The sequence below is a fragment of the Tenrec ecaudatus genome, chromosome 9 (genome assembly GCF_050624435.1).
Source record: "Tenrec ecaudatus isolate mTenEca1 chromosome 9, mTenEca1.hap1, whole genome shotgun sequence".
NCBI classification, from domain to species: domain Eukaryota; kingdom Metazoa; phylum Chordata; class Mammalia; order Afrosoricida; family Tenrecidae; genus Tenrec; species Tenrec ecaudatus.
In genome coordinates this window covers 65,995,795-66,138,704 of record NC_134538.1, presented here as the reverse complement: position 1 = coordinate 66,138,704, position 142,910 = coordinate 65,995,795, and the positions used below count along the sequence as shown (strand labels likewise).

Sequence of the window (142,910 nt, the reverse complement as noted above, 5' to 3'; positions counted from 1 at the left end):
TTAGAATTAAAAGTGGGCCACTTGGATATATTTTCTTGAAGAATCCAGGACGACCAAGGGGAATTATTATGAAGAAGTTTTAAGAAAATTGAAAACTACACTGTCAAAGCAATGGCCAAGAAAGCTATGCAAAGGACATTTTTGCATCATTACCATGCACCTGCTCAGTCTTTGTGGGCAGCAAGTGCAGCTCTCCCCACAGGATAGGCATGACTCATTTTTGCAGAAATTTACACTACCCACCTTTAGCCTTGGCCTTTGTCCTTCAGACTTCTTTTTTTGTTCCTACATCTCAAAGAACATTTGGGCAACCCATTTGGCATCATCTCAGGACTCTGATGTGATATAAATAAGAGAGTATGCAATTCTTGGGGAACGGTTAGAAAGATAGAAACTCTGCCTTCAGAGGTATTTAGACTTAGGTGGAGGATATGTCAAGAAATAGTAAGTGCACATCTTGAACGTTTTGTTTAATAAGCTTTTCTCTGATTTTGTTGCAATGCTTTTTGACTTACCCCCAGGCACCTGCAAGCCTATCTGTTTTAGCCTTCTGGTCCTCATTCAACTCAGGACATTTTTTTCCTTCATCCACTATGTTGCACTTATTGGTCCCATTACCCAGAATGCTCTCTGAGAAATCCTTAACAACTTCTTGGTCCAACACAAGCGTTCTCTCTTCTGTTGCACTTCCCCTAACTTCCACTGCTTGACTTGGTCTTCCCTCTGTCTTCACTCACCTGTTGTTGTTCTATTAGGCTGTCTATCATATTTCAAAGGGGTTGTCTTTTAAAGGTCTCACCCCTGGTAACAGACTATAAGCATCTTGGTCTTTTTACATACCATCACGAAATGCAGACTTTGAAATGTGCTTAATAAGCTGGTGTCGAATGGATGAGTGGGTGAATTGTGATCTTATTTTGTGTAGACTTTTATCATCACAAATAAAGGATGAGTTCTGCTGCAGGAACTCTACGCTTCCTCTCTTCTTTTTCTTCCTGAATTGTCCTTCTTAGTGCATTGCTTTCCCTCCTAAAAATGCTCCATTTTGTAGCATCTGCTCACCGTGCCACCTGGCTTATTGCCTCTGTTCCCCAGCCCCCCTTTCTCAGTGATAAATCTGGGCCCTGTGCCTCCACTTTCCACAGGGACAGCAAGAAGCTCTCCCCGGCTGGGATCCTGCTGCTGGGGGTGGGAAGGCACAGAGTGGTCCTGCCACCCACTGCCCCCTCCCTCACCCCATCTTCCTCAGCATTGGGAGCAGACCCTGAGGCCCGATGAGCTAATCCATTCTGCCACAGCCAGCCATAAGGGTACAGTGGGAGGAGACATTCTGCAAATTAAAGACATAATCAGAGGTTCATTTGCATGCACTATTGATTCTGGTTCCAGGAAATGTTAATAGCAGCAGAGAATGGGACCCTCATACTGCTTTATGCTGAAATAGCACGTTTTACCTTCTGAATCCCAGTGGCATTACTAGAGAGTAGTTCTTGTGATTAATTAGTGAGCCTAGACAGGGCCAATCCCCCCTGTATGGAGCAGTCTTAATGAACTCCAACCTTCCCTAATAAGACCGCCTCTCAGCTTCTTTGAGGATTTCTTTGCAAAAAGGTGGTTGAAGTGATAGTATTTTTTGAATGTGGCTTGCTCGGTTCCTAGGACTGGTCGCAGGCATGATCTAGTCTCCTTTCCCCAGGGGCCCTCCTCAGAGGACAGGACCAGGAGAAAACCCCACAACCCCACACTTCCCTTCATTTGTTGAAATCAGTTCAAGATCATCCAGGTCTGCAAAACTCAGCTGAAGCAGCTTGTTGCATAATTTACAAGAGAAAAGAGGGCCATCTGGAGAGCCAATCTGGAGAACGGAGCAAAGGCACCGTCTTTTTTCCCCCTCTTAAGTTATCCTGATTGACTCTCTGCCTATAATAGGCCTCAGCAGTCCTTGGCCCATGTCCTAAAAGATGGTGGACTGGGTCAAAGGCCTTGAACTTCTGGTGTTTAAACCTGACCCAGTATTACCTGGGCTACGACTGTTAGTAGCCCACCCACCATCTGCTGCAGGTATTCAGTCACCTCCCACCAATGTTACCCCATGACACTGTGGGGGCATGTGTCATTCCAAAGGACAGCTGCTTTACGCATATGCAGAGGAGGCAGCTACCCACAAAGGGATGTGGGAAAGCTCTACTAAATTGAGAGAAAAAGAAAAAAAGAAAAATCTGTCTTAGCCTGTAGTAAGGAGTAAGTAATTTCTTCCATAGAGATGCAATCTTTTGTGTTAAAGTCATCTATTTCTAGCTGAATGCAGAGCATGTAATTCGTTCTTTGGGGCCGCTAAAATAATAAACTATTATCAGAAAGTAAAATCTTGTCAGCTACATCGATGATCCCTGAGAGATCCCCTCTGAAGATTTTTGCTTGGGTTGAGCCATCATAGTGTAATGGTTACATACTGGGCTACCAACCGCATGGCCACCAGTTCAAAAGCACTAGCCTCTTCGAGGGAGAAAAATGAGGCTTTCTAATTCTGTAAAGAGTTACAAACGTTAAAACACAGAGAGGCAGTTCTACTATGTCCTGTAGTGTTGCTATCAGCAGGCATTGACTAGGTGGCAGGATGGGTGCAAAGGGTTACCATAGTTAGGTGCCCAAAGGTTAGAGGTTTGATATTACCCAGAGGTCTCTTAGAAGAAAGGCCTGATTATTTACTTCTGAAAATCCAATCATTGAAAACCCTACAGAAGACATTTCTACTTGGCACACAGAGGGTTGCTATGAGTCAGAATATCCACTGGATGGTGATAGGTGTTGTTCATTTGAATGCTTGCTAGTGCGTCCGTTTGTCTGTCTGTCTGACAGTGTAAAGAGCCTCGGAAGTGCTAGGAGCTCTGGTGGCATAATGGTTATGCATGAAACTGTTAATCACAAGGTCAGTAGTTCTAAGCTACCAACAGCTATTCCACGGGAGAAAGACAAGACTTTCTACTCACTAAAGAGTGACAGTCTCAACCCCCCCAGGGGCATCTCTAGACTGTGAGTTGGAGTAGATTGGAAGGCAGTGATTTTGAGGCCGGCGACTAAGAGGCGAGCAGGGCCCTCCATCAGTCAGTCCTGGCCTTTTCCCATCAGTGTGCTCCAGGCGGTTCTCCGCTCCCTGCAGCTCTGGGTCCCTCAGGTACGAACTCTAGAGGGCTTTCCTGGAATGTCTCCCTGAAAAGAGTTCTGGCCTGGGAAGAAAAACATACAGTGATTTCCAGTCACTGGCAAAGAATACAAGAAAATGTCAGGAGTTCTCCAACCCTGTATTACTCACTTTTCTGAGTCTACACGGTCCAACACTCGTATATAAATTTATCCTATGCCCAGACCTGTATTCAGCAAATTAAAATAAAGTAGTCTAACATTGGACACATTATATAACTTTTAAGACTTCTCTTCTACACAATAGACATAGCGTTTTTTATTCTACTAGATTTGAAATAATCTAACTTCTGCATAAATCCTGCCACATTATTGCCCAGCCAATTAAGAAGTATTTGCTTTGGTTTTTTTTTCTTATGCATCTGCAATGCATGCATTTTACACAAACCAATGTTAAGTCCCAACAGAGTAGAATTTCTCCTATGTGTACCTCAGGGATACTAGTGTTCAGGCTCCAGCTCAGTTTCTTCAATGGCAATGCACTTTTGGCTTCCTCTCTTGCCAACACCTTGAACTCGGGTGTGTGGGGCCAGCGAGGATGTGTGCAGTCTTGCATGAACTTCTACGGTGCCTCTGCTGAACAATGTTTTAATTATGGCCTTTCCGTCTCAACTGCACCTGCCCATTTCACTATCAGAAAGAAAATCTCTCTTTTCTTCCTTGCTTCACTGTTATACTTTAGAGCCATGATTGTTTTGCCGAAATGGATATTGACTAAAGAAGGACAAACCTCAAAGGATTTGGATTAAGTTCTCTTTCTGATAATCATGATGGAATTTGAAGGCTCCAGGGAATCGTATTCAAACTACGTGCACCTTTGGGGGCCCCTGGAAGCGGGAAGAAAAAATTCTTTCTTGTCATTATTTTATTTTATTTTACCCATCAGAGAAGACCAAGCTGTAAGATGTGCCACTCAAGGCTTAGCTATGATTGTTTTAGACTATATGTTTGTGACCTTTGGGATCCATTGCTTGTGCACTTATAAAGTATGAATAGTAAACTTATCCTTGGCCTTACCTCCACTCACCCCCATCCTAAAAACACCCTTTGGACTGTCAATGCAACAGTCTGGTAAAGTCTGTTGACCCCTTTTCCAAATAATGGCTTTAAATGCATATGATGGGTTTTCTCCATGAGCACAGATACTATGCAGGGTCTGCACATCCACAAAGCAGTAAATCCATTTCTTTTGATCTACAGAAAGGCCTTTAAAAATTACCTCTGCTTTAAAAAAAATTTTTTAATAAACTTTGTTTTTTTAAAGCAGATTTTGGTTTTATAAAAATCTGAGCAGAGAGTACAGGCAGTTCCCATATATGCTCTCCCGCTGCACAGAGTTACCCCTATCGTTAACATCTGGTATGCCTGTAGAATTATTGTTCTGGTTAATGAATCGATATAGATATATTACTATCAACTCAATTCAATAATCTACATTAGGGAGCACTCTTTGTATTGTATCATTTTATGGATGTTGACAAATGTATAATATCACATATCTACCACCATAATATCATGCATAATAATTTTCCTGCCACAAAAGTATCCCAGGTGACACCTGCTCATCCCCTTACTCCTTCTGAACCATTGATCTTGTGCTGTCACTATCATTTTGTCTTTTCAAGAATGTTGCATAATTGAATTAAGACAGTAAGTATATAGCCTTTCTGATCGGCTCCTTGCCCTTAGCAATGCACATTGACGGGTGTCCCCATCCCGTTGCCAGCTCTCACTGCTCCCTTCTCCACTCTAAGGTTCTAGTCTTTGTTTTTCCATCAAACTATTGAAGGAGATCTTGGTTCTTCCAATTTTGGGAACTTGAATAAGACTGTTGATGTAATTATGCTACCCTTTTCTGTTATAAAAACACACTAAATTTTCCGTAAAAATATGAAATTTGGGAAATACAGTAAAAGTATACAGACAAATCTAAAAATACTCTGCAGCTAAGTTTCCAAAGAATATGTGAATGCTAATTCATCTCTGAGAAGTGGCCAGATTAGAAAAGAGAACTGTTTGCTTGGTCCAAACAGCCCAAACACAGTGAAGCTACACATACATAGGGTAACTTGAGAAGCTGGCCGTCAACATTGGGTTCTGCAGTTGTGGAGTCAAATGGCACTCACCTCATCCTGGCGTTCCCAACCCACGATGAGTCTATGACTTGTCTGGAGAGATTTCGAAACATTGGTTTTCCGGGTCTACTCTGGCCTCTAGGCCCACACTCTCCAGAAATTCAACCAGTAAATGTGTGCTTCTGAAAGGCTTCTTAGGAGCCCTGGTACTGTAGTGGTCATGCATTGGGCTGCACATCACATAGTCGACAGCTCGAAACCTCCAGCTGCTCCACGGAAGAAAGACTGGACTTTCTACTATGAGTCAGCATTGACTTGATGGCAGTGAGTCTGACTGTTTGGTGGGAGAGTTTGAGTATTCATTAGCTGGGTTTGGGAGCCATCAGAGCAGAAACTCCACTTCCAGAACACAGTCTGCATTTGCAAATTCAGCACGAATGCCCCAGTGTGGACTGTCCCCAACTGATATCAACACAGGTGGCAGTAAAGAAAAACAGGCTCATGATCTAAAATCTTGGTTCCTGCTTAGTTGCATCCTCTCAGAGAGCTTTCTTTATTCCATGTCCTAGTGCAAAGAGGAGGGGCTGGCCAGCTCTAACAGGGCCTGGACTGAATAGGAATTATATTTGAGGGCTGATGGGTGGGGGGAAGTTGGGCAGTGGGCTGATACTTGAAGTGACTCTTTGGATCTGGATCGTAGGCTTTTTCATCCTCGTGAAGTCTACGTGCTGCGTTTTATTCATTAGCACCTACAAGAGATTAATTGCCATCAGGCATGTAGGTGGAATTCCTGGCAGGGAGCAAGAAATGGAATAGGTTTGATGACAACCAATGATCTGCCAAAGCCCTGTCAGAAGGAGAACAGAGTCTTGCTGTCACTCATCCACCCCTTTAAATTCAAATGAAGATGCTCCGTGGTGGTGGTGGTGGGGTGGGGGCTGGGTGGGGGGGAGGATTGGCACTTGGCCAACTTAGCATTAAAGATACTGTACACTTTCACTCTATATGCACAAGGTAATGCTCCTAGTGGTGCTGCTTCTAAAATAGAGAGAGAGAGAGAGAGAGAGAGAGAGAGAGAGAGAGAGAAGGAAGGGAAAAGAAAAAGGTACAAGGCCTTTATTCCAGGCAGTCATATGGCCAGAGGCATTGGAGCATCGCAGATGGGCATCAGGAGTCTGCACTTCCTGACACGGTCTGCATAGTTCTCTTGCTACTAGATACAACCAGTCTCAGCTTGCCTCCTTTCTCTTGGAGGCTCCTGCAAAGCCAAGCACTGTAGGAGAGGGACAAGGTGGGTGTGCGGCGTCTGGAGGTCACTCACACAAACCAAACCCAGGTCCCCTGGCAGGGAGACGATCAAGCTACCAGTGAAGCCTCACTGATCCAAATTGCAGTTTTGCATGAAGCAGTCATTTCACAAAATTATACACAGGAGGCATGAGCTGCCTGGGTGTGTAACCACATCCCCCAGTGGCAGTGGGTAGTAGTAACAGCGGGGTGGCAGTGCGCATATATTTAAATCAGATCAAGTTATCCCTCAGAAAATGCAAAGCATGCTCTTAACTCTCCCGAGAAATAAACTTCAGTAACTCAAGTAAATCTCAGGCTTTTCACAGATCGCCATAGCTTTCCTTCTTTCTGCAATCCTTTCTTCTCCTCTCTGCTTTTGATTTTATTTGGGGGGGGGGGGCAAGCAGCAGGAGACAGGAGGGGCAAGGAGGGAGTTGGCCCCTTCCAACCTCTGTAATATGGATCATTGTTATTCAATTCTACCTCACATTGCTTTATTGAAGAAAACTGAAAAATCTTTTATCAAATATCTTTTTAATCATAAAGATAGAAATTATCTATGTGGGATAACTGTGGCTGAAGACAAGGGGCTAATTGAAATGCCCCTGACTGTTTGAAGTGCCAGGTTATCTCTGTGTCCTATGCTGCATGATGGGTTTTTTCCGAAAACGTGTTTTCCAGAAATTTATCTTACTAAATTCATTTCATATGTTGTTCACAAGCACTTTATTTTGTTTTTCCATGCTTGGAATGACTACATTTTCTTAAGATGACGGCAAATGTTATGCCAGTGACATTTGCAGGTGGGATCCAAACAGCATTAATTAGCTCTATTGAAGAGCTCTCTGACTTCAGCCTGTGCGCCAATAAAAAAGACAAGAGTATATTTTACTTAGCTCTCATGAGTAACTAATCCTTCAAGGCTCAATATGTTACCTTAAAGCACCTCTACACCAAACCAAAGAAATATATCAGTTGTAAAATCCAGTGTGAGAATAATTTACCAAGGAATTTAGTCCTTAATGGCACATTTTATTCTTAGACTGTTGGATAACATTTCTCTCTAGCCTTCAAATCATGCCTATTAGTTTTATATTAGTCAATGGAAGCTTATGTGTTTAACGAAGGGGTGCTTAAGTATTAGATGTTAGTGAGCCTTCTATTAAAGCCACTAGAGTACATGCAGAGAGGTAAAGAGGAATCTAGGGAGTGAGTTCAGAAAAGGTGGTGGTAAGGGGAGGAAGTTTCCTGTATCTGGATCCTGATGTTTGGGAGAGAGCGTGTCTTCATCTTTCCGTGTTGTCTGTAAATAGATTCCGCACAATCCACCAGGTTGTGAAGCCCGAGGAAGGTGCAGGAGAAAAAAGAATGTGAATAAAAGAGCAAACACATGATCAGGGCGGACACAGTCCATCCAACGGCCTCCAATTTGAGCTGGTCCAAATGACTGCACATAGAAAGCGCAACAAACGTAGGAATGAACCTTCAGTAACTTGCTCAGATTTTATCTGTTCATTGACTTCCAATTAGTGAATTAATGATTCATCTTCTGTTCCACTTACTGAATAGTGGGAGGGGGTGCTAGCAGAGCCCCCACTCTCACAAAGCATTGCATCAACTGATTTTTTTCTCAATATCTTTTAAAGGTTGTCCAATCTCAAATGCCCCTTCTGTTAGTTACCCCAGGTACCTATTGTTCTCAGACTAACTCAGGGCTTGCTGGTAGCTAACCCTTCCTTGCCCATCACAGGATGCTGTCATACCAGGAGTCAGGCAATGCCACATACTCAATTGCTTCTCAATGTTTTCTCTGTCAAAATTCCCTGTTTGTTACAATTACTGAACAATTGATCAAAGGGGTCATAGAAGAATACTGACCAGAGGGAGGTAATGCAGAGCAGAAGCTCAAATGTCCATGAACTTCTTCTGGGACCTTGAAAATTGGATGTCTTTCTGAAGCTATTGCCCTGAAATAATCTTTAAACCATAAACCAAACATATCCCTTAAAGTTTTCTTTAAACTGAACAGTAGTTTAGTTAAGGAGCAAAAAGCGATGTGCCCTAAGCATTATGTTCTTTTAAGAACTGTGTCTATGGGATAAAACTGACAGCAGTCACAGGAAAGATTGTGTGGGAACCTTCAGGGGCAGTGAGTTTATAGGAATGAGAGAGGAAGCACTCGCAAAAGGAGGATGAGGACAACTTGAAGAGCATGCGCAGTGTCTCTATATTGTACACGTAGGTCCTGCTGGAATTGGTGTATGTTTTGTTGTGTATATTCTCAACAAAAAAAGAATATAATAAAATTTAGGAAGAAAAATGCACATAGAGAGAAATAACTAGTTAGGGGGAAAAAATCACCTGTTCTCTTCTTTATTCTACCAGGCTCCTGCTTCTGATTGACTGACATTATGATTGTCATCATGTCTTTAAATTTGATACAACAATCTCTGCTCAAATGCCAAGTTTCTCTTAAACCAGATGTTATTAATTCAGGTTAAAAATGGCTATCCTGACAAATAACCCAAGAATAAAATATGCTGGTGTGAATTTAAAATCACTGGGGACAGAATTTTGGATAAAGCTCTAAAGATCTCAAAAGCTCTAACCAAAGAAATGTATCAATTATAAAGATCCAGTGTGAGAACAGTTTAGCAAGGAATTTTTTTGTTAATGGCACATTACTGGCGATAGGGTTCCCCCCTCTTCATGGAGTCAGCAGAAGCTGCCTAAGGAAAATGGACTTCCAACCCCTTAAGAAAAGTGGACTCCCCACTCTATCTCCACCGTGCACCCCCCTATACCCCGTCTCACATCTACTTGTTTTGCCTTATCTTACACAGCACTCTAATTTTCAGCTGGGTTTGATAATTCATTGGAATAGGCATATGGAACTCACAGACAATGTGCTCCATTATGGAATTTATTGGGGAAACTAACAGATTAAAATTTAGTTGAGAAATGCTTAAGATACAGTTTTTAGGCAGGAGACAGTCTTCCCTGTCAGAAGTCAAGCCTTACTTTGAACTTCAGGGACTTGACCTGGACTCTGCCCTGCCCAGGTACTACTATAAAGCTCTATCAGGGTTGCCAATGAATTGCCCAAAGGGAATGCCACTCCACTGTAAGCCCCATCTCATAGGCACTCTGTTGATCAGTTCCCTCAATTAAGTGTCCAGTGGCATCTCACCCCACAAGCTAGTCTCCTGCCCCAAAGCACTAAGTTCTACTTTCCTTGGGAGCTCATACTCCTAGTTCTATTGCTGCTCTTCTTCCATGCCTCTGGTGTCAAAACATTTCCTGGATTCAGGAGGTTCACTGCAGAGATCTCAGAGCCCAAAGAACGCACTCCATTTCTGGCTTATCTGGTAGGGAGGGAGAGCCCCCTGCCCTCACTGTTTCTGAGCTGGCCCACTCTATACCTAGAAATGGCAATCATTCATAGCTGAATCATAATACAATCAGTATCTTACCTCATCTTTCCCAGATCCATTAGGAAAGGAAAGTTGTTCAGTAGGAGTAAGCAAAGCTATCACTGGAAGAGGCATATTAAATAATCCATTACATTCCTCCTCCCATCATTTCTGAAACTTTGAGGGGAATGTGCGGTACAATTCCTAGATGTAACACACTCTCTCTTATTGGGCACTGAGTTAGAATACTTGATGGCTGAGCTTTGGTTGGGGATCTGTTCTACTGACCCTCTCCCATTGTGGCTGTGATATTTCATTTATTTCATCCATCTGTCTCATTTGCTCATTCTTTGACTTCATCTGTTTTCTCTCTTTCCTGAACCTGGTTTTTGAGACTGAGTTATTATGCAATGAAGTTGTTGTTGAGTGTCTTTGAGTTGATTCGGGCTCACAGTCACTCTAGGTATCAAGAAACAAATGCGGCCTTGCCCCGCCCCATCCTCACAAGTGTTTGAACCCATCCTTATAGCTACTGTATCAACAATCCATTTACGTAAGGGTCTTTCTCTGTTTCACTGACCCTCTACTTTACCAACCACCTGGTCCTTTGCCAGGAGCTTATATCTCCTGAAAGCAAGTCTACAGTACACATTAGTAAGTCTCACCTCATTCTGATGATAATTTTTCCAAGGCAAATTTGTTCTTCTGGTGATCCATGGTACATTCAACATTCTTTAGTGGCTCTGTCTCTCAGTGTTTACAGTCTTAAAAACCCAAAGTAAGGTCACAATGAGTCTGAATCAACTCAATAGCGGTGGACTATATAGTTGGGATGACGTCAAATCACATCATATTAGGAGATATTGATAGATATAGCAAAGGAAACAATATTTAATATTTATTATGTACCTGGTTTGCAGGATTGAGAAATGACTAATGCAAATACTTCATTACCAATGAGTTAGTTGATTCTGACTCATAGTGGCCCTATAGGACAGAGTAGAACTATGTGATAAAGTTTTTAATTTCTATGGAAGCAGACTGACAAAATTTTCTTGTGGAGAGACTGAACCACTGTATTTGTACCTCAATCAGCATACCACCAAGGGTACTTAACAAGTATATAAACTCACCGACTAGGCTATGTGCCAGAATCGACTCCATGACAGTGAGTTTGGAGATTAGATAGATATGTGATTGATATATAGATAGATTTATCACAAGGAAATGGCTAACATGGTTGTAGGGGTCAGCAAACCTCAAGTCAGTGGGTTGGGCTCCAGGATGGTTTCCCCTGGCTCACATAGTTGCATGGTATGATGAACCAAAGATTGACAGATAAGATGGTAGGAGACTAGCTCATAGATGTGGATACTGGGGATAAATCCCAAAGACAGTAGACAATATGGCCTAAGTCCAAAGAACGTGAATTCAAATAGTGACTAGCCAGATGTAAGATCTAGGGCAAGCAAACAAACTTAATTAGGTGGTGGGGTGTTTATATACACATAACCATATACATGTCTATACATGTATATGATGTATATTATATATACCCTCAAGGGAAATCCTCTTACTGGTGATTATTTTATCCCATCAGATCACATCATAGAGATCACAACCATATATATTATGTAATGATTAGGTCACTATGTAACTACCAAATGATATCAGTATATAACTGCCAAACCATAGAAAACCCTGGTGTAGTTAAGTGGGCAACCTTAGGCATCACAATTAATCTTTAATGTAACATATACTTTGAGATACAATCTAATTATGCAAATTCATTGGTCACATTATTTAATCAGCACATTTATAATAAGTTGACAGTCATTTCTTCTCTATCAACTTATCCTAATTGTCTGTAGTGTCTGCAACTGATTTAGGGGTCCAAAATCCTTTTTTTGATCTATTTCTTTGATAAAGTTGACTAGTGTAATGATAAGCAGATAGAATGAATGATTAATTCTATTTCGAAAACACAGAAATTCTATACATTTGCAAAATAGTTTTCCTGGATTAAATTTGTGTCTGTGAGAGCAAAGAGATAATTTAGAATTTAACTTTCAACTTGTCAATTTTAGTACAAAAACTTTGTATGGGAAAATTCAATTCTACTAAATTCATTCATATTTGGTAAATTATTTCAGATAGCCTCCCTTCAACTGCTTAAACTCCTGTCGTCAAGGTTCATCTCACCTCCACAAGGGGGGTCCCACCTCCTCCCACCAGGTCACTGAAAAGGCCCTCTGCCCCCTTTCCCACCTTCAGTGATACTTGAAATACTTTAAGTAGGAGACTAATCAATCAATGTAGCCTCCACAATATGAGTAACACTTAGACCCAAATTCATACAAAGAGATAAAAGCTGAACTTCAGCTATTTCCTGAGGCAACAAGTGTGAGTTGAGGAAGACAAGGAGAGAACACAGGGTGCTGAAGGGCAGAAAGTGTTCCTGCTGCATTATATCCCAGTAAAACGGGGTGGGGTGGGGGAAGAGACGACAAAAGTATGCATAATAAAGCCAGATGCCCCCTATATCCATTTTACTCATGGCTTGTACTAATGAAACTCTACAACACACTCCATGGCTTCATGATGTGAAAGATGCCTCTTGTGCTGGTGACTGGTTCTGCTAAAAGTTATAGTCAAGTGTAATCCAGTATTAACTACATAACAATTCTAATGAAAACTTTTCATTTTGACTCCCTGTACTTCAATGCATGCCATTTCTAAGAAACAAATAGTAAATACCTAAAATATTCATAAATATCTTCCAAAATGATGAAAAATCTCCTAAATTTGCAGCATTAACCAAATAATAGTGATTTAAGTCAAAGGCATCTTTCAAAATGCCAGTATATATGATAAGACTATCAAAAACAGGTCTTGTATGTGTTCCTGGATTGGGTTTGCCCCATGCCATAGTTGCTGGACCTCATCCCAGGGATGAAGGTAGCTTTTCCCCTATGCCCTGCTTTGTTTTTTTTTTTTAAGCTTACCTCAGTGAATTCATGTTGTATTTGTACTTTTGTGTTTGAATTACTTCACTTAGCATGATTTCCTCCAGTTCTACCCCTGCGGCAATGTGCTTCATGCGTTCATCACTGCTTTTTAGCAATGCGTAGTACTTCACTGTATGTATGTACCAGCTTTTTCATCCATTCATCTGTTAATGGAAATTTGGGTTATTTCCAACTCCTTGCAATTGTGAACTGTGCCATGATGAACATTGGTGCACAGATTTCTAGCCAGGTATTGTTTCTTTCCTCGTCTGGGGGATTTCTAGGTCATATGGTACCTCAATCTCCATCTGTTTTAGATATTGCCAAATCGATTTCAATAATGGCTGTACATACCTACAGGTCCACTGTGAGCTGTGGACAAGAGTGCCTATCTCCCCACAGTCCCTTCAACACTTGTTACTTTCTGATTTTTTGGATTGGGCTATCTTTGAAGGTGTTAGGTGGTATCTCATAGTTGTTTAATTTGCATTTTTCTTATGGCTAATGATCGGGAACATTTTCTCATATGTTTATTGGTCATTCGGAACCCCTCAGGGCAAACAAAGAGAGTAGAGATATCAGGAGGATTGGGGGAGTGCGCGGGGGGTGGGGGGGTGGAAGGAGGAATCGATCACAAGGATCAATATATAACTCCTCCCAGGGGGAAGAATAATGGAAAAGTGAGTGAGGTGAGAAGTATAATGTAAGATGTGGAAATAATAATCTATAACTTCTCAAGGGTTCATGAGGGAGGGAGGGAGGGCAAGCGAGCGAAGGGGAAGAAATGGGAAGCTGATATCAGGGGCTCAAGTGGGAAGAGAATGCTTTGAAAATGATGAGGCGGTATATGTGTAAATGTACTTGACACACTGGATGAATGTATAGATTGTGATAAGAGATGTAAGAGCCCCCAATGCAAGTATTAAAAACAAAACAAGTCTCAAAAATTCAAATAATTTAGTATTTTCTTCAACTCCATTCAAAATGCTAATTATCCATTGTTTTCAATTCTTTGGGGGTATATACTTAGAACAAGGTGTCTGCCTATTTTTCCTAAAAATTTTCATCTGAGTTTCTATAGAAGAATCCTAATCAAATTGGGGGAAAATGCAGAACAGAACTTCAGATTATCACGGAATCCAGAATTTTGGAGCTTGTGAGACTGCATGGATCCTTGAAACTACTGCCCCAAATAATCTTTAAATCCTAATCTTGAAACTTGACATCTTCTCAAAAGAAAATAGTTTAGTTCAACAAGTAACGACTGCTACCTTTAGCATTATGCTTTTGAAAGCCCATCCATATCGGATCAACATGACAATAAGAAGTTGAAAGTTTAGATAAGAACCTTACTGTGCAATGAGTTTATTTTACTGGGAAGGAGCAACTCAGAAAAGAAGCCTGACAAAGTCTGACTGCACACCTTGAGGAATGGAATCCTGTACACGTAGAAACTTGAACTCGTGTTGTTTGGGTTATGCATCTTTTCAAAACAGCAAAGACCTAAATTGCATTATGCTTTTTAATGAGAGTGAAGAAAGAAGTTGTGATTAGTATATCCCTACAAGAGACCACTAAGGATTAATTTAATGATTTTTGTGAAGGAAAAAATAATTTGGATTTTAGATGATATTAATAACTATAAATAAAATAAATCAGCAAGGACTCTCATTAAGGAAGGATGACTTAAACATTAAAAAACCAAGTGAGTTTAGTCTATCTATTGAAGTTCATCTGTGTTTTAAGGTCATAGATGACCCTAGAAAAGAAAATACTGTGTCGATGGAATAGGGATACTTATGAAAATCTAGAGTATAAAAATCTAGATAAGGGGAAATTTTCTAAAATGGTTTCATAAACTTTTAGACGAGGAATCAACCAATTCTGTCAAAATATCCATGGCATAGAGACTTTCCCCCTACATTTTCTGAAAACGGAAAGAAACAAACAGGAGGCATTTGGCTGTGCTTGTTCTGTAATGCTGCTTGGCTGGAAGCGCAGTTCTGAGGAAGCTACACTGAATTAAGTGCTGGATTTAATTCATATGCAGTGCACCACTTTGAACATCCAAACACCATTTTAATTGTTTAATGGAAACATCCTAAAATGTGATAAAACATTCTAATTATCCTTGAGCTCTTTATTAATGATTCCACTAATCTTTGGAGTATCTTTACGTGTTATTGAAATATAAGTGGTGAATTGCCCCGCAAATTCAAGGATTCCATGATTTCTTTTTCAGACCCTACATACTTCTATTGTTTTCCTGCCTTTTTTTTAGCCCAGTGTGACTGTATCTGTGACTTCTTGCTCCCTCCTCCTGAAATAATACCAATTCTCAACCACCGAAGGACATCATGTTGGTAAAACAGAGGCAGCAAAGGTGAGGCAGGCCCTCTGGGGTGATGAACACAGTGGCCGCAGCAGTGGGCTCATACAATCGCGAGGAGGGCGCAGGGCCAGGGAGTGTCTCATTGTGCACTACACAGGTCGTTATGAATTGTAAGGGACTCGATAGGACCTAACAAGAACCTGTCCAAATAAAACAACTCTCAACTTTACTGGGATTTAAAGTGAGGTAAACAGGTACTAAACTGAAGATGGGAGTGTAAGGGGGGGTGGGAAGTAGGGGAGACTTTGTGGTCACTACCTGGCTACATTTTAGTTTAATTTCAAATATGTGGTTATATTCCAGAGACCTGCACTAATACTAATAAGGGACCTTTAGATAATTAATACAAAGTATTTGTTGTAATTTAGATTTGCTCATGTTTAACAAAATAGCATTTCAGTTTATTTATGTTCAAGGTGTAAAGTATATCCTGCTTTATTTTCATAACAATTCTCTGTTGAAAATGATTACCAAATACAGGAAGGTCGTGTATTTACAAGACTAGTTTTCTTACAGAGGCCAAGCCTATCTAGGAATATAATACGTCTTCAGACTTTCAGATGCCTAAAGCAATTAAAACAAAACACTGTGATTGAATTTGCTGGTGTTGTTTATGGCCCTGTTGACATTTCATCATGGTTACTGGGAGGGGTCAACAATACATTTTTTTAAAATAAAAAAAGTAATTTTAGTTTTAGCAAAAGGGGATGACCAAATGTCTGATAGACGCTCTGAGGTTAACAAGATGGGTGATGCCCATTTCTGGGCCACAAAGCAAGACAGAGGAATGAATGTTGTCTGTCATTTCTATTGAGTAGTACTGTGAAACAGTCTACATTTCTATTTTGGTGTTAATTATAAACAGAGATTGCTACTTCCAAAATTACATAAATCTAAGTACTTGTACACACAAGTCCCAAAACATGGCTTGTGTAATGCTACCAAAACAGCTGTGCGTACCTTTGTATAATTGATTTAAAAGTCACTGCTGGGAAAACCTATTTGAATTGTCAGAGGCCACTTGGTTATAGGTTTGTATAATTGAAGCAAAATCCAAATCAAATAAAAATCACTTTTAAATTACACTCTTCAGTGGTTTTAAATACATTCAAAATGTTATAGAGCCAGTAAGACCATCTAATTCCAGAATATTTACATTAGCCCCAAGAGAAAGCCTATTATTAAATTGTCACTACACAGTCCCTCTGCACTCATTCTCTGGTGACCACTAATTTGCATTCTCTCACTGTGGAGTCGCCTATATGGGACATTTCATGTAAACAGTACAATATGTGGGTTTTTCGTGTCTGGTTTTTACTCTTTACATAATGTTTTCAAGTTTCATCTGTGTATCAACATGTCACATATGTTTATAGATGAATACTATTCTCTTATATGGATATACCACATTGTGTTTATCCAGTCATCTGATGAGGGTCATTTGGGTTGTTTCCATTTGTGGGCTATTGTACATAGTAGTGCTATGAATATTCATGTACAAGTTTATGACTTAACATCTGTTCTTAGCAATCACTGTTCTATATGTAGGAGTAAACGTGCTGCATCATATGCTAATTGATCACACATTTTATAAGAAGATAACAATTCCCGCAGAGGAAACCAGGCTTACAAAAGCAGAGGGCTCTCCATTGGATGGATAGATACAGTGGCTGCAAAAATGTATTCCATCTTGGACATAATTGTGAAGATTATTTTTGGTAACTTTATGTTTCCACCAGCCATGCCTGAGAGTTCCACTTTTTCCACATTCTTGCCAACGCTCACTATTTTGTTTTATTCTTTTTTCCCTCTCCCCCACCCCAGCCTCTATTTTAAACATCCTAGTTGAACACAGAATACTGTGTGGTTTAAAATCAGGTAAGATGTGAGGCAAAATTGTATCCTTGTATCATACATTTTCTAACTGTATACTGAGCAAATAATCCTAAATTTTGACTGTATGAAGAAGAATGTGGCATCAAGATTGGAAGAAGTCTCATGTAACAGGCAGAGGACACAACCTTTCTGGCTTGCTGAAAGCAAAGAAAACTTCAAGTATTTAACTGATAAAGATCAAGGACTACAGTATATATTATAGCTCAATATAAAAAATCTGTACAATTGAACCAATCGGTCTAGCATCATGATAACTGGGGTAAAGATTGTCGTTGTCAAACTGTTCCTTTGCTTGAATCTATAACTAATGCTCATGGAAGTAACAGTCAAGAAATCAAATGACATATTTCACAGGGCAAAGTGTTAACGAGTAAAGATGGTACAAGGCCTGGCGGCATACTGATTATGTGCTGACCTGCTAACTGCAAGGCCAGCTGTTTGAAACCACCATGGGAGAAAGAAGACACGTTCTGGTCTATGCCCTGAAAGAGTTACAGTCTTGGAAACCTGCACGGGCAGTTCTACCCTGTGTCCCAGGTTAGCTGTGAGGAGGAATAGACTCCGTGGCAGTGAGTTTGGTTTGATTTGAAACCCAGCCCATGGGGTTTTCAGTCACTTCATAGGCAAGGGAAAGGCAGACCATGAAGAAGGAAGAACACGGATGGTTTGATACATTTGGGTTATTATGGCGGTGAGGATATTACTGACAAAACCATGGCAGTGCCAGAAGAACAAACAAAGCTCTCTTCGAAGAAATAGAGGCGGAAGTTAACATGGACTTTGAACATGTTATCAGGAGAGACCAGTCCCTGGAGAATGACCTCATTCTTGATCAACTACAAGGGGAGCAAAGAAGGAGGAAGACCCTCCATGACATGGACGGACACCGTGGCTGCAGTAATGGGCTCAAGCGTCACAATTGGGAAGATGGTGTAGGACCCATCCTTCGTTGTCCATGGGATTGCTACCGATTGAAGCTGACTCAACAACAACTAAACAACAAAAACAGCGGGTGTGAATTGGGTATCTCAAGCAAGGTTTGATTTACGTTTCCCTAATGACTCACGTTGACAGGTATCTTTTTATATGCTTAATCGCTATCGGTATCTATTTTTTGAAAAAATGTTGATTCAAGTCATTGACTCATTTGTTTGTCTTTTGTTGTTAAGTTGTAAGACTTATTTTTGTTTATTTTAGATACAGGCCCAGGCAATTTTTCCTTCTGTTGTAAGCAGGATATGGGTCGGAACCCACTCATTGGCACTGTCAACAACAAACACCACCACCTATTGCTCTCCAGGAACGGTCTTTCTGCATGAAGTTCAGTAAAGAAAAGCGCTGTGCACCAGTCCTTCAGGGAGGCACCAAACGTGGAAGTAAAGAAGACAATGGTGGAGAATCAGAGGCCTACCCCAAAAGGTAGCTGTCATCTTTTGAATGCAACCAAGATTGCGGGGGAGGCGGGCAGGGGGAGGAGAGAAAAGTGTCAGTCCAAAGGCCAAAACGCTCTCCTATTAAAATCCAGTCTATCTTTTCTTGATTAAGCATTTGCTTGATTTACCTAAAAGTTTGACTGTATTTCCTGTCGGGATAGGGTTGACCCGATCCTCTCTTTCCATCGATTTTTGCACAGCTTTGAAGCTGCTCACTCACGCTCTGGGTCACAGGCTTTTCTATGAAATGTCAAAGCTATTGTGGATGCGAATTTTTTTAAATTATCCAGGTATACACAAGAAGACAGAATTAAACTAAAAGTATCATGTAGGGGAACAGAGTATGGTTTATCCATAACTGAAGTGCACATTAATCTTAGTTCTTAGAAGCAAATGAGATCACCTCTATGAAATATTTCATGAAGATTGTGAATGCCAATGGACCTCTGGGATTTCATTTAATTTAACAAAACCCGATGCAGCATTTACTATGCATGTGAGAGGTTATTCTAAGCAACTTATGAATACTGACTTGTGATTTTATTATAAAATTCCTCAGAAACAGGTTGCAATAATGTTATAAATGAATACACTGAATCATAAAGGACTAAGTTACCCAAGATCCCATGTTTTCAATCACTAAGGCATCTTACCTCGTTGGTGTATGTTCACATGATATTTGGGGCTGGGCCATTGTTATTACTCACTCTTGTAACCAAATAAGTCGAAGGAGGTGCCAGGGCTTGATTACACGTTACAAGGAGAACAGCAGTCAAAGGAAGCTCTGGCATGGATGCCATTCTTCAGTTTACACACCTTCTGGTCTCATCATAAGATTTAGTTTTTTCCATTTGTTTTTCGGTGCTAGAAGAAAGGTACATGGAGAAGAATTGATTTCTTTCCTTGGCAATGAGTTTCTTTCTGTTTTAAAATTATGTTTGGTTTGTTGAAAATATACAGCTTAACACACCGAGTTTCTACTTTCTACTCGGACCATTTAGTGACAGCTGGGTCCCCACACCATGCAGCCACTTTCACTGTCCCCTTCTGAGTTGATACTTGCCTGATAACCTAAACACACTGACTTCCAAACTTCCTATCAAATCATCCCAGCTCCTGTTGTTTCCACCCCACTGGTTTTAAAAGAGCACAGCGCTCCTTGTTTCTTTGCTAGTTAAACTATTGTTTGGTTTTGGGAAGACTTCAAGCGGTGTTTCTGGTCTACGTTTGGTTTTTTTTTGGGTCTAAGTTTTAAAGATGATTTCATAGAATAACTTCAGTGGTTAATTCTGTGTCTGTGGTCCCGGATGTCTGGGTGACATGAGATTTTCAAAATTCTGTTCTGCAATTTCCCCTCTAGATCAGCATGCTTCTGAAGTATCTTTGTGCAAACCATTCAGTCATGGTAAACTGGATCCATCTTGCCAATAAAATTAGTTCAGCTCAATCAGAGTACATCCGAAATTACCTATTAATACTGAAACTCAAATGGAATAAAAGAGTGTGCACTCAATGCATGTGTCCCTCAGGTCTCTGTGCTTCTAGACAAATTAATGTCTACCTCCTCCAAGCAACCAGTTTTGTAAAAATGTAGAAATAAAAAATGCACTGGCAAGAATAGCATTTATCAAGTCATTGAACTTAAAAAATAGGGTTTTTAAAAATAATTTTATTAGGCACTCATACAACTCTTATCACAACCCATACATACATCAATTGTATAAAGCACATTTGTACATTTATTGCCCTCATCATTCTCAAAACATTTGCTCTCCACACCTGGCATCAGCTCCTCATTTTACCCCTCCCTCCCCCCTCCCCCCTCCCTCATGAACCCTTGATAATTTATAAATTACTATTTTGTCATATCTTACATTATCCGACGTCTCTTTTCACCCACTTTCCTGTCATCCATCCCTCATGGAGGAAGTAATATGTAGATCCTTTAATCATTTGCCCCTTTCCAGCCCATCCTCCTTCTAGCCTCCCGTTATCACCACTCTCACCACTGGTCCTGAAGGAATCATCCGTCCTGGGTTCCCTATGTTTCCAGCTCCTCTCTGTACCAGTGCACATCCTCTGGTCTAGCCAGATTTGTAAGGTAGAATTGGGATCATGGTAGTGGGGAGTGAGGTGAGGAAGCATTTAGGAACTAGAGCAAAGTTGTATGTTTCATCGTTGCTACACTGCACCCTGACTGGCTTGTCTCCTCCCTGAAGCCCTTCCATAAGGGGATGTCCAATTGCCTACAGATGGGCTTTGGGTCTCCACTCCGCACTCCCCCTTATTCACAATGGTATGATTTTTTTTTTTGTTGTTCTTTGATGCCTGATACCTGATCCCTTCATCACCTTGTGATTGCACAGGCTGCTGTGCTTCTTCCATGTGGGCTTTCTTGCTTCTTAGCTAGATGGCTGCTTGTTTACCTTCAAGCCTTTAAGACCCCAGACACTATATCTTTTGATAACTGGGCTCCATCAGATTTCTTAACCACATTTGCTTATGCACCTGCTTTGTCTTCAGTGATTGTGTAGGGAAGGTGAGCATCATGAAATGCCAATTTAATAGAACAAAGTATTTTTGCATTGAGGGAGTACTTGAGTGGAGACCCAATGTCCATCTGCTACCTTAATACTAAATCTATAAATATATGCTCATAGATCTATTTCCCTATCCTCATATATATTTACATATATACATGCCTTATTTAGAATTCTATAAATGCCCTTTATTGGCATATACTTCACACATCGTACCATTTAATCATCCAGTCACATTAAGAAGAGCAGTCAATCTTCACCACAATCAATTTCAGAATATGTTATTTTCATATTTTTTGTTGGTGGTCATTTCTCCCACCCTGCACTGCTATGTCCCTAGGTGATGATTAATCCAGTTACTGTCTCTGTAGGGCTACTTGTCCTGGATTTCATGTACAGACGATCATGCAAAACACAAGCAGGATGCAAGCAAACAAGCAAAGACCACGACTAGACAAAACAGAAGACGTCAATAAAGAGAAAACATGAACAACAGTGGAACAACTTTAAAATGGCTCCAAAGGGAGACCACGGGGTAAGGTATTACATGTTAACCTCACTACCTCCGCCACAACCCACTTTGCATTGCTCTCCGTCTGATAGCAAGGCTGTTCACATCCCTGTGCTGTGTTCAGAGGGGATCAGTCACACAAGCCATAAAATAATGCTTGAAACTGAGACCTGGCATTGAATGCCAGTTTGCATGGCAGGTTTACTAGAAAATAAAATTAAAACCATACAAATTAAGAGCATGCTTAACCAGACAACTTCTCCTGTCCTCCAATAAGAAGTATTCTGGCTAATAATATTAGAATTGTCTTCATTCTTACAGCCTCTCATTTCCCTGTCTTAAAAAAAAAAAACAACAAAGAACTTCCTCATTTATCTCTACTACCATAAATCTATCTTTTGTGTGTGTGTCTGTATGGCTATCAGTTACGTAACCTTGGAGAAGTGGCTGTTTTAGGAGGACACATGCTAAGAAACATAATAAATTTCATTTGGGGTATTTTGACTTGAAACGCCTGCAAAAGGTTTCTAGGAAGGAAAGCTGCAAGACATTTGCAAATGTCCGTCGTAAACTCATACAATACAATGAAGTCTCTTGGGGACCCACTTAAAGATTGAAATAAATTTTGTATATTTAAGTTCAAATTTCCGAGGAAAAAAATTGTAGCCAAACTCATGGCAAACATTTTGGAATAATTTTATAACCAAGGGACATGAGGTATATTTATTTTTATAATTTTCAGAAGTCTGTTAGAATATTTATACTAAGAAAGAAATTTAATAATATAGAAAGATTTAATTAATTGACTATAAAAAATCTGAAAAGATAAAACACGGTCTTGCAACCAGAATCTTCCCAATGGAAATTGATGCACAGGAGATGTAAGAACAAAGAGGAGGAACGGATACCATGCATGAATGAAAGCAAGAAAGAGCGGGGGAGAGAAAAAGAGATAGAAAGAGGGAGGGCAGGAGGGAAGGGAGCTTTGTTTTGTTAAGAGCAAGGTTTGCTGTTTGGATATAAGAAAGGTTAGTTTATTCCAGATTTTAAAAACCTGGGTGGCAGAACACGATTCTGGCTGATTGGAAGACACAACTTGGAAATTTTATACATTCAAGAATGTCTCATATTCATGTTTAGGTTGCTTATGTGGCCATAATATTAATGTGGTGGATGTTAGATTTGTGGTTATTTATTTTGCTTGTGTGTGTGTGTATGTGTGCGTGTGTTGAAATAGGCTATAGGATATCAACTAGCTGCAAAAGAAGCACTTAGATAATTTAGCAATGACAATTCATCAACCAAATAGAATCAGCAAAACCCAACCTCCTGTATTACATAGTTTGAGGTCTGGGTCAGCTTCCCCATACATCTCAAGGGGCAGGTTTCCTCTGATTGATACATGAACTATTTGGGTTTGGGAATAGCAGAACTATGTATGCATATATAACTATGGTTGAGCAAAAAAAAAAAAAAGAGCTTCATGGAGCTTCACAATAAGCTAGCCCAACTAAGTTTCCCAACAGTAGCTAGCCAGGATATAAATGTGACACTAAGCCTGAAACCTCAATGTTCAAACACAGTGCTGACAGCCAGGTGACAAACTCTTGTGTACTTCCACCAAACTGTAAGAGAGCATCACTAAGGTACCAGGTGACTTCAGGATAGACGAAACATTCAGCAAGGATAACACAGACATGAATGACACACGGTCCCTATTCTGCAAACCATCGTCATAATCTAGGGAGAGAGGAAGCTATGTCCCAATACAGTTAAAAAGCAGCATAATGGGAAATAAATGAGCTGTATGGCGCAGAACATGACAGAGGAAGAAATAACGGATTCCTTTGAGGATCACGACAGCATTTGCCTACTTTTCACAGCCTAGGAGACCCAGGGGGATTGTACTACCGTATCAAACAATGCAATTGCTATGAGTCAGTATTACTTCATAAAATGCAGCCACAACCCACAATCTTCCCTCTTCTCTCACCTACATCTTCAGGAATTCCCAACATCACACTTGTGTTGTAGACACTGTTTGCAGATCTCTGCAGTGCAGAATAAGAAAGCCCTGGGGCAGAGTGGATACGTGCTTCACTGCTACAAAAGGTCGACGCTCTCAACACACTCCTTGCTCCACGAGAGAAGACTGTGGCAGTTTGCTCCTGGAAAAATGCAAATAAAACAATACATTCTAACTCACTGCGTCTGAGTCAACCCACTGGGACAGGGTCGAACTGCTAGTGTGTGTGTGTGTGTGTGTGTGTGTGTGTGTGTGTGCGTGTTGTGGTAGCGTGGGGCCACAAGGATGGCTGCATTTTTACTTACAGTTTTAGGTGTGTTCTTTTATTTAATTGTTATAACTATATAATGTTGGTAATATTATCATCCCTTAGTACATGGGAAACAAAAGAACAGGGAAAAGTGCAGTAGCTCCTTTAAAAAGCACAGCTAAGTCTGCTGCCAGCCAGCCAATGCTGAATCGCAGACATGCGATCGGGCAGACCAGAGCGGCCCCCAATGGTTCTGAAGCATGCAAATCTTCACAGAAGCCAACTGCCACATATTGATCCTGTGGGGTGGCAGCTGGGTTCAACTACTGACCTTTCTATTAACAGCCAAGTGATTAACCACTGCATCCCCAAGGATCAAGTAACACCAATCAACTAAAAACCCGAATTCACTGACATTGAATTGATGCCAATTCATAAGTACAGGGTACAAGGACCCCTGTGAGTTTCTGAAACTATAACTCTCTTTTTCTAATGTTCCACTAATGACTTTATTATTATTAATTGGGCTTAATACAAATATTAAATGATTCCATATTTCAATCATGTCCAGCAGAATCATACATTTACTGCCACAATAAGTTTACAAACATTCTTTTTCCATGTAGACCCCTTGACATAATTACCCCTTCATTCCACCATCACCTGTGTCTCCTTCCCCACAAAACCTTATTCCACTTGCTGACTCTATAGGTTCATCAGTCCTGGTGTCCATACACTACCCAAACAAACAAAAACAACCATATACTGCAACTTCAAGAGGGTAACCCCCAATGACATAACACTCCTGAGATACCCCTTACTATGTGCAATCAAAAACCAAACAAAACACCACAACACCACAAAAGAACCAGATGTTGGTAACCAGATCAGGCCCAGCATACATCCTAGAGGGAATCTGCTGATAAATTTTAACAGTGCCTTTTTGTTTGTTTGTTCATATCAAAATATATCTCAGCAGTGCTAGGGAGTGGGAGATTGCCCTCTTGAAGTTGTGGAATAAGTTTTTTGGTTTTTGGTTAATAATACCCAGGATTGAAGAATCAATAAGGATAGCAAGTTGATCAAGGGGGTCAGGAACAGGGTGCAGGGAAGGGGGGCGGGATAAAAGGGAGATGAGCTCAAAGTACTCAGAAAGGAGTGGGATATTTGGGGACTGATTGTGGAAGCAACAGCACAATTATGCTTGACGAGATTGACCAAAGTAATGACATGACACTTGGGTTAATTCGCAAGTAAGAATACACTGAAAGACCCAAACAAGCAAACAAACAGATCCAGGGATGTTGCTTTGGGCTCACACTAAATCCCAGCTCCAATTTAAGAACAATTAGTTCTTACATCATGCACACCCCCTCCCCACTTAATGCTTGCCTCCAGGCAGGGAACATGCAGGAGACAGGGGCTATATCAACATGTGGTGAAGAAATTAGATGGTTCCGAGCTATCAGATAACAGAGTCTGAGGTCTTCAAGACTTGTCTCGCAACAAACAGTCATGGAAGTACGATATCAACTAGGTTGCTTATCTCCAGCCACTGAAGGATTGTGCAGCACACTATCCGAGGCTGTAACCTTTAAGGAAAGTAGAGTCTTTGCCCTCGGAGCCATTGGTGGTTTCAAACAGCTGACCTCGCACTTAGCAGCCCAACCCGTCGCTGCTACTCCGCCAGGCCTCCTCACCTAATATCTATAAAGGCACACCAACAGTAAATTGCCAAGTCAGAATTCAAATCCGTATCTGTCTGATTACAAACCTTTCACATTTATTGTTATGTCAAACTCAATTCCTAAGTGAAATTAGGATACATTTCCTCACGACATAAGGGGTATTTTATAACACCCGCACCCCGATCAACCATCTACCAAAAGATGTTTCTGTCTACCAAGTCAATTCTGAATTATGATAACCCACATGCTTCAGATTAAAACTTCTCAATGGTGGCGGCCTTTCGGAAGTAGATCTCTAAAGACTTTCTTCTGGGTGGATTCAAACTGACTATCTTATGGTTTGTCCTCAAGTGGTCAACTGGTTGCACATCCCTGGGATGCCACATATATACACACATAAATACACATATATACCTATATTATTTTATACTTACTATAAGTATTTATATATTAATTATGTCTTAGCATTTTCTATATATAGGTAACATTATTAGTTGCTGGTAAAAACAAATTTTATGGCCATGAATCAGATACCACTACATACATATTGTTTTACTATTGTTAGGTTCTGTCTACCAGTTCTGATTCACAGTGACCCTATGTACAAGAGAATGAAACGTTGCCTGTTTTTCATCGTCCTCCCAATGGTAGCTCCTGTGCCAATCCATCTTGTTGAGAGCTTTCCTTCTCTTACTGACCCCTTACTTTACCAACATGATGTCCTCCTGGCAGATGTCCCTCTTTCTCACCTGCCCAAAGAACCTGAGAGAAGCTCTCCTCATGCCTGCTTCCAAAGAGCAGTCTGCCTGTACTTCTTCCAAAGCAGGTTTGTTCACTCTTCTGGCCACTCGTGGTATCATCAATATCTTCACCAGCACCATCACGCAAAGACATCAATTCTTAGATCTTCCTTGTTCATTGACTAGCTTTCCTATGAAAATCAGGTGACTGAAAATAGCATGGTGTAAGTTAGATACGCATTAGCCCTCGGAATACCATCTTTTTTTTTTTTTACATTATAAAGAGGTCTTGTGCAGAGATTTGCCCCCATGCAATATAGCTTTGATTTCTTTTTTTAAAATAAATCATTTTATTGGGGCTCATACAACTCTTATCACAATCCATACATACATCAATTGAGTAAAGCACCCTTATACATTCGTTGCCCTCATCATTCTCAAAATTCACCTTCCACTTGGGTTCCTGGAATCAGCTCATTTTCCTTTTTCCCCTCCGCTTCCCTCCCCATTCCCCCATCCCTCACGAACCCTTAATAATTTAAAATGTCTTTGATTTCTTGACTGTTGCTTCCATGGGACTTTGGCTTTCAGTGACATTGGTTCTTCGTCATATACTCCTAAAATGGTTTAACCTGGGTCGATTCTTTTTGGTGCGGGACATTTCCTCTGCCTCCATCTTCCATCGGTGCTTCCTGCATCCTGCAATATTTTGCCCATGGATTCCTTCAATATTGAAGCTTAGGCTTTAACTTTTTCCCAGTTACTTACTTACGTATCTATCTATCTATCTATCTATCTATCTATCTATCTATCTATCTATCCATCCATCCATCTATCTATATATTTATTTATTTTGCTTGACTCGACCAATCCCTAGAGAAAAATATCATAGTTGGTAGCATATCAGCAAATAAACCGTACAGACATGAAAACCCTCAATGAGATAGATTGGAACAGAAGCTGTAACAATGGATTCAAACATAGCAAATACTGTGAAGATCACACAAGTCTGCTCAACTTGTCATTCTGTTGTGTCCGTGGTCACCTGCGAGTAAAAACTGACTCAATGACACCTAACAAAAACCAAATAATGTGTTACTTAAAAAATAAAAATGTATAGAACTGTAAACCTCAAAAGAGTAAATTTCACTACATGTAAGTTTGCTTCCATTATTCTGATGCTATATATATGCATTGAGGTAGTTAGTTTATTGTGCCAACCTGGGCAATAAACATGTGTGGGGTTAATTGAAGGGCACAGGGATAAATGGCTCTGTGAGCCTCACTTTTGTGGTTCTCTGGTCTCTTGTTCTCTGATGGTCGGACCAGGGTGCAGCTGCCTTAGCCAGTTCACTGCTTCAGTTGGCAAGGCTCACTTCCTGCAAGACATTCCTGAGGAGAAGCCACATGGACCTACCCTGATGTAGCCCTGGGTGCTGGAGCAGCCGTGTGGAAACCCTTCCTAGTGCTGAGATGCTTACACATTCACTGATTCGGCTTTCCTCCTGCAGTCAACATCATTGCATGTGTTTTGTGAGATAGAGGAGTGTTGGGAGCCGATAGCCATTAAGACCTTGGCCTCAGACACGTAGCAGAAACTTGGCCACTTTCTAACAGCAAGGCTTTGTTTCCTGCCCAACTTCGCCCCCACATTCCAAGCTACTGTAGCATGAGCAGTTCCGATAACTGACCTTGTTGCCATTAGTCAAAGTACTGAGCACTCATTGAACTGCAGATATACCATATTAGGAACATAGTGATAAGTTCACCCATACATCACTACGATGTCTTTGAGTACTGTTGCACACCCTTTGTACCTTATTGGGAACATGTGACTGATTGGTTGTTGTACAGTGTGCGGTTGTTACACAGTGTGCTTCATTGGAATATGTGCCTCCCACTTCCTTCTCTGTTGTGAATATATACCCAGAGTTTTGGCAAAATAAACGGGCTTGATCAGCACTTGTCTTGCCCCATGTCTCTCTTTCTTTTTCCCATCCAGTTTCGTTGCCCCTCCGGGTCACTGCGTGAGGGTCTCGCTGGACGAGACCCTAACAGAGGAGGACTTTGGGAATTGGTGTTGAACATATGGGTTAATATTGGACTTGTGGGCTTGGGTAGCACTGGGTTGGGATGTTTTCTTGATGCGCACTTAACCTTTATATAAAACTCTCTCTTATACATGAGTTTCTGTGGATTTGTTTCTCTAAAGTACCCAGACTAACACACGCACACAAACGTACTTACACAAACCTAAAACATCTTTTTAGAAAAATTCATGTTAGTACAAAATTTGAATGTTTTTGTGTCATTGCTTTTTGAGTCATTCCTAGTTTGCCCTTGTTACCAATCCCACCCACAAGGTACCATCTTTTGTGGGAGATGATTAAAATGTGAATAAGGGGACTAGAAAACAATAAGATGGTAATTTGTTCCATCCACCATCACCCTGTTACAGATGCAGACAAAGCATCTGAGTGTGAAAGGATTTGAGCCTATTACCAAGATTAATGGAAATCCAGATGGGGAACTCCTGTGGAACTGACAGCTTCATCTGAAATCCAGTGGAAAACAATTGTCTTCGAGTCATGTGAAATGCTATAAAAGTTAAAACTTATAAGTACGTCTCACTGCCCTCCAGCACTGCTTGACAGCCTTGTGGGGTCTGAGTGCGAGGCCTGAGAACAGAGATTTATGCCCCAAATGAAGCCCCTGAAACCTCAGTGGAATATTTTGTTAGCCTTACGGCCACATGTAACTCACTGCACAGCTCGCTGTCTCTACAAGAGAACAGTCTCAAACCGGGGGGAGAAGGGTAGGGAAAAAGGACCATTTAATTGAAAAACAAAACATAAAAACATGAAACGTTGTAAAATAAAAATAAAAATTTACGAGATATTTTGCAATTGTTTTAAATCTTGCCTCATGTTCCAATGATGTCTGAACATGCTTGGGGCCATCATTAAAAATTTTTTTTTCTCAACCAGTGGGGTGTATTTTTTAAATTACTGAAGAAAGATGTCCAAAGATAGTCATGTTTTTCATCTGAGAAAAATGCAGGACTTTTTCTGAGGATTTCTGCTTGCCCTACCTATTACTCATTGTCTATGACAGCTAAGACCTTTGAGAGTGAGGGTCATAAATAATGACACTGAGACTATTTAAAATGAAGAACAGGGCAGAACCAGAATTTTTGTCCCAAATGTGCCTTACCAGGACCACATGTGGTATTAAATATTGTTGAACAATTCATGCGTTTTCAATTCACTATAATGTTTTCCTCTGCTCTCACAAGTTGTTTAGCAAGGTCAAAAAAACCAGCAAGAGGAAGCACTTTTTAGAGTCCATTTGAAAACACTATGGCAAGTGAATAAACAGCTAGTGATAGGTATATTACAAATCTCTATGGATCTTGCATGTTTATATTGATATGAACAAGGCCAGATTTTAAAATTACAGTCTTTGCTGAAATAATCACCTTGTCTCTCAACATCTGACCAAAGCCAAATCCGAACCACAGCAAAGAAGTGGTTCATTAAAAGATATACTTGTAGTATGATGAATTATTCACTCTTGGCTTCATATGCAAAACAAGGAAATAAAATAAGTGAATTAAAAACACATACATGCAAAGAAAGCAGCAATAGGTATAACAAGAAACTCTCTTTAGAGTTGGTACCTTATTCTTCATCCTTATGAAAAACTTAAAGAAGCTCCGGTGGGACAATGAATACGTGCCCCTCTGCTAACTAAAAGATGGAGAGGACTGGGGATTCCACTCCGTCCAGAAGCTCCATGAGAAAGACCTTGCTTTCTGCTCTCATCCAGAGGATAACCTTGAAATCAGCAAAGGATCCTTGTGCTCTGTTAAGTAGAGAATTGAACCAAACAACAACAGCGTGGAATACGAAAGGTGGAATTCATGTAAGTGGCTGAAAGAAATGTGTACTGCAGAAAAAGGAATATTTCCTTTGGAGTATAAGTGAAGTGTTTCCAGAAGAGACACTTTTTGTGTGTAACTAGTTTCTTGGGCTTATTCCCCCCCCCCCCCATCTGTCTCCTTTAACATGACCTTTTTCTTTTGGCCATTTTCATAGTCTCTTATTTGAATATACGTATTTCATTATGAAGATAGAAGGGTCACACCATGAAACAGAAGCCACTTTTTTAAACTACCCTTGGCGTTGTCTACACTCGTGTTTGAGCAGGAAACGTATTCATAATCAGCCCACCTTAAAGCTCAGCTGATCACTAGCGCTCAATGGGATGCATGCTGCGGATTCCAGCTACCCAAAATGTAAATCTGGCTTCAAGCAGCTTACATACTAGCAATAGAATTGTTTTGGAAAAATCTTTCTACATTTATTATATTATTAGTTATAGCATTATTAATAATCGAGTAGGAGCTTATTTTAATTTTTCTACTTCTTTTAATGGTGATTTCATGCCCCAGAAAAGTTACAGATATAGGTTTACAAAAAAATAATTACAACAATATCGTAACTAAAACACCATAGAATTTGTCAAAAATCAGAGACTATAAAAATACTAACAGCAGTAAAAACACTATTGTGTGCATGTAGTACATGCGAATGAATCCTTATAGTTCAAAGCATCCTTGTAATTGGATTTTAAAGACAACTCTGACCAGCAAGCATTGAAAGGTTCAAAAGTAAATTAGCACAGCATAGAAGTTCAGAGTGTTGGGTTTAGGAAAAATGTCTCTATTGTTACAACTAATGACAGGGATATTGTTATTAAAAACAATAAATTTCTGCTGAAATACTACACAAAAATTTTGGACACAGTCCTTTTTGTGCCCTCCCTCATCTCTCCTATCCCACATCCTGCAATAATTAGTTTTTTTTCTGAGCAACTTGGTGCACCAAGAGAAGAAATGGGTGAAGTCCAGTCTATCAGTTAGGTTATAGCTTAAGGACTTCTTCTTGGAGGTATGGCTGATTTATGAGGCCTAGTGGATAATTAGTCTCTCTATGTCTCTCTCTTACACACACACACACACACACACACACACACAACAACAACAACAACCTCTCCTTCCTGCTCTGGGGCTGGCTGCCCATATCACTTGCCAACCCTCAGAGTTATCAATGTCCTGTCATGTTCCTGTTAACCTTGGATCCATGTGACTTTGCACCCACCATCCTGTGATCTACTCCAAAATCAAACTCACCTCAATCGACTCAATGCTGTCTCATAGTGAAAGCTCCTCCCTTCCTCCTGTGGGTTTCTGAGACTGTAATCAATTAGGGGAGTAGAAAACCTAATCTTTCTCCCTTGAAGCTGCTGGTGGTTTTGAACTGCTGACCATTCGGATTGCTGTCCAACGTGTAACCACTACACCACCAGGGCTCCTCCCACTTATCTCCCTGCTTCATTAACTTGCAGCTACATGAATCTGGAGGGAGCTTCAACTAGCATCTGACCCATGGACAGGAGTCATACTTTTTTTTTTTTATCTAAAGTATTGACATAAACAAATGTCCTTGGTTTTATTTCTTTAGAAAATTCAGTTCAACACAAATTAGTGCCGAGGAGTGGGGTCTAGAGAAACAAGATACTAGGGATGGAAGTTGTAGACTGCCTTCTGGGTTACGGTGATGGGGAGGAGTTGGATTTTCTTTCTCCTTTGGGTAGCCAGAGAAGGTCAGATAGGGCCTCCATGTGGCTTACGCAGTTGATAAGTGGAACTGGATGCCTCAAATTCTTTGTGAATAGGGATGGGAAGTGGAACTCTTGATTCATGCTTTTTAAACAGTGCAGCTAACGGAAGAGCATGGAAAGTTCTGTTCTGGGAGTTCTCTGAAGCAAAAACTGGGCTGTTTCAATAAGGTACCTGATAGAAAGGTGAGAAGCTAGATTCACCCTGCGGGTGTCCTGGGGCAGCTCGCATATGAATGGGAGAGTCTGGAGAAGAAAACACTGAACTTTGATGTTTTAGAAGAATATGTTTAGAATTATTTGTTCAGTTGACTGTACTAGGATTATATGGAGTTCTCCTCCATAGGGTTATAAATATAATGTGTGATAGAAACAAATATTGGAAATTAGGAAAAGTTTGTAATACTGAATTGCTGTCAGTAGTTATTCAATTTTACTAAAAGGGGAGTTAGAAATTGCCCAAAAGAGACAGGAGGTCCGGTGGTGTGGTGGTGATGCATTGGGATGCGATCTGTGTGATCAGCAGTCCCAAACCACCAGCAGCTCCACAGTAGAAAGACTGCACTTTCTATCCTGTAAGGAGTTAGTCTCAGAAACCCAAATGGGGTCGGTCACCATGAGTCAGCAATGTTGTCAGCAGTAAATCTGCTGAGTCAGCAATAACAATGAGCTTGCATTGACTTGCTGACAGTTGAAAAGAATGCGAGAAAGATTAAGGAACTGAGCCTCCTCTAACCCAGAACTTTTGAGTGTCAGGACATTTGCATTTGAAAAACCATGCAGGACCCCCCATACCTCCATCCCAGAACTGTTGAAAGACTTAAAAAAAGGTGCTTGATTTTTTTAACTGGATGAATGCAAGAAGTTGCCAATGTGGAAATATTTACTCTGGAAAATTCTGCACCCATAAAATGCTATCACTTTCTGAGGGAGCGGGGAGCAGGGAGGGAAGGAGGAGTGGGGAGGGAGAGGGCAGCGGGGAGGGAGGGGAAAAAAGAAGAGGACCTGATACAGAGGGCTTAAGTGGAGAGCAAATGCTTTGAGAGAGATTAGGGGAAAGAATGTACGGATGTGCTTTATACAATTGATGTATGTATATGTGTGGATTGTGATAAGAGTTGTATGAGCCCCTAATAAAATGTAAAAAAAGAAAAGAAAACGAATAGGGCAAAGAATGTACAGATGTGCTTTATACAATTGATGTATGTGTATGTATGGATTGTGATAAGAGTTGTATGAGCCCCTAATAAAATGTTTTAAAAAAAAGATAAAGAAAAAAAATGCTATCACTTTCTAGGACCGAACATTAAAAGGTGTCTGCAGACATACTGGCACTCTTGCTAGGTGACTATCACATGGATTCATTTATTGAGTGGAAGTGAAGAAAACACAGTGAAAAAGATAAAGGTTGAATTTCACCACTGACTTTTATTGACATGACCCACGAGGACTAGAAATGAGAGAGGAGGAAGAGCTGGCGGCTGCCAAGTTTAAACAGAACCTGAGCCTGTGTCATTACGTAGCCCCAGGGGGCAAGGGTTGATGAAAATGTGTGAAGGGACCAGATGATCCCATGTGGAAGGAGAAGAGTGTGAACTCCCAATCTTGCTACTGGTACCCATTGACCTAGCTTGGAATGACTAACACTGAGGTGATGGGAGCCTGATTGAATGAAAAGAAGGCGTTGACCCTGTGAGCCAGTGTGTACTATTGCAGTCTGGGTAGATGGACTGCTTTCGACTGTACTTTGCTGGTGGACGCAGGTACTCACAATTCCAACTGGAATGAAAATTCTACACGTCAAAGGGCATGCTTGTCTCCTTTCATTTTATTTTGTTTGTTTGTTTGTTTTTGCATGCTTGCCTCTTTAGGGGACTGGGTTGAAGGGATAAGCTATTTAGAAATTGGGTATCCAAATTGGGTGGGGCGTTATAAAAGACACTAAGTGTTTAGCTTATGAAGATCCATGGGTGTCTTACATCTCAAATAAATGGCACAAAGGAGGATCCCCATTGATTTTCTTTCTTTCCTTTTGTAATGAGAGTAGTGTAAGACGTTGATAGGATTATAAGATTCAGGTTTAGATGATTTCTCACAGAACTATAATTCTTAGGCATCAAATATTTTATATTGTCATTTATAGAATATAACCTGTAAATCGGTTAGTACATTTTTGTTTACATAAGATAAGAATTGAATTTCACCATTGACACCAACTGATCTGACCCACAGGGACTAGAAATGAGAGAGGAGGAAGGGAGGATGTTAGTTGTATCATGTTAGGTACAAGTATGGTTTTATTATTGTCTTTAGAGATTAGGTACTGTTAAGTTTGTGTATAAGTGGCAAGTTGATAAAGGGTGAACTATACTGGTAAGTTTTTAGGCAATTTGGTGCACTTGAAAGAAGATGTGGATGGAGTCCAATCTATGAAATCATAGCCTAATAAGTCTCCTTGAGGATATGGCCTATTTATAAGAGACCTAAAGGAGAGCTGGTATTTCTCTCTTGCCCCATAACCTTCCTGCATCTGGGAGCCAGCGGTCTATGTAGCCCATTCACCCTGGAATCTGTGAATTTTATGCCATATTCCCGTTGACCTTGGATCCACACGACTTTACATCCACCAGCCTATGAGCTCTCAGCTTCCCTCTTTGCTTTCCTGCTTCATTGGTCATCAGATGCACATGCTGGAGGGGCCTCCAGCTGGCATCAGACCTATGGCCTTGATTTAGACTAGGCTGCACCATTTCCTTGATATAAATTTCTTTCTTAAAGCTCTTTCTTATATACATATAAGTATCACTTGTTTTGTTTCTCTAGTAAATCCAGTCTAACAGCTTCCACTGACAGTGTCACCCAGTATGGTACATACAACACACTCCAAGGGTTATCACTGCCAAATGGGTCTTGTTTTAAAAGTCAAAGAACTTGAGAACTCCACTTGGAGTCAGGGAATAATCCTGATCCCTCCAACTAAGCAAGAGCAAGTCAATATCCTCTTCAGTGCCAGGTCACTGGGCAAACTGCCACATCTAGGGGCCTGGGCAGGTCTACACCAACACACCTGCCAGGATCTCACAGAAAACCCCTCATATTTATCCCAATTTCCCCCCAAACTCTCATCTTCCCTCTTAGAGGCTGTTGGTTGAACTTAATTCCGATGTTCCCACTAACTCTTGTTTCTGCCACACATGAGCTCAAATGGCATAATGTTGTAATGTGGGCGTCTGGTGGCCCTCAGGCTGCAAGATATGAAGCCCTCGGATCCTATGTGCCTTGAAAGCTGAACACTGAAGTTTCTTCCACCTCTATCCCTCACTCTTCCAGTTCACTCTGCCCAGCCCCAGCTTTACCCTCTCAAGCTCTTTCAACTCTTACTGTAGGTTTTCTTTGGCTTCTTTGCATTACTTTTTTATCTTTCATGGTTTCACTTATAACTTGGACTTTTGACTGAACTGGTGCTAATGAGGACAGCTGAATCATTCAATGTGGTACAGCTACTTCATGATCTGAACCCAGACAGAGAGGAAACATTTCCCTCCACCACATCACAAACAAGAGAAAGCAGCTCCCTTGGGCAGGTCCAAATGAAAACGTACCAATGCACTGTCTGTACGACCATCACTAGCTCTCACGTGAATAAACGCATATCAGACTGTGAGCATAAGGGACAAGAAAACATTTTACTGAAAATCAGTTTTGCCTTCATTGTTGCTTCTTAAATTCTTACTCTTGAATTGTGGAGGCCTTATCTGGAAATGAAAACCCATCATTACTGAGAAACCCCTGCACAAGATCATCCAATCTTTGTGTACTCATCATGCTGTCAATAACAATCCTAATGTACTTGATAGTTTCCTTTTGCCTCAGTTGTTGTTAATTTGAAATGATGATAAAGAATAGTGTGTTACTTCAGATAAAACAACTGAAAATTTAGAGATTTTTTTCTATTGTGTATCTCAGAAGAAATTTAATTCTCTAGCTGAATTTAATAAATTTAATGTATTTTTTTAAAGTATGTTTTAACTTTGAAAGCGTTCATGGATGTTGCATAGTAGAACTCCCCATTAATTACCTGCTCTTTTAGTATAAATTTTTATATCACATTAAAAAAAATCTTCTGCTTTAGAAATCCCAACTGGCATTAGGGTTGAAAGACCAAACTTGAGCATCATTACCCAAGGAACCTGAGAGAAGAATTATTATTTTTTTAAAAAACCCAAGATAGTAGCTGGGAAGAAAAAATTAGATATTTAGTGTAAGCAAGACCCAAAATGGTAGAAATTTAAGAGATAGAGGTAGGGAGATAAGAAGATATAACTAGAAATCAGAATCCCTTTTTTTCCCATTAGTGTAGCACCTGTGTACTCTTTGTAGGACAGGCATGGAAGATCATGGACAAAATAAAATGAAAAGATACTGACATTTTTTCAGAACCTTTTGATGTCCCCTCATGGAATAGCTTTATGAAGTGATGCTAAGGTAGGAGACTAAGACAAGATATTTACTTAGACTCTAGACATCATTTTTTGTTGTTGGTAGTATAATTTGGATTGTGTGAACTAATATTTTGTAAATGTTCATTCCATTTACAAATGCATGCTCTTTTGTGCTCATTAGGGAATATTAATGCAGAGTGTGTTTCAAGACAATCTCTTTAAGGTATGAATAAGTAGATAAAGCAAGCACATAGGCACAAACAGAGGAAGGGTGCATGGAACATGCGTGACCTGCATGGAACCTAGGACTAAAAGTTGAAAAGAGGGATAACCTTTCCCAAGAGACAATCGAGGGAAAAAGGATTCCCCTAGAATTGGCACACTTACTTCAGAATTCTAGTCTCCTTAACTTGAACCTGATCCCTGTATCTCAAGCTGAATTAACTAAACAAAAAGTCCAAGCCTTGCGTTACAAGATTGAAGAATTCTATGGGAAAAAGAGGAAGGATGCATGGAAAATCAAAAGAAGATGGAAGAAATAGAGTGTCATTATACCAAAAAGAATTGTTTGACATTCAACCATTTTTGAAGATAACACATTATCAAGAACTAATTGTATTGAAAGGAGAAGTCCAAACTGAAATAAAGGCACTAGGGAAAAACAAGGATTCCAGGAATTAACAGAATACCAATTTACAAAAGAGAGCTACCTCTCCAACTAACTGGAAGGGGTTCATATTTGTAACCATTCCAAAGTTGACCTTGTCTGGCCAAATCAATAAACCCCCCACACCATGCAGAGCTGGTCAGAGTTGGCTGATGCAACTCTCTCCGGACCGGACCTTGCACTCGGCCATGTGCGTGCTCAACCGGGAACTAGGAAGTGCTCCCTCATCAGGTTAGGAGCGTGGATGTGCCTGCGTCTACCAATCACCAGCAGCCTTCCTGGGACATGCCGGTTCCTGTCAAGCCTTGAACACCTTACTCAATACAGGCCCAGGGCCAGCCCAACCACATGTCTCCCAGCAATTAAAGGGTCATTCCAGTAGCCCAGAGACATGACTCCTCCTGCCCAGACACTGTGGACCATGGGACTTCGCCCAGGCTGGGTTTTTCTCCCCAATAAAGCCTGCTTTCTCTAGTTCGACTGATTTGGTCTCTAGCACCTCTGGACTTCCTTACAGACCTAACACAATGTAGAAACAATTGAACAATAACATGATTATCACATGCAAGGAAAATTCTTCTAACAGTAATTTAAAAGAGATTTTATCTGTATATTCACACTGAAATTCCCTCAATCAAGCCAGATTCAGAATGAGATGTAGAATGGGGGAGTTCATTGTTGACATCAAATGGATCTTGGTTGAAAGCAGAGGATACCAAAACTGTGCTTAAAAGTGCTTTGTGGACTATGCAAAGACCTCCAGCGAGGTAGATCAAACGAGCTAGGAATTGCCATTGCAAAGAATGGGAATTCCAGAACACTTCATCATGCTCCTGCGGAGCCTGCACAGAGACCAAGATTCTGTTGTTTGAGCAGAATGAGGGGATGTGTGTGATTTTAAATCAGGAAAGCTGTGCATCAGGATTGTATCCTTTTGCCATACATATTCAATATCCATGCTGACCAGGTAATCCGAGAAGCTGACTGCATAGAGAAGAAAGCAGCATCAGGATTGAAGAACGGCTCAGTAACAACCTGTGACATGCAGATGACACAACCTTTCTTGCTGAAAGCAAAGAAGATTTGAAGCGCTTGATGATGAAAATGCAAGACTGCGGGTTTCAATAGGAATTATAACTCCAGGTACAGGAAGCAAAATTGCTCACAATGGACCAATAGACAATATTGAAAAGATTAAAATTTTCAAAGATTACGTTTGACGTACACATGTGTAGTCAACAAGTCAAACAACACATTGGACAAATCTGCTGTACAACACAGCAGATTTAAAGTGTTAACGAGCAAGGAGATCCCTTTGAAGACGAAGGTGTGCCTAATCCAAGCCAGGATACTTTCAATCACCCCATTTGTATATGAAAACTGGATGAGGAATGAGGCAGACCAACGAAGCATTGGTTGATTTGAACTATGCTGTTGGTGAAGAATATTAAAACACTGTGGACTTCCAAAAGAACAACCATATTTGTCTTAAAGACAGTGTAGCTAGAATATTCCTTAGGAGCAAGGAGGGCAATATTTTGTCTTGTTGGGTTGCTGACAGTGGAAGAGAGTGAGAGAGATTAAGAAGCTGAGCCTCCCCTTACCCAGAGCTTTGAGTGTCAGGACATTTGCGTTAGACAAAACATGCAAGACCTCACACTCCCTCCCTGAACTGTTGAAAGACTGAAAACAAAACGGTTTTCACTTTGGATGACTGCAGGCACCACAGCAACATAGAAGCCATCACAGTATGAGTAACTGACAGACCAGTGGGGTGGGGGGGGAGATATAAAATATTATCTATGTAAAGCACCTAAAAAGCATGTTATTTCTCTTAGCAGTTGTACCATTTTTTAACTACTTCAGGAGAAAATATGTGTTGCCAAAAAATTCTCCAAACTGATCGAAGCAGTCTTAACTTGGAAATTAATAAACCAAAACCAACTCAATGCTACTGAGTTGATGCTGACTCATACTGATCCTATAGGATGGGGTGGACTACCCTGTGGCAGTTACATTTCGGAGATGTAACTCTTTGAGAGAATAGAAATTCCCAGCTTTCTCCTTTGGAGCAGCTGGTGGTTTCAAACTGCTGACCTTGAGTGGCTTCAACCACAGCCCAACATGTACACAGGACATCACTAGGGCTCCTTGGAAATTAATAGGGGAAGGTAAATAGTAAGTAAAATAACCTCCATGGTATCATCACTACCCCTGGGGTTAGGTGAGAAGAGTCAGGAGATGAATGACAAGAGAGTCTTAAAGGAAAGACACCTAATATTGCTCAAGGTGAATTGCACATTATGGTTACTGGAACTAAGTAAGTTCACCCAAACCACTTTGAAAGTAAGTACTGGCAATCTACCTCCAAAGTGTCCGTTGTCCTTGAAACCCTTATCATGCAATTTTACTCTGATCTACAGAGAATCACCATTAGATATCATATCTTGACAAATTAGAGAGATAAAAGTAAATGAAGATGTTAAGATAATTCAGATACTGCTCACAGGAAGAGAGAAGAGATAGAATTGATGCCTTCCCAACATAGATTATTACTCAAGTATTCAGGCTGAGACAGAAATCTCATCTCTCTCATCTTTGAATTCCCCTTATATTCCAGCTGAGTAGGGTTTCATTTTAAATTGGTTTCTGTTGGACGTATCGTTATTCTACATGGTAAGCAGCTAATATAGACTCTGTAGGCCCAGAAGACTCTTTTGTGACTCAAAACCTAGAAGAATTCCCCAAGGTATGGCTCTGTTGGTACTAAATCTAGCTATCAAAATCGGTGATAGAGAACCAGCGTTCACCCATCTTTCAGGTGTTCTGTAACTATCGTGCCATTTGAACTTCATACAATCCAATTGAATCAGTCATCATTAACCAGTTTTACATTTCAGACGAGGAGAAGGAGATTCAAAGAGATGAATAGTTTTCTGATACTCAATGATTACTTAATGCAGGGAGAGAGAATGCAAACTCTCTGGCATCAGAATTCTTACTCGGGCTTCATCGTGTCACCCTCTAGTCACTGGTGTGGAGTAAGTTTGGGGGAAGAAACTTGGGAAAGAATCATTATGTCACTCTAGTAAGAAGGACGCAGAAGGAGCAGTTACAACATGAGCCTTTGGGGGACAACATTTCCACCCCCTTGAATTCAGAAGGTTAAGGAGGTTCATATTGCCAGGATAGTATCAGGCAAAGTTCAGAATACACTGGCAATTGCTAAACACAATCAAATAAATCAGAAGATAAATAACAAAATTTCATATGTGCTTGAAATTTTTAAAAAATGGGTATGGGTTGGACAGATTTATTACCTGGAGATTGTTCCTTAACATTTTACAACTTAAAGAAATGATAACATGATTGAGAACTCATATTTTTTCCATTGAGAAAAACAGACTTAAAAATCAGTGTTCTCTATATATATTTAAAACATGTTATTAGGGGCTCATACAACTCTTATCACAATCCATACATACATCGATTGTGTAAAGCACATCTGTACATTCTTTGCCCTCATCATTTTCAAAACATTTGCTCTCCACTTAAGCCCTTTGCATCAGGTCCTCTTTGTTTCCCCCTCCCTCCCCGCTACCCCTCCCTCATGAGCCCTTGATAATTAATAAATTATTATTTTGTCATATCTTGTCCTGTCAGACATCTCCCTTCACCCCCCTTTTCTGTTGTCTGTCTCCCAGGAAGGAGATCACATGTAATTGGTTTCCTCTTTCCAACCCACTCACCCTCTACCCTCCCAGTATCGCCCCTCACACCCCTGGTCCTGAAGGTATCATCCGCCCTGGATTTCCTGTGCCTCTAGCTCCTATCTGCACCAGTGTACATCCTCTGCTCTATCCAGATTTGCAAGATAGAATTTGGATCATCATAGTTGGGGGGGAGGAAGCACTCAGCTAGAAACTCAGCAAGAAACTACCCTGTCCTATAAAATCGCTGTGTCGATATCCACTCAATGACAGTGAGTGGGTCTTGTTATCAAGCCATAAGAATGAATAAAATTAACCAGTACTAAGAAATATGCCCGATGTGTGATAAAGGTTATAATGTAGGCATGGATAGAACTTATGTCTATAGCTGTGAAATCATGATTGGTATGGGAGGAGAGGTGGAAGTGGTGCCATAGGACCGCCCTGTAAGTTGGCTAGCGCTGCTGTACCAGAAATACCACTAGTGGATGGTGTCAGCAAAGAGCAATTGACCTCTCAAAGTTTAGGATGTTAGAAGTACAGTCAAGGTGCCAGCCCTAGGATAAGGCTTTCTCTATTGGCTCTGGGGAAGGTCCTCTTAAGATCTGAGGACCGGGTGTACATTGGAGAATCCCAGGAGTTTTGTCATTAATCTTCCATTGAATTGCAAGGTACTCAGAACAAGAACCTTAAGTGTAAAGAGTGTATTTCACTCATCTCTCCTTTCTTGCTGTTAGTCAGATCCCTCCTTCTTTACTCACCTCTTTTCCTTTTATCTTTTGTAAGAGAAAAGGTGATGCAGGCCCACTCCAGGGAAGTTCCGCTTAAATCAAATCAGAGCTATATTCTTAGTGAAGGTGTGGCATCCAACCTTAATTCCTTTACAATTGATTGGTTGATCACATTAGATTATATCCTGGGGAATGATTGCATCATTACATAACTGCCAAAGGATATGATTATATAGTTGCCAAATCACTGCAAATCATACACCAGTGCAGTTGACACGTGTGTTAGGTGACATAATTCAAGCCATTACAACTGTTAGGGAAAACCTTCTGATTACAAAACTCCAGCTGTATGTAAGAGAGGGAGGTGGACATCGAGAGTTAAAATAAGGTTATTTTCTTTTTTATAATTCATATAGCACCAGCACACTGCCTAGCATATCATAGCATTTAATAAATGTCAATTTTCATCTTCAAAGGGAGAAATTTCTCCATATGAAAGTATGTAGAACAAAGACAGTATCCAATGATTGACAAGGCTTAGAAAATTCTTTCAATTTATCAGAAAGATACTATGCTATAGACTATAGTCAAGATATAAGTATAAAGGCCAGTTTTACTATTATTATTATAATTAATAATGGGAAGCTGATTGTGGTAGCAATTGTACAACACTGCATGATGCAAGTGAACTATGGAAAGATATGATATCTGTATTAGCTTCCAATAAAATGGTTGAAAGTATATATATGTATATATTTTTTCAATCTAAAAATTCCATAGTTTCCTGATGCCATGTAAGGTACTGGTAATACTGAGATAAATGAGGCAAGTCTAATTCATAAATTGATTATTTTCTTGAGCTAATACATATCACACTGTGACTTGCTAGACATTTTAGTCTTTAGGAAAGCATGTGTCTTTGAATAATAACAGTAGTAGTCTAGGCAATACTCATGGGTGAATTTTTGTATAGACAATTAAATGTAAAAAAAGGAAAACAAGGGGAAGAAAAAGGTGAGAATTTCAACTCTTAATTACTTAAAACCTTACCATCTTGATTCTTTAAGACTACCCCTTTTAAGTGAGACAAGACATTTAAAACATGGAATGCTTTTTCTGTCACATATTGTTCCAAGTGTATATATGTACTGTTATTTAATTCTCATAACAATCTATAGAATTGGTGTAATATGTTTATCCTACAAAGGTAAACACATAGGCACAGGAATATGAAGGACTTGACCAAAGTAACAGATTTTGGAATTGCCTGCATCTGGTTTGGGATTTGGGCAGCTTGATTAACAAGAAAAGAACGAAATGGAAACCAGTGCCATCAAGTTGGCTCTGATACAAAGCGAGTCCTTGTGTGTCAGAGCAGAACTACCAACTGTAGAGATTTTTAATGACTCGTCTTTTGGGAGTAGACTGTAGGCCATTCTTTGACGTGTCTCTGGTGGACTTGAAATGCAAACATTTCAGTTAGCAGTTTAGCATGTGCACTATTTGCCCCACCCAGGAAACGGTTCTGCTGTAGACTCCATAGTCTTTCATTTTTACCTTAAGCCAAATCCAGTTGTGTGCTAAGCATGAAAAGTCCATGAAAACAGAGGGGCAGGTCTCCCTCTGGGCTCTGCTTTCTCTTTCACTCTCCATCCTTTCTTGCACACACACTAATGCTTCACTAGGAGCCTCGGTGCCAAAGAGACACAGTCTAACAGTCTAACATTCTTATTCACAGTTAAGGTGAATAATCTAATGTTAAATTTCCACAGATAATTTTATTTCAAAAAGATGAGTCAAGGAAAATGTACTGCATGACTGGAAGTAATGAGTGTCTAATATTAAAAAATCAGGAATACACTTTAGGAAAAATGCGTGCAAGAGAGGGTGTAAGGAGGCCTGGTCACATGGTACTTAATCAGAAGACCAGCACTTGGAATCTGCCAGGTAATCCACGAGCAAAGGATGTGGCGGTCTGCTTCCACAAATATCCACAGCTTTGGAAACCGTGTGGGACAGTTCTATTCTGTCCTAGGGGGTCATTATCAGTGGAAATTGACTTGACAGCCGTGGTTTGGGTTTGGCTTGAGCAGTGGTTCTCAACCTTCCTAATGCCGTGACCCTTTCATACAGTTCCTCATGCTGTGGTGACCCCCAACCATAAACTTATTTTCATTGCTACTTCATAACTATAATTTTGCAACTGTTATGAATTGTCATAGAAATATCTGATATGCAGGATATATTTTCCTTGTTGAACATTAAAAAAAATAAAAATAAGACAACCTCCAAAAAAAATTGAACATAATTCAAGCATAGTGATTCATCACAAAGACAATATGTAATTATACATTGTGAAATATTTATTTCTAATGACAAATAAATTTTGTCTTGAAGAATGGTGTAGCATGGGTAACAGTCTTCACGCCGGGTACTCCTATGTGTGGAGATGGATAGAGGAGCAGTGTCTCGGTTCCTAAGATCATCAGAAATATGTGTTTTCCTATGGTCTTAGGGGACCCCTGTAAAAGGGTCATTCAACCCCCAAAGGGGTTGTGACCAACCGGTAGAACCACTGGGCTAGAGGGCGCATTCCCTCTCTTAGGAATAATATCACCTTTCCTAGATGAGAATGGCCAACAGGGCAAAATGTATGTTTTGGGACAGTTTGGGAGAGACTTCTTCAAAAGATAATCTTTGAACTATGCCATGAAAGAAACAGTATTCAGAGAAGGAGATGTGAGAGCCATCATCACTGCAGAAACAGGAAGGGCAAAGGCAACAAAGAGGAAAAATTTTAAAAGACTAATTTATCTCAAGCCTACCAGTCCTGACACTGAAATACATGCACGGAAGGAAAATGAAACAGATGAATACTTAGTCCTTTCCACTATCTTATCTTGACAAATTTTCTCCTAAACAACATCAAAGTAAGATTAACACAATGATCATATAAAATTTCAATATTTTCTGCTAAAAATACTATTTCTTCTCCTTTAGAGAAAAATGTTCTATGGAGCCCTATCCTAGAGGCTATGTAGGGGGAGTTATTAAAATCCCTAAATGTTAGAATATGCATTTCATTTATAAATTCAAAAGCATCATTTTAGATGGGAACTTTTCAGTTATTCTTTTTCTCCTAAAATTTGTTCATGGCCTCATCAAATAATTGCAATGTGCATATTATTTGAGAAATAGCACATGCTGTGGGAACTGCACAGCCATGCACACATTGCGATGGTTTTCAAGTCCATTACCAACCTCCCATTTAGTAAAAGGGTAAGACCCCTTGTGACTCATTCATTCGCCTTATTTTTCAAATCTCTAGCTTCCTGGAAGGGCCGCTGTTCTGGTGGTCTGGAAGAGAAGCAGTCACCCGGAAAATGAGCTCAATGACTCTCCCACGAGTTCCTGGTTCACTGTTGTTTTGGGTCAATTTTCTTTCCTCTCCCACATGTTGCCTCCGAAGAATAGCTAGAATGGAAAAGACAAGCCATCAATGAATGAAACCAAATTTGTTGTCTTGTTTGTATAAGAACAGAATACTGCAGGCCAGACAGTTACTAAGTGAAGGGCGGGGTCTAGTTTTCTAGACTTGTTCTTAAATTTTACATCTGTACCTAATTCCCAATGTGTGTGGTAAAGGTTGGGAGAAGTTTTACGAATTATTGTCATCGATGTGAATGAGGGGAGTGCAAAGTGGAGACCCAAAGCCCATCTGTAGACAAATGGATCCCTTTACAGAGGGTCACAAGGAAGAGACGAGCAAGTCAGTGTGCAGTATAGCACTGATGAAACGTACAACTTTTCTCCAGTTCTTTAATCCTCCTCCGCACCCCCCATCATGACCCCAATTCTACCTTGCAAATCCTGCTAAGCCAGAGAATGTGCACAGATACAGATAGGAGCTGGAGACACAGGGAATCCAGGGCATTTAAACAACCTCTCAGGACCAATAATGACAGTAGCAATACCAGGATGGGAGGGGGAGGGAGGGGAAGAAAGGGGTTCTGATCACAATGATCTACATATAAGCCCCTCCCAGGGTGGCGGACAATAGGAAAATGGGTGAAGGGAGACATCAGTCAGTATAAAACATAAAAAAATTCATAAATAATCAAGGGTTCATGAGGGAGGGAGAGGGAGAAATGAGGAGCGAATACCAAGGGCTCAAGTAGAAAGAAGATGTTTTCAAAATGATGATGGCAGCATATGTACAAATGTGCTTGACACAATGGATGGATGTATGGAATGTGATAAGAGCTGTATGAACCCCCAATAAATTGATTAAAATAATAAAGTAGATAGTATAAAAAAGAATTATTGTCTACTAATAGGAGGAAAATGCCAATATATTAATGTTTATCCCCAGTGAAGTAAAATTCTTATTGCAACAACAATTAAAGAATATTCCCCTATATTTAGACAGCTGAAATTATAGTAAAGGGATCTATTTATATAGGTCAAAAATGTCAAACGCATGAAGTTGATATTCACTGTTTAACTCTAGAAAGTTTGGATGACCTGCTTTGTGGCTGTACACCAGATAAAGATGCTCCTATCATAAATAACAAAGTTCTCAAAAAACTTAAACACTCAATAAAATAAGAAAATGAGAAAGGAGGTAAAGATTGGAAGGGATTATGCAAAGTATAATTCCTTATGGATTGCATGACACCAGAGGAAATTTCTCAAAGACAACAGAAAAACTTTAGACATGACAAAGAGATCAGCAAGCTAATAATACCTGCACGATTAACTTAGAAAGAGAGATTATATCACTAAACCAGCAACAACACCCTAAAAATAGGATAAAAATATGGTATCATGATATTATCACAATAAATCTGTCAAGTAAGTAAGAAGTAAACCTACATGTCCACGAACACATGAATGGATATATAAAATGTACTTATATACAAAGAAATATTCATTAGACATTAAAAAAGGAAGACTGACTGACATAAGCTACCACATTGAGGACACTTGGAAACTTTATGGTAAATGAAATAGACAAATTTAAAAAGGACAATTCTCGGATGATCCCACTGATGTAAACTATGTCAGAGACCAACATTTATTACTGGTTGGCAGGAGCTGGTAGAAGAAGAAAAAAGTTTACACTGCATTTCTGTTAAGGGGATGGAAAATTTTGGAAATAGATAATGGAAATGATTGAACAATATGATAAGCATCATTATTGTCATTGAATTATGTATGTGACAAATGTTGAGATAACAATCAATATTTTAAACATATATTTACCATGATAGAAAGATACTTAAATTTAAAAATACATCAGGCAATAGACTAGACTGTCAGATTAAATGGATACATATCATGCTCATAGTTAAAAAGAACGAACATTTCTTTACCTATAAATCCATATCAATTCCATTAAAATTTAAATTTACTATATGTTTTAGGGTGTCTATAAATTTATTTGAAAGCTAACTATGAGTACACAAGTGAACACAAAGTCTCAGCTGCTATGTTAATTTGGAAGGGAAGGAAACCATAAGCTAACTTGCAGTGCTGTGCTTTCAGACAAAGCCATCCAGTAAAGCGAGCAAAATGGGCAAAGGGGCCCACTGCTTGATAAAAGAGAGCTACACATATGTGGAAATGGTATATGAAGAAGCACCATAAGTAGTAGAGAAAAAATGATAATTTAATAGCATCGGAAAATGTGGTTCACTTTAGGTGGGAAACAAGTATAGTTGTATTCATTAAAAAATGGAAAGGATATATACCAGAGTAAATGCTTACTATGGTAAAATAAATAACAATATAAATCTGGTAGAAAAATGTATGCAAATAGTTTTTCTTTCTCAATGTAGGGATGAGCTTGTCAAACTAAATACAAAAAATGCACAAACAATAAGATGAACGTGACATAATATTCAATTTTCTGTTTAACAAAAGTCATTGTAATCAAAGCAAACAGTGGAATGTCATGCTGGAAATGACATTTGTAAAAGCAAGCTAATGTAGACAAAGAAATATAGTAAATTCATAAAGAGGAAAGTAGATAATTCAATGAAATGATAAACCATGTATTTGAGAATATATAGTCACTCAGGGAGCGTCTTCAAACTACACTCTCAGCTAGTCCTCTTTAGTCTCATGACATTTTGATTCTGAAATCCAGGGGTGAGCTTTGAGAGTTTTAAAGGTTTACCAGGGAACCTGAGGGATTGGAAACCCCGAGACTATGTTAAGGGTAGAGTTGTGGAGTCCAGAATGTCTGCTTTCGGGGCCACTCTAGTAGCTTCCAAGGAGCCCTGGTGGCATTGTGGCTCCGTTGGGCTGCAGCTAACTGCAAAGTCAGCATGGGAGTCAGATGAGGCTTTCTACTCCTATAAAGAGTTGACAATCTTGAAAGCCCACAGGGGTATGTCTGCCCTGCCCTGTAGGGTCACAATGTGTGCAAATCAACGTGGTGACACCGAGTCTGGTTTGTGGTTTGGCAGTTGCTTCCCAGAAGTCCTTGGGGGTCACAAATGGTTAATATACTCAATTGCTAACCAGAAGATTATGGGTCCAAATTCACCCAGAGGCACCTTGGAAGAAAGACTAGGTTATCTATTATCGAAAACAATGTCATTCAAAGCCTGTGGATCATCGTTCTTTGTGATCAACAGAGCGTTGCCATATATCAGAATCAGCTTCACACTACTACCCTATGGTAGCTGCTCTTGTCATTGTTTCAATGAAACATCTGTATCTGAATATTTCAGGAGGATCTAATGAAATTCTGATAGGCATGATTCCTGGATCATACTTTGTACATCTTAGGGTTGAAGAAACAGATTCTTTTCATGAAGCAATAAAATAAATAAGAGGTGTGTGTGTGCTTATTATTGTTTTTGTTTAATATAATATTGAATGTTCTTGTCAATGTAACAATACAACTGTGAAAAAAGAAGAAAAATATCAGAAATAAACAGACAAAGTATTATTTTTCCCAAGGTGCAGAAAGCAAATTTTATAACTGGCTTCTGCTATAGTCAAAGCCTTCTCTCGTGCCTTGCCTTCTCTGAATGAGAAAGGGAAGCCTGGTTGGGTCATCAATGAGTTTCTCGAACTGATGAGTCTCCTGCTGTATTCAAAGGGCTGTAATGAAGGTTTTCCTCTCAAGGGAGATACCATGAGAGGATGGCACAAGGAGCCAATGTCCTGAGGCGTGGGTCCATTGCATCAAAATGTGATTTCTGTCCCATTCAAGCTAGTCTCCGGGAAGTAACTGGGCCATATGTGGTAATCAGTTGTTTGTTTTTTTTTAATTGCCCGGCATGCTTGTTGAAACAGATTTGACATGTTCACTTCAGATTTTCTATATCAGAATCCTGATGATTGGAAGCCAGGAATCTGAACTTACTCCAAAATTCTTCTGCCCAGAGGGTACACTAACTCATCCTAGATAATCCAACCAGGCTGTTCTCAAAGGCTGTCATTCAGTGAAACAGATATTTCAAATAAATGTTTGCATATAATACTATTTTGGTGTGTGTGTGGAGGGGTGAGGGAAAATGGTGCTCAGAAATCAGAAATGCAATGCCAATAACCTTGGACAGAATTGGAGTTTGTCTGTGTGTGTTTCAGGGGACAGCAGTGTCCTGTGGTGGGGTTATGGAGCAGGAACTGCTGTGTATGTTGCTGTTGTCGATGATGATATGGGTTTGTTAGGTGGGCTAGATGTTTGTTGTACACCTGTGTGTGGTGAGTGGTAAATATTGGAGAAATCTGGAACTGCACAGAGAAGAGTACTGGGGAAGAGTGGAAGTTCTCTTGAGGAAGACTTTATGAACCTCTGAGACTAAAGTTCTGCCATTTGAGGACTAAGTGACTACAGATGACGCAGAATGTGGATTAAAAGACCTTCTTCCTATCCACCAAGATGAGCTCCATGGGGATTATTCATCTTGTAAAGAGCAGGAGATCACTCCTACACAGGTTCAGGAAAACTCTTTCACGATGTATAAGTGACAAGATTAGGAACAGTAAAGCATCAGTGGAGCTTAAGGCCTCAGGGGGAGAATCGAAGCCATTGTTCCTGGAATCAGTGCTCTACAAACAGCATGAATAGTAAGGGTCATTAGAAAATAAGTAGGTGGAAAAAACAAAAAGCAACCAATTCAGGAAATCTGAGTAAAGGGTTGAGTGATCTCCATTCAGGTCAAATTTAGAGAAGTGGAAAACAAGCAAACATCTGCGATGGTGGGGAGATGTGTCAAGATCCAGGATATGACTGTACTTACGAGAGGTCAATAGAATTCAAGGTCAGTAACATGCAGTCGGGTAGACAAGGATGACTCAGAATATGTACTGGAGTGTTGACGTCACTAATGATGAATCAGGCACAGAAATAACTAAGGAAGGTGGAGGCAAATGACGCTGAAGAGGTAGATAAAAATAGACCTTTATAGACTTCCAATGTGAGAGTGAAAGAAAACCTGCTGATCAAAGATCAGGATGCCGCTCTGCAGCAGGACCCCTACTCTTGGTGAATGAAACAAGCGAGGAACAAACGTATCCATTAGAGAGAATTGAAAACTATCAGATCACTAGGGACAGAACAGGCTTCTTAGTTCAGACGATGATTTGAAGGGAGCCATGGAAATAAAACAATACAAAACCTTTACAGATAAAAAAATAATTGGTCTTAAATATACCCGATTTCTAATGAACTTAATATAAAAACACTAAAAGATAGGTCAAAAGAAGGAAAGCAAAGGTGAGGCGTGTGTATACATGTGTGGGATTGAACTATATTGGTATTTGGTGGTTGATTTACAAAAACAATTTCGGCAGATGTCCTAGTATGGGCAGGAGGATGAGGTTTATCAAGCTGAGGTTTAGAGGAAGATCTAGCTTTTAGAACTTTAAAAGGTTAAATAGAAGTAAGCTTTAACTCATTAAACACTTTTCTGAGTGTGTGGTGTGGCATGCGTATGCAAACACTGTACATTTTAGATCTCCTAATTTTACGTTTAAATGGGAAAGCCTCAAAGTCCCCAGGACTCTAAAGAAGGACTTCTTGTTGCTGTTTTTGTTAACTACCAATGAGTTGATTCCGAATCCCAGCGACCCTATGTGCAATGAATGAAACATCCCCGCCCGATCCTGCACCAGTACACTGTGTCTGAGCTCATTGGGCAGCCAATGTGTCCACACATCTCATGGGGGGATTCCTCTTTGTCACTGCCTCTCCAAGTTACCAAGCATGATGTCCTTCTCCAAGGACTGGTCTCTTCGGATAACATGTCCAAAGGTTGTCAAAGGATGTCTGTCATCCTTGTTTATAAGGAGTATTCTGGCTGTACTTCTTCTAAGACAGAGTTCTGTTTGTTCTTTTGGCACGATGCTTTCAATATTCTTCGCCAACCTCATAATTCAAATGACTTCTTAGGTTTTGTGTAATCTCAGCGATGGCAGAGTTTGAAAGGAGAATGACATTTGGCCATGTGCACTGGTTTAAAGTGAAAGCAGCCACAGAGCCAGGACTCCTGCAGCCACTCTTGCATCCATTTGTTCTTGGCTGATTGATAGCATCGCCTAACAGATGTCACACAAGAGCTGGAGTCCACACTGGTAAATAAAATAGACTGAAATTTCCAATCAGTAGGGGAGATACAGTGAACAAGTGACTAACTTAAAAAGTATATCATTGCAAAATGTGAGAAATGCATTAAAATCCCTGATGACATTACCTAAGAAAGAGGACGCAGAGAGCGCCGTGATGCCATCCAAACAGAGAATCAAAGGAGAATTAAAATGAAGAGCAGTCCAGGTAGAGAGACGTCTCTGGTAAAGAGTTGGTCAATGTGAGGAAGGTGTAGAAGGCAGGCCAGGTTCAGTTCAAAGAAAGACAGAGAATTAAGTGGAGTAAGACTGCAAAGTCTCATTGACATGTGCTTTCCTGTTCAGTAACTGAATAAAAACTAAGATTTAGTGAAGGTTTAAAATATGCATTGTGGTCCAGTGAAAAATCATTACTAGCTACAAGAGCATACCTACTTTTTCTCTATTTTTCCCCCTATTACTCTTAGCCTCTTAACCAAAATCTAGGGTTCTAAAAAATTATTATTGTTATTTGGTTTTGGTTTCATTGTGACCCCGCTCCCTTCCCCCAACTCCATTTAAAGTATAGAGCTGTACATGACTTACTATCACTAATAAATCCTCGTGTAGGCCGGGGGATATAATGCTGTTCCGGTTAGATTTTCTGTGGTTTAACACAGATGGGAGAAGTATTTTAAGAAGCTTAGCTATTTTGTTCAATGTTTATGACTTGTAAATTCCCAGCCTTTTAGGATTATCCAAATGTGTTGACATTGATGGTGAATTTGAAGGGAAATTAGCCAAATATGTTTGCCTAATTAACCAGCGGGGTCTAATAATAGTTGTCAGAGTTGGCGTGTAAAGCAGGGCTACTTATTTATTGCATGGAGATATGTTCACATGATTTCCCTTTGAAGTTTAGATTTTCAGATTCTTTCCCACCACTTTCTGGAAAGTTGCTGAATGAGCTGTCAGAGCATGAATCCCTAACCTCTCTTCCATCTAAAAAACAAAAGCCAAGTAGCCTGCTAGTTTCAGTTCTCCAAACGTCTGAAGGCTGATTCTTCCAAACTTCAACTCCAGGGCTCCTCATAAGATATAGAAGGGAAATCACTCACCTTACTTTGGGCTCAGTGGTCTTGAGAGGAAAGGAAAAGTTTTGAGTTTCTTGTACTTTGGGGTCTCTCGGGCTAATCATTTTATAATTCAGCAATTATATATCATCCTTGTTTAAGTAACTGTAATAGTTAGGCATGTAAAGTAGTAATAATTCTGTCAGGCCGAAATGGAAATATTTAGCAAATTACTATAGGGAGTAACCAGAGAAAGAATACAGAAATTGAATGAATATGATTTCATACAATTTCACTTATCTTCACCACTGACCATATAGTGTCTAGTATACATTTAATGACACATGAGAATATAATTCATGAGTCAGTATTTGGGGTTTGGATGTTTTTAGGCTCTGAGTACCCTTTCCTTCATCCTGTTTCATTCCGTGTTAACTTACCCCACCTAAAGACCAACATCTAGCTAAGGTTTTGTCTTCCTGCGATGGCTTGTATACTGCTGTGATGCTGGAAGCTGGGCCACCAGTATTCCGAATATCAACAGGGTCTTCCATGGCGCAGTGGAGCTTCTAGACTAAGACAGACTAAGTAGAAAATTCGGGTCATCTACTACTGAAAATTAGCCCATGAAAAACCGACAGCTCAAAACTGAATGTTGTGTGATATGGGGCTGGGCAGTGAGCTTCCTAGGCTGGAAGGTATTCGAAGGCACAGTGGTCACAACTGTGGAGATGAGCAAGCCGTCGATTCTGAAGATGGTGCAGGTTCTTTTCTACACGGGGCCCTGTGGGCCTCAGCTTACGTGATGGCAAGTGCTCGTAATAACAAGGTCAACAGCGCCAAAGCGAAACAGGATCATAATCTTGATCGCTTTTGCTGCAGGCAGGCTCATTTGTGGCAAAGTGCATTTCCTGTTTTAAAATTCTTAAAGACGATGAGTGATAACCATGGGATCATATTTCTAGACTATCCGCTGGAGAGTCCACAGTGTGACTACAGTGGTCTTTAGGATGAACAAGTAACATGTCTGTTATCTCTGCTCACGAGTAGTGTAAACAGGCACTACAGCACAAGTGTGGACAATTTTTATATCAAATTCACTTTATGATGCACACCCCCATAAAAGCTACTTGCCATAAAATCATTCTAATGGAACCCAGTGGCGACTAAATCTAGCATTTTCAGACCTCATTTTTGATTGATAAAATAAAGAAGTTTCTGACTATTAGTGCACTGTCTTAAAGATTAACCAGGCTGGGATAAAATATTAAAGAGGTTTTAGCTAAAAGGTTATTTTTTTGTGGGTGTGATGTAATTTTTTTATATTTAGTATTTATGGGGAACCTTCTGTATTTTTCTTTCTTTTTTTGCTTCTGTACTTTCGCCCCTTTAACAAACTTGGCAGAAGAACAATGGTGAATAATAAGTATGCATGAAATATTTCCTTTATTTTTATTTTGGTAGATTTATTTTAAAATCTGTGAGTAAAGCTGCTTTGTTTTTGTTTTTTAGTTTTGTTGACAATCCTACATCTACTTGGCCCCAGGATAGTAATTAACAACCCAGTCAGAGGTTGTTAGTAATTTCCCATTTATTTGCGGAGATTTTACTAAATAAGTAGAATACAAAAATATAAAAAAGGCAAAACTTTTGAAACTTGCTGTCTATTTCACCATGTATAAAAAAGAAAATAAGCAAAATTAAATTAAAGCCTAGTATTGTGGGGGGAAATAGGCATTTTAAAAAGAAAGTTGATATTACAATATATGGAAGGATCTGTTCTAAATATTTGGTTATAAAAACAAATCAAGAGAAAAGAAAATTTAAAAATCCACACTAATAGTGGGAAAAGAATGTATCGGCCTTATTTAAAAATTTTTAAAGTGTAAGAATCATATACTGATATGTTACTATCTCCAATTATTTTGACTGAGCTCTAAATGGAATGTCAAGGAAAGTATACAATTTGGGCAGTGCCCATAATAACAATGAAAATCAGATAGCCAAATGTAAACTGACTATGTGTTTGGGAAATGTAAAGCCCCGTGTTCTTTAGAACTGTGTACTGTTCCTAGGCCTCAAAGTCCTGCTGAGATAGAAGCTCAGGGACATTCACATGCTCTTATCCAGACCGATATGAGAGGATAAGGTGGGCGGTGGAGGTTATTGGTGACAGCAGTTGACTTCAGGGGCCTCAAATTGCCGTCAGTGCCTCAAAAGAAACTTTTGTAGTTGTTGCTTACTCACCCACTTGAATATGCACAGAAGGAAGTTAAATGTTCACTAAAATTAGTAGTAGAGTTGTAGAAATAAATAATGTTCTAACTTGGAGCATAACTACAAATCAGATATTAATAGACTCTTGGCTCCTTTTTTAAGGAAAAAATAGCATGAATGAAATATTTTCAAGTGTAAAGTATCGTTGATCTATAATGCTGAATTAAAGTCATGGAGAAATCTGCTTCAAAGCCTGTTAACTTTTTTTTAAATAGAAGGTGAAAAAGCCAAAAAATTGCCGCATTTGCTTTGGTATGCATTGATACATTAGCCACACATGTGTAGAGATTTCACATCAGGAAATTATCACTATTGTGCCTGTGTATTATGTACTGAATTGTACAAATGGGGATAATATGTCAGAGAAATGGAAAAATATTAGTAATCATCTAAATCAGGGTTTGACAAACTATTGTCTTGGACCAAACCCTGCCCCAAACCTGCTTATACATGGCCCCAAAACTAAGAAAATATTTTTCACATTTTAAAGGTTTGAGAAAAAAAATTCAGTGTTTCATTACATGTGGACAATGACATAAATGTCCATTTTCTTGTCCACAAAGTTTTATTAAGACATGGCCACTCCTGACTGTTGAGCATCACTATGACAGCTCTTGTGGGCTAGGGAATTTGAGTGACTGCAGGGTCCACTTGGCCGGCAACACCCAATCTGGAACTTGACACAAAATGTTTGCTGATCCCTGATTTAGGTAGCAAATATGCTTTATCTCTTGCATTGGCCTATCCTGGTTGTCGGGATACAGTATGAGAACCATCCTAAAACCCACTCTGAATAAGCTGTGAGGTCTGCTTCGGCAAGGTAGAGGGCTAATGGTGTGTGTTTGGCACTTTCCAGTTAATGTTCTAGAGCATACTAGTCCAAGATTAGATAAACTGACTGAGTGTGCATGAAGCTCAAAGATCATGTAGACATTACCTAATCAACCCTATTTTCATTAGCATTAGGACCAAATCAGCCCTCCTACACACACACACACACACACACACACACACACACACACACACACACAGTTTTATAAGTTTAGGGTAAGGTCTAGAGACTTCAATTTTTCTATGTAAAACTTAAAATGATGATCATTTAGGGTTGTGCTCTTCCATCTACTAACCATTCGGTATATGTGACTAAATTAAAATAATATTAAGTTAAATCTTTGAGATTCAACACATTTCAAGAGTTCAATAGCTGGCGGGCCTAGTGTCCACCCTATGGGCCAGCTCTGAAGAAGAATTCCATCATTGCAGAAAGTTCTACTGGGTATCACTGGTGCCGATGAATCCAATATGACAATTTTGATCTCAGGAGTTCATCAATCAGGACTGAAATTAGCATTCAATTGTTTTTATACTGTCATAAATGTGTAAGAACTCGCCCCCCACCAAATTAAGATCCACTCCTCAACAACCATCACCAACAAATAAGAAAAATTAATATTGGAATAAGCTTCATCTACGATGCAACGATCTAGTCCAGTCATCAATAAGATAACTAAAATGACATATGAACTGAGAAATATACATGTCAGTACTTCTAGTAAAGGAAGGATAGCATGTTTGTGTCTGATGCTTGAAAAAAATTGTATAAGACATTGTGTAGGAGAGACAGGAGTGAGGGCTTGACTGATCAATCTATGAGTCAACAGATGTAACAGAAAGGTTTGTTTGGAACTAAGTACTTGACCTGGATGGAAACCCCCACCGCTTTCAGGAAATTGACAGAAGTGCTTGAGGCTCTGGCTACCTGACATCCATCAGGAAGTGCAGTGACACTAGCTCCCAGGCGCATGATGAGTGGAGTGCTCTTGCCCCGGAAATGCGTGGCACCAACATCATGCTTTGTGATTCCTTCTGCTTCCTCCAGGCTCTGTTGAAAGTGCGTAAGTCACACCAGTTCAAGGAAAAGGATATAGCAACAAACACAGTGACTAAATTCTTTGGAATTATGTTGATAAGCCCTGTCAGCCAGCTCTGACGTCTCTTATTGATTCCTCCTTTCTTCTACCGAGAAGTCTGATATGACCAATGTACATCTAGAACAAACCTAAGCTTTCTTTCTTCACTAATTTGGGTGTGAATGAGTACCAAAGATATCCACTAGGTGTTGTACAAATAATCATCATATATTCCAGTACTGCAAACCCAAACAAAAGAGAATTACATAAACATGAGCAAACAAAAAAATGTGATCAAAAAGAGAAACCAGCCAGTAATTCAAAGATTTCTGTGGAAAATAAGTGGTCCTATACAGACTACCTGCAAGAAATGGAGCAAAATCTTTAAAAAATAAAATCTTACAAGAAGGTACTTACAAAGAAAATTTTAAGATGACTATCATATCTAAAAGTATAATGATGAAAATTCTGAATCAAAAAAATTAAAGCATCAAGAAGATGGGGAGGGGGCTTATTTATATAAGACAAAATTCAAGTTGACATTAGACTCTATAATATAAAAAATATAGAAGATAAGTGAACATAGTATTTATTGAGAGAAGTATATTGAAACCTAAGAATCAGACAGGCTATCATTCATATACCAGAGTATTAGAGAGCTACTAATAGACATGAAAAATCTCCAAATGTTTTTACCCGCATTCCTATTCTAGAAAAAAAAATTTTTAAGAAAAAAATTGAAAAAGTGTTCCAGCTGACTGAGGAATGAAGCAAACTAAAAAAACCAACCAAATAAAAATGGGGATGATGTAGTATAAGAGAAAAGATGTTAGGTAATTAAAACCAGTGGGTATTAGATTATGTGTTGTACAAGAAAGGGTGGGAGTAATTAAAAGTCAATATTTAAATCAATGCCATTAATATACCAGAAAGGTTTAAGACCTTAGAAAAATTAAATGGTTTTTCCAAATGAAACTGATAATGTTTAAAAATGTTGATAATTGGATATAAAATTGGAGATTACATCAATATTAAATTACCCTATTAAAATATTGGTATGAATAATTTCTTGTTTCATTTATGTGTGTGGGGGGCGAGGTGTTATGTGTGCGTGGGGGTGGTATCGTCAAGAACCTACATTTTATGTTTGAAGTTAATTAAGATATAGTTAACTTAGATGCATTTATAAAGATATTACAGATTTATATTAACCATTATTTGTAAAGGATAAAATGCATGCTTCTCAAAATATAAGAAGTAACTTGGTTATAATGAAAATCAGTCTGAGAAGATGCAAATAAAATAATGAGTCAGTAAAAAAATTAATGAACTTATTTAAATAAATTTTAAAATCAGAGGTAAATAACCGTGGGTAAGATTTAATGGATTTTTCTCCTGACCCTGACACAACTTCCATTCCCCAAAATTAAACAACATGCCCTTGTCACCTTAATCCTTTCGCAAACATTTCTTTCAAATTCCATACGTTTTGGATTGCCTTTCACTTGGCAAAGCTTCTCGAAGAAAAGAGAAATGCGTTCCATTCCACATGTCTTTGTACTCTTAGGTCTGTCACTCTCTGAAGTCACAGATATTTTATCTTTGGGTTATGACTGCTATAAACATTCTTAAAAGGTACAGGTATAAGGAATGCTGAATATACAGTTTTTGAGATATGCATCTATCAGTAATTCAACTGATAAGTGCTAAGGGCCTAGCTTTTACCTGATATTGGGACAAAACCCAGTCCTCATGGAACATAGAGTAATAATATGTCAGGTCATATTATATGCTAAAGTAATTTGCCACCTTAACATTGAAGCTCCAGAGAACCTGTCCTGGGAATCCCTAGTTGCTGCAGAAGGTGAATATATTTGACTGCTATACAAAAGGTTGTAAGTTTGAATCTACTCTGAGGCACCTTAGGTTCTCTAGTGATATAGTGGTTGAGTACAGCGTTAACCACATGGTCAGCAGTTCAAAGCCACTCTGCAGGAGAAAGGTATGATTTCCCTTGTTAAGATTTACAGTCTCAGAATCTCACAGGGACGACACTACTCTGTCCTGTAGGGTTCATAACAGCTGGATTGTCTTGATGGCAGTGAATGAGAGACACCTTAGGAAAACATGCCTGGCAGCTATTAAAAACTCTAGGTAGCACAGTTCCTCTGTGACAAATGTTGGGTCAGCATTGGTCAGAACAGACTCAGCAGGAAATGGTTGGGCATGCCTCAACTGGGTTTCTTTTCTGAGCACGTCCCAATAATAGGAAGGCTTTGCTCCAATCATCTTACACCTCCTGTTCGTCCACTTTTTATATCCTCTTAGCTCCACTTGGTGTCTCTCTTTGCTTCTAAGTATATTGATCCTCTATTTTTCTCACCGTAATAAAAGTAGATAATTGCTTCCTTGGGGACATTTCCCATTAATAAATATGATTAATTGCTCCTCATATTATCACGTCTCACTCAAGCATCAGCATAAACAATATCTGGCGATTTCTGAGTTTTCATGTCCTTCTATCAAGTTCTTAAATCTCAGGAATAAGATTTCAATTAGCCAGGCCAAGGTCACTTACATGATAACCCTTGTGGTCCAGAGTAAGCGGCCATCTAAGAACTCAAAAGCTGGTGGAGGGAATACACACAGAGGTGTCTTAGAGGAAAGGCCTGGTGGTCCGCTCTCAAAGATAAGAGCCATCGATGCAAGCTCGACAGAACGCAGCTCGGCTCTGACCCACATTAGGCTACCATGAGTTGGAATCTTCAGAAGAGCAAGAGTCACTGGTTATGTCATTTGCTTTGAGATTACCTGCCAAGGGGCAGACAGAGGGTCTCTCTCTCTGTACCCTTTAGAATTCTCTTTGAATTCTTCCTAAGTAGGATTTGGAGTTAAAAGGCAGCCAACTGTGTTTTATCATGCAAATACAAAATATGCTGCAAGTGTGCGTTTGGGATAAATGAACATAGAATATTATGAATATGGTTATTATTACCTAATATCCACTGAGTCTTTCTTTTCATTAATAAAATGCTCAGATCTGCCTATATTTTTATAGCATCTTCTGCAGATTCCTAAGATGTATGAGAGTGCTTATGAAATGACTAAAATGTCTCAAGGGATTGCAGGAGAGCTATGAGATTTCTGGAGAGCCACCATCACTTTAGCATGAGCAGGCATGCTTATAGCTGTTTTGTCAAATTTTATTTAAAGAAAGTGTTTTGCAATGCAGAGGCTGAATGTCATTCTAATAGATTCTTGCTTCTCAAGGGCCTACAGTGTGGGCCTTACCTGATCAGTCTCATCTGAGAACATGTTAGAACCGCAGAATTCTGAGTCCTGCTTTCGATCTTCTGAATTAATATCTGCCTCTGAGTAAGATCTCTAGATGATCTAGACCTTATATCGAAGTTTGCGGAACTCCTTCCTAGATGACTCATATATTTATTTTCAGATACAACATTTTGTAATTTGAACACCTGTATCAGTTTTACACACATCTATTAACTGTTGCTCCTTACATGTTGTTGAAGCTGTTACTATTATTTTCCTCTCAGACTATTGGGCCAGAGAATAAAAAGTCCATCACAGAAAAACAGAACATTTTAAATCAATATTCTTAAAACTAAATGTTGATATAGATATTTGAACTTAATTAGGTTCTAACCTTACTACCTAAAGTTATTGTTTTATTCTAGCAACTGTAACTACGGCACCTAAATTTTTCTGGCCTCTTTTTCACTAGTGATTTAAAGAGTCTCGCTTGTTCTTGAGAGAGAAATGTAAGAGTCTTTACACTTAATAAAGAACAATAGGATCTTCCAAAGAGAATTCAAAGTAGAATGGGAACGTGAAGGACTAGAGTAACATGTATCGATAAAGATAAACTCAAGAGAAAATGATCTCTTGAATAGAGTATTTTTGAGTTTGCAAGAACTTGAATCTTCAACGACTCACTGAAGTCCCTGTAACAACTCAGGGATGAAGGCGAAGTAGGCATCATCAGCTGCATGTCACTACAAAGTCTGGGATCACAAAGACTGGACCATGTCATACATGACTGCCTGTTATTGTAGTTCAGTGCTAAAACAATGTGTGAGGTCCAGCATAAATGGACCAGGAGAGCTATTTTGTGATGGTTGCCAAATAAAACCCAACTCCCCAATCCCGAGGCCGACCGTTTTCTGGTTGTCGCAATTCTCCCTTTGGTTTCCATTGCACTTATGCTCATCTACAAGGCTTTTCAAAACTTTCAAAATTTGATCTTTCAACTCTTCCCTCCCTAGCTTCCTCTCCCCTCTCTCACTTCCATGGCTTCTTCCTCCTCCTCATCTTCCCTCGAAGCAGCTTCCGTTTGTCCTGTGCTTGCTTGCCTTCTAATGATCCTTGCTGCGAACTCGGTGTGGCTCAGCTATCTGTTCTACCTCCTCCTCTCCACCTGGTCCAACCACTGCTCAGCCAGGCCTCCCTTGTTTGCTGGGTGTCGTTATGGCAACCGACAGTCAGTGGGCCCAGGAGACACTGCACAGAGCCAAGACTGGCAGGGAGAGACACTGAGCAGCCGTCTGTGGGGGCTGATGAGGCAAACGTGTTGGGTTAGCCCCTCCTGTAAGGAAGAAGAGAGGGAAATAATCCTGGTCGTGATAGATCCACCAGGAATAATTCCTGACCTGATAGACAATTTGGAAGACATACAAGCTGTAGTTGAGTCACCTGTGGTTTTCTGTTTTGTGTGCCCAAATCCAACCTTTAGAATAAGCATCTCTATCCTCAATGCCACTATCATTAAAAAGAAAGATGAAGAGTGAAAATGACTCCAGCTTCTGCATGGAAAATCAGAAGATAATATTGTTTTTTCTACTTAGTACACCATATTATTATATATCATTATGTCTATTACCATCTCCACCTCCTCTCTGTCAGTTCATTCTCCCGTGGTGGCCTACCTATATCTATGACGCTGTAAACTATGCCACCAATGTTCAAGCACCAGCAAGGTCACTCAGAGACAGGTTTCAGTGAAGCTTCCAGACTAAGGCAGACAAGGAAGAAAGACTTGGAGATTTATTCCTGAAAATTAGCCAGTGAAAACCCTACTGTATCCTGACTATTCAAATGATTATCTTTGGTTAATGTGGAAATGGGTACATGACTACTCTTTGTGTTAAAATGAAAATGTCAATGTTTATTAGACATATTTGAATAGAAGCAATTATCAAAGTCATCAAAAGTGGTTGCTTTATCTAGTCACAATCTCTAAGTGACAAAAATTCTAACAGGATTAAGTAGAAGTTATCTTTGGATAAGACTCCAGAAGTCAGTTGGAAAAGTGGAATTCAAAACAGGGATTGTGAGAACTCTACTTCTTGGGCTGTAGTCTCAAAGTTCCTACAATGTCTGTGTATAATAATCTATCATTTAAAATATTAGTATAATTTAAAATATGAATGAGCAGGAAATGTTTATATATCTCTGGTTAGACAAACTACAAAAGTGAAGGGCAGAAAATAGAAGTCTAACCAAACATTCTAAAATCTTCTTGTAAGATTTGGTGGATGATGCCATGCGTGGCCATCTTTCCATGAAGCCTTCATTTGGCTAAGAAGCAAAGTTGAACTTGGAGAGGAGTCCTTTGGGCCTCAGTGTTCAGAGAATTTGTGTGCAGCCACCAGAGGATCCGGATTTCTTCTCTATGTGCCAGTGATATGTTGGGCCCTGCAGTTAAGGAATCAATAGCACTATAAATGCTATCACTGTTTAAAGCAAAAAGTAGATTTAATGCATCACTCTAGCTTTACACTCAATTTACATACACATCAAGGATGATTTAATTATGTTTATTGAGCAAAGTAGTATATAAAAATTTTAAAAATTGACAGTGTATATTTAAGATAATAAGGCAAAAAAGAAAGGGGGAGCTAAATAGGTGATAGCTGTAGCTACATTAAATTATCCCTTTGAATTAAATAAAATTGATAAACATTATCCAGACACACATCGAATTACAGATGTTTAAGTTCATTATTGAGAAATTATAATGGTTACCACTAGCAATGATAAGCAAACAAAAAGCTGTTTAAAATTCAGTATCTCTGAGAGATGTAGAGGGTTTTACGTTTTGTGGTATGCCATTTCAGGTAGTTTGAATCCTTAAGCGTAAACATATTGGTTTTAAACTAAAATCAATATTCTCTTCAAGAGGTTTATTTTAGCTAAACCAAGCTCAGCACATTCCTGACGTGGAAAACTTGATCTCTAATTGGGAAGAGTTTGGTTTGGATATTCTGTCACAGAAGTATGAACATGATGTGACTGAATAAAAAGAGGATATGAAGTTTTGAAATGTATAAGACATGATCTCTACTGCGTAAAACTGCATATACATATTGACACACACACTTAGTTGAGGGATAGAAATAAAAATACTTTCATATGTCTTGAATTTTTACAATAACCATACATTCTTTTAAAATTTATTATTTAAAAAATTAAAATGGACATTATAAAGTGAAGTAGAGTTTAATTTAAAATAACGCAAGAATGATTATTCTTTGGAAATTAATGGATTTAGAAATGTAGTTACATTGAACGCTTGCTTTAAATAGGAATACTTCTCCTAAACCAAATACTAAATGAGATTATGATGAAACTCTGTTTCTTTTATTATACTCTTCCCTAGCAATCTGTTTTACTATTTTGAAAATTTTAGTGAATGAATCTAAATCCATAATGAAAGATGTTGTGCTGACTTTTGTCTTCCATATTTTCTAGTAAAATCCCAACTAGCTGTGCCTTCTCTTTCTTCTCACATGCAATTTTGAATGTCAAGTTTTTGTTTAATTAGTTCAATGGAGGCAAAAAAACAAAAAAATATATAAAATAAACAGTGGTCTGACCCTTTAACTTTGAAATTATGGTGGGGGTTGGGTTTACCTGGTTTTGTTGCTGTTTGCTCATTTGTTTGGTGCTTGCTGGTTTTATTTTGGTTCCCTTTTTGGTTCACAGAAAGAACAACCACAACCATAAGCTCCCTCAAGATCTGTAGCAAAGCCTGGGGATTTTAAAGCAAATAGACTCTTATGGTAACAAAAATGAAACAATCTTTGCTGCTCATTAATGTTTCAAATATTCTCTCCAAGTAATTCTAAATTTGGAAGAAGTCTGCAAGGATACCCTTAGGCTCGGTTCTCTAGCACAGCAAAGCCAGTGGGGTGTACAGATGGATATATACCCACCTCTGTCTTAGAGTTGATTCTGATATGCAGTGACCTTATATAGGGTTTCTGAGGCTGTATAACTTAGCAGGAACAAGTAGCCTCATCTTTCTTCTTGGAGCAGCTGGTGGATTTGTACTAATGGCCTTGCATTACCAATTCAGCACTTACTGAACAGCACCACCAGGGACCTTTTGTGCATAGAGAGGCAAATGACTTACACAGTGGTAGAGGTGGGCAAGTTATAAGACCCTGACAGATGTTGGACTAGAGCATTCTAGTCTCAAATAAATGCTTCATTGTCTCACATAAAATCAGAGTCAGATGAACCCAAGACTGGCAGATCAAAAGGCAGGCTTCTAAGTGAAAAGAGGAAAGAATTTAAGGTTAGCCAATAAGAAGGTAGTCTGCTGATGACTCCCAGAAACGCCAGGTAGTACAGTGGCTGATTGCTCAAGTCCCAAAACCCGGTGATTAGATGACAGATACTCAGCAAAAAGCAGACAAAATTCTTTTCCCAATGACCACTTAAGTTGGAAGCAGGCCACACCCCCAAGGAGACCAAACCACTGAGAATCCTGGCCCAGCCAAATTAACACAAAGTCTTGTTTATTGCACTTTCTAATTTGTAATAAAAGGGAGTTTAAAATATTTGTGGGACATTCCATTATCTTTCAATTCTATTTTTCTACAAACATTTTAAAGACTTGTCATATACTACAGACTCATATATGGCAATTTCTTCAAGTGGTATGGAAATTCAGGTGTATTGGAGGTATACATAAAAAGATATGAAAATAATAATCTATAACTTACCAAGGATATGAGGGAGGGGACAGAAATGGGGAGCTGATAACTGGGGCTCAAGTGGGAAGAGAATGCTTTGAAAATGATGATGGGGACATATGTGCAAATGTGCTTGACACATGGCATGAATGTATGGATTGTGATAAGAGATGTAAGAGCCCCCAAAAAAGTATTTTTTAAAAAGTTCTTGTTAATTTAAATATTTGGTTCCTGTTTTTCATCTAAATATATTTATGTAGTTTTAAAGATGGTTAAATGTCCTTGACATGAAAAATAAAATCAGTGTTCTGTATATAAAATCAGGGAATAATAAAATGTGACTTGCCATATTTCCCTTGTCTCAAGGTTGTTGGTTCCTGGTTTGTTTTAATGCACAAATAAAGGCATAATTTAGAGTTAATGTGTTAAAAATGAACTGTGGGACAAATTCTTATCTAAAATGAAAAAAAAGTTTAACTCTACTGTCAATGCTTTTCTAAAACATCTCTTTTAAAAGATATTACCCTGAATGAAATAAATCTTTTAACTGCTTTACTTGGAGGTTTATCTAAGACAAAGAAATGGATTCAATATTTATTTTCTCCTTTCCTATTCAATATAGACATGTGAAGTTAGGATCTCCTAATATAGAGAAGTGATGCCATTTCACCTTTGCCCTCTAAATATTATATTTGAGTCTTTTCTAGTGGATAAACCATCTGTTATTTTGTTTCATATCTAGAGGAAATGTATACAGTTGCAGCATATTTTTCAAGTCACTAAAGGATTCTGCAAATATTCTCATATGGAATCACACTGTAGTGGCTCTCTCTGAAGGTGTTTGTATGCTCTTTCATTGGCAAGAACAATAATAGTCCCTAATTCAGATCAGACTCCCAATCCAAACAGACCCCCCCCACACACACCCCTACACATGATGCACACTCAGACACACACATCTAAAACACACACACACACACACTCACACACACACACACACACACACACACACCTGGTTAGCAGTGATTTTCCCAGACTGTAACAGCAAAGAACATACCAGTTTCCATCTTTGAGAAAATTAGAGATAAGGCAATCCAATTTGTCAACATCTCTATGGATCAAAATGTCTACCCAAAAACTTAAAAGAGAGAATGGAAGAAAGGGCACTGCCACTGCTTGGGCAGGTGTACCTTTAATGGCCCTCCGTTGGAGTCAGACCTGGATCCTGGCATTATGAAGAGCCATTTTTTCCCTCTCAATAAAAATGTGGATGTGTATATTATAAATACATGTATGTATCAAAATTTTGTTATTTTAACACTTTCACATGCACAATTCAGTGACATAATTGTGGTAATCATGTGATGAGAACATCAGAAAATGTTTTCTATTTGGGAGTTAGGAAATGTAAATTGCTATCCTAAAGTATGTGAAGTTAAAAAATATTTAAATTCTGAGGGAAATTCTGACATTTATCCAACTTATTTGAAAATCAACAGCATAGCAGTTTTCTTATTTATGATCTCCTGTAACATTTTCACATATTTTCATCACACCTCTAATGTATTTGGTTATTTGGTTATTTATTTGAAATCATTTTGTATAATTTTTTACAGTCAGCATTTTGAGTCATCAAACTCTTTGTACGTCTCTGCCTACTATCACATTTTTATAACCTTTTTTTCATGGTTTTTGTTTAACTTTTACAAAGAATCAAGCGAAAGTGAATTTTGTAAAATTTTAATACAGTTATTAAAACTAAAATATTATGCATCACACTATCATTAAGAAGCAGCAAGTGTTAACATGTTAGTATATTTTCTTTCAATCTTTTGAGAGTATATATATATATATTTTCCCTAGCTTCTAAGGAGCCGTGGTGGAACAGTGAGTTACACATTGGGTTACGAATAGCAAGGGTTGCAGTTCCAAACCACCAGCTTCCCTATGGGAGAAACTGAGGTTTTCTACTCCCATGAAAAGTTGCAGTCTCAGAAACCCGTCGGAGTTGTACTTCCCTGTCCTATTTGGTAGCTAAGAGTTGGAATCAACTTGATGGCATTGAGTGATGTATATTGTTGTAGGTCTCGGAGTCCATTTCTATCATAACCACCCCAGGTTTCAGAGCAGAATTCTCTGGGTTGCTGGAGTAGATCACTGGGTTGAAGAATCAACCATTTGGCTAGCTTTGGCACCGCATGGCTTCTTTCTATGTAGTATGTGCTAACACAGAAAACCTGGGGGAAGGGAGACAGCGGTCGGTGTGAGAGATGAAAATGATTAACAGCATACAATCTATCGGGGGCTATGGGGGGGGGGTAGTGGAGAGGGAAAAAAGCTGGTACTGAAGGCTCAATAGAAAGTAAGTGTCTAGAAGAGAATGAGGTTCAACATATGTACAAACATGCCTGCTTCAGTCGACGGACGGGTCGTGATAAGAGTTGTACGAGCCCCCAAGAAAATGACTTAAAAAATATATAGGTACTTATGTGTTCTATGTAATATGTGTTTTTCTGTATATTCTTTAAGGGGTCCTGGTGATGCTGTTTGTAAGCATTAGATAACGGACCCACCAGACACTTTGGAGAAAGAGAGGCATCTGCTCCTGGAGAGATTCCTAGACTCAGAACTCATCACTGCCGTCCAGTCGATTAGGACTCAGCAACCCTGTGCAGCCTCTGAGGCCGTAAGTCTTTACAGGAGCAGAGTCTCCTCTTTCTCCCACCGAGCGGTTGGTGGGATTGAACCCACTCCTGTGGCTGGCATGCTTAGGTTTATCGTTAGTGCTACCACAGTGCCTGCACGATCGCATACCATTTGGAGCTTCATTTTTTTTTTAAGAGCTGGGGGTTTGACCTTTGTAACCTTATAGGGTTTACAGGGCAAGTCCTTTTGTTTGCCTGTTTACAATCAGAGCTCTTTGAAGAAGCACGTGAATAAAGGCTATTCCAGGTAACTCAGAGAGCAGCATCAATTCGGGGGAAGATACCAGGCAGTTATGCATGAAGAGAGGACAGCTGGAGTGAATGCAGGGAAGGCGTTTGTCCATCCAGCACAGAAAACTGCTGCAGGACACCCATCTGTCTTCCCCGGGTTCTTGTGCCAACATGCCACAGAGCGCTGAGTCAGAGGCCTGGAAGTGCAGCGCTCATTTGTAAAAGCAGTTTTGTAATCTGAAGATTGCCCTGTAAAAGCTGGAGGGGTGGACTGAGTCTGCAACACCTTAGCAAATTGTCATGCTGTGGATGAGAGGAAGACGGTTTGGAAAGAGAAACTTTTCAATTAAAGTTACCCCGGAGTTTTCCACAAAGACGTCAACATGAGGTTATTCACAGGTCAGCATTGACCTTGGGTTGCTGTAAAACCAGAGGATGGGTCTGGCAGGGGAAGGGTTTAGCTTGGATAGATGGCATTAGACATACATTTGGTGCATTCTTTTTACTGTAACTTTTTCTTCCGAATGTTTTCATATGAGGAGGGCCGGCCAACTGCTTTTATTGGCTATCAAAGTAGTGTCAGAAGTACTGCTAGTTAATCATTGTACCCTCAAGAGTCATGAATGTTTTGAGAATTTCACTGCCTTCTTGGCGCTTTTTCTTTCATTCCTTTCTCTCTCTCCCCTCCTTTCTTACTCACAAAGACATTGATCAGGATAAGAAGAAAGAAAATATTCTGAAACTGATACAAGAATAATTGTATAACTCTTCTTGATAAGATCAAACTATTGCATTTTGCGATATCTGAATTCTATGCCAATAAAGGTGTTGAAAAAAAAGCCTTCCTTTCTTCCCTTCTTAATGTTTCTCCTCTTACTTCACCTGTAGAAAGCCTTCCTTATGTAAAGCTGATGGGCCGAGAATCCTGTAGTGCTACAAAAATGCTGACTTTGGGTTTGAGATAATAATGTGGGACCCCATGTTTTAAAGCCTCTCCTTTAAGATTGCTACTGAATAGGCCAAATCAGGGCGGGGAATCTGATAGTACACTCAGTAACAGAGAGGCCACCCACTATTTATACAAGAAAATTAGGAGGAAACTCATAAACAGATTCCAGATGAGACCAAATTTACCATGTGCAACGTAAAAGGCAAGCCAGGACTTAAGAAAAAGTTTCCTCCAAACTCCCAAGTCATGGAGAAACTGGAGGTAGTGATTGGCAACAGGGAAGCTAAAAATTAGGGGAAGCTGAAAGTTACTTTACAGGTGTTGTACTCAGTGTTGTAAATCACAGACGCCATCCTGGCCTACAGTTGCCTTGAATGCCGTCTGAACTCAATCCAACACAATGAGGCCATTGACTCCAATTAAAAGTAATTGTTTGAAAATTGAGAAAAGAAACAATGTCCAGATACTTTGGGAGATTGCAAGAAGTACGCTGGAAAAAGAAAAACAAAAAACCAGGGTACAAACCCTCCTCTTAGTCAAAACTTTGGGAAATGTTGGCTCTGCCTTTCATTTATTGAGTGAAAGCCTTAATGAGTGAAGCAGGAGCTTTGCCATGAGGATAACTCATTAAGACTTCCAAGCCAATTAGAGAAGTAGTGTGATGCCCATTAAACTGGTGTCCCAGTCTGGGTTCTCTTAAAAAGCAAAACCAGCAAAGCTTATATATATATATATATATATATATACACACACACATATACATATATATACAGTTATATGTATATCTACATGCACATGTCTATGCACACACACATATCATACATGTATAGGTATATATATATATATATATATATATATATATATATATATATATATATATATATATAGAGAGAGAGAGAGAGAGAGAGAGAGAGAATATATATCAAGAAAGTGGGTCACAAAATTCAGTAAGCATGCAAATTCCATGCTCAAGAAAGTTTCAATCTCTAACTTGTTAGGCTGAAGTCCCGAGAAGAGTAGCTGCAGGGGGTGATAAAGCCAAGCTGGGCAGGACGACAACAGACGTGTGCGTGCAGAACTGGATGAACCCAAGGTAAGCAAGTCAGAGATGGTAGGCTGCTGCCTACCCTTTCTTCTTTGTTATTCTTCACTTCATTTAGCTCAGACAGTAGAAAGCCTTCGTTAAGTAAGCTAAAAGGATCAATTGGCTCCTCGTAGATCTCATTTGGGAGATGATTACATTTTGTTAGATCAGATCATGTGGTAGCACTAGATCTTAATTTCCAAATCACTATGAAATTTGGTTCAGGCAACTTGACGCAAAACCTTAATTATGACAATCGAGTTCCAACCATCAATATGGCAGAACAGTGAATCTCTCTGATTATTGTTCCTTCACTACTAATCACAATCAAAAAATGGACTTTAGATCAAATACAGCTTTTGCAAGTAAAAGCTCTGCTCTTGTTTAGAACTATACGATGCATACTGGAACCTTTTCTGGTACAACTCATTTGACAAACTAAACACACAAAGATCCCCATGTTAAGGATTAATAAAGTGTAAGGAAAAACGAACAACAACAAACTATAATTCATGTGAAAAACACCTCTTAGTTCCAATAGACACAAATTAAAGGAATTAAGAGGAAATGTCCTTTCATGAAATAAATTTATTGGTGGGGTTTGAACAAGGGCAACGTAACCGAGAGGAATTACTGAAACCCAAATGAAGGTTGAGCATGATAGTGGGACAAGAGGAAAGTAAAAGGAAATAAAGGAAATAACTATGAGGCAAAGGGCATTTATAGAGGTCTAAATACAAGGATGTTCACAGGTAAATATATTTGTATATTATGATGGAGAAATAGATCTTTGTGCATATATTTGTAGGTTTAATATTAAGGTAGCAGATGGATATTGGACCTCTACTAAATTACTCCCTCAATGCCAGAACACTTAGTGCTATTAACCTGGCATTCCATGATACTCATCTTCCCAAAACAATTGCTTAAGACAAAGGTGTGCATAAGCAAATGTGGTGAAAAAAGCTGATGGTGCCCGGCTATCAAAAGATATAGAGTCTGAGGTCTTAAAGGCTTGAAGATATACAAGTGGTCATTTAGCTGAGAAGCAACAAAGCCCACATGGAAGAAGCACCCTAGCCTGTGTGATCACGAGGTATCTATGGGATCAGGGATCAGGCATCAACGAACAAAAAAAATCCTATCATTGTGAATGATGGTGAGTGTAGAGTACAGACCCAAAGTTCATCTGTTGGCAACTGGTCATCCCCTTACAGAAGGGTCACGGGGAGGAAACAAGTCAGTAAGGGTGCGTGTAGCAGGGTGCGTGTAGCAATGATTAAACATAAAACATTCCTCTAGTTCTTTAATACTTCCTCACTCCCACTATCATAATCCAAAGTTGGAGTCCATGCAAAAGTATCTCATAAGAAATATGATACAAATCCAGAGCATGTACACTGGTACAGATGAGAACTGGAAACACAGGAATCCAGGACAGATAAACCCCTCAGGACCAATAATGAGAGTAGCGATACCAGGAAGGTAAAGGGAAGGTTGCGTGGAAAGGGGGAACCTATCACAAGGATCACCATATAACCTCCTCCCTGGGGGATGGACAACAGAGAAGTGGGTGAAGGGAGATGTCGGACGGTGTAAGATATGATAACATAATAATAATTTCTAAATTATTCAGGGTTCATGAGGGAGGAGGGTGGGGAGGAAGGGGAAAATAAGGAGCTGATACCAAGGGCTCAAGTAGAAAGCAAATGTTTTGAGAATGATGATGGCAACAAATGTACAAATGTGCTTGACACAATGGATGTATGTATGGATTGTGATAAGAATTGTATGAGCCCCCAATAAAATGATTTTAAAAAAGAAAGAAACTTACTAAAATATTAATAAAGAAAATGCTTTATAATAAACTTAATTGTTTTCCTAATTGATAGTTGAAGTAAATTAAGTTAAACTTGGCTTTAGATTTGAAAATGTTTCCAATTTAAAAAGTAACAATATTATTTTAAAAATCTAAATAAAGCTAAAAATCCCCCTACTTAAAATATGAATTGACTCCTCCACACTGTAAGCATTCAAAAGTCTCCACACACTAAAAACCTTGGTGACTTCTCTCTCTACAGCACCTTTCACTGTTTACCTCTTCCAATACCTCTCACATTTGTTTGAATCCCTTCAGCAGCCTGACTATTCTGGCTTCTCTGAACCTGTGGGCATTTGCTTGCACCATTACTTCTGTGTGAAGTGTTGGGAAAGAAGGATCTTTCATCACAAACCTCAGCATTGAGATGTCTTAGATTATTTGGTTGCATTTGTCGGTAAGAAGCACTCAGATATTTCCAGGTTAAATTGATAAACTTATTTTATGACCTGCTTCCTCACCCAGAAAGGAGGGTATTCCCTGGAGAGCTCCGCTGAGCTGCTTGAAAGAGGAGGCCCTGCCACTTATTCTAATGTCCCTCACTGGTGTGGTTGCCATTCTTATTAATTCCCACTAAATAGCCCTCGTAGCTGGTCTGCTTCAGCTTCATAAATTAATCATACAAATTTAAATGGCAAATTTCCAATGAACTAGCTAATTCAACCAATCATCTGTGGACTTTTTTTTTTAAGTCTTTAAAAAGCCAGCTGCCAGTGCGACCAACTAAATCAGTGTAACCTGTGCTCTGTGGAAGTAGGTCTCCAGCTCTTTCTTATGAGATACCTCTGCATGGACTCCAACTTTTACCATTTTGGTTTGTAGTTGAGTTAAGCCCGACGCAGAAGGAATTTCTTAAGATTTTCTCATATTTTGCAGTTTTCCTTCCTCTGTTTTTGTCCTGGCTACTTGTCCTAGGAGTCCCAGTGTGATGTCTTCCTACTCTAGCCTGATTTCCTTGAAGTCTCTCACAATCCTATCAAATTGGATTCCCCCACTTCATGCTACCAAATACATTTGACTTCTCAATAACATTCTCTCTGCTGAGCTTGCTTGGTGCGTGTGTGTAGAGCGTATGTGTCAGGTCCTCACTGTACCCATAGACCCCCCAAATCATAAGTAGTGCCAAGCAAATAGATAAACATTGTGAGAATAGCAAGGGCACTGCAAAGTCTATCTTTCCTTTTCGTCTTTATTCCAAGGAGACCCTCTCCTTCAGCATTCAAAGAAAGTCGAGCCCGTCTCACATTAAGCCTGTCTTAAAAGCTGTGTTCAGAAACTCCAGTTCACACTCACACACCAGTCTATGTTATTTCAGGCTGATGTGATAATAAAACTGTCAATCCCATGAATACGAACTGTTTCTCTACTTGGAGTCTTGCTCATTTCGTGTATATTTATGTATTACTAGAAAAGCAGCATTCTTAAGATTGCTTAGATTGTTTTGATAAGATATGACTCTACTTTTCCCAGCATTTATTAAAAGAATCTTTAACAGTTCTTTAAACAATTTGCACACATTACTTTACATAACTACGTGATACAAATTACAGAGGAATCCTGCTTTTAAAGTATTGTCTCAATACGCTCAAGCAAGGAAGTGATTTCTGCTTATGTAATATTATTTTTTCAGACAGAAAAGTTATCAATGTTTGTGCATGGATCATATCATTTCTTTATGTTTCTGATGAGGAATAATTATCAAAGCTTATTCTTCTCAGACAAGATTTTTAAATTATATATCTTTAAAATATTTTTTGTTTTGTTTTTAAGAGTATTAATTAAAAAGCCTTTTGTTGTTGTTAGCAACAAAGAGTTCTGGTGTTTGCTAGTCGAACAATTTACTTGATGTCTAAATTCATGTGACCTTAAAAAAAACAAACAGTTTAGAATATGAAGAGAAGATATGAGTCTACAAAGGGCAAAAGACCACAGGGAGCAGCCTCCTCACCCAGTGACCTGTCGACATCAACCCGTGACCATCTCTGCTTTATTGATCTGAGCTTGAAAATTGGGCAAAAGGTTGCAGCTTCTAGCGGGTAATTCAGTAGAGGCTACTTTTGAATGGTATAGTTCTGGGGGGAAATAGAGATTTAGCATTCCAGCTCCATTGGAAAAGGAAACAAGATGAACAGAGAAAAAGAAAAAAAGGATATTATAGAGAATTCCAGAAAATTTGTTTAGCCTTGGTTTTCCCATTTTGTCCAGCCCAGCCCTCCATCCCCTCCTTACCTTTCCCCCTCCTATTTTTAACCATGAACTTGTGTTTTCTAAGAGAGGTTCTATGAAACCACAAACATGAGGTGACCACAGGTGCTATATGTGTGTTCACTTCCTCATACCCATTTGGATAGAGCCTTTATAATGCCCCATAAACACAGAACGGTAGTGGGACAACACTGTGGGAGAGTTTAGTGAGACTCAAACTAGTGTACGGTAACTCTGTTGTACTAACTGATAGAGTTATGTAAGTAGAGACTCTGGTGGCCCCAAGAAGCCATGCTTTCTGTTCAAACCCAAACTTTCTTAGAACACAGGAAGAAGGCAATTGTGTTCAAAAAGTCAAAAAGTGCCGAGGAACCTTATTATATCACGCGTTACTTGTGTTACTTCCCTAGAGTAGCTAACTGCTAAATCTGAAGATGATGGCAGAAGAACAGGGGACACTAAGGCAACTCATAATTCTTTTCTTTTCAGTTGTTTCCTTACTCATCAATTAACCAAAGGGGAGAGAGTGCTGTTAGAATGTGTGCTTATTAATAAGTGAAATAAAAGCAATTGCATTCCTTTAACTATGGGTTCCCAGGGCTCTGACAAAAATTAAATGTGAATTGTATGATTTTGGTGACTCTACATAAAAGTTAAATGCTTTTATATTTGCATCAAACTAGCGTTACACAGTGGTAAAATGTATGCTAATCCTTAAACTTTGAGAATTTTTCTTCATTTTAAATAACATTAAACAATACATAAAAACAAAACACCATGGCCAGTCAAGAGATCTTGACAGAATGGTAAAAACTTTATATTCCAGCAACTTTAATGATATTTGTTCCCAGCTTTTTGAGTAAGGAGTCCCAACTTCTTTCTTTGGACTAAATCTTAAAAAGCACGTAGCTAATCTTGACTTTGAAGAAAAAGGAAGGAAAGATCAGAGCTTCATTATGGAAGGTCCACAGATGGAGTCTGTTCCCCTGGGTCCTAAATGACTTCAGCATCCCTTTATGTTTCTACTTTGGTCTTAAACACATCCATCTTTTTACTTTTAGCCACGACCCCTCAACAGCTCCTGAGTTCCTGATCTCCTCTTGGTGTGAGGAGGTCATACATATTTTGATGCCAAAACATTCCTCTCTTCTTGATGTCAGTCACGGACTTCGCAACTTTCAAAGAAGTGCAAAGGTCTCTGGGCATTTTGTATTCATCCATTCATTCACTAGGAATCTGTCCAGAGCCTATGATGGAAAAGCACTGTCCCATGAGAACAATTGTGCTTCCTGCCCTGTAAGAGAAATAGACAAGAACTACATACGCATAAAACTAAATGATGTGCAATTTAATTTAAAAAACAATAGAGTACCAAGGAAAATAAGAGGGTGACTCCTTTGCGATTGGGGTGGAGGAGAAAGACAGTCACAGTTGAGGGAACAGCCCTTCAGGCAGAATGAACAACATGTGTGTGAGAGTAGGGAAGATTTAGTGTAGGGAAAACTGACAGAAGGTCCGTGTGCTCGTAAACACAAACACCAGGAAGTGTTGGGTACAATCCTATTGTGCTTTTCTTCCCTCCTTCTGTTGATTTTATACCTTTTCATACCTGCATGTAGTTGTATTTGATAAAGAAAAATGGGTAAATCAAACTTAGAGTAACCATCATTTCTGAACTCAAATCCAGTACACAAGATAAGGCCTTAAGCATATTTTGTGTGATGGAGGACAACTCACTTATTTCACCTGTAACGTGGATGTAAACATGCAAATTTCTCCTGGTAATCCCATGCGTAATTGGATCAGACTTTTGTTAGCTATAGATGTTCATTGACTGATATTTCAAAAGTACTAGATCTTCTTTGTTTGTCTTAAGTCTTGACGCTCTTCTGAAACCGATTCAGCATCCCAGCAATATACAGACGTCCACTGACAGAGGGTGATGGCTGTGTGTGAGGTGCATGCACTTGTGTTCCAACTTGGAGCTCCCATGGGGAAGGTGGGGATTTTACTGCAGATTAAAATGAGAAACATTGGAAATGAAGGCTCTGGTGCAGAGCTTCACAAAGGATGGAGGCTTAATGAATGCTTGTTAATATTAACATTATAAGGAAGTCAAGATATATTTGAAACCTAAATTCTCTCCTCATAGTCTGCATGCTTCATCTTGAGATGAGCCAAATTATTTCATAGGATAAAGATCTTTAGAAAGCATGTACATTGCAAATCCTATTTCAAAATGCAACCCTATATCAGTGAATCAGCCCGACCACTCCAAAACTTGGGTGTATATTGTGCTTAACACAGTCATGCTTTGATGGACTGAAGAATCTGATGCCAATCGACCAATTTATTTTTATAGCATTAAATCCATTATTGAAAGAGGGAAATAACTTTGCTAGAATGTGTTACTGGCCATCTGCTTAGCCTGGGCCAAATTAGTATAGAAGGATATCTTTCCAAATGGAAGCAGCCTGTGAGTTTGATGAAATCTATCATAAGCTCTGAAAGTGCTCCAGCATATTTCCCAGGTGCTTTGTGTATTAAATACAAATTGATGCCTTTTAGTTTTCTTAACTCAACTTTGATCGACCCATCCATTCATCTAGTTACTTAACAGATATTCATTAACTACCAACTACCTGTGGGGCACTGTTCTAGGTACAAGAGGTAAAACATTACATAATCCTTCCCAAAGTCCCTAACTTCAGAAGCGATATTGCTCTTTCTGAGAATCACAGCACCAACTCCCAGGTAAAGCTCAGGATAAGCTTTTCCAGACAGGTCTTGACAACTGAGTGGAAAGCAGGGAAAGTGGAGAGTAACATGGTTTATTTCTGCTTTGGCTAAAAAAATAGTCAAATGTACATTATAATCTGACGTGTTTCCTTTACAGGGCAGTGAAGATCGTGAACTAAATGAAAGTTTATAGTCTATGATATCATTTTATAGTATCTTCTATTAAAAACAACAACAACTCACTGTCATGGAGTTGATCCCTACTCATGGCGACCCTCTAGGACAAAACAGAACTGCCCGTTTGGTTTTCGAGACGTTTAAATCTTTACAGGAGTGGATGCGATGCCTCATTGTCTTCCCTTGGAGTGCCCGGTAGGTTCAAACCGCTTGCTCTGTGCTGAGCGGCTTAATGAGTAGCCTGCTAAGCCATGAGGATTCCATAGTAATTTTTTATTGATGCCTGAAATATCATCCCCTGCTTACCCAGCTGCTAAATTCCTTCCTTGAGGCAAATCCTGTTTATAAATTGCTCAGTTTAATATATATCCATTCCCCCGAATCAAATACTTCTTTTATTCTCCCATGTCAAACTCTCCACTCTTCCTTTATAAACCATATCACACTGTAGTCCCCAGAATAAAGCCCTGTAAAAGATTTATATGCCAGTGCCCTGGCATACAAAATATTCCAGAAAACTCTAGTGAGTCGAGTCAATACAAAATTAATAATTTACAAATTAGCTTATTCAACATTGAGATATGTTCTCTCACTTCTCAAGTAAATGTCAAACACTGGAATATGTCATCAAGCAAGTGGTCCCTGGGCCAACTTCACTTTTGTTCAGTAAGTTACACCCACCCCTCCAGTATGGAAAAGTCAGTGTCATCCTCTAAAAAGGAATGTCAGCAGAGATCACATAGAGAAGGGAAAATAATCTGCTTTCGGATAATTAATACAAGGCTAGCCTTAAAGAGGGGGAGATTAAAGATATGGCAAATGTTGCTACCTGCCACTCCTTTCCTCAGTCTAATCCCTCATGTCCCTTGGTTCTGCAATTTGCTACAACATCTCAAAAACGTCGTGAAGTGTTCAGAAAAAAAAAAAGACTCACTTGATTGTGGGTGCTGTTAAGTCCCAAATCCAATCTTCAGACTTCTGTCTGGAAGATCCTCCTTGTGCACAAGGCTGCTGAGGCTGGAGAAATCAGGTCAAGTGATAGACTGCCACTCAAGTCTCAAGATTCCGAGATCAGGCAGAATCCAGCCAAACCCAAGACCCGGAGCTTGTCTTGTTTCCATCCATCCTCCATCAGGAAGGGAAAGGCACTAAAGGAAATGATGCTGGAGGTGTGTCATGTGCCTTTCAGCAGCAGTCCGTACCTCCAAGGCAACAAAGGACAGTGCAGAGAGTCACACTTGCATAAGGTAGAGTCTCAGAATGCGTCCCACCTTGACCTTGTATTAGCACAGTGCAGCACTCTCTCCAAAATAGGACTGGAACCACAGGCCGGGAGACTCGCTTCTATAATACATCATAAAAGGCATGACTAGAAGAGCCATTTTAAGTAATTGACAATGTCTCAAGAAGTTTGGAAAAATCATTCTAAATGTGCTAAAGTTAAGATAAATCTACCAAAATTAAAACGTGAAAAGAACCAGCATGTCTTATTTTACAAAACAAAGCTGAAAACAATACTAGTTTTCACAAAATTTTAAAAACAATGTATGGAATCACTTCTGTAAGATTTGAAACATGAAAACTTTAGACCAAATTAACTGGTAAAAGAGTTTTCTTTCCCATCAGGAGAGCAAACAAAATTAAACACAAAAACCCACTATCATCCAGTCAATGTCAGCTCATAGCAACCCTCAAGTTGGACAGAAACAGTCCCTAGAACTTCTGAGACCATAACTCTCCGTGGGAGCAGAAGACTGCCTCTTTCTCCCAGGGAGCAGTGACTGGTGAGTTCAAACTGCCGACCTTGTGGTTAACCCACTATGCCAGCAATGCTCCTTTTTTCTGACACCATTAAAAATTACATTTGAATGATCTTAAGTATCACCTTTGTTTCCCTCCTTGGTCATCGATTCACCCTTCCCTGTGGCCCTCAATGCTGTAGTTGTCCGGCCTTCGGAAGTACTGGGTCTGGTTCCTTAACTTTCTCTCCAACTCAGACCAAAACGATGTCCCAGTTCATACTGCAAATCTCAGGATGGCTTAGCATTAGCTCAAAATTGCTAATTAAAGTAGAAAGGACACTATGTGTGGTAGAGGACCAAAGAGAGTGAAGGCTATTCTCAATGAGATGGATTGACATAATATTTTTAATGATGGACTTAAGCCTACCAATGGCCGTGAAGACGGCACAGGACCGGGCGCCACTGCTTTCCACTTGCGTATGCTCTCCGTGAGTAAAAGCTGACTTGACCGCAGCAAATCACAGCAACGATTAGAGTGAAGGACGTTTGGTAGTTTAGGTTTGCAAAGAGGGTACGCACACATGAACCCCCTCCCTACAATAAAACTTAAAATAATTAAGAATCTAGAGTAAAAGTTTTCATTATCTGAACTCCTAAAATATTAATGAAACCCCAAAGCTTGTAATAAATATTTTATCTATAGCACCGATTCCTGCTAATGTGAAGCCATCTATTAAATCAAACCTTATGAAAGGCTCCTGCTTCGTCGATAGAGAGACGGGGTGTGGGGGGACAATGAGATTTGAATGTGTTCCCTCATGGACCAACTAGTGGACCTTCAACTCCCAAGACAGGACAAAGAGCAACTTTTCCAAGGGGAGAATGTTAGGTGAGCCAACGAATAAAAGTAACAGGTAGTCTTGAGTGTATAGTACAAGAGCATTGCCTTTAGCATGATGGCGTACTGGTGGTATGGTAGGCTTGCTATTGAGCTCCAAACCATTAGGTTAGCAGTTTGAAAACACCAACCACTCCAACAGAGGAAGGTTAGGTTTTCTACTCCAGGCAGGCTTTATAGCAGGGGTCCTCAAACTACAGCCCACGGGCCACATGCAGCCCGCCAAGGACATTTATCCTGCCCGCCGGGTGTTTTTGCTGCTACTGCCTGTCCTGCTTAGCAGCAGACTCGTCCAGTGTGCATAGAAATTTGTTCATTGGTTTTTTTTTAAAAAAAAAAACCATAGTCCAGCCCTCCAATGGCCTGAGGGACAGTAAACTGGTCCCCTGTTTAAAAACTTTGAGAACCCCTGCTTTATAAACTCAGAAACCTGCAGGGGCAGTTCTCTCCTGTCCTACAGAGCCACTATGATTCAGAATCGCTCCATAGGAGTAAGCATTGATTTTCTTTATCATAATACTAGCTATTATGTCTATATCAGTTTCCTAGTGTTGCTGTTATAGAAATACCACCAGTGAGTGACTCTTTCTTTTTCAAGTTTATTACTATTATATTTATTTTTTTTTCATTGGTACAAAATCCACATATCATACAATTCAGTAGTTTGATCATATTAAGAAGAGTTGTACAATCATTATCACAATCAGTTTTATATCATGCTCTTCTTTCCTAAACTCATTAAAATAATTAAATCATTTTATTGGGGGCTTGTACAACTCATCACAATCCACATATACATCTACTGTGTCAAGCACTTTGTACATTTGTTTCCCTCATCATTCTCAAAACATTTGCTTTCTCTTGAGCCCTTGTTATATTTCCCCCCAACGTAGCCTGCCATAACCCCAAGAAATCATTCATCCAGTTATTGTATCAATAAATTTGCCTATCCTGGAATTCGTATACAGAAAAAAACACACCAAAAAAACAAACCTAACAAAAATAACAAACTAAAATGGAGGCAATCCTCAATCAAAAAGAAAGGAGAAAATATAAAAAACTAGAACAAATTTAAAATAGGCCAAAAGGTAAAGCTAACGATAAGGTGTTAAATATTTACCTAACTGCACCTATGATAATCCAATGTCAAGTGCACTCTGTATGTCAGCAAGCCTATTCACAACTCTCCACTATGATCAGAGGGAATTCCCTAGAGGCTTCATCCATGAGTATTTTCCCTCACTCTTTCTTTTAAAGGAAGTAATTCTAAATTTGGTTCAAAGGGAAATCAAATGATGAGATATTACATTTTAACCTAACTACATCTGCCAAAATGAACGTTACAATGCTCTCTGTCTGCTAGAAAGGTTACTCACATCCTTGGACTATGGTCAGAGGGAATTCACTGGAGGCTTAATCTAAGTGTGGATCCTGCAAATGGATTTCGGGCTCCCACTGTCATCCTCAGCCTTCTGCGCACCAAACTGGTACAATTCCCTTATTCAGATTTGGATTGTCTTATTTACAATCATTGATCACACAGACTGGTGTGCTTCTTTAAAAAAAATCATTTTATTAGGGTCTCATACAACTCTTAACACAATCCACACGTACATCAATTGTGAAAAGCACATTTTTACATTCATTGCCCTCATCATTCTCAAAACATTTGCTCTCCACCTAAACACCTGGCATCAGCTCCTCATAATTTCCCCTCCCTCCCCGCTCCCCCTCCCTCATGAATCCTTGATAATTTATAAATTATTATTTTGTCATATCTTGCCTTGTCTTATGTCTCCCTTCACCCACTTTTCTGTTGTCCATCCCCCAGGGAGGAGGTCACATGTAGATCCTTATAATCGGTTCACCCTTTCCAACCCACCCTCCCTCTACCCTCCCAGTATCGCCACTCACACCACTGGTCCTGAAGGGATCATCTGCCCTGAATTTCCTGCGTTTCCAGTTCCTATCTGTACCAGTATACATCCTCTGGTCTAGCCAGATTTGTAAGGTAGAATTGGGATCATGATAGTGGGGGAGGAGGAAGCATTTAGGAACTAGAGTAAAGTTGTATGTTTTATCGTTGCTACGTCACACCATGACTGGCTCATCTCCTCCCCAAGATGCCTCTGCAAGGGGAACTCCAGTGGCGGACAAATGGGCTTTGGGTCTCCACTCTGAGCTCCCCCCCTTATTCACTATGATAAGATTTTTTGTTCTGATGATGCCTAATACCTGATCCTTTCAACATGTTGTGATCACACAGGCTGGTGTGCTTCTTCCATGTTGGCTTTGTTGCTTCTGAGCTAAGTGGCCAATTGTTTACCTTCAAGCCTATAAGACCCCAGATGCTATATCTTTTGTAGCCGGGCATCATCAGCTTTCTTCACCACATTTGCTTATTCAGCAGTTTATTCACTTTGTCGTGTCGGGAGGGTGAGCATCATAGAATGCCAATTTAATAGAAGAAAGTATTCTTGCATTGAGGGAGTACTTGGTGTGCTTCTTCCATGTGAACTTAGTAGATGCCTCACTTAGATGGGTGCTTGTTTGATTAGAAGCATTTAAGATGCCACATGCTATTCTTTCTGCTAGCCAATCACCATCTCGTTTCTTTGCCAAGCTTTGCTATAGCACCCATATCATCAGTGATCTCTTAATGAGGACAAGCATCAAGCAGGGCCATGACATAAGAGGTAAATTGTTCTCAGTTTGGCCTAGCATTAAATGTAGGCCTCAAACCCATTCATATATCTATGGCTTCTATATGTCTCTGGTTCACCTCAAAGACATCATTGTCACCTTATCTTAGAGAATATTATATTCTCCCTGGGGAAGATGGTAATTCTATTGATAGTATAATTAATTTAGCTAATGGTATAGAATTTAAAAGAGTTGAGCAAAGAAAATCATACAATTATAGGCTAGCTATGAACTGCGATATATGAATTATTGACTTATACACATTAAACTCTTAAGTGACTGGACACTATTTAAACAAGCAATGGGGTTTGGTGAAAGGGCAAAACTTTCAATAATATTTATTGATAGGGGCAGAGTCCCACCTCCCAGATGCATGCTAAAGCAAAGAGGGCATTAAAATCATACGCATATGGTAGTCCCAGGCACCCTCCAGGCAAGATGTTTGAACAAAAATCCAATGACCACCAATTCTCTACCTTTTTCACACTAGTCATCTAATTCTTCTCACCCTAGGGAGTTTCAGCCTTGAGTCCCAGGGCTTTGGGTGACTTTGAGGTAAACGCCAGTTCATTCAGTGGGGTTTCCACATCCAGTCCTCCTGACGTGGCCTATGAAAGATGCTGTGTGTCTTCAAAGAACAGAGTCTAATGTCCAAGTTGTCTATCATGCATGGCCTGGGACAGGAAGGTCTAGATTGAAGCTCAGTCAAAGGTACCCATTTAGGAAGATATTTAGGAAGATACCAGGCATATTCTCCCCTTGGGTTGTATGTTAATATGTTAATCATTTTTTCCTGATAAGAGGTTGTCCTCCCCCCCCCTTTTTTTAACCAACAGAAATGTACTCACCTTTTCCAAGATATACATGCTTCCCTCCCCCAGTCTTCACTTGAGCTTCCAGGAAAGTTTGCTTCCCACTTGTAGGAGTGTGTCCCTTGATTTAGAGCGCCCTTTGCACCATTTTGTATGGTGGCAACTGAATCATCTCCCTCTCCCCACATCTGGAAACCCTAACTCCAGCTGGGTTGAGGTCTCCTCTGTACATGCGTATTTTAAGGTGTGCAGATAGAGGTGATGCTGTGTGGTATATGAACACTAGGCAGGTTCTCTGCTTTGCTAGAAGATTGCATGTTGGGGCAGAAGCCTGTCTTCATCTTGGTGTGTATCCTTTGAGAAGCTGGCATACACAGTATTTGTCCTTTTGTAATTTACATGCACCTTTCGTTTCCCTAGAGTTGAAGCAGCAAGAATTTAAAACTCATCACCGGGCTCTAGGAGCGGGTCCTTCCTGTTCCACGTCAGCTTCTAGTAGCTAGCCATTCTTGGAAATTCTGGGTTTGCATGTTTGTTTGCCTCCATTTTCATTACATAGTATCTATCTTCTCCTATTTGATCTTGTATCTGTGGTTAAGACTTTCTTTTTATGAGTTCAAGGTGATTGAGTTTAGTATATAGGGTATGCCCACTGTGGCCTTATGAGCAGAGCATTAGGTTCCCCTATGAAAACTACATCGATTATGTTGCACCCATAGATGATATAGTATTTAGAATTTATATGCATATTTTAGGATAAAACAAATAAATCCGCGACAATATCCAAGGTTTAACACTAAATGAGAAAAATAATGTAGAAATGCCTAAATCTAACAACAGGTTTTTTAAAAAGCTGAGAATAATAACAATAACAGTAACTGTTTTCACTGTGTCCTGAATATCTACTATGTCTTAGGAATTATTCTAGGCTTTTTGGATTTCATTTTCTCAGCATCACTGAACATAATTAATTATTTAATGAGGATTTTATAACCAATGAAATGCCTAACACATAACACACTTGAGATTCACACTCAGTTCTCTGGACATCACAGTCCGCAGGTTTTCAACTTCACAAGGCTGATTTAGTTCTATTTACAAATTTAAAATCATGGTGGGGAGCCAAGGAAGGAAAACATTCCTGTGATTATGACCAAACACCAGGAAAACAATCAGAACAAAGACAACAACAGCAACAGCGAAGGAGGTAGAAGAGAGAGGGTAGGCTCGGCATTGGGGAAAACATTCACAAAAATAGAATCACGATTAAAGTGATGTCTTCAAAATGATCTGGATTCAACACAGACCTACTGCCCTGGCCGCTCTGCTTTATCTCATTAAGTGTCTGGTTATGGATGGGCAGATCTGCCATCTGTTTAAATAATAGTTTCCCGTTCTCGGTGAATTGAGGGACAATGTGGAGGACAATTCGTGTCGTTCCCCCTGCCATCTTACTCTCGGCTGGAATTTGGATATTACAGGATCATCATGCTATCAACATACCTGGCATCTGTTTCCAGCTATAATTTTACCATTCACCCACCCAGCCTTCCTGCCAGAGAGAAACCTTTCTGGCCAGAATTCTAAATGCACAACTGTGAATGCTCACTCACGAAAGAGCAGGGGACAGATTAGGAACACTTCCAGTGTTCTCCTTCGGGCAGTTCCAGAGTGATGGACGTGACTTCCTGTAAATCTAAAGATAGGCTATTTTAGAAATTCACTTTAACATTGATGGACAACCGTGGGGGTTGTTTCCAAATAACTGCTTACTGGGACTGAATTTAAGTTGGGGCCCAGTAGCAAAGAAAAGAGAGCTAGATTAAGATTTCTTCAGGGTACACCCAAAAAGGAGTGACTGGAAAAATGGTAGCTATATATAAAAGGTCGTGACTTTCTATGGGAAAATTGGCTCTTTACATACTTAATTTAAATCATGAAAGCATCACAAAATGATCAAAAAAATAATGGCTAATTTTATTGGTCACTATGAAAATAACTTGGTGTCAATGAGTTTTGTTTTGTTTTCAAATGTACAGCAAATCCTGTGGTAAGTGCTTTAAAAATTAATGTATGCCATTCTTATAAAACCCCTGGGGCTATAGTAATTATCATTGTTACTGTTAGTACTTTTATTTTCCATATGAGAAAACAGGTTTAGCAGATACGTGACCTATTTCATGAGGTTAAGAAAATCCTGTATCTCTTGGGTGGCCATATAATTGGCCATATATTGGCCATATAATTGGCCATATATAATTGGCCTGTATCTCTTGGGTGGCCATATAATACCAAGGAACTTATGAGAGTTAAAGACAATATATACAAAAAGTGAACTCACTGCCATTGAGTCGATTCTGACTCACAATGACCCTATAGGACAACCCTACCAGACTGAGCAAGAATCTGCTCTATAAGACAGGGTAGAACTGCCCCTGTGGATTTTTAAGACTGTATGTAATTTTCATAGAAGCAAAGAGCCTTGTCTTTCTTCTACGAAGCAGCTGACAGTTTTCAAGTGCTGACTTTGTGTTTAGCAGCATAACACAGCGCCACTATGCCACTGGGGCTCTCATAAGTAAAACAGGGTCCGATGAACAGACCAGGGCAGCCAGCACAAGCTGGGACAGGCCTCTACAAACTAGGACATAGGGTGACCTTGCTCCAGCCGCTCCCCCAGTCAGTGACAACAGAGAATAAATATTGTCATGGATTACATTGTGTGCCCCAAAAGTATGTGTTGCAAACTTTAGCCCTTAAGCCGGTGCCTATAATTCCATTTTAAATGGGTTTCTTTGTATTATTCATGAACAATATTCCTACAGGGTGCGTCTTAAATCAAGCTCTATTGTGGTATGAGAAGAACAGATTGAACAAGAAAGGAAGGAAGCACAAATGTGGAAAGAGAGAGATGCCTTGCTACATGAAGATACAAAGGAATCTAGAAAGAGCAACTAAAGAGACATGGCTCTTCCTTCAGAGTCCAAAGAGAGTGCCTACCCCTAGATACAGCACCCTGAAGTTGGACTTCCAGCCCACTAAACTGGGAGGAAATGACCTTCTTTTCCTTAAAGCTACCCCTTTGTGATCTATCTAGCAGCTCTAGAGAACTAAAATAAATGCATATGGCAACACCTCTTAACAAATCTCAGCTACTGTTGCCTGGTGAATTCTCAACTATGCTCAATTAACTTTTAGCAAATAAATCTCAAGAATCCAAAGCCCTCAGCACTCCCTGCCTCATTCCATGGCCCTCCTCCAGGAAATTACGTCACTCCATTCAACTATACAAGTAGTGATAACACCACCAGGAATTGAAAGACTAAGTCATGGCCCCCATTCGCATGTTTTGTGAGAATTGGCACTTACTAGCCTACAGGTTAGCAGTTCATATGAAGGGCCTAAAAAATTCATGTGCACATATATGAAAGGGCTTCCAAAAGCTCATGGATAATGTGCATTATATATATATATAATCTATGCACTGATTTTATTTCTTTTTTAACCAAAACAAATCGATACTAACTTATTTTAACATGTCTGACCAGAATCTAGTTTGAAGAACTAAGGACCATTTATCTCGGACCTTTTATTGTGACCCCTTTCAGAGAACTTGCTAGTGGCTTCCAGTCGCCATCTGTTTCTGGACTAAGGGTGAAGGAAGCTGATGTTTGCATCATCCATTAGTCTGTGGAACTCGTTTTATTTTCATACGTCTTTAATGTTCTCTCTCATTTTTTACTAGACTGGGAGAAACCTACAATTACATCTAAGATGGCCACTCAGACACTTTTAAGATCCCAGTTGCTACCTGGAAAAGTTGGGTGTAAAACATTGTATTTGTGGACTTCTATGCCGATTGGCCTTGGTGTTGCCTAACCCTATAATCCTGAGCCCAATTGACCATGTTGACAACTCTTATTTCTATTATATTTTAAAGACGATTTGGGTTATTCATAAATCTTTCAACATCTTGTTAAGTGGAGGATCTGTTCACTTGTTCAATCTAGTGCAGGTTTCTTTCTTTCTATTTTCTCTATGTTTCCAATCCATTCTCCAAATACCTCTCAGATCTGTGTCCCAGAGAGAGCAACCAGTCCTCTAAATACAGAAAACTCACTGTGGGTGGAAAAATGAGTGGAGGGGAAATATGAAAATATTATAAGTGCCAGCATCATTCAATTTTGTATCCACTTGTATTCTTTAAGTTCGATTTTTTTAATCACCAAAATTCATGTCTATATGTCTGAATTTATTTACACACTTGCCATTCTATCTTTGTCCATTGGGCACCGATAGCCAATCATTCTTCCAATTTAAGATTCTTTTGTCCTGTTTCACCTGCTGGCTGGAATTTTTTTTCTTTTTCTTTGGCATGACATCACATTCTCAGTGATTTCTTTTCAACAACCTATTGCTGACAATGATGTGAATTGATGCAAAAGTCATAGAATAATGTAATGAGTTCTCATAAGGAAACTTGCAGTAGTCTATTTTTTCTGCAATAAAGAACAAAGTATTCTATCAATTGAATAGTCTACTTCATTGAATTGAGATGGTAGTCAGTACATGAACTCACAGCCAAGAGCAATCATTGTGTTCTTATTCCTGGCAGTCCCGTGGGACGTCAGTGAATTCTCATGTAAATATCCCATGGGAATGCAGAGGAATGCCACCAGTTGAGAGGATTTTATTGTAGTAACCTTAAAGACATGAGTTGTTTTTAATGTGCTTTCAAAGGTTCCATTGCTATTGTTAGATGCCATTTGATTGACGCCAACACAGAGCAACCCTACCTACAACAGATAGACATGGTCCAGTCCTGCACAATCTTAACAATTCGGCAGCCCCTGGGTCAGCCCATCTCAATCCACATCAACCAATGGATGGTCTTCCTCTTTTCTGTTGACCTTCCACCTTACCAAGCATGATGGGCAAGATCAAGTTGATTGTTTATTGTAATTCTTCCTCCTATAGCCTAGGTAAAAGGAACTAGCCAGTTGTATGCAGTACTGTTGTTACTATTGTATAATGTTATACTATTAGCCTCATTTTAGAATCCAAGGCATTCTGGGATGCCATAGATAATTATAGTCACTCCATGTCTGGCAGGGTAGGGAAGCTTTTAAGCAAAATATCAGTTAGGCCTGTCTGATAAATTATGCCAGAATATAGATTCTAAGAAGGTTAGATCTGAGAGAGAATACATTTCCTATTACCAACCATTAGGGGAACATTTTTAATAAACAAGCAAAACGTGGCCTCCAGGCTCTTTTTATTACGGTATGAAATGGGATCAGTTTACTCTAAGCTCTGAATGCAATAATAATAAGAGATTAAAAAGACACATTTGTTAACACTTTTTGTTTTGCTCCTATCTTGGCACACCTGTTTGTATCTACCATGTTTTGTTGGCTTTAAAGATTTTTAAACAATCTGGTGTAGAACAGACTATATAATAAAAATATATATTTCTCCCCATGTTATGCCTTGCACAGTGATTCCAAGCTCAAGTTTGAAATTATTTGATTATCGCATAGCACACAAAAGCCCTACCAGGTTTAGACAGCAGATCCTAGCTGTTTGTTTGATAAGAACAGCTAAGAATGGCATAGGGCAAGGCAATGGTCCAATAGTTATATGTTTAGCTGATAACTGACAAATAGCAATGGTTCAAACTCCTCAGTCATGCCTCAGAAGAACACACCGGACTATATCTGCTCCCATAAAAGTTATATCCTAGAAATTCCTCTGCCTTCCAGGGAAGCTATGAGTCAGTGTCACCTGGAAGACGCTCAACAACAAGGAACCATATAATGTTCAAGTGACTCTCTGAGCCAATGATTCCAAGTGTAAGGCTGCATCTTTGATCAGAGAGCATGCTACCTCTTGGGGATTATGCCTGGGGAAAATACGTTTTTAAAGCCCCAACTCACAGTTTAACATGAAAAAAAAAACCCAACTATTTGCAAAGATAGCACAGGAGTAGGATTCAACATCAGCCATGTGTGTGTTTGTGTGTTAAGGGGATGGGGGGGGGGGGCAGGGAGAAGGTAGTGGTAAATAACATTACCAGGAAGATAAGTATCTCCCAGTTGACATACGCAGATTTCCATTGCCTCTGGTGTTGTTATAACTTGACACCGACACAGTGGTATATTAAATGGTGTATTTAACCGACTTTCTCCTGATGAAACCTAGACAAGGGTTTGTGTGCAGGCAGTTAGTTTACTTTGGGGAAGTCATCCCAGAGATCAGGAGTGAAGGTTAAATGAGTAAAACAGGGAAAAATGAAAAAGAGTATTAAGGGCATTTTTAAATCGGCTATTGCTGAGATCTATGAAGATCTGATCTTGCCCGGACTTTCCGAACAATCACTGAAATGGGACTCAGAACTGTCTGCTAAGAAGACAGAAAAAGGAAGTGTTTATCTCTTGGTGGTTATTTATCATTAACTAGGGATTCTTGGTTCAGTAGGAGATCAGTGAACGAGAGGAAAGCCATCAGCGAGCTAGATTGGCACAGGGGCCTAACAAAGGTCCAAACAGAACAGCGATAGTGCGCATAGTACAGGATCAGGCGAGGTTTCATCTGTTGTACTGAACCTCACTGTGAGTGGAATAAGACTCCACAGCCTCTAAAACTGAGTGATATCTCTGCGCATTACCACCATCACCACCAATAGTTGCCATCACGTCAGTGCTGGCCCATGGCAGCCCACGGGTTTCGTAGTAACACTGCGCTGCACCGAGTTTGCAAGGCTTTTAGAAGCAAATTGCTAGACTTTGTTTATCTTTCAAGCTACCATTGGTTGTGTTCAAACTGCCAACATTTCATTGAGTAGTCAAGTGTTATGTTGTCTGTGCCATGCAGGGAATCCAAGGCTATTTATACAGGTGTTCTCAGGAGATTCCCGTAAGTGTCTTATGTCACAGAATAAGAGCAGCTCCAGGGCAGGAAATGGCATACATACCAGGCGCACATGAGGAAGTTTGGATGCACTAAGTCAGTTGCCATGCAAACAATGAGAGTACAAGACGGGTCTTGAGATCAGGAAGCCTGGAGATTCAAGAAGTGTCTAATCTTAGCCACAATTTGCCTTCCTCGGATCCATTTGTGCTTTCCATTCATTACCCTGTCTTCAAGGGGAAGCCAGATACCCCAAGTCTTCAAGGTCGAGGCCAGCTACCTTAAATAACAAGCTGTACTACAGGAAGGTTAAAGTAACAAATGACAATTCTAACTGCCACAACTAATCATGACTTAATTGTATTCACACAGCCGTGCTGCAAATTCTAGATTTCTATCATTATTGACCAACACTTCATTTGATCTAGGTCGCTTTTCCCTTGTGCAGTCATAGACCTTAAGTCCTAAAAGATTGAATCTCTTGCTACATTGCATGGTTATGGTGGCCGCCAATATTCATGTACAGATATCATGAGACCTGGGAAAAGCAAGAGAACTCCAATAGTGGTTGTATTCCTTCACTGTGTCAACATCTCTAAATTTTTATGAAGTCAAGTGCCAATTACATCTGCCAAAATAGCAATTCCTTTCTTACCCTGCTGCTCTATTGGAGTGATAAGCCCCAAATAACCAGGTAGCAGTCCCAGTTGTTGTTGCAATATAATGCCGTTTGTCCCCAGATGGCAGTATTCTTCCTTAATCTCACACAGCCTAAGGTATTAATGATGGAAATCCACTATAATAAATACACAAACGGTTTGCAGGCATGAAGATCTCTGGCATGATGGTGTAAGAGACAATTCTATTTATTTATGACTGTATCCCCAAATTTTCCTAATTATGAGGCTATGAATCCCTTGGGGAAGATTGGGAACATATACTTGCAGAGTCATGGTTCTCAGGGGGACCATGCTTTCTCTGAAGTCATTGGGCTGTGAGTCAGTCTATGAACTGCCTGAGAACTGGAAACTGGGCAGGAGCTCAGACATTCCCAGTCTTCTGATCTTTATCTCTCAAGTTTTTCTAATAATACTCTACAGTTGCCCTTGTATCGGGATCCTTGGAATACCATGTTCCAAAATCATCACCACTCTGCATGTGCCCACTAAGGTATATATGAATATCTTACAATGTGGTTTTCGCCTTTCCAGAATCCAGTATCTTCCTTGGTACCAGGGTCACCGCCCTGTGCACACAGCTCCTACCATAAATCCTAGTCTACTAACAGCCACTACTCAGCTTCTTACTGAAGGCAGAGGGAATTCTTTAGTTTCACATCGTACTAGATTTTAACTTTCGCATACCCCTGAGATTTATGACCCATTCATCCATGGTGTACAAGACAGTTCCATTTCCTCCAGACTATCAATGTTCCCAAATATTAGGAAGTTATCACAGCGGAGTACTGGAAGAAACTCCAGGTATCCTTGCTAGGACATTAAACGACTATTTACAGGAAAGCACTCACCTGTCATGAGACACCCCTCTTTTCACATATGCTTCTGAGCCTTGCTTTCATCAATGGGCTCAGGGACAGGACAGAGTGTGGGGGTGGCACAGGGGTGTGCAGGGTTTGGTTCTGTTGTGCACAGGGTCGCTATGGATCAGAGCCGACTCGTTGGCCCCGACCAATAACAACAAGTCTAATGGTTAAATATTGAACCTGAAAAATTATTCCAAAAAACCTTATTAAATCTGTATGTTGAGCAAATAATCAAAGAATTTAGACTCTATGAAGAACATGACATCAGGGTTGTAGGAAAGCTTATTAACAAACAGAGATATTCAGTAACACATCATCACTTGCTGAAAGTAGGACTGAAAACTCTTTCTTTTTTTTTTAAATAGTTTCACTAGGGGCTCATACAACTCTATCACAACTGTTATCACAACTCTTATACTTCAATTGTGTAAAGCACATTTGTACATTCAATGCCCTCATCATTCTCAAACCATTTGCTCTCCACCTAAGCCCCTGGCATCAGTTACTCATTTTCCCCTCCCTCCCTACTCCCTCGTGAAACCTTGATAATTTATAAATCATTATTTTGTCATATCTTGCCCTGTCCGACGCCTCCCTTCACCCACTTTTCTGTTGTCCATCCCCAGACTTAAAGCACTTTCTAATGAAGATCAAGGACTGTGGCCACCAGTATGGATAAAAACCGAATGTAAAAGAAGAAAAAATCCTCACAACTGTACTAAATACGTAACATGATGATCCATGAAAGAATGAAGCTGCCAAGGATTTTATCTTACTTGGATACATAATCAATGCTCATGGGAGCAGCATTTAAGAGATCAAACGGCCCATTGCAGTGGGTATATCTGCTGCACAGGGTCTCTTTAAGGTGGTGAAAAGCAAAGATGCTACTTTGAGGACCCGTTGTTTCCTCTACATGTGAAAGCTGGACATTGAATGAGGCCGACCAAAGAAAAATTGATGCATTTGAATGAGGAGCCTGGCAAAGAATATTGAATATGCCATGGATTGCCAAGAGAACAAGCAAATCTGTCTGGGGATAAGAACGGCCAGGATGCACCTTCGAGGCAAGAATGGCAAGACTTTGTTTCTAGTACTTTGGACATGCTATCCGGAGAGATCAGTCCCTGGGGAAGGGCTCCATGCTTGGTAAAGTAGAGGGACAGAAAACAAAACAGTGGAAGACTCTTGACAGGACGGGTCGACGCAGTGGCTCCAGCCATAGGCTCCAGCATACACACAATGGTGAGGATGGTGCGATGTTGGGCAGTGCTTCGCTCTGTTGCCCAGAAGTTGCTGTGGACCAGAGCCAAGCTGGCTTGAGGCACCTTATAAAAACAAGATGGTGCCAGGGAGGCCTTATGATTTGACAGCTAGCTTGGAGTCGATTATTTTTCCTGTTATGAACCATTTATTTATCATTACAAACTTTGTAATTACCTTTGTTTGGGCCAAGCTTTTCTGTTTTATGTTACCTCATCCCTTTCCCCACCACCCATCTGTTGGTTTCTTGTGTTGTGGTGGTGTGCCGGCTGCGACGATGCCGGAAGCTGGGCCACTGTTATTTCACATTCCAGCTGGGTCACCTGTGGTGGATAGGGTCCAGGAAGATTCCAGATTAAAACAGACTAGGCAAAAAAGCCTGGTATTCTACTTCTAAACCTTAGTCAATGGAAACATTCTGGATTGCAATAAAACAATATCCAATGAGCTTACTTTTGTCATGTCATCAGGAGAAACCAGTCAGTGGAGAAGGACATGATGGTTGGTGAAATAGAGGCCAGTGTGGGTGAGTGGGTCGGGTTGGCAGAGTAGCAAGAACAAGGCACTTGAACACGCTCATGGTTGTGAAGATAATACAGACCCGGGCCATTTCAGTTGGTTGCACATAAAGTCACCATGAGTTGGAATTGACTTGAAGTGAGCTAACCAGAGCCTCCCCTTCCCCATCTCTGGAAATCGTAGCGATGGTGTACGCATTGCAGGTCCGGAGTCATCGCCACGCCATGAACACTAGCAACGCAGACCTTGATGCACCGTGTGCTATGCAGTCCTGACGGGCTCAGCCGGGCTCCTTGAAAAGAGCACAGGCGATGTGTGTAGGTGCTTCGTTTAGGGACCAGTGGGGGAAAGTAGAAGGATGACACCAAGAGGGTGAGCCAGTGCACAAGCGGTCTCTCACACGGCTCCCTGCTGAGCGCAGCTGCCGAGCCAGGTGAGGGCTTCTACTCCCAGGAAGAGCTGCGGCCCCCGCCCACGGGCAGCTCTGCCCTCTCCTGTAGGGTCTCTGTGAGTCGGAACCCGTTTGTTGGTAGTGGAGGTTGAGTGTGAGTCCCAAGTGCAGCTGTACTTCCCTTCCCGAGGACCTGTAAGGGGCTTTACAAGATTTTCCCCAAAGAATGGAGCCTTTGTCCACTGGCTGAGGATTTTGATTCCCCTGCATTTTTAGGGTGCCTACATGTGCGAGCAAAGCAGGTTCCTACACATAGCCTTTGCTGTGATATATATATATTTTAAGTCTCAGGGCAAAAGTAAGAAGTTGGTAGTATGGCTGAGACCTAGGGCTGTCAGGTGGCACCTGTTTAAAGCTAGTTGCCATAGCAATGGCTGGAGAAAAGGTGGCCTGTAAGAATGTGAGGCAAGCAAAACAGTTGTCCGGTACAGATGGTAAACCACTTTTAGAAGCTATGTATGAATCTCTAGGCCTTGAACAAAAGAAGAAAACAATTTGCAGATTTTTCCGCAGATATTTTATACAGTAGGGTTGTTTGCTTTTCCTTTTATATATACATATAGAAACCCATTAACTATCAGTAAAACAAAATGTTGTGGTCTTTGCTTAGAAACAACGGAACCAGAATCGAAACGGAGCAAAGTAGCGGTGGTCCTCTGCAAAGTGACTTTCAAATGGAACTAACAGACATGCATCCTTCCCGAGAGCACTAAACTCTTTCTTTGTAAGGTATTTGAGTCAGGGAAAGGAAAGCAGTCTGTCTGACTATTAAAAATCCTACCTGCTTTTCTCCAATCAGGGTCCATTTTCTCCTTTCTATGCCTCCGGGAGGCCACCCGCTTCTCTTGCACCTCCATTTAGTATGTTCTACAGTGGAACCTAAATTCTCTGCGTTCTAGAACCTGGAAGGTGATGACTTCACACGGCAGCAAATGGAATTATTTGTAAATACAGAACCAAACAAAAAGTATTCTGTGAAGACCTTTGGGAAGGGTTATTATATTATGTTATTAATTTTATTAGTGCTAAGAAAGTATTTTGGAGGGTTCTCAGTTCAGGGTAAAGGACAATACCATGAGCATCATCCTCATCATCATCACTACCACAGGCAGTTGTTGTTCGGTGTGTAAAGTCAGTTCCACCCGATAACAAACCCCGTACAACAGAATGAGACACTGCCCCGTCTATGACATCTTCACAATTGGTTTTATGTTTGAGCCCATTGTTGCAGCCACTGTGTCAATCCATCTTGTAAACAGTCCATTTTTCTGCTGCCCCTCTACTTTACAAACCATGATGTCCTGTTCCAGGGAGTAGTCTCTCCTGATAACATGTCCAAAGTAATTGACCCCTAATGTCATCATCCTTTACTTCTAAGGAGCATTTTGACTGTATTTCTACCAAGAGAGATTTGTTTGTTCATGTGGCAGTCATGGTACTCTCCTTATTCTTTGCCAGCACCATACTGCAGATGCGACCATTCCTCCTCAGTCTTCCTTACTCAATGCCCAACTTTCCCATGCATATAAGGCAATTCAAAATACCACGGCTTAGGTAAGGCACATCTCTGCTCTCAAAGTAGCATCTTTGCTTTCCAACACTGTAAGGAATCATTGTGCAGCACAATAGGACTTTGATCTTTTGATTGCTGCTTTCATAAGCATTGGTTGTGGAGCCAAGCAACATTAAATCCTTGACAACTTCAATCTTTTCTCCACTTATCATAAAGTTACCTATTAGTCCAGTTGTGAGGATTTGGGTCTTCCTTACATTGAGTTGTAATCCATACTGAAGGTTACAGTCCTTGATCTTTATCAACAAATGCTTCAAGTCCTACTCATTTTCAGCAAGAAAGTCTGTATCATGTGCATATCTCAGGTTGTTAATAAGACTTTTTCCAAATTTTCACATTTTTCCTCAACATAAAGATTGAATAACCACGGTGAGAGAATACAACCCTGACACATACCTTTCCTGATTTTAATCCATGCAGTGTTTTCTTGTTCTGTACACATAACTGCCTCTCAATCCATGTACAGCTTCCTCGTGAACACAATGAAGTGTTCTGGAATTCCTTTTTTTCCTCTCAAGGCTATCTAGTTTGTTATGATCTACAGAGTCAAATGCCTTTTTATAGTCAACAAAACACAAGAAAACATCTTTCTGATAGTCTCTGATTTCACCCAAGGTTCATCTCACATGAGCAATGATATCCCTTGTTCAATATCCTCTCCTGAATCCAGCCTGAATTTCTGGCCACTTCTTGTCAGTGCACTGCTGCAGCCAATGTTGTATAATCTTTAGCTAGCCTTAATTTTTATAGGTGATCTTAACAATATTGTTCTATAATTTTCCCATTCTATTGGGTCACCTTCTTTAGATTGGGTGTAAATATGGTTCTCTGACAGACAGTTGGCCAGGTAGCTATAGCCCAAATTTCTTAGCATAGATGGCTGAGTGCTTCCAGTGCTTTGTTAGCTTGTTGAAAGACTTCATTTAGTATTCTATCAAATCCTGGAGCCTTGGGATTTTCTTGGCCAATACCTGGAGGGTGGCTGGTACTCCTTCCTTCAGCACCATTGGATCATGCTCGTTAGTTATTTGTTGAAATGGCTGAATGGGGAGTAGGTCTTTTTAGCACAATGACTCTGTATTCTTTCCATTTTCTTTTGTAACTTCTGGCAACATTCAAGATTTTGCCCATAGAATCTTATATTGCAACTGAGGCATGAGGTTTCCCTTGAGTTCTTTCAGTTTAAGATCTGCTGAACATGTTCTTCCTTTTTGGTTTTCTCACTCTGGGTCTTTGAGTATTTTATTCTAATATTAGACATCTTCTTCTGGAGATGCTCTTCGAAATGTTTGGATCAGCTCTTTCATTTCATCATTTCTTCCATTTGCCATAGCTTCTCTATGATTAAGAGTGACTTTGCTGAGTCTTTTCTGACATCCACACTGATCTTTTCTCGTTCTTCTCTTGTTAATGCCCTTTTGTTTTCTTTGTGTATGATGGTAGTGATGACATCTCACAATCCGTCGGGTTGGTCATTAGTATTCAAGGCATCAAATCTCTTCTTGAGATGTTATTGAAATTCAGTAGCATATACTCAACGTCTTCTTTTGACTCTCATGGATATTTCCAAAAATTTCTCCAGCATTAAGCTGAATTTTCACAGGAGCAATTGATCATCTGTTTTTGTTGGCCCTAGCTTGGTTTTTAGCTGCTGATATTGACCTTCTCCTTCTTCTTTTCCCACAAATGTAGCCAATTTGATTTTTGGAAAACTATTCCATCTGGAGAAATTCACATGCATACTTGCCTTTGTGTTACTGAAAAAATGTATTTGCAATAAAGAAATCAGCATCTTGCCAAATTCTATCATGTGATCTCTGGCTTCATTTCTGTCACCAAGACCGTATTTCCCAAACACTGACCCTTCGTTTCCAATCTTGGAATTCTAATTGGCAATAGTTTCCAATGCATCTTGATTGCATGTTTGATAAATTTCAGACTGAAGATGTTGGTAAAGTTCTACAATTTCTGCATCACTAGCTTTATTGGTTGTTGGATAACTTTGAATAATAATTGTATTGACTGAATTTCCTTGCAAGGGAATAGATATTATACTATCCCAGACAGCATTGTACCTCAAGATAGACCTTGAAATGTCCTTTTGGAGAAGGAATGCAATGTAATTCCTTTTGATTTGATCATTCCAGCATATTAAAAAATATGATTGTTTGATTCAAAATTGTTAATATCAGTCCATTTCATCTTACTAGTACCTAGGATCTTTATGTGGTCAATTTAATTTTTGATGACTTCCAATTATCCTAGCTTCATACTTCCTACTCTCTAAGTTCCAATTATTCATAGATGCTTGCAGCTGTGTCTGACCATGTCGAGTCATGCCCAATCAGCAAATAAAGGTCTTGAAGGCTTTATTTCATCCTTGCTATCATGGTTCACTCTATTTTGAGAAGGCAGCTCTTCCTCAATCATATTTTGGTTGTCTTGCAGCCTGAGGGACTTGTCTTCTGGCATTATATATGACAATATTTCCCTCCTATGCATACAGTTTTGGGGGCTAATTCTTCTGAAGTGGACACCTTATCCCATCTTGGTAGTCTGTTCTGAATGTAGAAGCTCTGCTGACACCAGTTCATTGTGGGGACCCTATTGGTATTTGAAGTACCAGTGACCTAGCTTCTGGCATCAGAGCAACATGCCAGTCACCATAGTACGACAATCTGACAGACAGGGGACATCATCACACAGAAGGAGCCAAATAAAAGTGATTAAAGACACATTTAGTACAGTCTTGTGACTGTGGTTAAGTCACTGAACATCTCTGAAATACAATGCTCTCATCTCTAGAGGATGGAGATAAAATTTATTTCCAGTACTGTTATAAGGATGAAATAAGATAAGTAACTTTTGTTATGCCAGGATTGTCATTTGTAGCTCGTGCTATGTTTGACCGATACTGTTCCCAAAATCAATGCAGGTAGCCAAAAGCAAAGCCTGGAATCTGGAAAACGTCAAGCAACTGTGTTGTAGGAAATGACTCCCCTCCCCCACCCCCATGTCCACCTTCCTGACACTTGACTTTGTGTATGCGACATAAACTTTGAATTCCATTTAGTCATTTGGTGCTCAGCTTCCAAACACACACACACACACACACACACACACCATTCATTGTAACATATAGAATTCTTTCTTTCTCAGTGAAGAAATTAAACGTTAAGTTTAACAAGTCTATTTCTTTTTCCCCATCTTGGTTTTGTTTTGAACATTCTAAGTTTTTCAGGATGAGAATGCAATCATTTATAATCAGGAAAAACATTTATTTTTTTAAGGATGGGTCAATAAGCATTTCATTTACATATATGGATCATTTCTAACAAGAAAATCCATGAGTAATTGCTGTGAAAGAAAGCACTAAACAGAAGACAGAGTATAGTTTGGGAGCAGCCTATATCTGTCGAGTATCCTGCAAGAGGATAGTGAAGGCTGGTTGACCAGAATTCCCAAATTCACCCTTCTTCCTGATCCTTTCTCTTAGCCTGTTGACTTGTCTTGCATTTTTACTTCTATTTTAAAAAGAAATGACCCTCAGAGTTTAATTCCAAAGCACATTTGGTTTATATTCCCTATGCAATGTATAAGTAAATCAGGCTGCTGACCACCCCAGTGGTAATATTTTTCCCCCTATGTTTGCTCAGATTTTACATTGAATTGTTCCGGAAAAACCTCCTTTATGAACTTCTGAGGTGCATCAATAATAAATATAATTTTGCAAAGAATGACCCTTTTGGATTTCAACTGTCAACACAAGAAGTACAACAAAATGGCTAATTAGAAAGAAGATGAAAATATGACTCAAGGGCCCATTCTCAGAGACACCCCATTTGATATTGCCTTTTGTGTGAACATCATATAAGACAAAAAACTATTGCCCAATCATTTGAAATTATATTAAGCAGAGGTCCAGACTTAAAGGCTAAGCAAGTGAAGACAGGATGGGATCCTAGAAAAACTGAGAAGACCAATAATACAACTTAGTTTACAGCACTTATTTAGGAAAAATCCAAATATGTAGCTTGCAGGACTATCATATCACAAAAATGTGCTGAAAAAGTGGGGTTTGACTTATACACAGGTCAGTGGTACCCCAGCGAGGTGTAACATCTCGCTGGCCCTGCGCCCCTCCAGGTAATGGGACAAGCGCCCGTTATCTCACGGGTGATTGCCATTTCTCTGTTGTTCATTCAAAGCCCCGCTGACACTGCAGGGCTTTGAATATTTGTTTACTCACATCTAGTCAAGCCCGACTAACAAAAGGAGGAAATCTCATGAAGTTAATAGCAAAGTGGGTTCGAGATGCATGGGAAGACATTCTAGAGGACATGGTGCGACGTACCTCCAGAAATGTAGTATTAGTAATGCTAAGGATGGCAGTGAAGACTGCGCTTTGTATGAAAATGACAGCAGTGATGGTGATGACGGTGATCTCAGTGAGGACAGCATCTATGATGACCTCACATGAGCTGAAGCTCTGCATTGGGATACGGTTGATGATGAGGAATCCAGTTTTGAAGGATTTTAACTCTTTACATTTTAGCTTGGTTGCTGATTGAGCTCAGGGAATAGTACTCTTATGGTATCATTGTTGATACCTTATTGTTTTTGTTGAACCTATTTTCCACTTACTGTGCTGGTTTACTAAAGTTAGATGACTTATTGTCCTTTTATTTATGTTTTTATTTAAAATAAATATTTAAATACATTACCCCACTGATGTCTCAATTTTTAGTCATTTTATTTTCATTTGTTTTGATTATTGAACCTCACCTATAGCTTCTGCATTTCCCACCCTCGGCTTATACTCGAGTCAATCAGTTTTTCTGGTTTCCCAGGTGATAATTAGGTACCTCGGCATATACTCGGGTCAGATTCTATTCGAGCAAATACGGTACTTCTATTCTAATTCTGTGGGTGAACATAGAGAAAACCCTTGCAAAATGATATTCCTCTCTCACTGCGCCTTGCTGGTTCTACCGAGGCTATGGGTTTATTTGGGTCTCCTCCTCTTCTCTCATCAACCTGGCCTTCAAAATGAGGATAGTGGACACAATCACCTTCCACTGACTATTGTTTTTAAGTTGAAGAAAAAAAAACTTTCTAAAAACATGCAAACCTTTTATCCCCCAGTTTTCATGAAGGCATTTTGTAAGGTATTCATAGTTGTGTGTTACAGCTTAAATTCTGACTATCCTGGTCTGGAAAAGGCAGTGACAACCCAAAATCCATTTGCAGGGTCTCCACCTAGATTCAACCTCCAGTGCATTCCTTCTGACCCTTAACTGAGGATGTCACTAGCCATCCCCTCAGGCAGAGTGCATTGGAAAGTAGATTACCTCCACACCTCTCCAGCCAGCCCAGGGAAAGGCAGTCTCTCAGGGGTGTGTCTGGGTGTCTCCTTGTCCCATAATGCTGAGAGTGGCATTGTCATCAGTCATATGCCTTATGAGTTGTGCCCCAACTACTTAGTCAGTCCCTGGACCAATCTTGTAAACTCTTCTAACACAATCTACATGTCACAACCATGGCCCTGTTCTGCTTCTGCAGTCCCACTTGTAACTGTGATGTATGGATCTGCCGCCAGTCATGAACTTGTGACAGTTTCCTTTGTTCCATGACTTATTTCACTGGGGTCCTGACTGTGGTTCCTAGGATGCTACTATGACCTGTGCTAATTAATGGTCCTCCTCATCCAATGTGTCTGTGTCTTTTTGTTGTCCTTGTCTCTTGTAAGACTTAATACCTGTTCTCCTTAAATTATACTAGAGATTGGTATGCTAAAATAGTGGTCCAAGTGATGAGTTTGCATCATATTTTCTTGGCCCAAAATATGTGTGGGGGTCTTGGCCCCTTTACATTTGGATATAGATGCATTCGGAAATAAATGATTGTTCTTGAGTCCACTCGGATTGATAGTGACAGGGTTAAGGAGTGTGAGTGGCATAGTGGTGACTTTGGGGGCTGCTACCGACAAGGTCAGCCATTCAGAACAGTCAACCTGCGTCCAGAGAGAAAGGGGAGGCTTTCTACTCCCATCAAGAGTTACAGTCTCAGAAACCCACCATGGCAGTTGTAATCTGTCCTATCTACCCATCAGTATGAGTTGGCATCGATTTGGTGGCAGGGATAGTTTAGATGCAGGGTTTCCAAGACTGTAAATCTTTAAGGAGTAGACAACCTCATTTTATTTTCTCCTGAAGGGCAGTTGGTGGGTTTGAACCCCTGACTCTACCATTAGCAGTTGAATGCTTATGCACAGCACTACCAGGGCTCCTTCAGTTGAGGATAGGGTCTTTTCCAATTTTGCTAACAAGACCATGTCAGGGTAGAGTATATATTACACTGAATGAATTTTGGCACATAAAAAGCAGGTAAGATACAGAGATCAAGTGAGCATTTTTAGGAAAGCTAGATGGCTTGTAATGATTTTCAAGGAAGGCAGGGATGCTGGGGCTATAGACACAGACAAGGATTTTTCCCCAGAGCAGACAGAGACTGCCTCCAAAGTCAGTGTCCAGAATTCATACATTGCAAGAAAAGGTACATCTGTCTGTTAATGCTGCTCACTTATGCTAGCTGGGACAGTCATCATCAACTCTGGAGTTAGACTTGGGAGACATTTAATATTTTAAATAAGTTTCTTTCCCCAGAAAACAGAATACTACATTGTACATTTTCACACCTTGCAGATGTTGCAGTGTGTACTACATAGGATATTACTATAATTGCTTAAAATACCAACTTAGCTACATTTTTATTTTTTTGGCCAATAACTTGTATTTGTTGGTCATCATTTCCAGGCACCATAACAGAATTTGGATATAGAATGTCAAATGAGCCACAATCCCTGTCTTTAAGATGTTTGCAATTTGATATAGCATAGAGTTACTCTTTGGATGTATTCCCTGTAGTTTTGGATTGTTTCCACACAATGGCTATGTGTTTCTGAAATAAGGTCTCACATTTATTTGTGAATTTCTGTGACACTATTAAAATGTGGCAATGAAACCTCTGAATTACTCCCATTCTTTTGCCATTTACTATTTGAAAATTAGGCCTTTCTAATGAAGAAAAACTTCCAAGTTTCAGCCCAAACAAACAAACAAACAAAACCAGTTCTATTCCACCCCCCTTTCCTCCCCACAAATTCATCTTGAACTCTTTCAACAATGACCCCTTCTATGAGGTCATTCTTCATAAAGTCCCTCTAGAGGAATTAAATCAGGCCTTGACAACTGGAAGGCTTGTTTCACTATTTCAGGATGAGGTCTTTATTGAACACCTCCTTCTGCAATGAAGTGGGCTTGACCTTAAGCAACCTGAGAATTCGCTGGAATACAAAAAAGTACCTTCTACTAAGGATCTGTAAAATAGCAATTACTGTGAATACTAATGAAGGAGCTACTCTACAGATTCCAGTAGATGGTGTCAAACGACTAAGACAGATCGTGTGCAAGCGTGTAGGTGGGTGGAGGGCGGGGGCAAAGAATGAATTGGGACGTTAGCAAATGGCAGCTCCAGAAGGAGAGAGGGAGATACTATGCTGGAGTTAATTGTGCAGGCTTCAGGTATCCCTGGTATTTTCTCCTACGGATCATTTGAAATGAGAACCAAATCAAGAATCCTTTCAAAGGATCAAATAGCACATGGAGTTAATGCCTGTGGAAAGAATTGCTACTGTGTGGATTCACTGCAAGCAGAAAGAAATATACCTGTATCTATTTTTAGGGACTCTGTAATTTCACTTATTTCAATAACCATTGTTCATGTAGAATCTTGCAAAGGCAAGGAATATGGCCTTCCTGTAGGAAGGCGAGCTCAGTGGTGATGTGTCTCTTGTGACTGTCATTAAAAAACTAAGATACACATTTGCCTCATAGTTGGACATAGTAGATGAATTATTGCAGCAAAATTAGAGGGATAAGTAGCCATCCACACAGGCAAAGAGAGCTCTATAAGAATTTTTCCATGTAAATGTAAGGCTCATTTCAATGTCAGGTTCTATTCTTAGCCTTAAAGTTGTTCCCGAGTCGGAAATTAAGGGAAGGTGCTCAGAAAAAGTTTCAAGTCTCTCTTCAAAGAGTGTCAATCAGTTTAACAGATATACGATTGAATTGTAATGTGGGGCTTATACGGGTCAAATCCCAGAAAGGAAGCTTTCTTAGAGATTTTTTTTTTAGTATCACTCATTTGACAGAAGATAGAGTAAAGGACTCACTAAAAGTCACATAGTAAGAGAGAGAAACAAAACAAACGAGTTCAATAGACACCTCTCGAGGCTCTATCTACAGGGTCAAACGCTGTGCGTCCACATTGCACATGCCTAGTCTGATGTCAAGACCAATCCATATAGCTTTTGAGTGGCTCTTAAGATCTAGTAGAGTCAACGGGAGGTGTTCATGTCCCCAAGGCCACAGTGCAATCTGAAATGTGACAGTTACCAGTCATGTTATCTCACCAATACATTTTACTTGCTTTATTCCGATTTATGAAAATCGGCAGCTGTTGAGTCAATTCCAATTCTTGTCTGCCCCATGTGAGTAAGGGGCAGGCTTTCAATGGCTGATTTACAAAAGTCAACCCGTCTTTCTTCTGAAGTATCTTGGAGCGAACTTCAGGTTTAACGCTAAACTTAAACCTTTGGTTAGCAGTGAGAGCACTGAACCATTCTACCCCCCCCCACCCCCCAGCAATCCCTTGTGTACCCCAAGACATTTTTTTTCAAAAGAGGAATCATTTGTAAGAATATTTATAAGGATTTTTTTCAACTTTGGGAAATAGTTTTCTGATTTTGCAAGCTTTCTTAGTAACAATTAACTGGAACTCTTAAATTGTTTGTGGAAAGAATCAAATCTAAATGCAATATTTAAACATGTGTTTAAAAGCATAAGATATACTTCATCATTGGGACCTCTTAAAAATTAAATACTTGTGCTCATCAAAAGATTTCACCAAAGAAGAAAAAGAGAACTCACAGACAAAATATTCTTGGCAACAACAAATTTGGCAAGAATTTTATCTCTAAGATTTCTAGAAAACTCAGCAATAAAAAGGCAAACAAACCATTTAAAAATGCAGCAAGTGGCATGAACAAATACTGCATCAGGGAAAATATTCAGGCAGCTAGAAAACACATGAGGAGATGCTCACTGTCATTCACCATTGCTGTTCTTGTTTGTAAATGCCGGGGAGTTGGTCCCAGCCCACAGCTACCTGATACACATAACTCAGTCCTTCCTCATAACCACAATTGATGGCTGTGTTCGAACCCACGGTTGCAACCACCGAGACAAGCAACTCCTTGAGTGTCTTCCTCTTTTCCTCTGACATTCGAGTTTCCCCCAAAATAACATCTTTCGCCAGAGCCCAAGCCCTCCTGATAATATTCCCCAAATCCTTGAAACCCAGTCTTACCAGCCTCACTTCTATGTAGCTGGGAGTCTGTTGTGCCAACAGGGCTGCATCTGTGAGAAGATATGACTGAGCGGTTCTCTCTAACTCAGGCCTCAGCCTGAGAATGTCTCCTCGATTTAATACACATCAAAGAGATGCTATGGAGAACTCTCTCTGGTTTTCCTCCTCCCAGACTGGATCCTCCATGGCGTTCCATGGGACCTGGGCCAGTGGCCCACCACATGGCCTCCTGCTTCTGTGAGTTGTCAGTGGCCTGCCAAATTCCTTTTGATCTACTCAATTCTGCCTCCACTGGCCTGCAGCTGTCCTGCCACCGTGCTCCTCTTCTTGCTCCTCCAGCCTGGCAGCTGTGTGACTGAGAGGATCTACAGTTTAGCATCTGCATCACAGACTTGAGTCAAACTGGGTCTTCCCTATTCTGTGGCTGTGGAGGTTGCTTTCTATATAATTTCCCTTCTTGATATAAGTATCTTTCTTATACCTAGGTGACTATCACTGGTTTCATTTCTTGAGAAAATACAACCTCATATAGTAGTATTCTGACCATACTTCTTCAAACCCAGATATATTTAATATTGTGTTTTAATGTATTTAATACATTTAATGTTGTTTACAAACATTGTAATTCAAATGCCTCAATTCTTCTTCAAATTTCTTTATTCAGTGCCCAGATTTCTTGAGATTTAAAATAACATGGTTTGTGTAAAGTAGAGCTGAGACAAAAAAACAAAAACCTTCAAATTGACTTTGTTACTGTGCTTTCAACAGACCTTTTCAAAGTAGATTTGTCCAATGGGAAATGTTTAATTTCTTCATTGGTTGTGAATTCTGGTAACATGATAACCTTGAAAACCCCAGTATTTTCTCCATGTAGAATTACTTGCTTATTAGTTTAGCTGTGAGGATTTTTATTTTATGTTTTGAAGTATACCGCATAAAGAACTCTTTGATCTTCATCAGTCATTGTTGCAAGTCATCTTTATATTCAGGAAGCAATGCTATTTAATCTGTACATCATAGTTTGCTAATAAGCCTTCTTCCACTCCTGATGCTGCCTTCTCCTTTGTATTTCCCAGCTTGTGGAATTAATGTGCTCAGCATACAGATTGAATCAGTACGGTGAAAGAACACAACCGTGACACACACCTTTTCAGAGCTTTAAATAGTTAGATCCGCCTCTTCTGTGGAAACAACTGCCTCTTGGTCTATACATAGGTCCTCCATGAACATAATTAAGTGTTCTGAAATTCATATTCTGCACAATGTTATTAATATTCTGTTATGGTTAACACAATCTGGTCAATAAAAGATAAACATCTTTCTAGTATTCTGACCTCAACCAAGATTCATCAGATATCAGCAATAATATTCCTCACTCTACAAGCTCTTTTTAATCTCGCTTAAATTCCTGGAAGTTAATTCTCGTTATAACCATCTCTGAATTATCATCCTCAAAATTTTACTTGAACCGATGCTAATGGATATTTTTCACATTCTGTTGGATCGTGTTTCTTTGTAATAGGCATAAATATACATGTCTTTCCATTGATTTTCCAGGTAACCTGTCTTCCAAATTTCTTGGCACAGATGTGTGAATGCTTCCCAAAACAATTTTATTCAAAAAGAAAGCCATCCACTCTTACCAAAAGACCATCAGTCATAAATCAAAGGAAGAAATGCAAAGGATTCCTGGACAAATATATCCTAGAGTGTCCTTTTATGAAAAGTTGTCACATATCAGTAGACCCTTACTGAAGTCTATGTGGAACGAGCCAGTGTCTGAGATGCAACTGAAAGGAAAATGTCTAAGTAGGATGCAGAGACAGAATAGGAGAATAGGGAGTAGCTAAAAAGGGACGAACATGGTAATTATATTAATTCAAGATGGGAAAGTGAAGCCACATGAGAAGTCTGAAATTCATTTAATTGGAGTGATTCTTCAACAACTGCTCAAAGGATGTTAACTTTCATTTTCAAAGCTCAAGCAGAATTATTTGTCATAAGATCTATGGAAGCTTTAATAAACAACCAACTAAAAAAATAAAGTAAAACACAAAATAATTATCTCAAGGTAGTTTAAATATTGGAAAGCTGATAGAATATAAATTATTTGCATATTAAACTTTTTAAGTGAATATTTTATGGAAGTATGAAATGTATTCAACCCAATGTATGCAACTTATAATTTTTACAAAATAAACAAGCAAGAAACAGAAGACTTCCATCACCCATGTAACACTCTTAGGCACTATACCTACTAACTTTTTTTCCCTCACTTTTAACACAGCATTTTATTAGTTGTTCCTCAGTTATAAAATTATGTAAACAGAATTATTTATTATATAAGCCTGTGTTTCTGTTTAATTTTGTTCAACATTATGTTTATGAAGTTCATCCAAATTGATAAGTAATTATTGCTTTTCCTTACTATCAAATAGTTTGTTGTATGAATGTTCCACAATTTATTACCCATTTTAATTATTTTGGATAATAAATTTCTTTCCAAGCTTTCAAATATTACAAACAGTTCTGCCAAAAAACCCCAGTATTTTCCTTTTTTGGGTGCATGTTCAAGGAATATCTAGGAATGGAATTACCAGGTCATGCGCACACTTAGCATAAGTAGTAGATATGTTCAGTTCCCCAGGTGGTCTCAGCAATTTAAACACCACATACAATTATGAGAATTCTCAATGTTTCATTCCCTACAACATTTCAGATGGTTAGTCTTTTTCATTTTAGCCATTCTCATGGGGATTCAGTGGTAACTTCTTGTAGTTTTATTTTCTCTTTCCTCAGTTTGAGGTTGAGCACCATTTTCAGATATTTATTGGCCAAGGATATCATGCTTGGCAAATTGGAAGGGCATCAAAAGAGAGGAAAACCCTCAACAAGATGGACTGACAAAATGACAGCAGCGAGGGGCTCAAATGTAACAGCCATTGTCAGCATGGGGCAAGACTGAGCAGCAATTCCCCCTGCTGCCCGTAGATTCACTGGGCGTTCGAACCGACTTGATGACAAGGAACAACAACTGGTAATTAGATATCCTGGTTGGTTGAAGTTGATGTTCATTGCTACAGTTTTGAAAACAAAGTTGTCTATATTTTTAAATAGCTTTCTAGATATTCATATGTAGTCAGGATATGAAGCCTCTATTAAATATATGCATGGTGGGTATTGTTTCCTTACCTAAAATCTGTCAATTTTCATTAAAGTCAACGAGCTCTTGAGCTTCTGGTTGGTATTACATTGATTCTGTAGGTCTGTCTGGCAACAATTCACATTTTAAAAATAATCAATCTTATAATTTCTGAAGAGTGTTTTTTATTCCAGGTATTAAGGCATTCTTTGTTTATAGCGCTTAAGAATGTTTTGCACTTCATTTCATAGAGGTTTTACAAATATTTTGTTAATTTTATTTGTAAATTTTTGATATTTTATAATGCCAATGTAAAGGTTAACCTTGTCATTAGATTTCATTTTTAAGGCTTTGTTTATTAATTCTTTTGCAATAAATATTATTGATTTCTATAATTTTATTCACATATAATCTATATTATTTATTATATACAACCATTTGCCATTTATCACAGCGATAGTAGCATTGTGACAGTTTAGACTTCATGTCAATGTGCACTTGTGTAGTGTAGAGACCATACTATCAATCAAGTCACAACCTAATCCTGCCTCCTGGGAGGTGTGGCTTTTTTATAAGTGAGACACTTGGCGTTCCCTCCCCCCTCAGTCTGCCCCTTCATCTTCCTGCGTGTTGAGAATCTGGCGATAGCAGTTGAGTGGAGTTGGAGTTTCCTTTGTTTTTTGGATAGCCTGAGGTAGTTAGATATGGCCACGAAGTTTACTCAGCTGGTTTCTGGAAAAGGTATGAGAAGTGAAACTTTTGATTCTTATAAACTGACTGGTTATTTATACCTGGAAAGGTGCAAAGGAATGCAATAGATGTTAAGTTGAAGATCAGGAAAGTAAAGCACCTTTTGAACTTTCCTGAGGCACAAGTGGTGTTGCTTAGTCAAAATGCCTGAGAGAAGGCCAGTCCTTCGTTTGATCCTGGCAGGGGTCTAAGGCCATATCATGGATGAATAGGATAGAAAGGACTGAATATGAGTATTTTAAAAGGAATTATGTTTAGGATCTGACTACTAGGAATACATAGATTTCTCCGACTTAATGTTATTGACATACTGTGATAGAAATTAAAATTAAATATTATTTTTAGAGAGAATTTGTAATCCCACTGCCTTCAGTCTTTGCAATTAAATATGTTAAGAGACAGGAGGAGTGTGTGGAGGAAATGGCTTTTTGTTTGAAGCCAAGAAAAGATCAGCCCCACCTAGTACCTAGAGTGCCATCACATTTGCATTCGAAAAGACCTGCAACTGGAATCATTGAGAGATTGAAGGAGCAAGACAGTTATTTTGGCTTTTTGAATCTTGAGTAATTGCTTTTCTTAAGTGCCTATGCCAGAAAGGTCTATGCCCATTACAACCCCTACTGAAGCATTGAAAGGGAAAGGGAGCCTGCAGTGCTCAGCAGGTGATCACTTGGATTCACTTGTTGGATGGAAGTGTGAGAAAAAGAGCAATGGAGAGATGGGTTGAGTCTGGCCAGAAACATCCATGGACCTGCTTCAGAGGGACTGGAGAAGAGATGCCTATGGGCTGGCTTATCTGAAGCGTAGAAGCTCACAACATGAGCGGATGGCATGGACCTAGCCCAAAGGGGATTGTGTTATTGAGAATATGTAAAAGGCCCAGTGGTCTGAAGTGGGGGAGCACTGTAGTGGGGGGTGCCCTGTAGTGGGGAGTGCCCTGTAAGGAACTCCCTAGTTACAGCACCAATTGACCCAACTTGGAATGACTAGGACTGAGTTGACCAGAGACCTAAGGGATAAAAAGGAAGATGCTTGACCCTGTGAGACAGTGCACATGCTTGCTGACTTCATGCAGAGTGTGCTCTCTATTGTATTTTGCACATGGATGTACACACAGCATTCCACCTAGAATGAAAATTCTTCGTATAAATGAACCTACTTGCCTCCTAAGAGCACTGGAGTGATAGAAATGGGTGGTTTAGAAACTGGATAGCCAAATAAAAACTTGAAGTAGCTGCCTTAAAAACTTTCATGAGAAAGGGGAAGATGTTGATAGGATGAAGGCATAAGTATTCACAAAACTGTAATGGACAGAATTAGCAGAGAACTCCTCAAGAAGAAGGACACAGTGGGTGGGCTTGCTTGCATGGTACTGGTACAATGACAGATACTCAGACCAATGGAAAAGAACTGAAAACCCAGAAATAAAATCATCCGCATACTAACAACTGATCTTTGATAAGGGCCCCAAAAATATTAAATGGGAAGCAGGTGCCCTCTTTAACAAGTGGTGCTGGGAAAAATGGAGATTTACCTGCAGAAAAATGAAGCAAGACCCTTATCTCACTCCATGCACAAGAATAAACTCAAGGTGGAGCACAGACCTTGAAGTTAAACCCTAAATTATTAGGGCCATCAATGAGGGAATTGGAACCAACTTGAGAACTTTGGCACAGGGAATACATAGGCTACCAGAAATAGGGTAGGACACAAACACAGAGGAGGCACAAATTGACAAATAGGGTATACTGATGATAAAACACCTGTGTACATCAAAAGAATTCACCAAGAGACTAATAAGATAGTCCACGGACTGGGAAAACATCTTTAGAAATGACACATCAGACAAAGGCCTTATTACTAAAATCTACAATACTCTGCTAGCTTCCAAAAGAAAAAAAACTAATAGCCCACTTGAGAGGTGGGCAAAGGACTTGAACAGAAGTTTCACAGGGCCAGAAATCCGAATGGCCCACAAACATGAGAAAATGTTCCCGATCTTTTGACATAAGAGAAATGTAAATTAAAACAACAACGAGGTACCACCTAGCACCCTCAAAGGTAGCCCAGTTCAAAAAATCAGAAAGCAACAAGTATACTACGCATGGCTAAAAAGCAATGATGAACACATGAAGCACATCGCTGCATGGGAATAACTGGAGAACATCATGCGAAGCGAAGTAAGCCAAGCACAAAAGGACAAGTACAGCATGAGTCCACTGAGGTAAGCTTTAAAAAAATGCAAAAGGGGCATAGGGAAAAATTTACTGTATACAAACATTCCTGGGATGAGGACCAGGTAATATGGCAGGGACCAGACCAAATACAGGGATACACATGACAGCCAACTAAAAAGGAGATGGGGAAAGGAAAAAATAATAATAATAATAAAATGGGTAGCAGGGACACAGGGCACTAACCCACTCGGGGGGTGGGGCGCTATTGTTGATATCTCCACAGGAAAAAGAGGGACCAGAATTCAACCCAGTACTCCCAGATGTGAATGCAACATGCTGGCGTGGAGTAAGGAACCGGTGGAGAGGTCTGGGGGGCCAGCCCGAATCCCAACTACTAAGCAGACACCTGCCCCCTCCCCCCAGAAGAATTTATTTCAAAAGATGGCATTGAATCTGCAGCTCCTGGATAGGGACATATCTGATCAGAGCACACTGGTGCAAATGAAGGGGGAGGAGGAGAGAGTGGAGCACATACTGGCCCACCAGGCCTTGAGAGCAATGTTCCCAATTAGAGCAGCCAATCCACAGACAGGACCACATGGCTGGCCCCACTATGAGTCATGACATCCCTCACTGACCCATAGCCCTACAGAGAACAACACCGGAGATACAGTGTGGGAATTGCACCTGATCTGATCCTGCCACACTAAGGCAAAACACTAAGGGGGTGCAACAGAACAGAACAGCAAGGGAACTGAGTGGAGAGGTCCCCAGGGAATGCTGAAGGTAGACTTTGGCCAGGGAATGGTGCCCCAGCAGACTCGACTGGGAGGCCTGAAAGGGCATGATCAAGGGTAAGGTAAACAAGAGAAATTGCTGAAACCCTTGTGGGGACTGAGCATGATAGTGGGACAGGAGGAAAGTCAAAGGAAATAGAGGAAAAAGCTGGGAGGCAAAGGATATTTATAGAGGTCTAGATAAAGACATGTACATATGTAAATATACTTATATATTAGGATGGGGAAATAGATCTATGTGCATATAATTATAGGTTTAGTATTAAGGTAGCAGAAGGACATTGGGCCTACACTCAAGTACTCCCTCAATGCGAGAACACTTTCTTCTATTAAATTGGCATTCTATGATGCTCACCTTCCCAACACAGCCACTGAAGACAAAGCAGGTAAATAAGCAAATGTGGTGAAGAAAGCTGTTGGTACCCGGCTACCAAAAGGTAGAGCATCTAGGGTCTTAAAGGCTTGAAGGTAAACAAGTGGCCACCTAGCTCAGAAGCAGCAAAGCCCACATGGAAGAAGCATACCGGCCTGTGTGATCACGAGGTTAGGAAGGGAGACATGGACAGGGTAAGATATGACCAAATAATAGTTTATAAATTATCAAGGGTTCAGAAGGGAGGGGAAAGTGGGGAGGGAGGAGAAAAAGTGAGAACCTGATGCCAGGGGCTTAGGTGGAGAGCAAATGTTTTGAGAATGATGAGGACAATGAGTGCACAAATGTGCTTTACACAATTGATGTATGTATGGACTGTGATAAGAGTTGTATGGGCCCCTAATTTAAAAAAAAAAGAAACTACCACCACCATCAACAAAATATATCTGAAAATAAGTAAATAAATAAAGCACTAAAAAAACCCTTGCAATCAGAAGACAGAAATTTTTTGTTTTGTTCACTTATAAAGTATAAGATTTAATTTAAACGGGACTGGGTGAAGTATAAGATTTAAATGGGACTGGTACAGTTTTGGTTGAGCATACTTTAGCTGTATCCCATTAGGCATAAATATGATTTTATCACTGCCTTTGGTTAAAGATGAGCTGTGTACAGGTGTCAAGTTGTCAAAGGGTCGTCTGTGACAGTTAGATTCTATGTCAAGTTTCAATTATGTTGGGTAGAGGACAATGTGTCAATCAGGTCACAGCCTGAAAATTCCTCCCAGGAAGTAGAGCCTTCTTAAAAGAGAGACACTGGGGACCCTTCCCCCTTCTCTCTGTCCCCTCAACTACCTGCTTGCTGGGACTTTATGTCTTACTCCGAGGACAATGCCATGTGGGCCACCCAATCCTGAAAGCTGTAGATGTACTGCCATGTTTCAGCTGACCTTGGACCCAAGCAACTGGCTACCCATGGACTTGATTTTCCTGCATCCCTCTTCACCTTTTGACATCATTGGCCTTCAGCAACATGAGGCTGAAGAGGACTTCAGCTAGCACTGGACCCTTGGTTTTAAGTTGGCCTAGGCTCCATGCCTCTTTATATGAGACTACTTCTTGATGTGAAGACCTTTCTTATGCATATATGACTGTCACTCATTCTGCTTCTCTAGACCAGTGGTTTTCAACCTTCCTAATGCCATGACCCTTTAATATAGTTCCTTATGTTGTGGTGACGCCCCAGCCATAAAATTATTTTTGTTGCTACATCATAACTGTAATTTTGTTGCTGTTATGAATTGGCAACTTCTGTGAAAGGGTCATTTGACCCCCAAAGGGGTCGTGACCCACAGGTTGAGAACTGCTGCTCTAAACAAGCGTCTGATTTAATATTTAGAGAACAATATAAATGAGTTAAATATTTTGGAATTTGTTTTAGTACCACTATGACCCTGCATTTGGTTGATTTTTGTGAATGTTCCAATGTTCAGTTACACCATTTATTTTAAAAAAGAATTGCAGGTGCACATAAAAAATAATGTAGTCTTAAAATTTTCAGTATTGGGCCAGACAAGGTACAAATTAATGATTAGCATTAATTATGTCCATAAATTGATCACTTATACCACTTAATATATTAATCTCTTTTAAGTGGCTTTAACAAAGGAAATAATTCATATATGATCAAATAGCATTCTTTTTAAGTTACCAGGTATTATTTCATTATCTTAAAATTTTTTTCCAGCTATACTACTCTAATCTAAGATTGCTTCTATTATGAACCCATTTTAATTAAAACTTAAATATAAAAAGTTTTTTTAGCTATATTACTCTGATCTAAAACTGCTTCTGATATGAATACATTTACTTAGATCCTAATTATGAATGTACATTTTGAAGGTTAGGAATCAGAGTATCGTACCTCTTAGATGGATCTAAACCATCTATATGCCTCAAAGCACAAATTCCTAATTAAAATCGCATATTTTATATGCATTCTGGAATTGTAGATGTGTTTATCAAATACCTGTAAATTCCAGTAATAATGGTCATAGAGTAATATCTATATTTCTCCTACACAAGGGGGACAACTTCTTTTAAATACAATGAGATGTAATACAAGATTTTGAAAGTCATTTTTAAAATTCATCACCATTTAACTATACAACTATATGTTTCTGTGTAAAATGAGAATGTACTTGAAACCATCTTTATGTGATTATCATTCTCTATTTGCATCTTGAATAATATCTCTTACTTATTGCTGCTCCTTTGCAACTTGTTTCTCTTTTGACTTTCCAGTGATGGAAAGTCTTCATAGCTCTGTCTTTGCCTGACTGGTGTCTAATTTTATTTAGAATTGGCTCAAGAGTGCAATCGATGCAGGTAGATGCCCCTTGAGCTCTTTCCTAATGTCCCTGTGATTTTGGCTGAAGCAAAAGTTCAATTACACAAACATTCTTGGATTTTGAAGTGAAATTTATCAGGCATGTCATTTCTTCTCAAATACAGGGCCACACTTTCAGGACAATAAGCAATTATCATAAAAGGGGGATTTTTGTAGACATTTGAAGGTCATATGGATTTACAGAACTCAAGAGTATTCCCTTCCAAATTTCACTTCCTGGAGAACATTTCTGCCATTGTGACTAGGGAGCATTCTGTTTGGGTAAAAGCATATTTTTAGTTCCACAATCTATTAGTTAATCTCATGGGAAGAAAAGATTTTGGACAGCTTTGAAGGATTCAATCTTTCAACAAACTTTTACAAGAATTGTTTTCTTGAGCACTTACCTTTCGTGACTACAGGGAAAGCTTTGAAATCCATTGGCTAATGTGTTAATCTGGGTACTTTAGAGAAACAAATCCACAGAAACTCATGTATAAGAGAGAGTTTTATATAAAGGGTAAGTGCACATCAAGAAAACAATCCAGCTCAGTGCTGTCCAAGCCCACAAGTCCAACATTAACCTATATGTCTGACACCAATCCACAAAGTCCTCCTCCATCTCACAAAACAGACACAATGATGCCAAGTGTAGGAGGAAAGATGAATCAGTGAACATGGAAGCATCTCAGTGCTTGCAGGGGTCTCCACACGGCTGCTCCAGCACGCAGGGCTGCATCAGGGTAGGTCCATGTGACTTCTCCTCAGGGATGTCTTGCAGGAAGTGAGCCTTGCCAGCTGAAGCAGGGAACTGGCTAAGGCAGCTGCACCCTGGTCCAACCATCACAAAGCAAGAGACCTGAGAACTCAAAAGGGGAGGCTCATGGAGCCATTTATCTCTCCACCCTTCAATTAACCCCACATGTGTTTATTGGCCAGGTTGGCAAAATAAACTTTAACGATCTCAGCAATCTAAGTTTTTTTTTTTTTCAATATAGTCAGCATGGGAATGAGAATGTGTTCAGCCTGACTTCTGGATTTCATTACTACTTCTCTTAAAATTGACTCTAAGGGCTAATTTTCCAAGAAAGACCCCGAATTTCATTAGCATGATTTCCTCAGGTGTCTTAAAGTGCAAGTGATTCATCGTGGTGGCAGTTAACTTTTATGTCAACTTGATGGTACCTGTGTGGAGGTAGAGATGGATTCCAACCTGTCAATCAGGTGGTCACCTGATGATGCCTCCTTGGTGTATGACCTTTTCTATAAGACAGACAGTGGGAGAGTTATTGTTGTCCTGCCATGTGTCCTCTGACCTTGGATCTATATGACTCTGCCCCCAGTAACCTGTGACCTCCCTGTTTCCTGCTTCACCTGTCTGTATCCTCAGCCTGTTATTACATGAGTCTGAAGAGAACCCAGCTAGCATCCGACCCATGGACTTGAGTTGGACTGGGTAGGGATTCCTCCTGGATATAAAATTACTTCTTGATATAAAATTTCTTCTTATACATATGTGAGTGTCGCTCTTTTTTTTAACTAAATTTCTATTTTTGTTTTTCTGACGTCAACTCATCCTCATACAGATTAATTTCAGATTTAACGCAGGAAATTGTTTTCCGCAATTTTCTCTCTCTCTTTAACTTTACTCCATCTTCTTAGAAATTGATGCCAGGTTAAAAGTTTCTTTAAAATAAATTTTGTGGGTATGTTGTTGCTGTTGTCCGTCAGACGACAGCCCATTGGTTCCAACTCATAGCGATGCTATGTGCATGCCGTGCCCTGCCCACTGCTGCACCACACTCACAATTGTGTGTATGACTTATATCCTTCAATCAGCCTCCATCAAAATATTCTACACACTTATGGATATAGGACCAACCTTTCAAACTTGAAGCCTAAGTGAAAATATTCTTATAAATTAAATACCATGTCTTTAAGTCTTCATTTCTCTGTCTCTAAGTTGTGTTTCTTAAGCAAATGTGTTTTATTGGGTCAATAAAATGTGTCTATAATAGCAAATGTGTTCAAGGGTCAATAGCTTTCTTGTTGCACATATTTCAAGTTACAGTTTCTTCAGTTTCTTCCCAAAAGGAACTTCAATACCCAAGACTGACCTTCATCAGCCAGCCATGTTTTATGGGCATATAATCTGTCAGTAATGTGGGAGTTGTTTCTTGTCTCCTGTGGTTAACTGACTATTAACATTTTAGAAGTGTGGACTGAATTATTTGTGACCTAGGGCTGATTTATCCTACAGTGTAGGGAAACAAGTGACTAATGAACCAGTTTGTCTCACAGTTGTTGATTTGGGGAGAGACAAGCCCTCATTTTCTTATATCTTGGCAAAGTCCATTATTTGAGTTTGATTTGGACTTAATTGGTCATTGACCTTGACCTGTAGACCATTGGGAATTTATATGATATCGTCATAAATAGTTCCTTCACATGAAAAAATTAATAATTTTTAATCATGCAGAGAGTGAGAAAGAGAGTTAATATAAGTCACTGGGGGGGGGGTTGGAAGGTGCAATGACTAAAACCCTCCCCAACCAACACTCCTTATTTCTGATGGTGTATCTAGCTGTGGAGCTTGGAATTTTTATTATAAAATCTTAAACAATAAGGAACTTTCAATGCATCATGATAGCATGTTACCTTTAAAATGGTGTCACGGGAAAGAAAATGAGAAAGCCAGTAAAAATGCAGCTCCTGGAGGAAATTAAGTACCAATGCCCAGGAACATGCATTGTATGCAATAAGCTAACTTCTCTCCCATGATGTAGAACCACGCTAGCATGTACCATCCTTGGCGGACTTGGAAGACTTGTCACTGGATTAATTTTTTTGTGTTCTATAGTTCATATGAACAACTCAAACTGAGAAAGATGACCTAGGCTATTAACCATTTTTCAAGCTTTTTAAATTCAAAATGTATTGACAGGAAATTGAAATGTTCAAGATGATTGCTTTGTTTCATTAAGTACTAAATAGAAAACTCTTTATTAACACTTTTTTATGCCTCTAAAGAAATTAATCAATTAAAGAGATTTTTCAAAGACACTTGACTTTTTTTCCATTACAATTTATTATGTTTATTTCTCAAACAGCTTTAAAGTATTTGGTGTTTTTTTAAAAGTCGTTTGATGCTTTAGAAAATTCCAGACCACCGTATTCTGAATGACTGTTTCTTAGGAACCGATGCAGGAAAAGTGAATTTGTAAGAATTTTGGGAAAAGTTGAAAGGGTCTTAAATCTGATTTTAAGTACTTCTTTCAGGAAGCTGGTTATTCTCTATTCGGTAACTTTGCGTTTTAAACTGAAGCCATCGGCATTTTTTCCGAGAAAGCAAATAACATTGATATCCTCCCCATGCCCCCTTCCTTTATCAGATTTTCATTTTATCATGATTTCAGAATACCTGGTAAAATTCAGCCCTTGGAGGTTGAAAACCCTGAGTTGACACTTCTCTCTCAGTCTGACTGAAAACAGTCATGTTGATTGCCATCGTGCCTGAGAGGCTTACTAGCACCCTTTTTCTTAACCCACCACCTCTCCCAGTCTCATTCAGGAATGATGATGGTTGCGAGCATCCTTGACCAGGATGCACTGCTGTGAAGGCTCATCTTCCAATGTGTTCATGCATTTTAATTTGCATGGAAAGGGTAAAATGAATTGAAACTATGAAAACAATATATAATGCTCTTGGTTGTTCTATATACTATAGCAATGTTTGTTAGACTCTCTGGAAATAAGGTGGCCTCAAATTTATTTCTTTGGGTTCTCAAGCCAAATTGTGAAACTCTTGGATTGGTGACATATAATCTTCCATTAGCTACCTTCAACAGCCTGCTGCTAAAATGCTATCCAACTCAGGAAACGTTGTTGTGAAGCCTTGGAGGACCACCTGGGTGGTCTTGCATTGCACTAGAGGGGTGGATAGACCTAATTCGGATGGCTGACCTACCTACCATAAACCCATAGAAAATGGTTCTCATGCTCACTCTGACACTCTTCTCCCCTGAAGAAAATGCATTTCATTTACAAAGAAGTCCCGCAAATACCACATGTATACAAAACTTGGAATTCTTAAGGAAAAAAAGCAACGTAATTTCACTTAGTTGGATAGTCAGCAAGTTAGTGATTTTGTGGTTTGACCCTCATATGGTACATCAATCATGGCAAATTTCTTTCTCTCTCCTTTCCAAGTAAAACCACTACTTCCCACTCCCACACAACATGTCATTACCATCACAATAGGATCTGCTGGGTAACAGAGTTTGGATTCCATCCTTCACTTTAAAGCCCTATTTGAAATCCCAGTTCCTTCCTGTTGCAACTTAGCTTTAAAACAGACTTCTAGAGTGATCCTGGCAATTCCTGGCCTCTTTTCCTTTCAGTTTTTTGGTTCAATGACCTTGCAAGTCAGTTTTGATTTGCTGTTTTCTCATGAAACAAGTATACCATCATTTTTTCTGCCTTTTTTTAAGATGAAGAAAGGAGAATGGAAAAAGGGAAATAAAGTGCCCCTGGTTCCATGGGACTGATATTTAAGTGCTCCGTCTAACAGAAGAATAACTTGTTTGGATCCGACTCGATGACAACCCAACCCCGGGAAAAGTACTAACTCACAGGAGTGGGCATTCCACCATCAGAAAGGCACTGCATTAGCATTTGCCATCACAATGAAAGCATAAATTTAACATTTAAGATAAATACGATTTTTATATATAATATAAGCTACATTTAATGTGTTAAATTAAAGAAAAACTTTTATTCAGCTATCTGCTTTTGAACCTGAACTTTAATAATGATACTAACAACGTACTATTGAGGATTCTGGGTACTAGGATACACACAAACAAACATTTCCTGATCATGTTTGGCAGATAGATCCAGGCAGGTACAATTGTTTCAATTTGGCAAGAAGAAATTTAGTGACCATGATTTTATACTTCCCCGGTAGGATCCCCACCTTTTCCTCTAACTTCTTTTTTCACTTCAATTGATTTCATTTCTAATAAAATTGATAATTATTCTAGTTCAAAAAAATTGTTAAATAAAAAATTTCGGGCTCTCACAGCCTTCTTTTAGATACTCATATATAAACTAATTTGGTTCAGCCCTGTTTTTTTTCTTAGCATGAGACAATGACACAAACTAAAGTACATTGTGTACTGTAGTTGTTTCCAGCTTATAACCCACTTTCACATTGTTTCTTTTGTTACATTTTCAGTCTCATTCTGTGATAGTCACAACATTGTTTTTAATGTTTCTTAATTTTCTGTTCTAAGACCAGTATCATGAATGGGTGGTTTCAAAGAACAGAAACTTATTTTCTTACCTGTCAGTTCCATCCTTACAGGTAATCCCGGGGTCGGTTGGTTCCTTTATTTGTCGGCCAGCCTCACGTGGCACCCATCTTCCTCAATGTGGTTCTCTGCTGACCCTTGTCTTTTTTCAACTCGGAAGTGATTAGGTTTAGAATTCACTGGACTTGGGAATTATCTACTTAGCATGATGAAAATATTGTATCTCTAACATAATTATATGCACGGATATGGGGGTTAGTATGCTGACAATATTAGTGGGGCACAATGTAGTCCAGATTAATGTATAAAAAGTAAACAGAATGATGTGTCAATATGTCCCTGAAATCCTAAATTTGGTATAAGAGACAGTCACTGGTTGAACCCAGATATTCTGATTTCAAATCCCACGTGCTCTCTGCTTTATCACAGCGCTTCGCGTCTGTCTTCTGTTAAGAAAAAGGAGTTTGAACAGATGATGGCAAGAAGATGCTGATGCCTAAACTTGCTGCGACCAATAGGAAGGGTGGACCTGGGAGTTGCTGTGACAGTCATGGTGCTACTTGTGGCTATTTCTATGGCGGTCGCCCTGGAATTAGAGATGGTTTCTTTCTCTTTCCTATTGAAACTAAATGGATGTTTTTCCCATTTGTTTTGTCCTTCTTGTCCGCATCTTCTCCAGTGTCTTGTGCAAGGGAAACTGATTAGTTCCATAGCAAACTAGATCAACTGCTTTTAAAAGTTTTGTTGACTGTCCTGGAAAGCTAACCACCTTTATGTTAAAAAACAAAACAAAAACAAAATAAACCTCAGCAAGATGATCTAACAATCTAAAGAATTTGCTTATATGTATAAGAATTTATTATTCCAACACAGAACTTTCTATAGAGTGGTTACTTGCACTTTTTACTTAAAAGCATCTCAGTAAGGATTAAGGAAAATAAAAAATTTCAAGTAATTTTTCAGTAAAATATTTGCCTTTTTCCTCCTTTTTTTTTCTACTTGCTGGCTGACCTAAGATCTTTCCCTGCCACCTGGTCCCATCTGCTCCATGTTGAAGGCTCTCAAACGCAGGTATAAATTACTTTTTCAACACATTTCTGCTACTCATTCTAAGAAGTGCCCTAACCAAATATAAGTTTCTTGCTGGCCTAAAAATAGACCTCATGCCATCTGGAGTCCTAAGTTTCTGCATTTTCTCTTTCACCTCCCAGCAACTCCCGGCAGTCATAAAAGAACTTCACCTGATGTAATTGTATCTGCTTCCAACTGCTCCTACTGCATTCGGCAGCTTTCGTTCTGAGTGAATAATTCTCTCGTGTTATCACCAGGCTTCCTGAAGGGATCAGATGCTCATTCATTTGGACATTTTCAAATCATCAAGAAAGAACTTAACAAATCCTGGGGCTTTATTTTCATATTAATCTTGTCAGTTTATTGAGCTTCTTATAATACGCATCCATAGTGTAGCTTGAGCAGCTCTGATTAAAGTCTTCTCACTCCCAACAATTCTTAAAAAGTGAAGTAGGTAAGAGAGGTCAAGTAATTTTTTAAGGTCTTATTTTTCTAGTGAAACATGAAAATCAAACATGCACACTTTGTACATACATGACTTTGCCTATTTTCTAACAGCACGCATGATGGAAAGTTCACAAATACATACACAGGTCCTTCGAAAAGTTCACAAAAATAATTGGACTAAAAGATAATGCGATTTTTTGATGAGCTGTTTGAAGCCTCCTCCTAGAACATGTTTGTATTCAATAGGGTAATGAATAAGAATGATCTGATAATAGATTTCAGAAAACTTCCTTCCCCTCTCTTTTTCCCTGGGAAAATACAATGAATAAAGACTTATTGGTACTTGAAAAAAAAAAAAAAAAAAAGAAAACTTCCTACGAGGTATGAATAGTAAGAATGAGGAAATTTATTTCACAATATGAGCGTGTGCACATCATCAAGCTCTGCAACTTCCCCTTGATGTTTTGCTGTATGTTTTCGGTAGTCTACAGTTTCCTTCTATCTCCTCTCCTCTAGCTGCTTATGGTTTGTTTGCTTGATTTTAACTCTGATGCACTTCCCCAACTGCCTTCATTTCTGACGTGAATGCCCTGAAATCCAGCCTTCTGACTCTTGTGAAATCCAGATTCAAATTTCCTAATAACCCCTTAGCCCTCGTCCTTGGGGATGCTGTAGCTTGTTCAAGGAAATTGTAACACATTTGCAGTCCTTGCCCTTTGCCCTGCGCTTGTTGTCCCAGTAATACATGTGCACCTGAGGCTCTGAGTGCAGTGTAAGGCACACCCCCCAGGAAGCCACCACCGTTAAGACTCCCAGAAATAACTCCCTGCTCCCATTTGCCAAAGGCAAGAGATTATAAAATCTTATCACCTGTTTAATCTCCGATGAGTTCCTTATCTAATATTTTCACCAACGAATTAGACATCATTTCTATGTCCTACAGCCTCTTCAAGAGTCCAATTGATTCTAAAATATAAACTCAACTCTGATTTCCTTCACTAGCCAAAATAAGTACGAATCCCTTAACTTGCACATCTGATTCACTCTATTATTTGGCTACCATCTTTCTTTCTCACCTGGTTTTTAAAAGCTCTTCTTTTACTATCAACTTTTATTTGCACTCTTGTGGTTGGCAAACTATTACAGCCCCATTGGCATAATCTGGGAACTTGCTAGAAGTGCAAATTCTTGGACCCCACTTGGACCTACTCAATCAGCCCTACTGGCAACAGGACAAAGTTACCTGGTTTTGAACAAACTGGCTTGTGGTCCTTATACATGCTCGTGTTGGTGAACTACTGCTGTAAGCATAGTAACTTATTATTTTTACAAATTCACTATTTCCTTTCACACCCTCATATCTTAGTTCTAGATACTTTCTTTTTCTGGAATGCCATTCTTCTGCTTAATTACCTATGAAATGCCCACTTATTTTTCAGGAACAGTTGTAAAAATAGACACTTCATAGGCTTCTCTGATTTCCTTCAGCAGAACTAACTTGTTCCCCACTTTTATTTATATCTTCTCTATACATAACCTGATTATAGTTAGGTAAAAATAGAAATTTCTTTTAATAATTTCATAGGACCCCCAAAGTTGATTTTTTTCCCCTCAGTAATTCCTAGCAGGGAAAAAGCTAAACCTTCCTCAACAAACATATTAAGTGTTCAACAAATAAAAATCAAATGAACAGGAACTGTTAATATAATGTTACTTTTACAGCTAATAATAAGTTATTGACTAACCTACTACCATAGTACATTGTGGATAGGAGCCTTCGAGTCCGTTCTGACCCATAGAGACCTATGTACAACAGGACAAAACACTGACAGGCTTGTGCCACCTATCCATGCAGCCACCGTGTCGATCCATCATCTCGAAGGTCTTCCTTTTTTGTTGTAGCCCCTTTACCTTACGGAAGCATGGATGTCCTTCTCCAGGGACAGGTCTTCCCTGACACTATGTCTATAGTACGTGAGACTGTCTCACCAGCTTTGCTCCTAAGAAGCATTCTGTCTCTATTTATTCCAAAACACATCTGTTGTTATTTTGGTAGTCCATGGTACTTTCAATATTCTTCACCAACACCATAATTCAAATGTAGCTCTTCTTTGATCTTACTTACTCAATGTCCAGCTTTCACAGGCATATGAGATACTTTAAACTGTCACGGCTTGGCTGAGACACATTTTAGTCCTAAAAGTAGCATCCTTGCTTTTCAACACTTTCAAGAGGTCTTGTGCACAGATTTACCAAAAGCAATACCTCATTTGATCTCTTAATGATTGTTTCCGTGACCATTGATTATGAATTCAAGCAAGTCAAAATCTTTAAGAACTTCAACCTTTTCTCCATTTATCATGAGGTCCAGTTGTGAGGATTTTGATTTTTTTTTACCTTGAAGGCTGTAATTCTTGATCTGCATCAGCAAATGCTTCAAGTCCTCCTTACTTCCACCAAGACAAGTTGTGTCATCTGCATATCTCAAGTTGTGAATGAACCTTCCTTCAGTCCTGAGACCACATTCTTCTCCATATAAACCAGTTTCTCTGATGATTTTCTCAACATACAGATTGAATAAATACGGTGAGCGCATACAACCTTAACACACACCATCCCTGATTTTCACCCATGCAATATTTCTTTGTACTTACTACGCAACTGTCCCTTGATTTACGCGTAGGTTTAAAATGAGTACAATGTATTGTTCTGGGATTCTGATTCTTCTCAAGGTTATCCATAGTTTGCTAGGATCCACACAGTCTAACGCCTTAGCATAGTCATTAAAACCCAAGTAAACATCTTTCTGATACTCTTTACATTCAGCCAGGGTGTATCTGACATTAGCAATGATATCACTTGTTCCATGTCCTCCTTTGAACCCTGCTTGAATATCTGTACTGCTTGAAGCTGTCAATGTACTGCTGCAACCATTGTTGGAGGATCTTCAGCAAAATTTTATTTGTATGTGATATTAATGATATTGTCCTATAATTTGAGCATGCTGTTGGGTCACTTTTCTTTGGATATGTACAAATATAGCTGTCTTCCAGCAAGTTGGCCAAGTAGCTGTCTTCCAAATTTTGTGGCATAGACGAGTGAGTCTTACCAATGCTTCACTGGCTTGTTGAAACATTCCCATTGGTATTCATTCCATCAACTCCTGTAGCCTTGTTTTTGACTAATGCTTTTAGTGCAAAAAGGTCTTCTTCCTTCAGTATCATTGGTTCATGCTCTCTTCAAAGGGTGAAATGTTAACTAGCTCTTGTTGGTTCAGTGACTCTATATCCTTTCCATCTTATCTAATGTTTCCCGCATCCTTCAATATTTTGCTCATATAATTTTTAAATAGTTTTAAATAATTTTAATTTTTAAAATATAAATTTCAATAGTCAAGAAGCTTGACTTTTTCTTGAGCTCCTTCTGTTTAAGATATGTTGAGTTTGTCCTTCCTTTTGGTTTTCTAACTGTAGGGCTGTGCACATTTCATTGTAATATTTCATTTTGTCTCCTCGAGCTGCCCTTTGACATATCAGTTCTTTGACTTCATCATTTCTTCCTCTGTGCCTTTCACATGCCTTTGCTGTCTCTATGATTGATAGCAAATTTCAGAGTCCCTTCTGATAGTCACTTTGATCTTTTCTTTCTGTCCGTCATTTTAATAACTTTTGCTTCCTTCATGCATGATGTTCTTGATGTGGTCATCAGCTCAGAGGTCTTCTGTCATTAATGTTTAATATGTAATATCTGTCCTTGAAAGGTTCCTGAAATCCAGGTAGGATAGACTTAAGGTTGTATTTTGGATCTTAGGGACTTGTTTTAATTTTCTTCAGCTTCAAGCTGAACTTACATATGAGCAATTGATGGTCTGTTTCACAGTCAGTTCCTAGTCTGGTTTTAGCTGCTAACATTGAGCACTGTCTCAGTAGTCATTTGATCTCTGTGTATTCCATCTGGAGAAGTTCACATGTATTTTATGTTGTTGAATAGAAAAGTATTTGCAACGAAGAAGTCATTAGTCTTATTAAATGTTATCATGCAATCTCTGGGTTCATTTCTATCAACAGGGCCATATTTTGTTAGAAGGAAATATCTAATATTATAGACACGAGGAATTGGGTGTTTTGTCTTTTTGGACCCTGAGCTGATGGCAGGAATAAAAATATTTAAAAACTCACTGCCACCAAGTCAATGCTGACTCAGAGAACCCTGGTGGGTTTCTGAGATTGTAACTGTTGATGAGAGTTAAAAGCCAATTCTTTCTCCTGTGGAGTTCCCAGTAGTTTCCAACTCATCCCGCGTGGCTCACAACCCACTGCATACCTACTACCCCATCAGGGCTCCTGCTAGCAGGGATAGAGAAGCAGAAAGCTGGGAGCCTGGCCTCACAGAGGGCAGTGGGTGAGGGAAAGTACTAGGAAGTCTGGCCACAACAGGATCTCTGGTGGAAGTGATGACGGAGTGATGGGTGGAGTAGCAGAAAGGAATGAAGACTTGGATGATCCCATCTCCTAACTGCGATATTCATATATGCGGGTGGTGGGAAATGGAGCTGCTTTTGAAATCAATGGTGCCTCCAAGACCAAATCAACTCACTTAAATCAGGAGATCTGTCTGACACGCAGTATCAGGTGAGAACAGGGACGAAGGGGAGTTGTCTTCCGGAATGCTTGTCCGAGCCACAATGAAGGGGTTGGAAAAGAAATCAGGCATCCCTTAGACACCTATGGGGACAATCCGAACTACGCATGTACAGAGGGCTGTCCCTCCCCAGCCAGTGGGAAGCAAAGCCAGCCTTGGGCAGGCAGAGACCTGGCTCCTCTTTTCAGTTGCTCTGCAGGCTGAGGGTTCGAGTCTTTCCCACGTGCGTGCTGGCCTGCAAGCACCCGGGTGCCCTCTCTTGGCCTCTGGGCATTTCTTGGTTCTGAACATACGGTTTTGTGCTCCTGTTCTGGTATTCTTTACTCGTGGTTTTTCGTGTTCCGTCACGCGCTCTTCTGCGCGGATCCTGCACAGCCTCGGCCTCGTTCGGAAATAGCATGTACTTTTTGAAAATGTAATACCTGAAACTTTTCTTCCCCTCATAAAAGTCCCTTGGATTAGAAAAGGAATTCTGCCATGTGTGAATTCATTCATTCAGCATTGCGAAGCAAGAAACTAGGTAAAAGTCACCACCCCCCGAAGTGGAACATTATTAATTTGGAATAGAACTGAGTCCCATGAAGCTGCCATCCGAAGGGCAGAGTGGAAAGGGACAGGAGGAGAAGGGTAAACCTGTAAGGACAATGCTGTGGAACAGGGCCATGACCAGATAGAGGGCCTGACAGTTTAGGAACTAAAGCCAACAAATCGCAATTAAATATGCTAGTGGTATGTGTATTGGGGTTTGTCGCGCTTCAGATGAAGCCAGACAAATCATAATAATTGCTCCCCAAGGACAAGGAGACATTGTGTATATTTAGAATATCTGCAAGAAAATTTCACTCTTTCAAAAAGTTGGTGACTTCAGTGATTATTTGGTCAAAAAAGACTCAGACCGTCACATCTTCTCCCTGAAAGGAGGAGAGAACCTGAACAGAACTTTAGAACACGCCCTCTCTGTGTTTAGAAGATACAACCGCGCTGCTCCCCAAACTCCATCCAAACACTGAGACTGTCAGAAAAGAAAACACACCAAAGACCTCGGACGGAGGCTTCCACCAGCCCATCCACCCACTGCTGCAGCGTCAATCCTGACCCAGAGTGACCCTCTAGGTTTGGGGACGACTCAGCGCCTATGCAACACTGGAGAGGAGATGCAATCTCGTCCTGTGGAAAGGGGTGAGAAGGAGACAGTGTTGCTGAACTTGAAGAGGAGTGGGTAAGCTGTCAGGGACTGAGAAGCAAAAGGCCTATCCCGGAGTGGATACATTCTTTAAAGGACAGAAAAATTACTTTCTCTTGAGTTTTGTCTAAAGTCGTTGGAACATTAATTTCTGTTCCTCTTACATTAGAACGCCCTGCTGAGCCTTATGTGACCATCATTTCACTAAGATATGCCCTTTCCCTTCAAGACAAAGTAGAAGTCTTCTTTTCTTTTCAGTCCTTAACTCCAAAAAGCAACTGGATTTCAATCTAAGCTATCCATAGACATTGATTCACTTCAATGTCATCTTTGAAATAGCCTTAATTTTTGTGCAGTTTTTAATTTTTTTAATCCTTTTTTTGGGGGGGGTGGCACAGATAGAGCATTCTATAGTTCAATCACATCAAGGGTTATTGTACAATTGCTACCACAATCCGTTTCAAAACATTTTCTTTCTTCTCAAACTCCTTGATATCAGCTCCCCTTTATCCCCACTCCTCATCCACCCTGCCCAGGCCCTTTTGATAAGATGCATGGTTTCTCCGATTCTCTCTCCTTCTCCCTTTTTCCTCTCCACAACAGCATCTGGGTTTTCTAAGACCTGTAATGTTGAACTTGGAGGAGTTTTCAGGCCTGCAGTAGATGCCCACAGGCTCTTCTGAGTGTTTGGGTGTCTGCATATCCCTCTTCCAAAGGGAATGTTTGATTGGGAACCAGTTCAGTGGCCTTTCAGGAAGGACTGGTCTCTCTGGATTTCACAATAATGATCTGGCATACATTTCAAAGACCCGGAGTCCTGGTGTTTGCCTCTACTCAGTGGTGTCTTCTTCAGCCAGATTCCCACCTTCTGCATATCCCCTGGTGCTTCCAGCCACTTCATGTTTTCTCAGAAGAGCACACAAAGCCTCTGGGTCCTTTGCAGACCTAATAACCCAGGACAGAACCTGGTCAAACTTTAGGAAGTCACTTTGGGGATTGGAATGAGCCAATCTGTATGCCAGCAATCAGCAATCCTATCATGGAATTTATTTTGCTTTCCCTAAATTAACTTGTTTTTAGCAGCTCATATTAGTTTTGCTGGCTTTTGTACTTACATAAATGAAACCATACACCTATTCCGGAATCTGGCTGATCTCACTCAACATTATTTGTGAGACGTATCTCCATTGCTTGATGTAATTGCAAATAGTTCATTCTTGTGGCTATAGTGCTTCTTGTTTGAAGATCGAGATTTTAATCTGAGGCCCAAGCAGTGAGCCCTGGATTTGGAAGAATACAAAATCAGCCAAACCCATTTTTCCAGACCCAGAGTTGATAAAACATTCCTTTGGGCTAGGAATTAGGGATAGGTTAAGGAAGCATTTGATTCTAATATGGATGAAATGGAGTTGAGGGAAGTGGGTGTGAATGTGAGAGTGACAGACAGAATTGGCAAGAAGCATGCCTAGAGCCTCTTTCCTTGGCACGACCCCAGGTTCCCCACATCATGGGCTTCACGGTGCTCCCACTGTGGTCTCTCATAATGTGGAAAATCTAACCGTAGACTCATATGTTAATGCTGCATTATTGTTTCTGACTATAGCACAAGAATATCTTGACAATTATCCTAATCACCCTTTGGTCATTTGAAAACACTGATTTTTAACCTCTTGGGCCCAGTGGATTTAACTAGGGTGAGTGTTTCCTTAAAATCAGCTGTTTTCAATGTCAAATACCAGTCCAACTCCTAGATTAGAGAGAATAAAGCTATAGTCATACTTTTCTGTATCTATCACTTTCTGGTACCCCTCTTTCTCCTGTTCTGTTTCCTGAGTCCTTAACCAGGCCTCTGTCTGCTCCCACTTCTGTCTCTAATCCTCCCCAGGAATATTTTTGTTCGGTGAACAGCACCCCCCAACACCTGTTAGCTTCCTCCAGCCTTTTCTATGCCCAACTTCAACACTCCCATTTACCCAGTGAGCCTTGGGAATAATTGAAAATATGACTAATCCCTATATGATTCAGTCACAAACAATGCTTTTTCATGTTTCCAAATAGATGCCCTAGTGGAGCTGCTGAATGCTTTCCCAGGAGAGTGGGAAATTTGGTAAATTCAATCCCACCAACATCGTGGCCCTGTTATAACGAATGGTATGCATTGGTAAAACTGCCAGCTGAGTTAAGTATAGCTTGGTATATGAGGGGGTACCCACCTCCCCCCCCTCAATGGAATAAAGTTCTGCTGAGTGGAGCTTTCATAGTACACATTGTTTCCTTCTAGGGAGCATCAATCAACTCCCTCTGCATCAGTGCACCCAGTGGCGTTGCCTGGCAAGGTTCTCTCAGGTCGCAGTGAATTTTTCATAAAAACAGTTTTGCTGGAACCTCATTTTTTGTGATGATTTAAGAGAACAGATTGTGGCTATGAAATTTTGTTTCCTGCTCAGGAAAAATGCTGCAGAAACAGTTGTGATGTTGAACACAGATTACAAGGACAGAGCTATGGGAAAAACTCAAGTGTACAAGTGTTTTCTCATGTCAAAAAAAGTGAAATGTTGATTGATGATAAACCTCATTCTGGACATCTGTCAACTTCCCAAACGGATCAAGCTGTTGAAAAAAAAATTGTGTACTTGTGCTTGAAGATTGTGATGGGGAAATTATCTGGACTATCTTGGAGCTCAGTTCAGTGAATTTTAATGGCAATTTTGGGAATGAGAAGGGTCATTGTGAAATTTGTGCCTTGGGTTCTGACTGATCAGAAAAAAGAACATCGAGTGAAACATGCTGTGCTTTGAAAGAACAGCTCAGAAGAACCCCAGACTTTTCCCCAAGGTCATCCCCGGGGATGAGACATGCTGCTATTCTAATGACCCCGAAAACAAACATCAATCAAGCCAGTGGAAGATGCAATCATCACCTCGCCTCTAAAAGTTCGTCAAGTAAAATCAAAGATCAAAGCAATGCCCATGTGTTTTTTGATGTCAAGGGGATAGTGCATTTGGAGTTCATTCCACCAGGTCAGACCGTTAACCAAGCTGTCTATTTAGAGGTTCTGAAATGGTTGCAGAACAGTATGCGACAAAAAAACCTTGATTTGTGGCAGACAAAGGACTGGTTTTCCTACCATGACAATGCACCTACTCAAGCAGCCATCTCAGTTAACCAGTTTTTGGTAAAAAACAAAACAAAAAAACCCAACACCCCAGCATTCCTCTCTTGCCCTATGCACCTGACTCTCACCTGACCTCACTCTTTGTGACCTCTTTTTGTTTCTGCGAATGAAGAGGGACATGAAAGGACAGCAATTTGAAGACATAGAAGAGGTGAAGAAAAATATGATGGAGGTGCTCTCAGACATCCAAACAGATGAGTTTGAAAAATATTTCCAAGAACGGAATCCAGTAAGTGTAATGGAGAGTACTTTGAAGGTGATAAGGTTATTTTGTTAAAAAAAATTTTGCATGCATAGCTTTGAAAAAAATTCTAGTTGGGGGTATCCTCTCATGTAGATAGTATGATGAGGAAATGTAGCAACTGGAGCATGTTGGTGGGAGACCTATAATCCTGGCACTGTTTTGACATGCCCTAGCCATCCGAATGAAAGTGCCTTGCCAACAGAGGAGAGGGAGAGAACAGTATCCTAGCACAGTGTTATCTCATTATTCTGACACGGTTAGCTAAAAAGTCATTCTGTACTGTGATAAACCAATCTGTCAAACATCAGGATTCCTTTTTACTAATGAAAGGCAGTTTGGTAATTTGGACGGGTGTGGGAATTGGAGTAAAACCATAAGGTTATCAATTGTGGATCCCGGTCTTATTCCGAGTCTGGAACTCCACTGCTAAACAGAAAGTTGGAAATTTGGGTCCGTGCAGATTTGCCTCAGAATAAATATCTGGTCTTCTGCTTCTAAAGAATCAACCACCGAAGATTCTCTGGAGCATGGCCCTGCTTTGAATCACGTGAGTTGGCGGGCACCATGAGTTGGAGCTGAGTCACTGGACAGCAACCGGTCGGCGGTAGTGGTCTAGTTCCCAACAGTAGTGTGTGCCTTGCTGTTCTATGTGCACCTTGTCTTTAACACAGAACTGGAAACATAATCTTATATGTGGAAGGAAATTTAGTTAGGTGGTAGCTCTATAAAGTGACTATAAACCAGGAGGTTCTAAGTCCTACTTTGGATGGTGACCCTTCTGGCTTGCGAGATACTTTCAGACATACCTGTCTATGAGCTTCAGTCTGCACAACCTTTAAAGCAGTAATTAGAAAGTTTAAAATTTGGCTGTAAAGGTAGAATAAGTGAGGATAGAGAATTTTGAAAGAATTTATTCAAGAAAATTTGATAACCATAGATATAAATTTTAATTTATGAAATTTAAGTATTTTATTCCATAAAAGGTTATAGGAAATTGTAAAATGTAATCAACCTGCCAACTAACCAATATTTCAAAAATAATCAAATTCTTAGAAAGAGCCTTTCCCAAACAATCAAAGACTTGGAGCCTGTCAGTCAGATCATCATATCTTAGCTCTTTTACTCTTCTTTTACTGATCACATGAACTTAATGTTATCATTGTTGTTTGCACATTCAACATGGCTAACTTTATTTATATTTTCTCCTCTCATTACTAATATCTCAGATTTAAGGAGGTTTTATTCCCCCCTGTAATATAGTCTTAGAAGTTCCTTAGAGGAGATGAGAGTCTCATTTCTTTTTTATCCATTTGAAAGTCTTTATTCAGTGATTATCGATAATTCATTTATTCTAAATTTAGACCAAAGGGTATTTTCCCTCAACATATTTGACAGACTAAAATATTCTGCACTATTTCAAAATTAGATGTCAATCTAAATGTCATTTCTTATTGATGATCTACACACACCCATCCCCAGGGTGCTCAACATTATCACTGTATCATCATACTGCAGTCTTACAACAACATACACAGGTATTAAAGGACTCATTTGTCTTTATTCTTTAGGTTTCACACACGCAGATCTTTCATCAGGTTTGGGAGAAAAAGACATTTTTCCTTTAAACATTGGTTCCTCTTCATTCTTTTCTTTGGAGACTTCAACCAAAAGTATAATACAATGTATTCAATTTAATAAATTCTATATCATTTAGTTCATCTCCTTATTGTGTTAGTCTGGGTAGACTAGAGAAACAGATTCATGGACACTCATGTGTATATATAAAGAGCAATTGTACATTAAGAAAACATCCCAACCCAGTCTAAATCAGGTTCGTAATTCCGATATTAACTCATATGTCTGATACCAATCTATAAAGTCCTTTTCAGACCCATGAAACACATGCAATGATGCTAAATACAGGAAGATCACAGGTCAGTGGGTGGGAAGTCTTGTGGATCCAGCGGTGTTGTAAGCATCTCAGCGCTGGCAGGGGTCTCCACGTGGTTCCTTCAGCTCCAGGGCTCTAGCATAGCTCCATGTGTCTTGTCTGCAGGAATGTCTCGTAGGAGCTGAGTGATTATCCCACTTCCAGTGGGCTATTTATCTCCATCGTGCCTCCAAATGAGGTCATCAAGCCATGACCTGATTGACAAGCTAAACTCCACCTCTTCACATACAAGTCTTAAATTGACAACAAATTATGTAACTATCACACCTTAACAATATCCTACATTCTGTATTATCAATTAGGATTTAACTTATACATTTTCAATTCACTCTTCATCTGTGTCGAACAAACTGTTTAACTCAGTAGTGGAATATAATTTTTTATTTTTACTATATCCAGTGTAATGGTTACACACTGGATTGCCAGATATTTCAAAACCACCAGACACTCCCAGCTCCTCAGGAGAAAGAATTATCTTTCTACCCCCATAAAGAGTTACAGTCTCAGAAACCCACAAAAGAAATTCTACCCTATCATGTAGGGTCACTCTGAGCCATACATAATACATAAGCAGGGAGTTTGCTTTAGAGTTTTTAATTCTAAAACTTCTTTACAGTTCTTTTTCAATTTGGACATTTGTTAATAGTTCCTTTCTGTTTGCATATTTGTTATATCTCAAGCTTCATGTCTTTCAACATTTCTTTAAAATAATTGTGTAATACTTTATTCTATATAGTGTAGTATTTATTTGTTTGCTTATGCTAGCAATGAACTTGTTTGTTGCTAAAGACTCCAAGTCTGTATGTTTAATTACAGTTTTATATTTGGCATTTGATAATTTAGAAAAGTTTTAGAATTTTTGATACATTGCATGCAATTGCTAGTAGCCATAATCATAATGTCATGTTGCATTGTGTGTGTGCTGAATATAATTTAATGTATGGTCATCTTGAGGCCTATATTGTGGATTCCCTTACGTTAAATTATAGTAAACACATAGATACTGCAAGAAGACTCTGGATTTCCAGCTACCAGAAATTGCCGGGGAATCTTGAGGCCTAGATGTGGATAAGGAGCCCTGATTGCACAGTAGTTAAGTGCTTGGTTGCTGAAAAAAAGGTTACAGTCCGAACCCCGCACCGTGGCCCCTTGGAAGAACGAGTGGGTGATCTGCTTCCATAAGGATTTGCGACAAACAAAAAACTAGCCCACTGCCATTGAGACATTTGACTCATAGCAACCCCGTAGGAATTGTCCAACTGCTACTTGGGCTTTCAAAGGCTGTAAATCCTTATAGGAGCACCCAGCCTCCATCTTTCTCCTGTTGAGCAAGCAGCTGGTGGATTTGAACCTCGTGATTAGAAGTCCAATATTAAATCCATCACAGCCTAGGAAAACCTATGTAATGGTTATAGGAGTCACAAGGGGTCGACTTGAGTTGGAATTGACTAGAAGATACCCAGCAGTGGCAATCGAAGGTCTGTACTTAATGGGAACTGTTAGCAGAGCTTTACCACCCAGATCCTAGGACACATGTCTGAGAACGGAATGAGTGTTCTCGTCAATCATGCTTTCCCTGCTCACCACTGCACACCTTTCCTTGTTACTTCAATCCCTCTGATAGGATTTTTCTGGTGTATTAATCTGTGCATGTGTTATCAAACCTTTCCATAATTTATTGTGTTTTCTAGTGAACCCAGAATTGCAGTCATTCATACAGAATCCTTTGGATGGGGAAACTTATTAGAATTACCTGGAATGCATTACCTGTAAGTCCTGGACTCTAATTTCTCACCCTCCTGAAATCATTCGGCCACTCCCCGCTTAATCTGTAATCATGGACCCAATTTCTGTTCGGGACCATTGGTGGCACAGTAGATTAAATAATGTGCTACTCATCTCAGACAGCAGTTCAAATCCATCAGCCCTCTTGTGAGAGAAAGATGAGGCCATCTGCTGTCCTAGCTTCTCAGTCTACACAACTCTATGCGGTGGTTCCCCACCGGCCTAGAGAGTTGCTCTGAGACCAAACCACCTGGTTGGCGGGGGAATTTTGGATTTTAAGTATGTTTGAAAGAAAGTGAAAATGTGAAATAAATTAAAAAGCCTTTGACCACTCTTGGCATTATTCTAAGTATTTTGAAAAGTATGGTAAGCATATAGTCATTATATGTGTTGCATGTGCGACGTTTATGATCCAAGTAAGTATCATGACTAGTTTTTAAAGTTTTATAACCTATTTATTTATTTATTTTTCCGTAGGTTTGGACCAGAGCATACTGTAAATATGTATGTGTAACAATTATATGTAGCTGTCTGGCCACTGCTTGTCATCCCCATCAGTTTAATGGAGGTTGCAGTAATCTTAAAGGATTAACCATTTCAACTGACAGTCTTTTGCTATAGATTCTAAATATTTTCGTATCTTTTGCTAGTTTAAATCTATTAGCTTAGCCATTCTACACATTTCATCTTAGTTTTACCCTATGTATTATTTTTGTACTACTTGCAAATATGAGAATGCATTTTCCAGTAATTAATAATGATTTTTAAATGCTGAATGACCAAATTTAGAACTTTGCAACTCAACAGATTAATGGATTAATCAACACCCCCTCCACCCTGGTAATAACTCCAGTTAATGTTGCTCTCAGTCAGCCCACCAGCGACCATCTTACTGATACGTGTAGCAGCTGTTTTACATGCCACATGAATATTAAGCAGCATAGCTTTCAAGTCATTTCCTTTATCTAAACTGAAGTCCACATAGAGAAGTGAGATGAGAGATTAATTTTCATAAGATGTTGTTGTCAATCAATGTCTATCTTCAGAGTTCTCAGTCTCCTTCTTGCATCTGATTCTAAATATCAGAAGTCAAAAGAGCAGCAGTTATCCGAGGACACAGTTCGGAGGGATGGGAGAAAAAAGGGGACGGGAAATTGTAAACAGAGGAAGGTAATGGGATGAGTGATGCTACCTCGTGGGAATTACAATCAGTGTTGTGAAACAAAATGTGTATGAATTGTTGAATGGAAGGCTGTAAATGTAAACCTTCATCCAATTCAGAATTTTAAAGGAGGGGAAAAAAGAGCGTGAAGATTAAGGTTTCTGTTCTCGTAAGTAATAAGCTATGTGAAATATCACTCGAACTCAGGTTGCATTAACTATTCATTTTAGAGTACTATAAGCCTAACAATTAAACCAAATAACATGTCAGAAAATTGTTAAATTAAGCAAATAATATAAAATATTTCTCAAGTCCTTTCTCTAAATTTAAGCTTAGAAGTGGTATATAATTTGCTTTGAAAAATAGGTTGCCATCCAGATTATTGGGCAAGTAGAGAGAGAACAAATAGGTAAATAAATTTGACCTTGTTTTTTAAATTCTACTTTTTAAATTAATAAATGGAGTCATATTGAATTTAGTAATTTTAGAGAAGAAACCCACTCCTATTGCCAGAAGACATGTCCCCCCCAAAGTTATTATAATTTCAACAGCAGTCAAAAGTGATAGAAATACTTTACATGAAATTTCTGGTCCTAAATAAATAGTGAGTTACACTGCGGGCAAGTTAGCATTTTGAACCAACCAATCGCTCCATGGCAGAAAGATGAGGATTTTCTACTCCTGTAAAGAGTTTCAGACTCAGAAACCCACAGGGGCAATTCTACTCTGTCCAGAGGGTCCCTTGAATCCGCGTGAACTTGATGGCAGTGAGTTTTTAGATGAGTCTAGTTCTTTTGCACGATGTTGGGTCCTATACCCATTACATGTTCTCGAAAGATCCATATCTTGTTGGAAGACAAGGTTGACATTGAAAGTTTGGACTAATATTGGTTAAAAAGCATGGTCACAAAACTATCTAAATAACATGTGGTGGTGGTTTTTTGTTGTCATCGAGTGAATCATGATCACATGTGAACAGAGTAGAACTGTTCCATAAAGTTTCCAAGACGCTAACCTTCTAGAAGAAAACCACTAAGCCTGTTTTTCAAGATGAGCCTTTAATGGGTTCAAATGACCTACCTTTCTGCTCACTAATATTTTGCTCCCTTAAGGAAAAGGTTTGTTAGAAGGCACCAAGATAATGGAATATTAGAAACATGGGAAGATATCCTATGCTTTCATGCCTATTTTGTCTTACTTGTTTAGTTTTACATTTTATTGTGACTTGGGTGACAGTTTACAGAGAACATTATTTTTTATTTAATAATTCAGAAATACGTCAAATCGATGCAATCCCTGTAATGTAACAGCAGTTTCCTATTTCCTCCCTGCGTTGACCATTTCCATTTGTCCTTCTTTCCTGTCCCTTCTTGCCTCTAACTACATCCCTGGTCAAATGCTGCCCTTTGATCTACTACGGCTGGTAGTTCTAGTGAGTACTATACTCTAGTGAGAATAGGCCTGTCTATTGGGTGAAATTTGTCTGTTACTGAAAGTTGAGACACGGGGATTGGGTAAGGGTCAATGGTGACTAAAAGGCATAGCTTTGGTGGTTCCATCAGCTATATCACTAAGCATGGTCTTATTCTAACATTTTAGTTTCGTTCCACATTTTTTGCCCACACTGGACCTGGTCCCTTTGATTGGCCCTAGTAGTTAGACACCATCTAATTCTTCTAGTCTTGCAGTCATGAAAACTGGGCTTTTCAAGATCAATAGAACTTTGGAATGATTGTTTTTAAGTGTCTTGTTTCTCTTCACTCTTCTTTGTGTTAGACGAAAAGAGAAAAACAATTGCACCTCAGATGGTCACTCACAGCATTTTAGCATCTCAGTCTCTACTTATCAAAGTAGAGTATAGAACATTGTCTTTGTGGACCACATTTTACCAATCTGCTCTAGTGTCCCCTGAGAATATAGCCCTTAGCCACCTGATCCAGTGGTTCATTCCCTCAAAGTGTTTGCTTTTAACCAATAAATTTTCAAAATTTTGCTCAGGTATACTGTGCTATAGTTGTGAATATATTTGCAGCCCATACAAATGCCGAAATGTAGAAATGCCTCTGTGGAGGTATATTATTGGGTGTAACCCCATTAACCTTCCCATTCCATTCAACTTGTATCCCTAGTTAAGCAACTATTCACGAATGACTGTTTTGTGTGTTGTTGCATGGTTATATAGGTGATATTACAATTCTTTGTTGTCTTTAACTCTTGTTTTCCTCCCAGTGTTGTCCTTTGCCTTCATCATTCTGCATTATTTCCTTTTCTAAATGGAAAACTCATTTTCAAATTTCCACCCCACACAATAAAATGCTAAACCATAAAACAAAGCAAAAATATTAAGAAAATATCCCAAATAGACAAATAGAATCATGTGATCTTTGAGTAAGGACCAAAGCTTTTCAATAGTGAAAGAATAAGAGGTGCTTGAATACCTATTAGCAATAAAAAACAATATATACAGAGATCTTAAGCCTTTTACAAGCATTAATTCAACATAGATCAGTGCAAGACAATGAATTTCCAAGAACACAACAAAGGAGAAAACCTATATGATGCGGGGTGTTGTGGTAATTATTTTATAACAGTAAAAAAGAATCGCGGTCTACGAATCCATGATGGCAAAAAAAGGGATAAATATACTGTCAAAATGAAAGAAACTGCAAACATTTTGCTGCAATAATAACATGGTTTGCAATCAGTAAAATACTTCTTCATTGCAAGAGACTCTACTAAAAGGGTGAAAATGCAGCGCAAAATCCAGGAGCAACATCTCTCCAAACATGTGTGTGATCAAGGATTGTCAAACCAGCTCTGGTAAGGCAATGGCTTGTGCTTAGCTGTTCACATAAAGCTCTGCGGTTCACATTCACTCAGAGGTGCCAGAAAATAAAGGCCTGGCAATCTCGTTCCTTAAGGATGCCCAACAAGAAAACCTTATGTGATCCCAATGCCATTCTTTAAATAAAGGGGAAAAGGAATGATCATCTTTGTATGGAGAGGGAAGAGGCTCAGGATAAGCAAAGAACAAAACAAAACAAATGAGGAGGTATTGAACTACCTGATCTCAAAACCGATTACAGAGCTACAGTACTTATAACAGCCTGGTACTAGTATAATAAGAGATACATAGGCCAGTGGGACAGGAGAGAAAACCAGAAATAAATATCCACCTACAGACAACTGATTTGCACCAAGGATCAAAAAACAGTAAATTGGAATGAGATGCCTCCTTCAACAAATGGTGCTGGAGAAATTGGACTTTTATTTGTAGAAAATGAAACAGGACTCATTGAAAAATAGTATAATGCAAATGTACAAATGTGCTTGACATAATGGATAGATAATGGATTGTGATAAGAGTTGTATGAGCCCCCAATAAAATAAAAAATATATATTATAATGCATTTGCTTCATCCAAGTTAACATGTCTACTCCTTAGCTCTTCATTTATCTTTTATTTCCCTTCACCTCTGATAAACTTTCAAGAATGGTTCTTTCTGTCTATAAACAATTTCTTTACTTTTTAGAGTACTGGTCAGATACATTATTTGTTCTTTTGTGATTGACTAATCTAACTAAGCATATCATGCAGATTTGGCCATGTTATGAGAGGTTTGCCAAATTGATGATTATTCTTTAATAGTGTGTAGCATTCTATTGTGGGTGTAAACCAGTTTTTTTTACCCATTCACCTGTTGAGACACTTAGTCCATGGTTATCTTTTTGTACTGTGCGTAATACTGCTATGGGCATGGGGAGGCATATAGCTGCTTATGCCATGCCTCACTACTTTAGAATGTAGACCTACTAGCAGTATTGCTGGATTATAGGGTATTTCTAATCCCAACTTTTTAAAGAAATGCCTCATGATTTTCCATAGTGGTCTCAAAATTTTATTTTCCACCAGCAGTGTCTGAGAGTCCAAACACACTGCAACCTCTGTAGCACTTGCTCTATGTCGTTGTTTTCTTTTAATTTTTGCTATTGATGCTGGATTTTTGTTTTCTTGTTTTTTTAATAAATAAAAAATTCCTTACAAATGGAGAAAAGGCAACATCTCAAGATAAAGAGTAAAAAAGGTTAAAGCTGTCAAGGATTTTTTCTTGCTTTAATCCACAATCAATGCTCATGGAAACAGCAGTCAAGAGATCAATTGATGCATCAAATGGGGTCAATCTGCGGCACCAAACCTCTTTAAAGTGCTGAACATCAAGGACCTCACTTTGAGGACTCAAGTGCGCCTGACTCAAACCATGGTATTTTCTTTTGCCTCATATGCATGTGAAGGTTGGACATTGAATAAAGAAGAGTTAAAGCACTTGAATTATGGTGCTAGCCAAGAATTTGAAAGTATCATGAATTGTTAAAAGAACACATGAATCGGTCATAGGAGAAGTACAGTCAGAATGCTCCTTGGAAGCAAGGATGAGAGACTCGGTCTCATGTGCTTTGGACCAGTAGAGGCAGCAACACAGAGGAAGACCCTGACGGGATGCATTGGCACAGTGGCTGCAACAGTGGGCTCAATTATAAGAACAATTATGAGGATGGCACAGGACGGCGCAGTGTTTCATTGTATTGTACATAAGGTCACTCTGGGTTGTGATCATCTCCATGGCAACCAACAACAACATTATGGCTGGGGTGAGATGATATCTCATTATTTTGAATTGCACATCTCTAATGTTAATTAATCATGAGTATTTCTTCATGTTTGTTGGCCACCTGACTGTCCTCTTTGGTAATGATCTGTTTACATCCTATGCCCATTATTTAATTGGGTTTTTTGTATTTTTTATGTTTTAGGAGTGATGAAATTTTCTATGAAATTTAGAGATTAATCTCTTGTAGGTATGTTGTTGCCAAAGCAATCTCCCCAGTCTGTAGCTTTTATTATCTTTTGGTGAAGAATTTTAATGAGCATAAGTTACTAATTTGAGGAGGTTCCCGTTATCTCATTTGTTTCCTGATGTTTGTGCAGTTTTAGTTCTCTTTATTAGTTATTTATTTGTCCTATGTATTAAAGCTCCTTTGTTCCCTTGTCTTTATTTATTGTTTTAGATTTTACATTTAGGACCTTGAAATATTTTGAATTAGTTTTTGTATTTGGTGACCATTCTTGAAAATCTGGCATGAATCCCATTTGGTCAGGATGTATTATTTTTTAGATAATGTGGTTGAGTTCTTGGCTAGGATTTTGTTAAGAAGTTTTGCATCATCGTTCACGAGGGGTATTGGCTGATAATGTCCAGTTTAGCGTGTTCTTTGCTGGCTTTGGCTTCAAGGCATGCTTGCTTCATGGAATGAGTTAGGGAGTATTCCATTCTTCACTGTGTTTGAGAATTAGTTTGAGTGGCAGTGGGGTTGGCTCTTATCTTGGTATTTCATGGAATTCTCCTGTGAACCTAGTTGAGTCAGGCTTTTGTGGCTGTTGGGAGATTTTTGTTTTGTTTTATGGCTGGTTTGATTTCTTCTTTTGTGACCGATCTATTTGATTTTCTACTTCAGATTATGTTGGTTTAGGTAGGTAATGGATTTCTAGAAAAAGTTTCTTTTTCCCAGCTTTTTGAAGTTTTTGGAATACAATTCTTCATATGTCAATATAGTTTCATTAATTTCAACACCATAGTGATCCTATGTAGGAAGTGTAAAAATGGCCTTCAGAACTCTGAGATACTACTTCATAGCACTCAGAGACTATTTATTTATTTTTGTTGGTTCTATTGTGATATCACATATTTAATTTGTTATTTAAATTATTTTCATGGTTTCCTTTTACTCTGTTAATTTTGCCAACAATCATCAATTTTATTTATCCTTTCAAAGTAGTAATTTCTAGTGTTGTTATTTCTTTCTACTTCTTCTCCTGCTTCATTTATATCTGCTTGACATTTTACTATTGTCTTTCTTCTCGATGACAATAGGCTGTTCTATTGTTTTCTTTTGCCTAATTGTTGGTAATATTGTGAAGGTCCTTTCTTCTTTTAGATGTGTGTATTCACTGTTATAAATTACTCTCTGCATACTGCTTGTGCCAAGCTCGTAAGTTATGATTTTATTCTCAGTTGCTTTGCAGACTTAAAAAATTTTTTTTTAATTTCTTCAATTACACAGTAGTTTTTAATTAGGTTGTTATGCAGTTTCCATGTATTGGCTTTTCCCTCCTTGTGTTGATTTCTAGTTTTATTGCATTGTGATTTGTGAAGATGCTTCCTAGAATTTGATGTTTTAAAGTTTATTGAGACTTACTTTGTGTCATAACAGTCTATTGTGGAGAATGGTCCCCACGCACCACAAAGAATATATATTGTTCTGTAGCTCTGTGGGGTGTTCTGTAGAAGGCTGTGAGATCTAGTTGATTGATAAAGCTGTCTAAATATTTAGTGTCTTCATTGACTTCTCCTTATTCTGTCCATTGCAAACTTTGGATGATAAGGTCTTCTGCTATTATTATTGTCAGGGGACCTGAAGGCATAGTGGTTACTTCTTGGGCTGCAATCCTCAACATTCACAGTTGGAAACCACCAGCCACTCTGAGAGCAAACAGGGCTTTGCACTCCCATGAAGAGTAACAGTCTGGGAAGCTCAGGGGTACTTCTACCCTGTTCTACAGGGTCACTATGAGTTGGCATCTACTCGATGGCAGTGAGACTATTATTGTTCAATTTTCTATTTCTCTTTTCCATCCTTTTAATATAATTTGTGTATTTGGGGGCTCTTTCATTGGGTACATAGATATTTATTATGGAGATTTCCTATTGTTGTAGTTCCTACTTAAACATTACACAACACTCTTTCCTACCTTTTTGGTTGGTTTTTGCCATAAAGTCTATTTTATCAGAAATTAATATGTCACTCCTCCTATTTTTGTTGCCATTTGCAGGGCAGACAATTTTTATGTTCTTTTATATTTAGCTTGTTTCTGTCTTTGTGACTCTTATAGACAGCATATTAATATGTTATAATGCTTTTAAGAACATTATCTTCATTTGTACACTCATTGTTATTAGCTTCCAATGTCACCCCATCTTCCTCTGCCATAATTCTTAGAAACTATTAACCTTCTTGCTGTCTATAGAGTTACCTATCCTATATTTCTTATAAAGAAAATCAGATTAACCCCACCCCCTACACACACACACACATACACACACACACACACACACCATCAATAACAAAACAGCTAATCACCTCAATCCAAAACAATACAACCAGAACAAATTTAAAATAAGTCAAAAGGGAATAAAATGTTAAAATATAACTGAATTCAATACACATTCAATTCACTTTCTTATGTACTCTGTCTGAAAAAGTCAGTCTACAGTCTCATGTAGCTGCAAGCCAGTGATGCAGCCTGGTGGAATAGGAAGCTTGCGGACCAGTGGTGTCGCTCCAAACTCAGTGTAACCATGGTAAAGCACCAGCCTCTCTCCGGGTTAGTGCAGAGTTCCAGCAAGTAGGAAGGCAAAGTTCCAGAGAGGGGAAGGTTCCCAGTTTCTCCACTGGTAAGGCCACACCCCCAAGGAGGCATCATCAGACTGTGACCAGATATATTACAGTATATGACGGTATATCCACTTCTATACTTCCATCCATCTTCAAGGGGCCATAAGTTCCTCTAGCACATCAAGTATGTGAGGGAATACATTAAGGGAAGGAGTGGTAGTTAACATCCAGGGAAATCGAGTGGCTATAACACCTTGGAAATGTTTAGCATTCAGGATATCTTTACTCACCACAGGCTTTGTCCTAGTCTGGTATTTAGTCTTCTAAAAGGAAGTTTTACCAGAATGTACAAAGTGTATGTTGTGCCCACACTCTACTGTAAGGAGAGCAGGTCTCAGAAAGAGTAAGTTGGATTTTTTTTCTTCCCACAAAGACATCTCTTTAAAATATCTGTTTTAACATACTTTTATACCTGTTTCTAAACTTTGTGTTTATAGATAGTAAATGTAATGTCTTTGAGGAAGTAAAGT

The 142,910-nt window shown here is 39.4% G+C and overlaps 2 long non-coding RNA genes across 2 annotated transcripts; both read left to right on the top strand.

The window, feature by feature from the left end:
- The first annotated feature begins 18,527 nt into the window (after positions 1 to 18,527).
- Positions 18,528 to 23,912, top strand: LOC142456388 (uncharacterized). The gene is made up of 3 exons (XR_012786070.1): positions 18,528 to 18,694; positions 21,620 to 21,783; positions 23,765 to 23,912. It is a non-coding gene; the product is annotated as an uncharacterized LOC142456388 (long non-coding RNA).
- An 8,333-nt stretch (positions 23,913 to 32,245) lies between these two features.
- LOC142456387 (uncharacterized) lies at positions 32,246 to 95,849 on the top strand. Its single transcript, XR_012786069.1, has 4 exons — positions 32,246 to 32,331; positions 67,049 to 67,205; positions 69,403 to 69,497; positions 91,722 to 95,849. It is a non-coding gene; the product is annotated as an uncharacterized LOC142456387 (long non-coding RNA).
- Positions 95,850 to 142,910: the final 47,061 nt, after the last annotated feature.